At 44.9% G+C, this 144,179-nt stretch overlaps 1 protein-coding gene across 1 annotated transcript; it reads right to left on the bottom strand.

Moving 5' to 3' along the window:
• Positions 1–33,489: 33,489 nt before the first annotated feature.
• LOC140393860 (ADP-ribosylation factor-like protein 8A) lies at positions 33,490–107,417 on the bottom strand. Its single transcript, XM_072480394.1, has 8 exons — positions 107,401–107,417; positions 106,929–107,304; positions 85,463–85,543; positions 83,904–83,977; positions 83,165–83,258; positions 45,958–46,025; positions 40,128–40,198; positions 33,490–35,386 (listed from the first exon to the last, which is right to left on the bottom strand). The coding sequence occupies exons 2-8, from the start codon at positions 107,049–107,051 to the stop codon at positions 35,337–35,339; spliced, it is 561 nt and encodes a 186-aa protein (XP_072336495.1). The 5' UTR covers positions 107,052–107,304; positions 107,401–107,417; the 3' UTR covers positions 33,490–35,336.
• Positions 107,418–144,179: the final 36,762 nt, after the last annotated feature.

Here is a 144,179-nt window from a genome sequence, read left to right on the forward strand (position 1 = left end):
AAAACTAAAATATTCATCGATCACATTAAATCGAGATTAATTACCTCAGTACAACAGACAATTTGTTCTTTATTTAAGATGGATAGTAGTTAGTCTTCAACGCGAAGACCTGTCATAAGATTCAACAAAAAACAAATCACTTTGGTGCAACCAATTTAAAAATAAAGTGCATTATGAACCCAACTGTCCGAGAAGGACACTTACTGAAATTCCTTTTCAGTAAATGACTGTTCTGAACACAACATGCAAATGTGACAAGACTGTATGAGCAGAGCATCATCAGTCTTGGCCATGGATCCAACTCAAGGAAATAGAACGTGGCCCTCTGCCCTTATACTTTTTCCAGTGTTGGACAATGTTTGTCTTGTTCAAAGTTCAGCAGAGTGGGGCTAAGAAAGTCAAGCTATCAATTCTGAGCACCACAAATTGTCCAGCAGCCAAGATTATAGCCAAGGAGCCTGGTTTAATTTGCTGAAGTATGCAAACATCTCTGAAAAGGAATTGTGCAGTTTGCAGTAAACAGAATAAACACAGGAACCATGCTTTTTCATCACATTCTGCTCTATTTAGATCTCGAGGAAGTTGAAATATGAAAGACAGATTCACCAAAAAGAAATCTTTAGCCTCTGTGGATAAAGAAGCCACACATGATGAAACAATAAATACTTATAATTTTAAAATGCTATTTAAACTGCAGGAAGAGGATTCATCATGTTGCTGGCTGTTACCAGGAGCAACAAAACCAATGACCTTTTTTGCAGAAGGCTCATGCATTTCAGATCTTAATGTATTCCCATGTCTCCGAGTGAGATGTGATCTGTGCGAAAATCTCATTTATCTCACTAGAGCTACATCATACAAATTTTCAGTCTCTGTGCAAGTAGTTAAAAAAAAATCAATCATGTCTAATCCAGAATAAAACCTTGCTTAAATAATTTGCATAACATTTTAAAACATCTCTTAATTTCATCCAGATTCATCAAAGTACCAGCTCAGTGAATTACAAAATACTGACTTGGTGGATTTTAGTTCCCAAGATGTCAGCCGTTGAACTATGTCTTACCGAAAGAAAAATTTCAGATAGAGTCTAGACAGTGAGCATTAGCAAACAATATAACAGTGCAGCAACAGCAAGCCCAACCGTAGTCTCTCTCAATGCTACTTTCCAGAAAAAGTCATAAAATAGCAGTCAGAGGTGAGACACGAGAACCGAAGCAGTGGCCAACTATAAGGCCCCCAACGTTTGTCCAGGTTGAGGTCAACTAACTTGGTACAAAATGAAGAACCTCTGAACTGTGTAGGTTAGCACTACACTAAGTGATGCCTTTGCCCGCTGGCCTATCGGAATAGCTAATAAACCTCACCCCACCCCACACCAATTTCCAACCAAAAATGTTATGGTCCAATAAATTTGATGAAAACTAGCTGAAGCAGGCAGACATCAGAATAACTATTCAGGTCAGGTTGATTCTATTGTAACTAGTTCACTTCCTGTTGGAAATGCAATGTGCACAATCGTGTGGGTATCACTGCAAAAACAATTGTGGTCAAATGTGATATTGATCTTTGTTTCAATTAACTGGTCCTTTGCACATTGTATTATGTTGAGGTAATCCATTTAAAACATATCATCATGGAATTCCCCTTCCCTTAAGATTTTGTTTTCAGATCAGAAGACCATAACATATACTTCCAAGGGATACCCCATGAATGGGCAGCACTCCAATCCCTATCTAAATATATAATAAAAGACAGGAACATGAAGGTGTTGAAAACTGGAAATGCCTAAAAGGGATGGTGTGGCCGTCACCTCTCTGATTGCACGGCAGCGCATTTTGCTGGAGTGGCGGTCAGCATCGCCACCAGGAGTTGCGGTATGGTGCGTGACCTGTACGACTTCCTGCGGTTAGAGAAGATAAAGTATGAGTTAAGAGGTTCAGCAGGCGAGTTTGAGAAAAGGTGGGGGATGTTTGTTACCATGTTTGAGGAGCTGTTCGCCGCAGGGGGGTGGGGGGGGGGAGGGGGTGAGGGTGAAAAACGGGAAAAATCTGTACAGACTGTATAGTTGATTGTTGGGAAGTATGTTTCCCGGGGTGTTTATTTGCTGTAACCTGCGTTGATACATGTTTATAATAAAATACAATAAAAAGGAAATGCCTATAGGCCAGCTGAATCGAAAGCGCCCATTTTATACTATCACCCAAAGTCAAAACTCCCCCCAGTGGCAAAGGAAGGAAAAACGTAAAAAGAACCAACCCCAAAGAAAATAGAAGTGAAACAGAGTTCAAAGAAAGGGGAACTGTCAGTAACATATAGTTTATACAGAGTCCTGAACCAAATTTTCTTGAATACACATTACTGAGAACTAAACAAGAAAATGATACCCTGTCAGTACTTGTCCTTGATTCATTCCCTCTTGTGTCTACACAATGTGGTATTATCATGACTGTAAGAACTGCAAGGGTTAATGAAGTATTGAGAGTAGCCACTAGAGGGAGCTACAGCTACAAGTATATAAGGCAGTGATGCTAAGCCTTGTGGGGAGTGTGTACAGTAGTTAGCTAAAGAGAGTCAGAAGTACTAATAATGTGAGTGAGAGCAGATCATAGTTTATATCAGTATTAAGATTAGCTGTAAATGTGTGTAGTTTAAATGTTAATAATCAACTGTGTATTCTTTAGGAGTACGTATCGAATCCAAGTTAGTGTTAATAAATTTATAGCTTTGTTTAAGTTAAAGCTATTTTGTGGTTTTTGTGAACACTACGCCAACTATTCTGAAATGAGCAACACAAAGAACACCACACACAGAAAATCATAAGAAACATGAATAACAATGATGAGGAAAAAGCTGTGGCATGAAAGACTTAATTTGTTTACACGCACACACTACAATCAAAAGAGATAGTCCCTTAACCTTTCTGATAACACCAATTCTATAAAAGTGATGTTGTCTGGTGAATAATCAGACACTTTGACCAGTTTATTATTAAAACGTTTACTCAGCGCCCTTACTTATGAGACAAACAGGTTTGTGGGTTAACCCAATTTTATTCCCAACAACACTTTCTAGAAACAACTCTTTATTACCTTATATTAAACAACGCTTAATTCTCTCATACAAAGTAACTCTTAATTCTCAATAGCTATCTGTCTCAGACTACAAGTACTACCCGTGTCGATGAAGTTGGTCAAGTCACCAAGTCCAATTCACTAAGCTCTGCCTGCTCTTGAGTTCAGGGCTTCCTTCGGAAGGTGGGTCTCGCATGCCCTCTTCCAGCGTCACGGGGTTGCAGGCGTTGGGTTGAATCTTTGCTGGGGGTGGTTTTTAGGTGTCCTTTATTATCCCCCCCCTCTTCACACCATTCGAGAAGATTCTCTGACCTTCAGCCAATGAGGTCACTGGGCATGGGTCACAACATCCAATGGAGTTGCCGGTTCCAAATATGGAGCATGCCAACAATCCTCCCCCCCCCCCCCCCTCCCAGGGATCCATCCTCAGGTGCACTGGCTGCACGTAACCCATTCACATATATGGTAATGGCGGGAATCCGAGGTGCCAGAGAATCCGGCCAAAACTGGGGAACACACAACTACTATCCTTATTTGGTTAAGGCCGATTATCTCCGATCCCAGATTTCAGGACATGTCCTGACTTGCCTTAGCTTGCCTCTGGTTAGTGCCTATGTTTATTCAAATGTGGCCTGTTCAAATTTCCATCAGGCCTGTCTATGGAGGCTGTTGGTTGTGATTTAATTTAGAGTGTCTAATTCTGTGTTGGGCCTAATTTCTCAGGCTGTTGGCCATCTGGCCACAGCGACTAATTTCCAGGTCAGGAATTGTCTGCGATTGGTAACTATGGTTTCAGAGTACAGATACCTTTTCAATGCCAGTATGAGATCCCAAACAGGTTGGAAAGATGCCCCAAAGCTCCAGGTCCATTCCAAAAATGGAGACTGGAGTATTTTGTCATAATTTGATGGAGGAGGGAAATATAAATTGAAAGCAACTGGACCTGAACAATAACTTGAAAAAGCAGGATTTCCAATGCTTCAATAAAAACATTGGTTAACAGATCAAACAATTGAGTCCTCTACTTCTCAATAACTGTTGTGACCTTGTATCTAAATTAGGTGATACTGTCTATTACTGCTATTTATTACGTGTTCGGAGCCCAATTGCATGAGGCCCTCCTATTTGTTTGTTTATGTTCTTTAACTAATGGAAAATGAAGCATGCTCTAGAAATGAAATTCGCACACGAGTTCTGAAATATAACATTTTTAGATGCCATATATATATTTTGAAAGCTGAAAAGGACAAATGGATTGAAATACAGATCAGCTATGATTGAATGGCGGCGAAATAGATTTAAAGGGTGGAATGGTCCACTCCTGTATCTATGTTCCTGTAAAGGGCATTCAGGGCTATTGTCATAACCCCCACGAGGCTCAAGGGGAAACCATTATCGATCTCCCCGTGGGGGTTGTGGAGTACGAGCTTCCCAGCTAGGGGGTGGAGCCCACCCAGCTGGGGCTCGTTAAACCGAGCATAAAAGCCGGCCCGAGCAGGGACCAGGAGGTTGGTTGCCTCAACGGGCACTATGACTGTAGATAGTTACTACTGTGGGCAGCTTATTATTAAAAGTAAAATAAATATTTTCCTTCCTACTGCTGGATTCCTTGGCCATTAAATTGGTGACAAGGAAAAAGGAGGCTCCAGATGTGGTTTACAAGATGCCCATCCACCCTGGACAACACCGTGCAGAAGCATAAGGATATAAGGGAGCATTAGTGGCTGAAGACTATGATCCAAAATCTTTCCTAATAATGCAATGTTATAGGTTCAGCATGTCTGTGCGGTCTCTGGGTGAGTCGGTAACTGGCTTTTTGTCCCGCCTTAGGCAGCTGGCGGGGCACTGCAGGTTTGGGCCATCCCTCTCGGAGATGTTGAGGGATAGGTTTGTTTGTGGTATAAATAACATGGCCACACAAAGGAAGCTGTTGGCAGAGTCCAGTTAGACTTAAAACGGACCATTGAGTTGTCATTATCTTGAGAAAATGCAGAGAAAGGGGTAGAGGAACTTCAGGGGTCAATGGACTATGAGGTCTATTGTTTGACCCGCTCTCCTTACTGGACTCCCGCAACATCATAGATCACCCCCCAAGAAGAAGCTGAAGGTGCAATTATGCTGCAGAGCTGCGGGATAACTCCCCTGAGGACAAAGGTGAAGGACAACCACATTTCCAGATGATGGGCAGAGAACATGTGGTGGTCAGGGCTGCGGAAAGAATGCTGTCCAGCGCAGCTGATGGGGTCACCATAGGGGCTTTGCACATGGCCCCACCAGGAGGCGGTATGATGCAGCTTAGTTGCATCACTATCCCGAAGGTGGTGCCGGTCCAGGTCACATTGCAAGTTAATGGGCATCCTCTGGTGATGGAAGCCACTGTTGGCCTACAGACCTTTCACCCGACTTCGGACAGGGATCTTACCACGAACACTACCAGACACCAAGGCCAGGTTGGCGACCTATATAGGTGAACTGCTGAGCATTGTGGGGAACCACCGTGACCCCGGTGACACACAGACAGCAATCGGTCAGGCTACCCTTAGTCGTGGTGGAGGGACCGGACCCAATCTGCTGGGGCATGACTGGTTACAAGTCCCCCGTTTTGATTTGCAAAAATATCTTTGGATAGGCATTGTAAGCTTGAATGAAGTCCTGGGAAAGTACCGTGAAGTATTCCAGGAAGGTCTGGACAGAATAAAGGGGCCAAGGCTAATATCTATGTGGACCCAGAGGCTCAACCCAGATGTTTTAGGGGAACGTCTGTCCTTACGCCTAACTCACCAAAGTTGATGCAGAGCTGCAGTGACTAAAGTGTCAGTGAATCATACGCCCAGTACGGTTTGCGGAGTGGATCGCACTCATAGTACCGATATTGAAACTGGGCAAGCCTGTCCGACCCTGCAGACATTACAAACTCACGGTAAACAAGGCTTGTCACCTGGACCATTATTCGATGCCCAGAGTGGAAGACTTATATGCAAAGCTGGCTGGAGGGTGTTCTTCTACAAAGCTTGATATGAGCCATGCCTATTTATAGATGGAGCTAGACTGCACAGCCAGGAAATACACAACCATAAATACCCACAGAGGGTTATTTGAGTACACAAGCCTCCCGTTCTAGATCTTGTCAGCTTGGGCAATCTTCCCTCTCTCTTGCAGGACAAGGTTGTACACAGTGGGAGGGAGCAGAGCCAGAACTGGATAAGGATACCTGCCCTTCCTGATGTCGACAGAGCAAATGTCTCTCAGCATTTGTCTCACTGTCTCACTGGAGCTGTCAGTGACAGAGCCCAGGCCAAACATCATTGTCCAGAACATTGAGGATGATACTATATCCTTAGCCTAATGCCCCCTTTCAACTCGCAGCTCATCCTCATCCAACTATCTGTCATTGTCATGATATTCAAACACACACATCATGATGGACACACTAACAGGCAAATCAGAGTACACAACACCACAACCAATCATAGACAAGAACACCAACCACATAAAAAGCACGAGCACGACACCTGGTGGTCAGTAGGTCTGGGGAGAAGGGAACAAGAAAGAGCTGTTAAAACATCACAAGCAGGGAACCCCCACGTGCAGAGTGCAAAGACCAAACTGTAAATAGTAAGTTTAAATAAAATAGCATTGTACCATATACAACCGTGTTGGCTCATCTGTGTGTCAGAACACCCAACACCACATGGTACAGGAGTGGATCGATACCTGCCTACTAACCTGCCATTCTGGACATGGACCACACCGACAAACCGCAGCCGATGCAAGTCGCGGGGAACCTAGGTACCAACTGGAAGCTCTACAGGCAGCGATTTGACCTGTACATCCATGCCACCGAAAAACAGAATGCCTCGGATGACACGAAGATTGCAATGCTCCTCTTCTACGCAGGTCAGCACGCCACCAACGTCTTCAACTCACTGGTGTTCGAAGAAGGCGAAAACCAATCCAAATATGACACGGTCATCCTCAAACTGGACCAGCACTTTCAAGTTGAAGTAAATGAAAGTTTTGAAAGATACCTCTTTCAGCAACGCCTGCAAGGTAAGGAGGAGCTTTTTCAACCCTTCTTGACGCACCTCCGGATTCTAGCGCAGTCCTGCGGTTACGGCACCACCACAGAGTCCATGATCAGGGACCAGATTGTTTTTGGCGTTGCCTCTAGTGGCCTACGCCAGCAGCTTCTTAAAATGAAAAGCCTCACCTTAGCGTCTGCTGTGGAAGCCTGTGTCCTCCACGAAAATGCTACCTGCCGTTTTGCCCGATTTCAGGCGTCCGAGTTGGCACGGAGGGGGTCCCCAGCCGTCGAATCGGCAAGCCAGGCCGCCCACGACGTCGAACGCATCCAGGCCATCGATTACTTCCCGACCCACGGCCCGGACGACAGCGGCCGCTTCCCGCGCTTTTCGCGGTCTCCCGCGCAGGTGCGCGCCAAAAATAACGGCCACAACGAGGGACGCACTGCGCAGGCGCGCCCACCGCAAGATCGCACTGCGCATGCGCAGTGGCGCAACGAACGCCGTGACGTCATGACGTGCGGCAATTGTGGAGCTCTACATTTAAAAGGGCAATGTCCTGCAAAAAACCGACAGTGCCTCAGATGTGGCAAGATGGGCCACTACGCAGCCCACTGTCGTTCGGCTCAACCCATGGATCCGGCGCATCCTCGACAATCTCGCAGACAAATCAGGACCGTCCAGCCCACGCATCAAGACTTCCAGTTAAGTGATGCAGATGACCAGGATGCCTTCCGTGTTTCCGTCATTGATGTCAACAAGGTCAATGCCATCAATCCAGCCGATGAGTGGTGTGCCACCCTGATGGCCAACCCGAACTCGTCGCACGCCCATTAGACTGGACTTACAATTCCGTTCATATGTTTAACAAGTTGCACAATTTTACATGATAACCTGTTGTTGTTTATCGTTCCAGATGTCGTCTGACTGGACAACTGTTCAAGTTTTTTTTTTTTTTCTTCTTCTCTCGTTCGCATTTATGTTATGTTATAACTTGGTTCATGTGACGCACCCGACATCGCCCCATGTACATAGTTCCGTCATATGCACATGCTGCACACGACACACACACTCTTAGATGCACTCACGACACGATCATATTTATTACCACGTAGGCACATATCTTTGTAAAAAGGGGGGATGTCATGATATTCAAACACACACATCATGATGGACACACTAACAGGCAAATCAGAGTACACAACACCACAACCAATCATAGACAAGAACACCAACCACATAAAAAGCACGAGCACGACACCTGGTGGTCAGTAGGTCTGGGGAGAAGGGAACAAGAAAGAGCTGTTGAAACATCACAAGCAGGGAACCCCCACGTGCAGAGTGCAAAGACCAAACTGTAAATAGTAAGTTTAAATAAAATAGCGTTGTACCATATACAACCGTGTTGGCTCATCTGTGTGTCAGAACACCCAACACCACAGTCATGATGTGCAAGCTGCAAGTGGTGTGACCATGAGCCTTTTAATTCCCACCTGTTTCCCCCCCGCCCCCCCTTCCTTCAGCACAACCCCCATCCCCACATTCGATTTCCTACTTTCAGCCATCCAACAATTACCACTGCCCAGCCACATCAACCCAGTGAGGAACAAAGGAAGCAACAGCACATTAATGAAGAGGCCCTTGTACTTGATTTCACACTCACAGCCACTGCTACAAATGCTGGCAGTGCACATACCTTAGAGGCAAGTATAAGAGTTGGGATAGTACATAGTGAGTCATCTAGGCATGAGTGAGGTGCTACCAAGCCTGGGGGCAGGTGGGATGCGTTGGAAGAATAATTAGTTCACCAGCTCACCAGAGGCCAAGTCCGCAGATGAGTATGGCTGCAGAGGACTCAAATGAGAATCTTGATGGGATGGCATAGAAAGGAGAGAGCTGCCTCCCGAGATGCTAAGTGGATTGGCTGGCCTGCCAGTAGGTCTCCTGTCATTGTCCAGGAGTATAGGAGGAGTCTGACTCCAAATTGGCAGGAGAAAAACCTGTCTGCTCCATCTCTCTGTCATGCTGCAAATCCAAAGGCATTGCCCACTACCTGTTGCAACCTTTGTGTGGACATTCCACCCACTCCTCTACCATTCCTTTCTGGAAGCAACAGCACTGTATTTCAAATTCACTGCGTATGATGAATGATTGATCGCTGGAATGACGAGCTTCTCATATGAGGAGGGGTTGAGGACTCTGGGTCTGTACTCTTTGGAGTTTAGAAGGATGAGGGGGGAATCTTATTTAAACTTACAGGATACTCAGAGGCCCAGGTAGCGTGGACATGGAGAGGCTGTTTCCATGAGTAGGTAAAACTAGAATCTGAGGGTTGAAGGGACGATCCACTAAAACTGAGATGAGGAGGATTTTCTTCAGCCAGAGGGTGATGAATCTGTGGAACTCTTTGCCACAGAAAGCTGTGGAAGCCAAATCACTGAGTGTCTTTAAGACAGAGATAGATAGGTTCTTGATTAATAAGGAGATCAAGGGTTATGGGGAGAAGGCAGGAGAATAGGGATGAGAAACATATCAGCCATAATTGAATGGCAGAGCAAGGATGGGCCTGATACAGCTTATTAGTGGTGCACAGGGTGCATATGACTTGGGTGAGAATGAATGGGTTCTTTCAGGGGGTAACAGATGAGTGTGAGATGTGTGGGCGGGGGCCAGCAAATCACACGCACATATTTTGGGGTTGCGTAAAATTGGGAAGAAGGCAGGAGTGTTCGCGGTCTTAGCCAGGATAGTGGAGGAGGAGGTGGACCCTGACCCTTTGGTGGTGATATTTGGAGTTTCAGAGAAGCCAGAGCTCATGAAGGGGAGGAAAGCTGATGCCGTTGCCTTCGTCTCTCTGATTGCACAGCGGCGAATTTTGCTGGAGTAGCGGTCGGTATCGCCACTGGGAATAGCGGCTTGGTTGGGTGACCTGTACGACTTCCTGCGATTAGAGAAGATAAAGTATGAGTTAAGGGATTCTGCAAGGGCGTTTGAAAAAAGGTGGAGGAGGTTTGTGACAGTGTTCAAGGAACTGTTCATCGCAGGGCGGGGGGGAGGGGGGGGGAGGGGGCAGGGGGGGAGGAGTTTAAAAAAGGGGAAAAATCTGTTCGGACTGTATCATTGATTGTTGGGAAGTAGTTTTCCCAGGGTGTTTATTTGCTGTAACCTGTTTTGATACATGTTTGTAATAAAATACATTTTTTTTTAATGATTGAATGACGGAGTAGACTCAATGGGCCAAATTGCCTAATCCTGCACCTATGTCTTATGGCCTTATGGGTATGTATCCTTGCCCTGATAGAACAGAAAGCAACCATCCAGCAAAGTCGTACTATGGCAATTAATTTTATTACCTCCAGTTCTTAAAAGGTAGATCTCTCTCCAAAACACAGTCAATATCTGTTTTATATTTCATGGATTTATCTGGCATTACTGAACAGTATCATAGAAGAGAGGTTAGGAGCCCTTGGTCAGCTGAATTATGTTTCTTTAAGTACGGAGAAAAATAAATAACTAAATCCGCAGAGCCAGCGAGGGCAACTCAGTGTTTGAACAATTTATGTAATAGTAAGAATATGCCCTTTATCAGACAAGCAGTTCATAGATAACATGGGAAGCTGATGGTAACAGGCAGACAGAATTAATGCAGCATTTCGTTTTAATGCTCTGACAGGTTCCAAAACAAATGCACTCAGTCTTGAAGATGGCCAGCAATGGTTGGAGTGCTAATTTAATTGTGAAAGAAAAAACATAAAGAACATAAAAGGCTGTTTGTGACCTTCTCAATATTCAATCCCGAATTAATTTATGTCATCCCCTTAGCAATTGCTGACCAAAGTTTTGCCAGAGATCTGAACATTTCTTTAAAGTAAATGCAAAAGTATTTAGAGGTACCTTTCGCTAAATTGCAGAATGTGAAAGAAACAAGAAATAGTTTCCTCATAGAGTCTGAAGAAGAGTCATGCAGGCTCGAAAGGTTAACTTTGTTTCTCTCTCCACTGTTGCTGCCAGACCTGCTGAGTTTTTCCAGCATTTTCTGTTTTTTAATTGATTTCTCAACATGGATGCTGTTCCAGTAAAAAGTTTGGGATTTGCTTATATTTTGCCAATTTTGTCCCTTACGCCTCCCCTCATTTCTGGCATGGTTCAAATAGCACAAATCACCCACTGTCATCATAATTTAAATGATCACTATTGCAGTGACATCGGGCGCAATGCTCTGGCCTCATTACGCTCTCGCTCGAGCAAAACGAGGCCGGTTAATAGCGGGGAGGCCGAAAACAAGAACCGCACCAGACGCCAAACAGTAGGCAAGTAGGCAAAATCGGGATCTCGCCGTAACGCGGCAAGAAACCAATTATCACCACTTAAGCCCTATTTCCTTACAATTAATGGGAACAACCCCCATACCCAGCAGCCTCCCGTGATTCATTGGCCTGCCCAGAAAGTGGTCACGCTGGCACCGATTAGTGCTCCTTTTGAAAACGTGAACCTGGCGGAAAGGTTTTTGTGGGAGCTGGCCATCTGGAGGTGCCCTACATTAACAGAAACAGATTGCACTCCTGAACATACAGTTTGTGTGCGACCACCAGATGAAGGTCATGCAAGTGTGTAGACGCTTTCCGGAGAGTGTGCACGACAGCGACATTCTGGGGCAGTCTATCAGCCCCGGCCTCTTCATAGATCGCCCCAGGATGGGCGGCTGGCTCTTGGGGGATAAATGGTACCTGCTGAGGACCTGTCGAATGATGACAGTACGGAGGCCGGAGGCCAAAGCAAAGACCCGGTACAATGAGGCCCATGTGTCCACTCGGGCAGTGATTGAGTGGTCCATCGGACTCCTCAAGATGTGGTTCTGATGGCGCAACCGCTCCGGTGGCGCACCCCAGTACACCCGCTCGAGGATCGGCCACTTTGTGGTAGCCTGCTGTGCCCTCCATTTCCTTGCAAAGCAGCAGAACGACGAGCTGGAGGTTGGTGATGAGGAACATGTGGCCACCTTCGAGGATGAAGATGATGAGGAGAAGGAGAATGTTGAGGCGATGCCAGACCAGCAGGGAAGAACCGGAGGCTGTAGCACAGGCAGCAGCGGCAAGGGTCCGGCAAGCCCGGAGGGCCAGGGAGGCCCTCATACTAGCCTGGCATCTCCCTTCGAATTTCTTGACCGCTCCCTAACATCGCCATCAGCTCTGGGATTACCTCTTCCACAGTCTCAGCATCAGGCTGGGACTCAGCTAGGTCCTGGGACCCAGCAGATCTCTGACCGCTGTTTTGCCTGGGGGTTCCTGCCTCCATTTGATGTGCATCATCAGCAGTGCGGTGCTCACCAGATTGTGCCCCAGAAACCTGACCACTAACATTTCCCACCAAGGTGCGGGTATCTTGCTAGTGAAGGGTGGCGATGACAGCTGTGATGCCTCGATTGTGTCTTCCTCGGAGCTCCTCTCTGAGGTTTTCTCCTGGGAGGGTGGAGAAGGGCACCCGGGATGGGCCGACGACGTCGGCTGGAGGACCTGTGGGAGAATGGGCATGTAGTCAGTGGGAGGGATGGGTCAGTCAGTAAGCAAATAGCAACTCATGTTTGACAGGTCCTCCAGTAGAGCCTGGTGGTTCCTCACCTCTACGGCGTCCGCCAGCTTCCGCATTGGTGACCGCCCTGTCGTCGGGACACTCCAGTCAACTCCAGGGCCCTCTCCTCGAAGGAGGTGAGGGTTCTTATGTCCGGCACCCCATTGCATGTGTGTGCCCTCTTCCGAAGCTTGTGGGAGAGCTTTTCCTGAGGAGGCACAGAGAGGGCATCGTTAGCCTTATGCATGGTTCTTAATGGTGGGAGAGGGGGATGTGAAGGAAGGGTTGGGGGTATTGAAAGAAGAGGGGAATTGAAGGGAGCGAGGGTGTGAACAAAGAACAAAGAAACAAAGAAATGTACAGCACAGGAACAGGCCCTTCGGCCCTCCAAGCCCGTGCCGACCATACTGCCCGACTAAACTACAATCTTCTACACTTCCTGGGTCCGTATCCTTCTATTCCCATCCTATTCATATATTTGTCAAGATGCCCCTTAAATGTCCCTATCGTCCCTGCCTCCACTACCTCCTCCGGTAGTGAGTTCCAGGCACCCACTACCCTCTGCGTAAAAAACTTGCCTCGTACATCTACTCTAAACTTTGCCCCTCTCACCTTAAACCTATGCCCCCTAGTAATTGACCCCTCTACCCTGGGGAAAAGCCTCTGACTATCCACTCTGTCTATGCCCCTCATAATTTTGTATACCTCTATCAGGTCGCCCCTCAACCTCCTTCGTTCCAGTGAGAACAAACCGAGTTTATTCAATCGCTCCTCATAGCTTATGCCCTCCATACCAGGCAACATTCTGGTAAATCTCCTCTGCACCCTCTCTAAAGCCTCCACATCCTTCTGGTAGTGTGGCGACCAGAATTGAACACTATACTCCAAGTGTGGCCTAACTAAGGTTCTATACAGCTGCAACATGACTTGCCAATTCTTATACTCAATGCCCCGGCCAATGAAGGCAAGCATGCCGTATGCCTTCTTGACTACCTTCTCCACCTGTGTAGCCCCTTTCAGTGATCTGTGGACCTGTACTCCTAGATCTCTTTGACTTTCAATACTCTTGAGGGTTCTACCATTCACTGTATATTCCCTACCTGCATTAGCCCTTCCAAAATGCATTACCTCACATTTGTCCAGGTTAAACTCCATCTGCCATCTCTCCGCCCAAGTCTCCAGACAATCTAAATCCTGCTGTATCCTCAGACAGTCCTCATCGCTATCCGCAATTCCACCAACCTTTGTGTCGTCTGCAAACTTACTAATCAGACCAGTTACATTTTCCTCCAAATCATTTATATATACTACAAAGAGCAAAGGTCCCAGCACTGATCCCTGTGGAACACCACTGGTCACAGCCCTCCAATTAGAAAAGCATCCCTCCATTGCTACCCTCTGCCTTCTATGGCCTAGCCAGTTCTGTATCCACCTTGCCAGTTCACCCCTGATCCCGTGTGACTTCACCTTTTGTACCAGTCTACCATGAGGGACCTTGTCAAAGGCCTTACTGAAGTCCATATAGACAACATCTACTGCCCTACCTGCATCAATCATCTTAGTGACCTCCTCGAAAAACTCTATCAAGTTAGTGAGACACGACCTCCCCTTCACAAAACCGTGCTGCCTCTCACTAATACGTCCATTTGCTTCCAAATGGGAGTAGATCCTGTCTCGAAGAATTCTCTCCAGTAATTTCCCTACCACTGAAGTAAGGCTCACCGGCCTGTAGTTCCCGGGATTATCCCTGCCACCCTTCTTAAACAGAGGAACAACATTGGCTATTCTCCAGTCCTCCGGGACATCCCCTGAAGACAGCGAGGATCCAAAGATTTCTGTCAAGGCCTCAGCAATTTCCTCTCCAGCCTCCTTCAGTATTCTGGGGTAGATCCCATCCGGCCCTGGGGACTTATCTACCTTAATATTTTTTAAGACACCCAACACCTCGTCTTTTTGGATCACAATGTGACCCAGGCTATCTACACCCCCTTCTCCAGACTCAACATCTACCAATTCCTTCTCTTTGGTGAATACTGATGCAAAGTATTCATTTAGTACCTCGCCCATTTCCTCTGGCTCCACACATAGATTCCCTTGCCTATCCTTCAGTGGGCCAACCCTTTCCCTGGCTACCCTCTTACTTTTTATGTAAGTGTAAAAAGCCTTGGGATTTTCCTTAACCCTATTTGCCAATGCCTTTTCATGACCCCTTCTAGCCCTCCTGACTCCTTGCTTAAGTTCCTTCCTACTTTCCTTATATGCCACACAGGCTTCGTCTGTTCCCAGCCTTTTAGCCCTGACAAATGCCTCCTTTTTCTTTTTGACGAGGCCTACAATATCACTCGTCATCCAAGGTTCCCGAAAATTGCCGTATTTATCTTTCTTCCTCACAGGAACATGCCTGTCCTGTATTCCTTTCAACTGACACTTGAAAGCCTCCCACATGTCAGATGTTGATTTGCCCTCAAACATCCGCCCCCAATCTATGTTCTTCAGTTCCCGCCTAATATTGTTATAATTAGCCTTCCCCCAATTTAGCACATTCATCCTCGGACCACTCTTATCCTTGTCCACCAGTACTTTAAAACTTACTGAATTGTGGTCACTGTTACCGAAATGCTCCCCTACTGAAACATCTACCACCTGGCCGGGCTCATTCCCCAATACCAGGTCCAGTACCGCCCCTTCCCTAGTTGGACTGTTTACATATTGTTTTAAGAAGCCCTCCTGGATGCTCCTTACAAACTCTGCCCCGTCTAAGCCCCTGGCACTAAGTGAGTCCCAGTCAATATTGGGGAAGTTGAAGTCTCCCATCACCACAACCCTGTTGTTTTTACTCTTTTCCAAAATCTGTCTACCTATCTGCTCCTCTATCTCCCACTGGCTGTTGGGAGGCCTGTAGTATACCCCCAACATTGTGACTGCACCCTTCTTATTCCTGATCTCTACCCATATAGCCTCACTGCCCTCTGAGGTGTCCTCTCGCTGTATAGCTGTGATACTCTCCTGAACAAGTAGCGCAACTCCGCCTCCCCTTTTACATCCCCCTCTATCCCGCCTGAAACATCTAAATCCTGGAACGTTTAGCTGCCAATCCTGCCCTTCCCTCAACCAGGTCTCTGTAATGGCAACAACATCATAGTTCCAAGTAGTAATCCAAGCTCTAAGTTCATCTGCCTTACCCGTAATGCTCCTTGCATTAAAACATATGCACTTCAGGCCACCAGACCCGCTGTGTTCAGCAACTTCTCCCAGTCTGCGCTGCCTCAGAGCCACACTGTCCCTATTCCCTAGTTCTCCCTCAATGCTCTCACCTTCTGACCTATTGCTCCCGTGCCCACCCCCCTGCCATACTAGTTTAAACCCTCCCGTGTGACACTAGCAAACCTCGCGGCCAGGATATTTATGCCTCTCCGGTTTAGATGCAACCCGTCCATCTTATACAGGTCACACCTGCCCCGGAAGAGCTCCCAGTGGTCCAGATAACAGAAACCCTCCCTCCTACACCAGCTGTTTAGCCACGTGAAGGGAGGGTAGGGGATCATATAGAGAATTGGGGGGGGGGGTGTTGGATGTTCGCATGGGGGCAGAAAGGTCTTTGCGGGTGTGGGTTGGTGTTGGCTCACTTATGCTGCCCGGTGTAGGTCATTGACCTTTTTCCGGCACTGGAGACCAGTCCTCCTGGTCACACTCCCGGCACTCACAGCCATCACCACTTCGTCCCAGGCAGCACTGGCTGCCTTATGGCTGATCCTCCGTGACCCTTGAGGGGACAGGGCATCCTTCCTGGCTTCCACTGGGACTAGGAGCCTGGCCAGATCTGCATCCCCGAATCTTGGGGCCGGTCTCCTGGGCGCCATTGTTGCGAGCTGGCTGGGGTTGACTGAGCAAGTGCCGTTAAAATGCTGCTCGACCTGGTTAGTGGGGGGGGGGAGAGGGGGGGGGGGAGGTGCGGTGAGTCAGCTGGCCAGGCTTCATTTGCAACGAGAAGCCCGTGGGGCGTCACTAAATGGACCAATTAATGTTGAATACCATTGCCGGCTCACTGGGACGAACGTTGGGAAGCTAGCGCCAGTTCCCGCTCGCTACCAAACTTAGAAATCTTTCCAAAGAATCCCGCCCATAATCTGGAAGCAGATAGTGCAGTAGGTAACATATTAGAATAAAACAAATGCTGGAAATCTGAAATAATAACAGAACATTGCAGGGTTAACTCAGCAGGTCTGGCATCTGTGGAGAGAGAAACTGAGTTGACATTTCCAGTCAACTGTAGACTGGAAGAAGGGGAAGGGTAGAATAGGATTAATCACATTTCTATCCCTTTTCAATTCTGTAGAAGGGTCAATAGACTGGAAACATTAACTGTGTTTCTCTCTCCACAGATGCTGCCAGACCTGCTGAGTATAAGCAGCATTTTATTTTTTATCCCAGGTAACGTATTGACATAGATAAAGGATTGGTTGGCTAACAGGAAACAGGGAGTAGGGATATGGGTGGCATGGTAGCAGAGTTGCTAGTAGTGTTGCTTCACAGCACCAGGGACCCGGGTTCGATTCCCGGCTTGGCTCACTGTCTGTGTGGAGTCTGCACGTTCTCCCAGTGTCTGCGTGGGTTTCCTCCGGGTGCTGCGGTTCCTCCCACAAGTCCCAAAGACGTGCTTGTTAGGTGAATTGGACATTCTGAATTCTCCCTCCGTGTACCTGAACAGGTGCCATAATGTGGTGGCTCGGGGATTTTCACAGTAATTTCATTGCAGTGTAATGTAAGCCTACTTGTGACACTAATAAAGATCATTATTATTCGTTAGTGGGTCTTCTTCAGATTGGCAAGCTGTGACGAGTGGAGTGCCACAGGGATCAGTGCTGGACCTCACATATTTGCAATCTATGTCCATGATTTGGATGAAGGGACCAAATATATGTTAGCTAAATCAGCTGATGACGCCCAGATATGTGGGAAAGTAAGTTGTCAAGAGGAAGTTGAGAATCTGCAAAGGAATATTGACAAGTAAGTGAGCGGTCAGAAATTTGGGATATGTAGTATAACATGAGTAAATGTGAACGTGTTAACTTTGGCAGGAAGAATAGAAGAGCAGTGTACTATTTAAATGAAGAGTGATAGCAGAACTCAGTGGTATAGAGGGATCAATGTGTACATGAAACACAAAGTTAGTATGCAGATACAGCAAGTGATTCAAAAGGCAAATACAAGTTGTTTATTGCAAGAAGAATGCAATATTAAAGGACAGAAATTTTATTCCAACTATACAGAGTCGTGGTGAGACCACATCTGGAGTACCGTGTGCAGTTTGATCTCCTTATTTATAAAATGATACAGGGCAGGATTCTTTGTTCCAGGTCGCCCGAAATGCGCTCTCCAATGGGATGGAGAATCGGGCATCGGAGTAAATTGGGATAGGTACCCCTGAACGCGATGTTCTGACGGCCCACTGACAGTGTGAACAAGGTTCACGATGCGCGCCAGTGGGGGAATGTAAATACATACAAATGGGTCTTAATTGCCCATTTGCATCTATTTAACAGGTCTGGCATCCTATGCTCCGACCTTCCGTTATTCTCCAGTCCCTGTGGCTGAAAATCACATGGGCACGGATAACTTGTAGTCTCTACTAGCATGGCCCTGGTGTGGTGGACCTCGTGGTGGGTCACGGGTGGACCACATCAAAGAGAGATAAGTGCATTCCAATCATTCAAGCATGTGATTTCACGGCACTTCCTCTCTTTGATGTGGTCAATGTTTACAAATATTGGGATTTCACCACTTAGGCGACTAAACCGTGAAGGGAGATGAATGAATCAAAGCTGCAGGTGGTTTGTAGAAGCTGTCAATCACAGACCATTACTAGAGAGCTATGAATGGCTTGCAGCTAATGGATCTGTGGAACTTCACAGCACCAGGGTTCGATTTCCAGCTTGGGTCACTGTCTGTGTGGAGTTTGCACGTTCTCCCCATGTCTGCACGGGTATCCTCTGGGTGCTGCAGTTCCTCCCACAAGTCCCAATGGAATCAGATGCTGGTCACAGCTGTTCTCATTTGAGGAATGGCCACATGGAGCTGCAAGGTAAGTGTTACAACTGTAATTCTTCTCACCTCCCCCCTCTGGACTGCTCTCCAGCTTCCAGCCAAAGGTCTCTTCTGGGGGGGGGGGGGGGGGTGCGTGGGAAGGTCCCTTTTAGGCAGGGGACTCTGCGGTGGGGTCCCCTTTTTAGAGGGATTTCTCTGAGGTGTGTCCCTATTACAGGGGTCCCTGTGGGGTGGGGGGGGGGGGGTGGGGGTCACTACTACTGGGATCCCTATGGTGAGTCCCCTTATTACAGGGATCTATGTGAGGGTTCACTTATCACGTGTGCCTGTGGGGTGTCCCCCTATTACAAGGGTCCCGGTGTAGGGTTTGGGGGGAGCAGGTTGGGTCACCCCCGTACTTGGAGGTAGAGGGCCCATCCAGGCAATCGGCGGGTGGGGGTTGAGTGCCAATTTGCGGTTGGGGGGAGTGGCTGGTCACAGGACCACTCTCACTGTGGATTACTAAAGATTTCCCTGATAGCTCACACAAAATGTTGCTATTTTCAATTTGTGTGATGTCTCAACTGTATACTGCACCACTCAATGATCTAATACCAGCACTAAATCTTCCAAATTGACTATAAAGTGTAATTTGACATTGGTACCAGAAATAGAATTGGAGAGTCAAAGGTACAAATTACTCAGTGGGTTACTGCAGTCTAGGACAAGATAAAAACAATTTTAATTGCTAAAAAGACCGTTTCATTGACTCAGAACTGTGAAAGCTTCCAAAATGCTCGGAAAAAGGTCACCTCTCGTGCAACAGACATGGAAGGCAGTACCTAAAACAGCCAACACCAGTCAGTCATACAGTGCTGAATGTTGCTGACTTCTCACCCACAGAGATGTAGGGCTACAAGAAACCCAGCAGATTGGCAGTAACATATTGTACTCCTACCAAAAGATATTTAAAGAAGTTATGGTAGGTTAGGTGTTACATGTATTGAACAAATAACAAGCACAAAGGAGTAACGCCTTGCCAAATCAAGCCGTCAGCTTCAGACAGTGCGCATTAGGGCAAATGGTTGTTGCTCGGTGGTAAAAGTCATTGACCTTGCAGAATAACGCATTGAGTCCTCCCTGAAATATCGGCCATTTGATTAGAAATGTTTTAAGCAGCAAATGTACCAAGGCAGAGAGGTAAGAACATGAATCATCTCTAAACCCCATTTCATAAGGGTGGGTGTAAGAGTCCTTCCTGTTTATTTTTTTTGTTCTCTTTTATTTTATTATTTTTGATCGGTAGACCCATACTTGCAATGTGCCTTTAAGCAGAAGAGTGCTTGCCAGGACAGTGTGTTCTTAGATATTCTATTTTGGAGAGGAGAAATCAGACATTTCGGGACCAAATGAATCTTCTTAAACGGTGTTGGAGAAAGTCAGACCAATTAGCTAACTGGCAATTGGTGGGTTGGCCAGGGACGCGTTCTGCCCGACAACAGTCAGTGATTGGTTCCTACCAGGTAGTTTTTTGGAGAGAACCTGCCAGAAGCCTCTCGAACCTCGAAGGAAGAGGTGCTGTGTTATTCCCCTTTCTCTGTTGCCGGTTGCCTGCTGTCGCTGTGAGTCCGCAGTGAAGATCATTACCAGCTGAAGGAAAATAAATTACCCAACTGAAGACCTAACCTTGACAAAGAAACTAACTGGAAGACATCCATCTGAATCAAACGTCCTTATCGCAGAAACACAGAATAATACAGTGCAGAAGAGGCCATTTTGCCCATCGAGTCTGCACCGACACATGAAAAATACCTGACATGTCTACGTAATCCCATTTGCCAGCACTTGGCCCACAGTCTTGAATGTTATGACATGCCAAGTGCTCATCCAGATACCTTTTAAAGGATGTGAGGCACCCCTCTTCGACCACCCTCACTGGCAGAGCATTCCAGACCATCATCATCCTCTGGGTAAAAACCTCAAGTCCCCCCTGAACCTCCTGCCCCTCACCATGAACTTGTGCCCCTCGTAACTGACCCTTCAACTAAGGGGAACAGCTGCTCCCGATCCACCCTGTCCATGCCCCTCATAATCTTGTACACCTCGATCAGGTCACCCCTCAGTCTTTTTTGCTCCAACGAAAGCAGCCCAACTTATCCAACCTCTCTTCATAACTTAAATATTCCATCCCAGGCAACATCCTGAATTGCTTCTGTACCCCCTCCAGTGAAATCACATCCTTCGTATAATGTGGTGAGCAGAATTGCACCCAGTACTCCAGCTGTGGCCTCACCAAAGTTCTATACAATTCCAACATGATCTCCTTGCTTTTGTAATCTATCCCTCAATTGATAAAGGCAAGTGTCACGTATGCCTTTTTCACCACACTATTAAACTGCCCTTCTGCCTTCAGAGATCTATGGACAAACACGCCAAGGTCCCTGTGTTCCTTGGAACTTCCCAGTGTCATGCCATTCATTGAATACTTCCTTGTCACATTACTCCTTCCAAAGTGTATCACCTCACACTTTCAGGTTTAAATTCCATCTGCCACTTTTCTGCCCATTTGACCATCCGGTCTCTCTCTTTCTGTAACCCAAGACACTCAACCTCACTGTTAACCACCCAGCCAATCTTTGTGTCATCGGCAAGCTTATTGATCCTAACCCTGCTCCCCCTCACAGTCATCTATGTTGTTTATATAAATAACAAACAATAGGGGACCCAGCACAGATCCCCGTGGTACACCACTGGACACTGGTTTCCAGTCATTCAATTAGCCCTCTGTCTCCTACAGCTAAGCCAATTTTGAATCCACCTTATCAGTCTCCCATGTATGACCTTGTCAAAGGCTTTGCTGAAATCCATGTAAACACCATCAACTGCACTACCCTCATCTACACACCTGATCACATGCTCAAAAAATTCAATCAAATTTGTTAGGCCTTGTATTTTATCATTATTAACCTCTCAAGCACCCTTTCCCCATCTGTGTTGCTTACCTGTGTGTGTAGAGAGAGTGGGGGAAGTTAGATAGGAGGGATTGGGAAAGTGGTATTGGATAGTCAGTTACATTTTTGTCAGTTTAATGATGATTAATTTTGTTAATAAAAATGTACTTGTGTTCAAATTTACAAACCTGGTGGCCATGGTCAATTTAACTCAACCAAAGCCATAGGTATTAATATAAAATATAATTTATAATTAATATAAAATATAATTTCACCTGTGTTGCGATTCCAGGTCAAGTGGGGCTGGAATTGACCGGGCACTAGCCCAGGGTACATTGGAACAGGAGTAGGCCAGTCAGCTCCTTGAGCCTGCTACGCCATTCAATGAGATTGTGATTGATCTGTGGCCTAATTCTATATGCCTGCCTTTGGTTCATATGCTGTAATACGTTTGCTTAACAAAAACATTTGGCGGGATTTCCTACAGTCATTGACAATATCCCCACTTTCAGTCTTTAGCGGGCCGATATTGCTCCTGCCACCCGCTTTTTCCTTATGCATCTATAAAAGATCATTCTTATTGATTATGATGTCCCTTGCAAGTTTCCTTTCATAATCCCTTTTAGTAGCTCTTATAAGCTGCTTTGTGGCCCTTGGTTGGTCTTGGTATCTTTTCCATTCGGTAGGATTTGTGTTTTTGCATTTTTGGAAGTCCTTTCTTTTAGTTTTATGCTGACCTTTATCTCTTTAGTTGTCCATGGCTGTTTTTTCTGTGAAGTGGAGCTTTACCCTCTCAGGGGTATAAATTGGGTGCCGTAACAGTGCTGGCAAAAAGTACATTAAAGTATTGATCTAGTTTGCTCCTTTCTGAAAAACCAAATCGATTTGCATTGCTGATATCATTACTACACTAGCTGGGTGGGTAAATGCACCATCTATGGAAAAGTTTTGTAGCAATTTGGAGATGAACTTTCACTGAAAGGTACATGAGAGCAGTTCGATGGAAATTGTCTCACGTACCCCACAATTACTATTCGTGTCAGATGCTGATTGCAATTTCCTTTCTTAGATCTATTCAGGTTTTACCTCTACCATCAAAACATCTTGTCTTTCCATTCAACTTGGTTTAATTGAGAAATTTAAGACGTTTTGAGGTTAGTTGCAAACGTTATATTGGCATATTGAGAGACAAAGGGCGGGATTTTCTATCCCTTCCCTTCGGCAGGCTCTCCTGGTCCCACCAAAGGCGATCCCTCGCGGTGGATTCCTCGGCGGCAGGACAGGCGAGCCACACAAAACTGAAACGGCGTAGACATCGGCGGGACAAGAAGATCCCGCCGGCAACCAATGGCGGCCACTTCCACCGCTGGGCGGGGGGCACACCAGAAATCCCACCCAAAGTAGAATTCCTCGAGAAGTAACAAACAGCTGCAATGCCAATCCCACTTTTCATAAATCAGGGGAAAATCAAGAGATTTGGTGTAAAAAGTATGGGTTGCCAATGCTTTTCAAACAAACCAATTTGGATTGATAATTGGTTTATAAAACCTTGTTTGCAGTTTATTTAACAGATCACATAAATCTGCACCAGTGCCACAGTTTACCTACGGATATAATAGCAGTGTGGTGCTCAAGGATCCTCGATTTTCATGCATCCCTCTCCACATTTAATTTTCTGTTTGCTTTCATTCAAATTAAGGGTGATTAACACTCCCTTAATGAAGGAGACGGAGTGCTGTACTTTTAAATGTAATAACTTTCCAGCCCTGACCCTGTGGATAGGGTCCAGAGGTCAACATTGCTCAAAATGTCTCCCATAACTTGTCAGCAGATATGCGACCTCAGATATTGTGTACCCATGATTCTGGGGTGTAGGAGTAAATTTTACTATGAAAACACAGATGTTACTCTCTGATCAGAATAACTATAAAAGCATCAAATACCAAAGTATATTTAGTTGTAAGTGAAGAGTTGATGACAGCATCACTACTCAGGACAAACCAGATCTCCAGTGTTATTGGGTCTCCACATAATGGACCACCTAACCTATATCGAAATGTTGTCAACCACACTCCATCCTCATCAGTAAATCTATCCTAATAATAGCAAACCACGCAATCCATGGAATGTCTTTGCTGCTGGAATGTGTTTGTCAGCTTAGTTTCAGATACATTATTTCAGCATCAAAATCCACAAACACTCCCATTTTAGAGGACATTCAAAGAGTTGGATCTGTAACATTACCACTTTCCTAGGCCAAAACTTTATGACCCTGTAAGTAACTTCACAAATGTATTAAATTATTACTCCTCAAGCACACTATAACTTGCTGCTCTCCCAGAAAACACTAACTGAATCCCTTCACTTTATATGCAGCCATAACAGACCCCAATCACCAGTCTGCCACAAGCTGCTGCAATCTTAATTTCTCATTTAAATCAACTGCTTGAGGTTGTTTGGAGGAAACAGTAAGATATTCAGAGGAAGTGCCCAGAATCAGAACTACACGTGCTCTTAAAACATGGGTCCTTCTTCATTTCCTTTTAGACTCCTCCATTGGTACATGTCTATATGGTAGCCTTAGGTGGTCAAAATGCACAGTGAAATTTTCAAGACTACATGACTCCCTCAGTTTGTGATTGGCTGGGGAGAGCTATCTGTACTAGGCACAATCTGGACATTATCCTCTCTCAATCTAACAAAATGGCACTTTCTGACATTGCAAGTGCTGGAGTTGGTGGCCATAGAACATAGAACATAGAACAATACAGCGCAGTACAGGCCCTTCGGCCCACGATGTTGCACCGAAACAAAAGCCATCTAACCTACACTATGCCATTATCATCCATATGTTTATCCAATAAACTTTTAAATGCCCTCAATGTTGGCGAGTTCACTACTGTAGCAGGTAGGGCATTCCACGGCCTCACTACTCTTTGCGTAAAGAACCTACCTCTGACCTCTGTCCTATATCTATTACCCCTCAGTTTAAAGTTATGTCCCCTCGTGCCAGCCATATCCATCCGCGGGAGAAGGCTCTCACTGTCCACCCTATCCAACCCCCTGATCATTTTGTATGCCTCTATTAAGTCTCCTCTTAACCTTCTTCTCTCCAACGAAAACAACCTCAAGTCCATCAGCCTTTCCTCATAAGATTTTCCCTCCATACCAGGCAACATCCTGGTAAATCTCCTCTGCACCCGCTCCAAAGCCTCCACGTCCTTCCTATAATGCGGTGACCAGAACTGTACGCAATACATTCATTCGTGCACAAGTTATGCAAAGGTTGGTGTAGGAAAATCTACAAACTGCTGCAATTGACTTTGAGTACTCTGTGCTGTGCCTTCATCGATAATAGGATATTTACCTCTTTAAAAGTGATGGGTATCGATTTGTCGGAAGCAGTCTGTCGTGTTGTTCACCCTGGGGTAACATGGACTGCAACAGGATGCAGATGAACAGTAAAGCATACACCAAAATTAGGCGTTGGTTCAATACGATTTATTGAACTTCTGTAACAATGCACACAGCTGGGTCGGCACTTTACTACTCAAAGTGTACTAACTCTAACTTACTAGACCAGGGTAGCTCTGAACCACGTGTAGGTGCTGACTGATATATACACCCTGACTGTCACTACAGTTGTCACCAGTGGAAAAAGGCAGAGTGCTGATGCCTCGTGTGTTTTATAGTTGGAAGCCCCCTTCTAAAGTTCTGTCTGGTGATTGGTTGTGTTCTGTCCTGTATGTTGATTGGCTAACCTGGGTATCTGTCACTGCCTGTTTTTACCTCATGATGTGCATGGGTGCATATTATGACACAGTCGTTGGGGGGGGGGGGGGGGGGGTGCGGGGCAGGGCGGGATCAGCATCAGCAGTTTAAACCAAAAACAGTGGGAGCTTTGGTGTCTTGCACACCTGTTCTCTGTAATAAAGCCCTGACCGGCAGATTGGGGTAAACAGCCCACTCTTGATGTGGCTCTGCAAGCAGAAATTAAAAGTGACTGGAAAATTCAGAGCAGTAGCTGCTTTCACCTCAACTCCAGTCTGGTGTAAAAATATAGAGATTACGCTGCAGTCAGCTAAATTAGTCAAGAGTCCAACAAATGAGAACCATGTTAACCCGTTCCCAAATCCACACCATCGAAGAACTCTCCCAACTCAAAACAATTTTTCATATCCGTGACAGTAGAAAACATGTTCCTGGATAAAATCCATGTGACTTCAGAGAGGTTTCATTTTACTTGCAAACAATATCACTTGGATACAACCATAGCAATTGACATGTTCTGAAGTAGGTATTTACTCCAGGCGTTCTGCTAATTTTTCAACGCTGCGGCAGGAAATTCAGGGAAAAACCCTGCAAAAGACATTTATTTTCCATTGATCAAAACACCAGATGTGAAACACTTCATAGAATATCATAGAATTTACAGTGCAGAAGGAGGCCATTCGGCCCATCAAGTCTGCACCAGCTCTTGGAAAGACATCCAGAACCTCATTCCTGGGGCACAGAACGGAGTCCATTTACGACTGTTCTCACTGTTTACTGTCCATTTGATCTTATAGTATGACACATTTATCCAACACTCTGCGTTCTCCTCCTCTGATTCACTAAAGGTGCAATTTTGATAAGGTAACGTGACGGTTTATCAAACATCACTAATTGAATTACATGGTTAAAGAATTTGAGTAAACTTCTAGCTTCGATAAAACAATTTGGGTTCTGAAGTATTGCCTTTGTTCTATGCATCTGAATTCTTTACAACTTCAGCCAACAATTTCCCTGAAGATAATTATGCTTAAAGGCCTACAGTTCCCAGGATCATGCTACTAACCTTTATTTCTTTTTTTTAAAAAAAGGAACAATTAGTTTTTTTTCCTGGTTATATATTCTGTGATTGACATGCAACTAAAAAAACTTCAGTTTCAATTCCTCCTAATTCTAACCTCATTTCAAGCATTCTTGGCTGATAATTCATCTGTTCCCATTGCTGAATGAATATTCAAAAACTTCATTACCTTAATGAGTATTTCATTACTAATCTCTATTTTCTGCATGAATTTCCATTTACATCCTTCCTTACAGCTATAAACATATCACTATTTAAATGGTGAAAATTAATTCTAAAGACACTATCACAAAGGTTTCTTCATTTATTTTTCCACTTTGTGGCCCCATGCTTTTCTTAACTTTGTTTAACATTTTGACAATATCGCTTATTCAATCTAATGTGCCTCTATATATTTTTTCTATTTTTTTCTCAACCTGGGATTATCCTCTTTGAACCCTTTAGATACATTCCAATTTCCCGGTTTTGTTTCAGAACCACTATTTTTGTCTCTCACTTAACCTTGAGACATTGATATTGTCCAAAACGGTGTAGTTTTTACATGCACCTTCTCTTGAATATTTCACACTTTAATTCTCCATGTTGCGTTGTGAAATCTAATGGATTTCTAACTATTATTACACAAGTATTCCTCTTCTTCAAATAAACCAAACCTATGGTATTAATTATCTTTATCCTTTGTATAGAAGTCTGCAACGTTCTCTCTATGTTGCGCAGCAGTCCAAAGGTCCCAGTACAGGCTGCACACAAGTTGGCCCCTTTAGATTATGTGTGCATGGCCGCACAAACTAAAATCTGAAAGTAGGCCACAAATTTCATCGGCCTTAGAATTCAAAGGAAAAGGGAACATTGCTGCAAAGCAGTCAATAATTTCAATATGGGATTATCAGAAACTGATAAAGGTTCCCTTTTGTGCAGGAATATTCAAAGTTGCAAAGGAAATAATTAAGGAACCAGTTATATCACAGAAGGTGATTTTAGGCCAGAATTACACTTCCGGCTTCTGTCTCATACTCTACTCAATGATTATTGCCTTCCATCTGTTTTTTTGAAAGCTAATTAGCCTTTAATTGTTAAGAAAGAGGCTCTGGGAGACATCAGAAAAAAAATTAATTCAGCTTTGGAAAATTTTCCATAACTGAAAAAACTGTTCTACATTAAAGTAAAGCCATTGGCATAATAAATAAACTTTTTTTCTTTGGGTTTACAGCAGACAACGTTGGGTGAAATGATTGCACTGCCCACCCGTGGCACCAGCTAAATGTTTGAACCATTTCAGTTGAGCCCCAAGGAAATATATATGGCTAGCCGCCAGTGCTCATTATGTGCTAATGCGCAGTACTGTCAATCTGGACGGCGGTAGTTCCTCTGTACAGTCAAGCCAGTAATAGGCCCTTAAAGGAGGTGGCAATCCAAGGGAACAATGGCCACCAAGTGCCCGGCAGCAAGTGGGAAAGGTTGTTGGATATGAAGAACATTCATGTTCCTTTTGATTCCAAAGAAATCAGAGGTACATCTTTCAAAAAAATAAAAAGACTTTTCAAGCAGCCTGAAGCAGTCATTTGAAGGATTGTTTGTTTGGCCGCAAAGCAGTGGATGACGCTTGGCTCTTATCATTGGAATGCCAAATTACACCAGGATCCTTCAGATGAAGGAGGGGCTCGAATTCAAATATGTAAACTAGTCCCACCTCTTTTATATGGGAGTGTAGCATGCCTGCTTCCTGGCCTGGTCAAAAACCGCAAAGGGCTGGATGTAGAAGGGAGCAGGATGGCAAGTGGTGCCCCAGCCATTTCGGGCATACCACCAGCCCATTCCAACTCGAAAACAGGCACAAATATATATATATATATATATATATATATATATATATAATATATTTGAAACCAGAATCTTGTTTAGAATTCAAGGTGTGTGGTTTTGAATGGACAATCTCAGGAACAGGGCTAATCCTTTCCAATATGCGCAAGTGAACTTCTTTCAACACAAGTGCTTTTGAATTTAGAAAAAAAAAGATTTTCCCAGGGAATTTGGGCTTGTTATACAGCCAGCAATCAATGGTTACCTACACCAAAGCCACATAAGAGTTCTTTGTTCTGGGCACTAAAGGAGAACAATAGGCACAATGTTCAAGAGCATAAAAAAAAGAAAACGAATGAAAGCCGCAATCTGAATTAATGAATCTACCAGCTAAGATACTTGAGAAAAACATTTGCTGGTGGCAAGGTCAAGAACAATTTGTACGCAGTTTAAAATGCAAGGTTTTACTTTGTAGTTTTTGGAAACCTGGCGAGTGCTATATGATTGTGAACATGTAATAAACTCCCAGGCAAAACAAGGTGAACAAAAACTAAACAATAATGACGTTTGCTTATTTTAAATACTGCATTTTATGAACATTGATTATTTTCTTCTAATAACTCAGCTCAGACACAACATTGAGGCCTAAAAGGAATCTACATCTTATTCATAACAATGCTTTTGGCACTGCCTTGGCATGAACACATTTAAATTGCTGCATCTTCCAAAAGTTTTAAAGCCAACTGTGCATTTTAAAATATATTTATTGTTGGCTGGATGAATTTTCTAAACTTTTGGTGTTTTGTTTAGTTGCAATGGCTATTCGTTATATAACTATATATGCTCGAACCACTTGTTAAAGAAAATGCACTATTGACCCTTTTTGTACTTAAAGTTTTGATGGTAATTTTTAAATCGGGGACTTGGATTGTTTTTACATAATTCTGCTTCGCATTTTATTCATACATCTGAAATAACTTTATACCATTGCAATCTGCTTTATGAAAAACTACACTTATCGATCAGCATCTAGGCCAAGAACAAACTGCAATTTAGTATGAAATTGCTTCGATAGAATTGTAGCCACTCTTTCCATTGGAGTACCACAGAAAAAGATCTTGCATGAAATTAAGAAAATTAAAATAAAGAAAAGCTACACTTTTAAAATCTTGCATATGATATTTCCAGCCAAAACATTTACCCGCTGCAATATTTGTCATGTTAACATTTAAATTGAAAAAAAACATTTATATCCTTGATCAGAGTTTGATGAAGCAAATGAATTCCCAAATATGCAAAATTAAAAATTATCTAAATTCGTCAAATGCAAATGTTTCTAAATGTACATGCTTCACAATACATTTACCCAAAGTTATATTTTGTACCTTCTTATTCTTTCATTGAAGTTTTTGCTTCAAGGTGACAGACTCAAAAGCCTATGCTTTGATTCCTCAGTTGGAGGGCGTTTCAATCACACACTTGCAGTTTACAGAATTTTCCAGTATGTAATCTCTGCAACAGAATTTCATGTGCGTGTCCCTTCATCCTGGAAGAACATTCATAGTTCTCGTGGCTCCATAGAAACCAGTGGCATAATCACAGAGTGATCAGTGATCACAGAGCCACCTTCAATGCTCTTCCACTAAGCAGAAATATCATCAGGACTACTGCACTCAGGTCACATTTTTGCCTTTTCCCAAGTTAAGCTTGAAAACAGGGCCAGAGGCATTGTTTAGGCACAAGGAACTTAACTTGGAGCTTGCAAGTAAATCCTTCAAGTTCTTTCTGCAATCTATGTACTTAATTTAGCTTTTATATCTTGGTAATTTCTCAGTCATATTACTGATAGCAATGTAGTAATGTTCTATTCCAGAATGATTTACTTTCTTTAGCTTCACTAGTGGGATTTGAACACGTCTCATTATCAATAATTCAGGCCCGGGGATTTCTAGTCTAGCATGGTTGCACAGTCGTTAGCACTGCTGTCTCAAAGTGGCAGAGACCCGGGATCGATTCTGGTCTTGGGTGACTGTGTGTGGAGTTTGCATGTTCTCCCCCTGTCTGCATGGGTTTTGAGGATAGGGCAGATTACAATGGTATAAAATCTAGGGCGATGTGGGCGGGGAGCTGGATCTGGGGAGTGCTCATTCTGAGGGTCAGTGTAGACTCGATGGGCCGAATGAACAAAGAAGAAAGAAATAACAGCACAGAAACAGGCCCTTCAGACCTCCAAGCCTACATCAACCCTACTGCCCATCGGAACTAAAACCCCCTACCCTTCAGTGGACCATATCCAAGACACCCTTAAAAGTCACTATCGTATCTGCTTCCACTACTGTCCCCAGCAGAGGTTCCAGGCTGCCACCACCCTTTGTATAAAAAAAAAAACTTGCCTCGTACATCCTCTATTCCCTTGCCCCTCGCACCTTAAACTTATGCCCCCTAGACTCTTCCACCCTGGGTAAAAGCTCCTGACTATCCACTCTGTCCATGCCCCTCATAATCTTGTAGACTTCTATCATGTCACCCCTCAACCTCCATCGTCTCAGTGAGAACAAAGCAAGTTTCTCCAACCTTTCCTCGTAGCCAATGCCCTCCATACCAGGCAACATCCTGGTAAATCTTTTCTGTACCCTCTCCAAAGCCTCCACATCCTTCTGGTGGTGTGGCGACCAGAATTGAACACTTTATTCTAAGTGTGATCTAACTAAGGTTCTATAAAGCTACATGGCTTGCCAATTTTTAAACTTAATGCCAAGTCCATTGATGGCAAGCATGCCATATGCCTTCTTGAATACCTTCTCCACCTGCATTGCCACTTTCAATGATCTGTGTACCTGTACACCCAGATCCCTCTGCCTATCAGTACTCTTAAGGGTACTGCCATTTACTGTACGTTTCCCATCTGTATTAGGCCTTCCAAAATGCATTACCTCACATTTGTCCGGATTAAACTCCATTTGCCATCTCTCTGCCCAAGTCTCCAACCGATCTATATCCTGCTGGTTCCTCGGACTGTCCTCATTGCTATCTGCAATTCCACCAATCTTTGGGTCGTCCGCAAACTTACTAATCAAACCAGTTCCATTTTCTTTAAAATCATTTATATATATATATTACAAACAGCAAATGTCCCAGTATGGATCCCTGAGGAACACCACGAGTCACAGCCCTCCATTCAGAAACACATCCTTTCACTGCTACCCTCTGGTTATCTATGATCGAGCCAGTTCTGTATCCATCTTGCCAGCTCAACTCTGATCCCGTGTGACTTCACCTTCTGTTCCAGTCTGCCATGAGGAACCTTATCAAAGGCCTTACTGACATCCATGTTGACAATATAGACTGCCCTACCCTCATCAATCATCTTCGTCACTTCCTCGAAAAACTCAATCAAGTTAGGGAGACGCAACCTCCCCTTCACAAATTAATTTTGCCTCTCGCGAATACGTCCACTTTTTTCCAAGTGGGAGTAAATCCTGTCTCGAAGAATCCTCTCCAATAATTTCCCTACCACTGATGTAAGACTCACCGGCTTGTAATTACCTGGATTATCCTTGCTACCCTTTTTAAACAAAGGAACATTGGCCAGTCTCCAATCCTCTGGGATCTCCCCTGCAGCCAGTGAGGATACAAAAATTTTTCTCAAAGCCACAGCAATTTCCTCCCTTGCCTCTCAGTAGTCTGATATCCCATCAGACCCTGGGGACTTGTTTACCGTAATGTTTTTCAAGACCCCCAATATCATTACCTCTGTTACCTCTTCAAAAAAAACAAACTCCAACAAGTTGGTTAAACACTATTTTCCCTTTAGAAATCCTTGCGGGCTCTTTCTAATTGACCTGTATTTTTCCATATGACTATTAATTATATCCCAAATATAGCCCACCACTGATGTTAAACTGACTGGTCTGTAATTGCTAGAGCTATCCTTACAAGCTTTTTTGAGCAGGGGGGGTGGCCAATTTGCAATTCTCCAGTCCTTTGCACCTCTCCTAAGTCTAGTGAAGACAGGAAGGTTATGGCCAGTGCCCATGCAATTTCCATTCTCAGTTCCTTCAATATTCTTGGATGCATTTCATCTTGTGCCTTGTGAACTTTAGTCCATTGAACACCTCCTCCTTCTAAATTTTGAACCATCCTGGGGATAGAGCTTCCTCATCTGTCTCATTTAATACCTCAGCCATATGCCCTGCATCCATGTGTAAATTCCCTTTATGGTCCCTAATTGGCCCTACTTCTTTTAAATCACCCTTTTACTATTTATATGCCCATAGAAGACTTTAAGATTCCCTTCATGGTGGCTGCCAGCTCATAATCCCGCTTTATTTCTCTAATGTGCGTTTTCACCTCTCCTTTGGACCTTCGTATTCCTCTTGGTTCTCAAAATATTTTTCTACCCTGACATCTAACATGAGCACATTTTTTCTTCCTCATTTTAATTTCTATCTCCTTTTTCATCTAGGGAGCTCTGGATTTTGGTCACCCCTATCTTTTCCTTTCACTGTGCCCAGTTTACTTATTGTTTTGAAGATACCATGTTCTTCAGCTAACAGGTGAAAAGCTTTGATAGGATGTCTTTTTTCAGCAATACTGTACTACCAAATGATTACTTTTTGACATTTTTGCGTCTGTTTCATTGCCTTCAAAGTGCACTGACTATTTCAATAAGCAACCCTCTTTTAGTCATCTTGCATCATATTGGTCATTCCTCAACCATTTGAAGCCTGCAGAAATCTAGAAACTTCCCATTTCCCCATTATAGACATCCTGAATAAACATTTCATTGATAAGCACTAATATAATAATAATCTTTATTAGTGAAGTTACTGCGAAAATCCCCTAGTTGTCACATTCCGCTGTCCGTTCGGGTGCAGAGGGAGAATTCAGAATGTCCAATTCACCCAACAAGCACGTCTTTCGGGACTATGGGAGGAAACCGGAGCACCTGGAGGAAACACGCAGACACAGGGAGAACGCGCAGACTCAGCACAGACAGTGATCCAAGCGGGAATTGAACCTGGGTGTGAAGCAACAGTGTTAATCACTGTGCTACCATGCCACCTTAATGCATCTGAAGTGTTTAAATTTAGACCAACTCTGTTAATAAAATTCTGCTACTTTGACCCAAAATGTTGCGTACAATGCAAAGAAAATAAAACCAATGCTTTTTATGTGTGAAAGTACAAGAAAGGGCACGATTTTTGTGTGGATGTATTTATTACAGCATTAGCTTCATCATATGACAAGAGCAACAGTACATCAATCACCCACAGGACAATTATTTGACAAGTTGACTGTATAAGTCAACAAGCTATTATATATGACACAGTATGCATTAACTTCAATTATTTATTTGTTTCTTAAAACTGCAAGATAAAGGATTCACTTAAAACTAGTTACAGTTCAAGAGAACATACTACAAGCTATTAGTCCATTATTCTCCTTATACAATCGCAAACACTGCTAACCATTAGCTTTTACAGCGAAGTACCAGTAGGTAAGCAAATTACTATCTAGTACAATATTTATCACAAATTTATATGTTTAAAAATTTCAACGATTTGGTTTAAATCTGTACGTACAAAACTGCAATTAAAAACAGATTGTAAACTTATTAAAAAAGGCAAGTCACAACAAAAAAAAAAAGCTCATCACCTGTTATGTTACCTGTCAAAAGTAAAACAACTTTAATGTGCAACTATAGGGATGTGCTATTAATACAGCAGCAGTTTAAACACTTAAGGAACCATGCAGGCAAAAAAGCAAGAAAAAGTAAAAAGTGGATAGTAGTAGCTTGTCTCATTTCCCCATCCTGAGTAGATTTCTATGCTTCAACGGTGCTTTAAAAAAATTACATGCATATCAAAAAAAACCTTCAATCAGATTTCAACTATTAAGCATGAACACAATTTATTTTATGTGGTAAGGATATCAGTGAAAACTAGTTCTAGCCACTTCACTGGACTGGTGATAGTGCTGACCTTTACAAGGTCGCAATGCACATCTTACATGCCAAATAACAGAGAGAGATACCAAACTGCAACTTTATAGATGGAGTTCCTCTGTAGTCCACCATTTGCCATTGTTAGCAGTGACAAATTGAATAACAGGCTTTGAGTAACAGAATATCCACAATTGAAGGTTAAAATTAAACATCCAGACTTGAACTCAAGGCTATATCACTCCCTCTGATGTTTTCCCCAATTAGGGTTGCAGATCTTCTAAATGACATTCACTTAAGATGTTTGTTGAGTGCAAATTCAAAGCCAGATATCTGGTGTTTGCTATTGCGAATCCCAAGATAATTGGAGGTGTTTTGAAAGTTTTTTTGTAATGAATCAATAAAACATTCACCACCTTACTGTATATGGCAATTATATAATGACCACATATCTTCTCGCTCAATCATTTACCAGTAACAGACATTCGTCGACTGGGATCTTATATACTGACATTTAAAATGTCTCACAATTAAAGGTACGAGAGATATGGCTTCTCTGTAGATGACCTGCTTCTTTTTTATATATAAATATGTTAGTCGTTGTGCCAGGTAGTTCTAGATTACCCACAATTATTTAGGTGCAAATAGCAAGACTAGGCTTGTTAGGTGGAGTAATGAAACAAATGTATATTTGCTCAATAATTCGGCCACTGCATGAATCCCCCGAGTATGCTCAGTTGATGCAATGGAATGTAAATGTGCTCCCTCAACAACAACTGTGGATTTTTGATATGAGTTCCATCCTACAACGGGGCTTTAGAAGCATGCATATTAAAGATAAAAACATCCCATTTATTCAATAACAAAACCCCTTTCAAATTGACAGTGGGTAAATTGTTAAGTTTCACAAGATCAGATTTAGTAACTCAGCTTAATTATATAAAAACATAAAAAAAGTGCAAAATAATATTGTACACTCTCGTGATAAAAACTTCAATTTGACCTCAGTGTTGTTGGACAGCTTTCTAAATTTTCTTTCCAGGGAAGGAGGTCAGAGTTAATTATGGCAGGTCCTGGGCGAGTAAGAAATGAACATCCTTGCTCTCAGCTACGTTTGGTCTTTGAGTGTTGAATGAGCCACTGTAGTGTTATATCTGAAATTAATTGTAGAAACATAATTAGAAGTGAAAGCAGCATAAAATTTTACAAAAAGTGATTTTTAATACAAAATGTCACTGAAAGGCAAGTGCAATGTTAAAAGCACAAGGAGCAAATCCCAAACATAAACTATTTTTTTTTAACGTTTGAAGGTTACTTCTGAACTACAAATTTCTTCAGTACCCAGTGTTCAAATTTTTCAGCCTCTTCCAACAGACATGCCAATGTATAGAGGGTTAAAATGTAATATATTAATTGGAATTCAATCCATTGATCAATGCACATAAATAGCCAACTGTACAAAAACATTACAATACAGTCTACTCTGACTTTCTAAAGAAAAATATTTCACTGCTATTTTTTCCATATAAAAAGAAAATTAAATAAGCTGCAGAGGATCAAAGAGTTTAATTCATCCCTCGTGCAATAATAACTGAAATGACCAGAGCGGGAAAGAACACTTGGACTCTTTTACTGTTCATTCAGGCGATTTAAGCGTCACTGGCATTTATTGCCCACCTATAATTGGCTTGTTTGGCCATTTCAAAAGGCTGTTAAAAGTACCACATTCCTGTTTCTGAAGCCAGTCGCAGATTTCTTTCTTTTGTGAACCAGCTAGTTTTCTTTTACAATAATTCATTCGTTTCATGGTCACCATTAGCGAGATTAGCTTCTTTTTTTTTTAAATTCCAGATTTATTTAATTCATTGAACTCAAAAAGTCCCAGCAGCCGTGACAGAATTTTAATTCATGCTCCTGAATCTTTAGTCCACGGCTCGGATTACTAGTACAATGACAACTATGCTACCTTTAATGAATACATCACTGCCATTATAGGATCAAAATGGAGATGGTGATTCAGAATTCGCCATTCATCAATTTTGGTTTTCTCACAGAATCTGAAAGATATGATTCTAATTGTGCTTCTCATCCATCAATGACCTGTGTCTCATTGCTGACTAGGCCATCCTCTAAACAGCAGATAATTCCTCATCTGTAAGACAAGTGGTGCAAAATCACTATTGCCACGCGAGGGAGAGGTTTGGATATTGGATCTAGAAATGACACCCTCAATGTAGCAGGCAATTTAGGAATGAAACAGACTGGGGGGGGTGGGGGAAAGAGACAGACCTGCTTGCACAGAATCAGAGGGATACACCCACACCTGGCATAAGTTACATTGTCCCATTCAGACATAAACACATTAATTGGAATACACAGGATGGCCAAGTTCAGCAAGGGTGAGTAACTCACGATCCATTCTTCTTCAGGACATTCCTATCTGACCAGCCATCAGAGAGTCTAATGACCTATCTGTCCATCAATGGAAGGTTAGTTGCATATAAACAGCAAAGCTCTTGTTTTTTTGAACAAACAGGAGTGGAAATCAGACAGCCAAGATAATGATAATGGATTCAAGTCTGGCCACCTGAGGGAAAAACCTCTATTTAAGGGGCTAGGTGGAGCTTAGAGGGAGAAGGCTGTTCTGAACAGTTACAGGCAGAAGGCTGTGGAAATCAGCCAGAGGGGTCATGAAAGTTGCACCCGAGGCAGCTTTTGCAAAGGTTTCTGAACAAATGTCCCAAACAGAACAAAAAATGCTTAGTAAATGTAAGTATTGCCTTGGCCTGTCTGTGTAAGCTGCATGGTTGCTTAATGGAAACTAGTCTTTTAAGGTTAAGAAACTGCATATAATATGTTAGTGTTAGAGCTGAAGTAAAAATTTTAATATTGTTTCTTTTGTTTTAATAAAGTTTGTTTATAAAATAACCAAGACCTATTTCTTATATTATCACTCCTGGAACTCTCGCTGCACCATCTTAAAACTTCAAAAAGTTATGACATCTGGTCTAGTCTCTTAGTCATTGTTGAGAACTGACCAGGTGTCCGTAACACTATAGAGAAAGATCAGTAGATTAGACAATGGGAAGATAAATCGTTCATTATATTCAGCACTGACCATGACAATAACAGACAGGATAAAATAATAATCGTGACACCAATGGTGTTGGACTGTTCAAATAGCAAACACTCAATTTGCATGATCTCGGGTTTTAAGATCTCTTCTGGCCTACCCTGCAAAGTAACTAGTGAAAATAATTGGAAATACTGCTGGGAGCTGTGGAAATCTGCAAGAAAGCGGGAGCTTGTTTTATCATCTTTGAGATTTCAGTAGTTGACAAATTTTATTCTTGATTGATGGTGGAATGCCTTAACCCTATGTGTTAGGGGCAGATAAATCAGATTTTTTTTAACCAACAGACTAAAGGCAAACCAGGACTAAAAAATGGACTGGATAAACAATAGTAAATTGGCTTGCGCTAAATTAACTTAGTTGATCGCACTCCTGCCTGTGTCAGAAAGGTGCAAGACTAATCCAAGTCCCAGAGTTAAAACACATATTATAGATTGACATCGCAGTACTGCTGTCTTATCAATGGCTTATGCTCGGGATTAAATGTAAACCTATATCGCTATTGACTGTTCTGTTGATTTAAGTGAACATTAAAGATCCCATTTCATTATTTGAAGAAGAGCAGGGACTTATCGTGTTCTAGCTAATAGTCTTCCTGCAATCATTAATTTAAACAGTCAGATATTCAACTCAATGTTGTTTGCAGGATTTATGCCTGCTGCATATCTCTGTTAACTGCAGCAGTATTTCATAATTTATCAAACATAAAGCAGAGATCCTTAGTGAAAAGACCGTATGTTAACACCAGACGCTCTCAATGCCAGGGCCTGCTCTGCATCAAAAAAATGTAGCTGGACATCAGCCCTCTCCAAGGTTATAGAATAGTACAATTGTTTATGCTTAAACTACAACTCCAAATTGATGAAACAAAATAATATTTTCCAACTGTGCCTCCATGATTCAAAGCACAAATGAATTGCAGCAGCTGAGTTTGTCATAAACGTACAAACTCTGCTGGCTTCAAAGCATTAGACTGTCAATGGCAAACTGTCTTGCATCAGTTATGAACAAATTCTCAGTGGAGAACAGTAACTTTTTTAAAAAAAGAAATCTGAAATCCCAATATTTACTTAAAGATAAAGCCACAGTTTAAAACAGAAGAATTTTTACAATGCAAAAATCAAACAAAGTAAACACTACATACCATCTTAGATATTCACCTATACATCTGAAACCCAGAATTAAGAAGTTAAACACAAATAACTGGCAAATTGCGGTACATCCAAGATAGATCTTATGAATCGGCTTGGTAGTCCACAAAGCATAATAGGTCATCAATCTCAGGCAGACTCCTTCAAAATTCTCGTCTTCCTCACAAAGAATTGGAGATCCTTTCCTAGGAGCTAACCTGATCCCCAGCTGACAGTAGCACACAACAAAACCAGGTACCTTGGGCATGGTCTTCATCCAAAATGGCACCCACCCACAGAGCCTCCTCACCTCAGTCTACATGGTGTAAATTCACCAATGTCATCTTCAAGTAACTGAATCAGCTTCAGCAACTCTGTCCTTGCTTATTCTCAGCTTCTGGATCTAGCCTCTGTTTTCTTCAATCTGCAGCAAGGATCTAATGCAGTAAAACTGATCAAAGATACCAGTGACATCCTTTGTTGTACACTATCCCTCTAAGACCCGTGCTTTTCAACAGGATCGACTTCATCTTCCCTATAGTTAACCTCTCCAGGACTTTCTAGAATCTCTTTCCATTTTACATTTCAAACCTTGTCTTCAGTCCTCACACTCTGGTCTTCTGTGCAGTTTTTTCTACCACTCCATTGGTGAAGCAATTTTCAGCCATCTCGGCCCTATACGGTGAGATTTTCTCTACAAATTGCTCCAATTTACACCTAATTGTTATCTCTGTGGGTCATGCAATAATGGCAGACTATTTAAAGGATACAACTTCAGATTATTTTATTTACAGGGACTGTAACAAAACTGTTAGAGATAGAGCAAGACCCCGACCCAATCAAATAGCTTTGGAGGACAGCACGGTAGCATAGTGGTTAGCACAATTGCTTCACAGCTCCAGGGTCCCAGGTTCGATTCCCGGCTTGGGTCACTGTCTGTGCGGTGTCTGCACGTTCTCCCCGTGTGTGCATGGGTTTCCTCCGGGTGCTCCGGTTTCCTCCCAGAGTCCAACGAGTGCAGGTTAGGTGGATTGGCCATGCTAAATTGCCCTTAGTGTCCAAAATTGTCCTTAGTGTTGGGTGGGGTTGCTGGGTTATGGGGATGGGGTGGAGGTGTGGGCTTGGGTAGGGTGCTATTTCCAGGAGCCGGTGCAGACTCGATGGGCCGAATGGCCTCCTTCTGCACTGTAAATTCTATGATTCTATGATACGAGAACAAATTTCTTTTTTATACACATTACAATTACCTTTTGTGGGTCTTTACTTTATAGTTTGTAATGGAAAAACACCTGTCCCTTCTGCACTGCTGCACACAATGTATTTTTGCCCATTTCATCTATCACTCCATTTATCAGGCCCACTATCTTTTCCAAATCTGCACAGGAATGTATATGCCCCAAACGGTCGGTACATGAAAGCAATTGGTGCATGAAAGCAATTGATACATGAAAGCAAAACGTAGCCATGGCCTGACTGAAGTGCAAAACTGGACTGCAGCTACTCGCAATACTGAATGGTAAATAGCCAGGCTGATCAAAGGACTTAACCCAATGTTTGATTTCCAATTGAATTGTCTATTTTCAGTTACCTGATGCACGACTGTTTTTCTTTAATTTGTCCACAAGAGCTTACCTATGTTATCCTTTTCCTTACAGGAGATGGAGTAGCAACATATTTCTCGGTCTTGGATAGCAGACAGGTTCCTAGTACATCACAATAAAGGAAAAATGTAATATTTTTAAAAATGTCCATATGCTAATAATGCAACCCGCAATGTGCACATGAAAAATTCAACTTGAATGGATATATTCTAATGGCATGCAAGTGGAAAATGCACGGAAGCTTCCCAGAATTAAAAAAATTCTTACTGCAGTTTAATAGGTAAACAACTCTGCTTAAACAAACCTTTAGTAAAAATGTGGATGAAAGCAAGATTTATTTAAAAGCTACCTAGAGATATGCAAAAACAAATATTTAAATTTTGTGTGAGATGATTTGAACTTGGCTTTCTTTTCTGCAGCCTCACGAGATAAACAATTAATAGAGCTAAAAATGACAAAAAAGAGCAGCACAATTAATTTTGTTCCATCCGCCATGGGACATATTCTGCTGTTTTATTGTGAAATGTTTCCAATTCTAAAGCTCATTATATATGCACGACTCCACAACATGCATTTAAGGAATTCTCATTAAAGTAATGGGCTCTTAAAAGGGGAATGGATAAGAATCTGTTTTGGCTGCGAGTCATTTCGAAATCAAGAGAAAACCTCAGCCCAGCAGCACTAATTAATGCAATTTGTCTTATACACATTTGTTCAGCTGGGGGGGACAAATAGAAACATTTAAAATGTCACAAATCAGCTATCACAGAAAATAAAAACAATGATAAGTTTCATGCATGCATTACAACAATTAGCACTCACATAAGCACCTTCAACATAATGACATGTTCCAATGTGCTTTGCAGGAGTGTTAACAAAATTTGACACTGAATCACATAAGGAGATATTAGGGAAAATGACCAAAACCTTCGTCAAAAGGTTGGATTTAAGAAATGTCTCAGAGGAAAGAGACAAAAAAGCAGAGAGATTTAGGACAGGGATTCTTACAGCTTACAGGTTTGGCAGCTGAAAGCAAACCACCAATACTGGAGGGATCAAAAGTCAGGAATGCATGGGAAACCAGAATTGGGAAAGTGCAGGTATGAGGGTTGTGCGGCTGGAGGATGGGTGGCACGGTAGCACAGTGGTTAGTACTGTTGCTTCACAGGACCAGGGGCCTGGTTAGATTCCTAGCTTGGGTCACTGTCTGTGTGGAGTCTGCACGTTCTATCCGTCTCTGCTCGAGTTTCCTCCCATAAGTCTCGAAAGACGTGCTTGTTAGGTGAATTGGACATTCAATTCTGCTTCAGTATACCCGAGCAGGTGCTGGAGTGGTGCGACTAGAGGATTTTTCACAATAACTTCATTGCAGTTTAATGTAAGCCTACATTACTACATTGCTAGGACAGGATGGGGGGGGGGGGGGATTTTAAACATGATTGAGAATTTTAAAATTAAGGCTTTGCTCAATTGGGAGCCAATGTAAGTCACTGAGCACAATGGTGGGTGTTATGTAAACAGGAATGGGAGCAAGACAGGGCACAGGTAGCAGAATTTTGGATACATTTAAGTTATTGGATCGTGGAAGATGGGAGGGTAGGCAGAAGTGGCTTGGAATGGTCAGGTCTAGTGATCTACCCAGCATACTAATTTGTTTTTATTTAGAAACTTTAACATAGAAAAATGCCTCATGGTCTAAGAAAATGGATGCAAAGCCAAAGGGGAAATCAGGAGAGGTGTGTCTTTCAAATAAAGATGTTCGATTTTCTTTTGATGAACAAAATGTAAGCAATTGTCAATTGCTGCAAGCCATAAAGAATTGCACTTCCACACAGGATAACATTAGAGAAATACTATTTAAAGAACTGCAAATACCAGAGAAACATCATTTAGCGCATTTAGTGAATAGTCCCAGATTTCTAAATCTATGAACAGCTCATTATTTTCATGGTAATGGAGTGCCTGCTTGGTAACAAGTGGCACCTAGCAAAATAGAAAGTTTTCACGTAGAATGCTTTTATTGCTAAGTTTGCACACTATGTTTTATTTCTAAATGTTTTATTTCTAAATCTTTAAAATATAACTTAAAAATTCAATGCACAGTTTTCCAAAATGTGCCAAATCTGAATATCAGAACACACTCTCAATGATCAGTAAATGGAAATCGATGCTCTTCAATCAAAAATCTCAGGATCACTAAATTCTGCATTGACTCTCAAGTTTGAGACACCACTAGGAGGCGCCGAACCCCGTGCTGGGTTGCCTCAATTACAATGCCAGAATTATTCGAACAGCTTTCTGTCCAAGAAATGAAAGTGTTTCAGAAAGCTTTTATTTTGAATTTGTGCATTCCACAATATTCCCACAGAGCTGCAGAAAACAGCCAAAAAGCAAGTTGCGAAACACTTTTATCTACAAAACTACTGTCTGATTAACAAGTTGTTTTATAATTAACAAAGAAGAAAATGGCTTCAATGAGAAAGTTCACCATTGAGATTCAGTTTGTCAACTGATCAGAATAATCCTTGCACAAGGAACAGAGTACAAATATTTGTATGGTCACTATCAGTGATTACAGTCTATAGGTTGGATTGGATTTGGATTGGATTTGTTTATTGTCACGTGTACCAAGGTACAGTGAAAAGTATTTTTCTGCGAACAGCTCAACAGATCATTAAGTACATGAGAAGAAAAGGGAATAAAAGAAAATACATAATAGGGCAACACAACATATACAATGTAACTACATAAGCACTGCTATCGGATGAAGCATACAGGGTGTTAATGAGGTCAGTCCATAAGAGGTTTAGTTAAAATTACTTGTCTGATTATATTTCCTTGAAGTTCACTGTTGCAATTTGAACACATTTTTTTTTAAAAACTGAAGATTCATTAAAATATTTTAAACTGTGCTTTCATGGCAGCACGGCGCCGAGGTCCCAGGTTCGATCCCGGCTCTGGGTCACTGGAGTTTGTACATTCTCCCCATGTTTGCGTGGTTTCGCCCCCACAACCCAAAGATGTACAGGCTAGGTTGATTGGCCACGATAAATTGCCCCTTAATTGGAAAAAAAATTAATTGGGTACTCTTTTTTTTTTTTTTTTAAAAACAGTGCTTTCATTTCTGACTAAAAGAAAACCTTTTTTTTTTTGCAATTACATTAAGTGTGTCCCCTCTGGTTACCAAGCCATCTGCTACTAAAAACAGTGGCTCGTAACTCCCGATCTCTGGCATGTTTTTCGGTGGCAGGGTGAGGGGGGAGGGGAGGGTCACCTCCCGGAAATCCTCAAGCAACGAATGCATGGGAATTTCCTGGGGAGTCCTTCCGATGGGCAATGGTTCTGCATTGGGAACCACCCTTTACTCTGATTTAAATTGCAGTCTTTGGATGGGGCTCACAGGAAGAGTTCACCAGAAAGAGTTAGAAGAATTAAAACCACTTCTAATACCTGGGTAACTATTGTTCTAACAACTCCCCCTCCCTCATCTTACTGACTTACCTCGTTCCTGGCTTCTCCAACTGGCTGGATCTGTAAACCTACGTGTTTAATGCCAGCCAGCGACGTAAAAAAGGGGAGGTGGAGTGTCTTCCTTTCATCTAGCTCTACTGGACTCGTCAGACGGTCTCGGGAATCTGTTGCATCACACTTTCCTCACCCGGCATGAGCCAGAAGGTCGGGCAAGAAAGATGCGGCTGCATTACAATGCACTGCAACTCCGTGTGGCCTAGTATATCCTTATTTTCTCTGTCAAAATCCTTATAATTTTGAACATATCTATTAATCTCTCCTTCATCTTTTGAGCTACCTCAGAGAGCGATCTCTGCTTCTCTAGTCTCTCCACATACCATTCTCTTTTTGCACCCTCAACAAGACCGTGAATGCGGTACCCAGAATTGGGTCGAATCAGTATTTATTGCCTTTGTGTGTTTTATGTTTATGCAAATATAAGTAATTAATAAACATCAAGAAGAGTGGCCTGAGGGTCACCACTGTATACTTCCACCAATCTGAAATACAACTGTTCATTAATCCCTGCTTCACTCAGCCAATTTTGCATTTGTTGCCCCTTCAATCCCAGGAGATTCTCAAACCCACAGTAATTCCTTCACCTAGATCTGTTCACTTTGAATACTTCAATGCTTACCCAAAGTCTCCTTCTCTTTCTCTCTAACATCTCAAGACCAGAGAACTTATAATACAAGCATTGATAAGATTACCTTGGGTTGCTTCCTTATCCCGTTGACCAACAAGAAAATGCACTATTGCTGCTCACCATGGCACAAAAAAGTCTTCTCAAAGACTCCCCACAGCTACCTCAGCCATCGTCTCCTCGTCTGTAATTCTTCCCATCGATCTCTGACCTACCACCAAATCATTCTGCAGTTTCAACACTCAACAGCCCTCTTGATATCTATACTGCAAACTTAAATGACCCCATTCAAATTTGTAGCACCTAAATTCCTTGCAGTAGAACATGAAGTCAGAACATACAGTGCAGAGGGAGGCCATGTCCATCGAGTCTGCACCGACTCACCTCCACCCTATCCCCGTAACCCAATAACCCCTCCGAACATTTTTGGTCAGTAAGGGCAATTTATCATGGCCAATCCACCTAACCTGCATGTCTTTGGCCAATCCACCTAACCTGCACGTCTTTGGACTGTGGGAGGAAACCAGAGCACCCGGAGGAAACCCACGCAGACAGGGGGAGAACGTGTAGACTCCACACAGACAGTGACCCAGCAGGGAATCGAAGCGGAGACCCTGGCGCTGTGAAGCCGCAGTGCTAGTCACTTGTGCTACTGTGCTGCCCTCAAACAGGACATAGTCCTGTTTGAAGCAGTTAACCACTCCCTTGCCACTCCCAAACAAACTACCACCAACCCTCCCAAATTGTCTATCTTTGATCCCATTATCCCCCTACCCACTTAACCAGTGTCCCCCCTTTGAATCGTATGGGGCACAATTCAGCGATTGTGTTGTACAGGCACGGATCCAGGCACAAAGCATGAATCGTGTGAGAGCCCTAAATCGGGTTCCGCGCAGGGCTTATCGCAAGTCATCTGACTCACTCCTCCCGGCGTGATCTGGATCGCACCTCGGCAGGGAAAATCTCAGAGGCCTAAAAACCGGCAAAGTGCTGCTGAATAGCTGGGTGAATCCCGGCCTTGTAGCCGCCAAGAAACACCCTACCAAAAGTGCCCAAAGGCGGATGTTATCTTTTTTTGACTGAATCGCGTCCATTATCTCTTCAAGGTCCATAAAATGCATAGTATTACCTAGTTTCCTACTCATCTCAAAAACCATTGTCTGTAGGAAGCTTTTGAAACTAATTTCCACTGAACCCATTGCACTGGCATGATCCTGATCAAAGTCACCAAGTTTTGTGATTCTGATTGTAGCACATTAACTCACTTTAATCTTTCTGTGGCATTTAAATCGTAGCACACTTGTGTCCTCCTCCAACGTTCACTTTCACGGGACTGTTCTTACATGGTTCCAACATCATATCTTCAGCATTGGACAATTCAACATGATCACCATCTCTTTCTCCTGATTTACATGCCTGACAATCTTTAGTTATAGCAGTTTCATTGATATATCTCTGTGCCAAACTTGACTGTACAACTTCAGTTATCAAATTATTTAATCAACATCAAGATATAGAGATGCCAGAACTACTATTTTACTCCGAACCTGTACCCATCAGTCTTTTAAGGCCTCCAATTCATCCCCCCCGCCCCATCACCAATGGCGGTCTTCAGGCATGGGATTCCTCCAACGTTAAAGAGCAAGTAATTGCAGTTGTATTTAAGGTTAAAACAGAAAATGTGACTGAAAGCATAAAAGCTACTCACATTTTTTCAATAAGTTCTTTTTCATCCAACGCCTCAGGTAGGTCTCGCTTGTTCCCAAGAACTAGCACCTATCAGAAAACAAGAGATTCGTCAGATTATTCAAAATGGAGTACCTTGTACAATATTTAACAGAAATGTAATAACAGCAGATTTTATATTGAATGCGGCAACTCCACTAATAGCCCAGCAAGGCAACTAAACTTTAAACACTGACAATAATAAAACAAATATCTCCAAACAAACACCCTACCAAATAAATGATCCTCAGCATTACTATGATGGATCATTTAAAGTAATGTGCTGCGAAAGTGGAGACATCATTCAAAATAAAGATTCTCATCTTTCCAACTACCTATAAGTAATTACAAAATAAATGTTGTGCCAGTCTTTGAAGGTAAATAGCCTGTTTTTTATGTCAGTGGGTTGTTTTTACTTGTGTTTTGCTTAACAGATCAGAATGTCAATTCTTCAAGTTATATTAAAAATACTAATTTCATGCATTGCAGTCAACAGATCAAACTGGGTTAACTTCCAATTAGAATTCAGCCACATTCTATGCCATTTAGAAGCAAAATTTATCTGCTCATCGATATTCAAACATGTGCTTAACCAACATTAAAATAGGGTTTGCAAAAACAGGTAATTCAAAATTTAAGCTGATTTATGCAACTCAAGATATACTGAGCTGGGCATAGGGTTAATCCATCATATCCATTGCATCACCAAGATTACCTCTCCCAATCTGGTGTTAAGTATGTAGCACATCCACAGCACTTGCTCGTATGACAGTAAAGAAATTCATGATTTTCATATTCAGTGCAATCAAAATACACAAGACTCCCATTAGACCATTGACTTAGAATGTTTGTTTAAATGACAGGTTCATTGATTCAAAAAAAATGTCAGACATTAACAGAATAAGTTGCATCTTTTTAGTGCAATGGTAAAGAATTTAACTAACACCTACGTTATAAAATACATAGTTATATTTCACAATGATGCAGTAATAAAAAAAGTATAGTCTTATAAAAGGAAATTACTGCTACTTTAGAGATGTCAGTTTTTAACTATAACTAGTAGATCTAAAAGCTTAGGTTTGTCAGAGGTGGTCTTCTGGCACAGCGATAGAGTCCCTACCTCTTGAGCCAGAAGCTCTAGTTTTAAGTCCCTCTTCAGGACTTAATGGCCGTGGAAAGTGTATTTATAAAATGATCAGATTGATTTTCAGCCTGTCAATCTTTACAATGCACCTGATGGCAGTTGGTAAGAGCAGGAGAATTTCCTGGTCAGCCATACAACAGAAGGCATCAGCAAACCACTGTAGTACTTTGCCACGCATAGTTATGGACCAATCCAATGGAAGTCCATGGTCACCAACACCCTCTTAAGAACATGGTATCTGGAGGAGGAGGTGGTTTTGTCACAGATGTTCAGTCTCTTTAGTTTTGCATCCATTTCTACTACACCAGAATTCTGCATCCCAATTCCCCCTCCAGCAATTTCCTACTGCCACCCCCGAATCCATGTTTTGCTTCCTCCTCTTCCTTACTTATATCTTCAGCATTACTGAAGCCAGTACCCTTGCACTGCTCTACTCCCAACTCCACATCTTTGTTAATGGACATCCTCATTAATGTCATGGTTGGAAATTGAGCCAGACTGTTTCCAACCCAAGCACTCTGATTTTGAGCAGAGTTGTGGATCCCATGGTAATTCCAGCTAAAATAGTTGCTACATAGTTTTGTACTGTATTTATTTCTACCCTGCTGTGCAGGAAGGGAAAGTTGCAGACAGATCTAAATCCAAGTCTATTACAACAATTGACCACACATGGGGGGGAGGCTACTTCTAGAGAAAATGCTATTCCTTCTTCAAGCCCATATTAGGAAAAGACTGATTCCTCCTGTAATTAAGATTAGTATGTTTTATTGGAAGGCAGAATTGTATAGGAAGAGAAGGAAGCATTGTCTTGACGGTCTTGGAGAAAGAACACCCTGAATATCTCAATTTCAAATACAGTAACATTCATCACAAATCATAATGAGAGCTTGAGACCTGCATGTTTAACATTAACCATTTATTGTTAATCTTAAACTATGTACAGATCCCAGTTACGCATCGTGTTGCTACATGCAATTTGGTTCCTTCGAGAGGTACAAAGAAACAGACATAGAAAATAGAAGCAGGTCATTCAACCTTTCAAGCCTGCTCCACCATTCATTATGATCATGGCTGATCATAAAGTTCAATACCCTGAACCTGCCTTTCCCCCCATATCCCTCGATTCATTTAGCCACAAGAGTTCTATCCAATTCCTTTTTGAAATTACACATTTTGGCCTCAACTACTATCTGTAGCAGTGAATTCCACAGGTTCACCACTGGGTGAAGAAATTTCTCCTCACTTCAGTCCTAAAAGGTTTATCCCTTATCCTCAAACTATGACCCCTAGTTCAGGACTCCCCCACCATCGGGAACATTCTTTCTGAATCTACTATGTCTAATCCTATTAGAATTGTGTAAGTTTCAAGGAGATCCTTTTCACTCTTCTAAACTCCAATTAATATAATCCTAGCCGATTTAGTCTCGGCATCCCAGGAATTAGCTTGGTAAAAGTATCGCTGCACTCCTTCCACAGCAAGAACATCCTGATTCAGATAAGGACACCAAAACTTCACAAAATAGTCCAGATATGGCTTCACCAATGGCCAGTACAATTGCAGTAAAACGTTCCTATTCTCAAATCCTCTCGCTATGAAGGCCAACATACCATTTGCCTTCTTTACTGCCTACTGTGTCTGTGTGCTTACTTTCAGTGACTGATGCACGAGGAAACCAAGGTTTTGCTGAGTATCCACCTCTCTCAGTTTACATCCATTCAAATAATAATCTGTCTTTCTATTTTTGCAACCAATGTGGATAACCTCACATTTATCTACATGTAACTGCTACTCACTCAGCCTGTCCCAAATTCCACTGAAGCATCTCTGCTTCCTCCTCACAGCTCATCCTCCCCTCCAACATTGGTATCATCTGCAAATTTGGAAATACATGACGTTCCTGCGTTCAAATCATTAATATATAATGTGAACAGTTGGGGTCCTAGCACCGATCCCTCTGGTACCCCACTAGTCACTGCCTGCTAATCAGAAAAAGATCCATTTATTCCAACCTTTTGCTTTCTATCTGCTAACCAGCTTTCTATCTACTTCAAGACATTACCCGCAATCCCATGCTTTGCATAGCAATCTGCTGCGTGAGACCTTGTCCAAAGCCTTCTGAAAGTCTAAATAAACCACATCCACCGGCTCTCCCTGGTCAACTCTACTAGTTACATCTTAAAAGAATACTGGTAGATTTGTCAAGTATGATTTCCCTTGTGTAAATCCATGTTGACTTTGTCTGATTATACCACTGCTTTCTATGCTCTATGAAATCCTTGATAGTGGGCTCTAGCAACTTCCCAGTTTTCTCTCTATCTTGCTTTTTGAATAGCAGGGTTATATTAGCTACCCTCCAATCTGTAGGAACCATTTCAGAGTACAATGAATTTTGGAAAATGACCACCAATGAATCCACTATTTTGAGGAACACTTCCTTAATTACTCTGGATGAAGATTATCAGACCCTGGAGATTTATCCACTTTTAATCCCATTAATTTACCCAAAATCATTTCTTCACTAATACTAATTTCCTTCAGTGCCTCACAAACTTGTGTTTCTCAGGACTTCCGGCAGATTATTCATGTCTTCCCTTTTGAAGACAGAAGCAAAGTACAAATTTAGTTCTTCAGCCATTACTTTGCTCCCCCATTACTGACTGCAAGGGGCCTACATTCATTTGTATTAATCATTTTCTCTTTACATACCTATAGAAACTTCTACAGTAAACTTTTATGTTCCCCACTAGCTTGTATTTCCCCTTCTTAATCAATCCCTTGATCCGCCATGCTGAATATTAAACTGTTCCCAATCCTCAGGTCTATTGCTTTTTCGCGCTAATTTGTATGCCTCTTCTTTGAATCTAATACTAACTTTAATTTTCCCCAGTTATGGTTTGGCCACAGTTCCCTTTCTACTCTTGAGCCAAATAGGAATAAACAACTTTTAGAGTTTACCTATTTGTTCCGTGAATGCCTGCCATTGCCTGTCCACTGTCTTTCATAGCCAGCTGATGCAACATACCATTGTAGTTACCTTTACTGTTCTATCAGTCTATTACCATGTGAATCTATAAATCATGCTGTGGGCAGTGATTCTTTAGTTCAACATTAACCCTTTCTCTGCCGAATACATTACAGTCGTATGCAGGCACATACACAATTATTGGAGATAATTCTCCTTTAAGACATTGATCTAGACTTACCCAGTATCATTTGGATTATTCTTTCTAACTCTTTTGCATATGAACAATGAATTAGGAGGTCATTCAGCCCCTTGCGCCTGCTTCTGCTTCGCCATTCAATAAAATCATGGCTACTCTGACTGTAGCCTCAATTCCCAACCCTGATAATCAAAAATCCATGTACCTCTGCATTAAAATCTTTTGCCTCCTTCACTCTCTGGGAATGACCCAGGGATGCACCAACCTCAGAAATAATTCTCATCTCTTATCTTAAATGGAAGATCACTTATTTTTAAACTGTATCTCCTAGTTTTAGTCTCTCCCATAAGGGGGAGCATTCTTTCAATATCCACCATGTCCAGTCACCTCAGGAACTTGTGTTTCAATAAGGTCACCTCTGAACTCCAATGGATTCAGGCACAGCCTGTCCAACCTTTCCGCATATGATAACCTCCCCCCATCCCAATCATCAGTTGACTGAACCTTCTCCAAATTGCTTCAAACGTATTTGCATTCCTTTTCGTGGAGACAGAGTTTTGCAGCATCAAAAGAGGCCCTTCCGCCCATCGTGTCTGCGCTGGCCATCAAGTACCTATCTATTCTCATCCCATTTTCCAGCACTTGGTCCGTAGTCTTGGATGCCATGGTGCTCATCTAAATTCTTCATAAATGTTCACTCCTCTACCACCCTTTCAGGCAGTAAGTTCAAGATTCCCACCACCCTCTGGGTGAAAACGTTTTTCCTTCTAAATCTCCTGTCAACTACCCAAAATCTATGCCCCCTGGTTATTAATTACTCTACTATGGGGAAAGGTGTCTTCCTATCTACTCCATCTGTGGCCCTTCAGTTTGTACATAATTTTTGATCATATCCATCCTTCGCGTTCTTGGTTTTAAGGAAAACAACAATAGCCTAACCAGCCCCTCCTCATAGCTGAAACGCTCCAGACCAGGTAACATCCCAGTAAATCACCTTTGCACCCTTTCTCGTGCAATCACATCCTTCCAATAGTGTGGCAACTAGAATGCACACAACACTCCAGCTGTGGCCAAACACGCATTTTATACAGCTCCATCATAACCTCCCTGCTCCTGTATTCTATGCCTCGGCTAATAAAGGCAAGTATCCCATATGCCTTCTGAACCACCTTATCTACCTGCCTTTAGGGATTTATGACATGCACTCCAAGGCCTCTGTATTTCCTAGCACCCTGCCATTCGTTATGCATTCCTTTGCCTTGTTAGTCCACCCAAAATGCATCATCTCACTTTTAGATCGTAGAATTTACAGTGTAGGAAGCCACTTGGCCCATTGAGTCTGCACCGGCCCTTGCAAAGAGCACCCTACTTAAGCCCACACCTCCACCCTATCTCCGTAACCCAGTAACCAGCCCCCCCCCCATACCTTTTGGACACTAAGGGGCAATTTAGCATGGCCAATCCACATAACCTGCACATATTTGGCCTGAGGGAGGAAACCCGAGCACCTGGAGGAACACCATGCAGACACGAGGACGACACAAAGAGAACATGCAAACTCCAGAGTCACCCGAGGCCGGAATCGAACTTAGGTCCCTGGAGCTAATCACTGTGCCACCGTGCCGCCCAAAGGGTTAAATTCCATTTGCCATTGTTCTGTCCATCTGACCAGCCCATCGATATCGTCCTGTAATCCAAGGCTTTCCTTCTCGCTATTTACCACACCACCAATTTTTGGGTCATCGGCAAACTTACAGATCATAGCTCCTATTTTCATGTCTAAGGCATTAATGTACATTACAAACAGCAAGGGACCTATGCCACTGGACACAGACTTTCAGTCACAAAAACGACCTTCGATCATCACCCCAAGCCTCCTGCCACTGAGTCAATTTTGAATTCAATTTGCCGTCTCCCATGCGGGACCTTGTCCAAAACTTTACTGAAGTCCATTCAGGCTACATGTAGACTTTCTTAAATAAACCAAAACTCTACACCGTACTTCAGATGTGGTCTCACCAGCAGCCTGTACAATGCAGTAAAACATCCTACTTCTATACTCCATTCATCTTGCAATAACATTCCATTTGCCTTCCTAATCACTTGCTGTAGCATACAAACATTATGATTAATTTACCAGGACACCCATATCCATCTGTACCACAGAGTTCTGCAATTTCTCTCCACTGAAATAATATGCTGCTTTCCTGTTCTTCCAACAAAAGTGGACAATTTCACATTTTCCCACATTCTACTCCATCTGCCAATTTTTTGTCTACTTAACCCACCGATATCCCTTTGCAGGCACCTTATGCCCTTTTCACAACTTCCTTTTCTATCTGTCTTTCTGTCATCAGCAAATTTAGCAGCATTCATTTGGTCCCTTGATCCAAGTTATTGGTGTAGATTGTAAATAACTGAGGTCCCAGCACTGATCCCTTTGGCACGCCATCTTCTCAATCTAAGATTACCCCTTGATGCCTACTTTGTTTCTGGTTAACTAACCAATCTGGGGACTTCCGGGTGCGGCGATGACCAGCTAAGTCGCACGTTTCGGCAGCTCCCGGTGGAACGGACTTTTGGGCTCTTAATAAGAGCCCCAACGGCAATTTTAACGGCTAAAAGCACTGTGCGGTAAACCAGAAGGGAATCCCCCCTGGATACGGATGGAAAAAGGAGAGGAAAGTGGCCGTATTGTGGTGGATCCTTTAGAGCAGCGGCAAGGAAGGCAAGCAAAAACCAAGATGGCGTCGGAAGGTGGCAGTTTAATATGGGGCCCTGAACAACGAGTTTTTGAAACGCTGCATGGAAGAGCTTAAAAAGGAGATGAAGAAGGAGCTGTTGGCCCCGATATTACAGGCGATTGAAGGGCTAAAAGATGAGCAAAAGATCCAGAAGCGGGAGCTTCGGGTCGTGAAGGCAAAGGCTGCCGAGAACGAGGACGATAAACAGGGCCTGGTGGTGAAGACGGAGATGCACGAGGTACACCATAAACAATGTGTGGAAAGGCTGGAGGTGCTGGAGAATAATGCGAGGAGGAAGAATTTAAGGATTCTTGGTCTTCCTGAAGGTGCAGAAGGGGCGGACGTCGGTGCATATGTGAGCACGATGCTACACTCGTTAATGGGAGCGGAGGCCCCGACAGGTCCGTTGGGAGGTGGAGGGAGCATACCGAGTGATGGCGCGAGGACCGAGAGCAGGAGAAATTCCCAGAGCCATAGTGGTGAGATTCCTCCGTTTTAAGGACAGCGAGATGGTCCTCAGATGGGCAAAGAAAACTCGGAGCAGTAGGTGGGAGAACACGGTGATCCGCGTATATCAAGACTGGAGTGCGGAGGTGGCGAGAAGGAGGGCGAGCTTTAATCGGGCCAAGGCGGTGCTTCATAAAAAGATTAAATTTGGAATGCTGCAGCCGGCAAGACTATGGGTCACATATCAAGGGAAGCACCACTACTTTAAAACGGCGGATGAGGCGTGGACATTTATTGTTGAAGAGAAATTGGAATAAGCGGGTTATTAAAAAAGAACGTTTGAGACAAAGTGGAGGGGCGAATATGGGGGGCGAAGAGGGGGGGGAAGAGATGATTTTTATGTTGTTAATCCTGCGACCCGGTAACTTTTCTCTCTTCCACAGGTTGTGGGGGAGGGAGGAAGGGAGGTGGAGGAGCTGGGGGCGTTGGCCATTGGGGGCGGGGCCAAAAGGGAAGCGCGGGCTTTGTCCCCGCGCTATGATAATTATGGCCGGAATAGGGAAGCAGGAAGGAGGGGGCGTCGCACGGTGCGAGCCGAGGTCACGGGGGGAAGCCGAGGTCGGCCAGAGTTTGCTGACTTCTGGGAGCAACATGGGGGGTGTAACTAAGCTAGTGGGGGATCTAGCGGGGGGGGGGGGGGGGATTTACTGGGTCGCTGCTGCTGGGGAGAGGGGGAGCTGGTATGGGGTGGGGTGGGCAGGGCGGAAGGGCACCGCCTGGGGGGACACAGCTGCGTGGGAACCGGGTGAGGAGCTGGATAAAAGGGGATGGCTAATTGACAAGGGGGGGGGGGGGGTAAAGAGCCCCCCAACCCGGCTGATCACGTGGAATGTGAGAGGGCTGAACGGGCCGATAAAGAGGGCACGGGTACTCGCACACCTTAAGAAACTTAAGGCAGATGTGGTTATGTTACAGGAGGCGCATTTGAAACTGACAGACCAGGTTAGACTACGCAAAGGATGGGTGGGGCAAGTGTTTCATTCGGGGCTAGATGCGAAAAACAGGGGGGTGGCTATACTAGTGGGGAAGCGGGTAATGTTTGAGGCAAAGACCATAGTGGCGGATAGTGGGGGCAGATACGTGATGGTGAGTGGCAAATTACAGGGGGAGGCGGTGGTCTTAGTGAACGTATATGCCCCGAACTGGGATGATGCCAACTTTATGAGGCGCATGTTAGGACGTATCCCGGACCTAGAGGTGGGGAAGTTGGTAATGGGTGGAGATTTTAACACGGTCTGGAACCAGGGCTGGACAGATCGAGGTCCAGGACTGGAAGGAGGCCGGCAGCAGCCAAGGTGCTTAAAGACTTTATGGAGCAGATGGGAAGAGTAGACCCATGGAGATTTAGCAGACCTAGGAGTAAGGAGTTTTCGTTTTTCTCCTATGTCCACAAAGTTTATTCGCGAATAGACTTTTTTGTTTTGGGGAGGGCGTTGATGCCGAAGGTGAGGGGGACTGAGTATACGGCTATAGCTATTTCGGATCACGCTCCACACTGGGTGCACTTGGAGATAGGGGAGGAAAAAGAACGGCGTCCACCCTGGAGAATGGACATGGGACTAATGGCGGATGAGGGGGTGTGTCTAAGGGTGAGGGGGTGTATTGAAAAGTACTTGGAACTCAATGATAATGGGGAGGTCCTGGTGTGAGTGGTCTGGGAGGCGCTGAAGGCAGTGGTTAGAGGGGAGCTGATATCAATCAGGGCACATAAAGGAAAGCAGGAGATTAGGGAACGGGAGCGGTTGCTGCAAGAACTTCTAAGGGTGGACAGGCAATATGCGGAAGCACCGGAGGAGGGACTGTACAGGGAAAGGCAAAGGCTACACGTAGAATTTGATTTGCTGACAACGGGTACTGCAGAGGCACAATGGAGGAAGGCACAGGGTGTACAGTACGAATATGGGGAGAAGGTGAGCAGGTTGCTGGCCCACCAATTGAGGAAAAGGGGAGCAGCGAGGGAAATAGGGGGAGTGAGGGATGAGGAGGGAGAGATGGAGCGGGGAGCGGAGAGAGTGAATGGAGTGTTCAAGGCATTCTATGAAAGATTATATGAAGCTCAGCCCCCGGATGGGAAGGAGAGAATGATGTGTTTTCTGGACCAGCTGGAATTTCCTAAGGTGGAGGAGCAGGAGAGGGTGGGACTGGGAGCACAGATCGAAATGGAGGAAGTAGTGAAAGGAATTAGGAGCATGCAGGCGGGGAAGGCCCCGGGACCGGATGGATTCCCAGTTGAATTTTACAGGAAATATGTGGACTTGCTCGCCCCGCTACTGATGAGAACCTTTAATGAGGCGAGGGAAAGGGGACAGCTGCCCCCGACTATGTCAGAGGCAACGATATCGCTTCTCCTAAAGAAGGAAAAAGACCCACTGCAATGCGGGTCCTATAGGCCTATTTCCCTCCTGAACGTAGACACTAAGATTCTGGCCAAGGTAATGGCAATGAGGATAGAGGATTGTGTCCAGGGGGTGGTCCATGAGGACCAAACTGGGTTTGTGAAGGGGAGACAGCTGAATACGAATATACGGAGGCTGCTAGGGGTAATGATGATGCCCCCACCAGAGGGGGAAGCGGAGATAGTGGTGGCGATGGATGCCGAGAAAGCATTTGATAGAGTGGAGTGGGAGTATTTGTGGGAGGTGTTGAGGAGATTTGGCTTTGGAGATGAGTATATTAGATGGGTACAGCTGCTGTATAGGGCCCCGATGGCGAGCGTGGTCACGAATGGACGGGGGTCTGCGTATTTTCGGCTCCATAGAGGGACGAGGCAGGGATGTCCTCTGTCCCCATTATTGTTTGCACTGGCGATTGAGCCCCTGGCAATAGCATTGAGGGGTTCCAGGAAGTGGAGGGGAGTACTCAGGGGAGGAGAAGAACACCGGGTATCTCTGTATGCGGACGATTTGTTGTTGTATGTGGCGGACCCGGCGGAGGGGATGCCAGAGATAATGCGGATACTTGGGGAGTTTGGAGAATTTTCAGGATATAAACTGAACATGGGGAAAAGTGAGTTGTTTGTGGTGCATCCAGGGGAGCAGAGCAGAGAAATAGAGGACTTACCGCTGAGGAAGGTAACAAGGGACTTTCGCTACTTGGGGATCCAGATAGCCAAGAATTGGGGTACATTGCATAGGTTAAATTTAACGCGGTTGGTGGAACAGATGGAGGAAGACTTCAAGAGATGGGGCATGGTGTCCCTGTCATTGGCAGGTAGGGTGCAGGCGGTTAAAATGGTGGTCCTCCTGAGATTCCTTTTTGTGTTCCAGTGCCTCCCGGTGGTGATCACGAAGGCTTTTTTCAAAAGGATTGAGAAGAGTATCATGAGTTGTGTGTGGGCCGGGAAGACCCCGAGAGTGAGGAAGGGATTTTTGCAGCGTAGTAGGGATAGGGGGGGGGCTGGCACTACCGAGCCTAAGTGAGTACTACTGGGCCGCCAATATCTCAATGGTATGTAAGTGGATGGGAGAAGAGGAGGGAGCGGCGTGGAAGAGATTGGAGAGGGCGTCCTGCAGGGGGACTAGCCTACAAGCTATGGTGACGGTGCCGTTGCCGTTCTCACCGAAGAAATACACCACAAGCCTGGTGGTGGTGGCTACTCTGAAAATTTGGGGGCAGTGGAGACGGCATAGGGGAAAGACGGGAGCCTCAGTGTGGTCCCCGATAAGGAATAACCATAGGTTTGTTCCGGGGAGAATGGATGTGGGGTTTGGAGCATGGCAAAGAGCTGGAGTAGTACAATTGAGAGATCTGTTTGTAGATGGGACGTTTGCAAGTCTGGGAGCGCTGACCGAAAAATATGGGTTGCCCCAAGGGAATGCATTCCGGTATATGCAACTGAGGGCTTTTGCGAGGCAACAGGTGAGGGAATTCCCGCAGCTCCCGACGCAGGAGGTGCAGGACAGAGTGACCTCAAAGACATGGGTGGGGGACGGTAAGGTATCAGACATATATAGGGAAATGAGGGACGAGGGGGAGATTATGGTAGATGAGCTGAAAGGGAAATGGGAAGAGCTGGAGGAGGGGATTGAGGAGGGGCTGTGGGCTGATGCCCTAAGTAGGGTAAACTCATAGTCCTCGTGTGCCAGGCTAAGCCTGATACAATTTAAGGTGTTACACAGGGCGCATATGACTGGAGCACGGCTCAGTAAATTTTTTGGAGTAGAGGATAGGTGTGCGAGATGCTCGAGAAGCCCAGCGAATCACACCCACATGTTCTGGTCATGTCCGGCACTACAGGGGTTTTGGATGGGGGTGGCAAAGGTGCTTTCGAAGGTGGTGGGGGTCCAGGTCAAAACAAGCTGGGGGTTGGCTATATTCGGGGTTGCAGAAGAGCCGGGAGTGCAGGAGGCGAAAGAGGCTGATGTTTTGGCCTTTGCGTCCCTAGTAGCCCGGCGCAGGATACTGTTGATGTGGAAGGAAGCCAGGCCCCCGGGTGTAGAGACCTGGATAAATGACATGGCAGGGTTTATAAAGCTGGAACGGATTAAGTTCGTCCTAAGGGGATCAGCTCAAGGGTTCACCAGGCGGTGGCAACCGTTCGTCGAATACCTCACAGAAAGATAGAGGGAATGGAAAAGAAGAAGACAGCAGCGGCAACCCGGGGGGGGGGGGGGGAGGAACCAGAAGGACTCTCAGGGATGTTAGTGTATAAGTATAGGTTGTTGTTATAGGTAATTGTATACTGGACTGCTGAATTGTATTTTTGGAGTATTTATTTGGGACAAGGCAGTTGCCATTTAGTTTTGTTTTTTTAATTTTGATGTTGTTTATATATTATTTATTTCTTGTTTAAAAAACTGGCCATTGTTATTTATATTGTTATATTTTTGTGTAAAAGATACACAATGTACTGTTATGGTTGGCCAAAAATTGAATAAAATATATATATTTTTAAAAACTAACCAATCTGCTATCCATACTAATATGTAACCTCCTACACCATGAGCAAGAGATTTTTGCATAATAACTTTTGTTGACACACCCAGTCAAATGCTTTCCTGAAATCTAATACAGCACATCCACAGGTTCTCCTTTATCCACATTGCTTGTTACTTTTTTAAAGAACTCCAATAAATTAGTCAAACATGATTTCCCCTACACAAAACCATGGTGACTCTGCTTGATTTTCAAAGTGCCCTGCTATAACCTTAACAAAACATTCCAGCGTTTTCCCGATGATGGATGTTAAGCTAACTTGCCTGTAGTTTCCTGCTGTCTCTCTCTCCTTTCTTGAATAGTGGAGTCACAGTCGCTATTTTCCAATTGAATGGGACCTTTCCAGAATCTAGGGAATTCTGGAAAATTAAAATTAGTGCATCTACTATTTCAGTGTCTCTTTCTCAGTCCCTCGAGCGCTCTTTTAACCTCAGACTGGATCACTCCCACAAGCTCTTTCAGCCTTACTGTAAAGAAGCATTGTAAGTAATTCTGGGTTGAACAGTTCCAGCACTAAAACCACTAGGTGCAAGGTAAGAAACAGTCCAAGTCCCCAAATTAGCTCTCATTTATTCAAGAGAAACAAATTATGTATGCTTCCTCAGTTGATTACAAATTTAATCATGGGAATAAACAATATTTTACAGATCAAAATAGTGCTTGCTTCACCAGTTTACAAGACCAGCATGCATGTATTCTGCATAAAAAATTCATTCTACATATAATTTTAAAATCTAACGAATATATTTTAAAACTATTTTATTTCCCTCTGATTTTAATTAATATGGATGAGTATTCCTATTGCAACCAAATTAGCATTCATAGTGCACCTTCAATGTAGAAAAGAATTTCAAGACTCTTGAATAATGGTGAAAAAATGGAGTTGAGGTGTCCCTAAAAGTGTGCGGTTAAAGGAGGGATACGTGATAAGGTTTTGGAAGCAAATTGCAAGCAGAGAGCCTAGATTGCTGAAGGTACCACTGGCAATGGTTACGGCGGAACGAGAGAGAGTTTGTAATGACCAGTGTGGGTCACACAGACAGGAGGGATGAGTGGTCTGACTTAATACAGCAGAGTCTTCGAGCGAGCAGAGCTTTGGAGCTGAAGTTTACAGGGCACAGGCAAGAAAAGACCAGCCAGGAGAATAAAGCAGCCAGGAGGTGGATAAGAACGGCAGTACGTTATGATGCAACTTCTTTGAATTATGTAATTAAGGTGTAGCTTGTAGATACAGAGGCAGGGGACAAGGATAGATCCCTCAGCATTGCCAGAGGTAGCGGTGCAAAGGACAACCATTTATAAAGTGACTTGCAGAAACTCTAGACGTTCTAAAACTTTTCTTAGCCAGTAATGTAAAGTCATCACTGTTGTAATATTGTGAATCACAGCAGCAAAGTGCCACAACCCTCAAACAGAAAATGCTGGACAATCTCAGCAGGTCTGACAGTATTGTTGCAGAGAGAGTTAACGTTTTGAATCTGGATGACTCTTTGTCAAAGCTAGAGAGAACTGGAAAGAGGATGAGATTTATACTGTGGGGGGTGGCGGAAAGAGAGGTTTGCAGTGGGGCTAGATAGAGCTAGTGATAGTGAAGACTGACAAAGATGGTGTGGGCAAAAGGACGAAGAGAATGTAAATGTTGACGATAATGACCAAACAGGATGCTGATAGTGACACATTAAGAGATCAGAATGTGTTAATGGCAGAACAAAGGTAAGCAGTGTGTTAAAGGACAACCTGGAACAAATGGCCCTAGTGGGGTGTGATGGAGGGAGGGGAGACAATGGTGAGGGGAAAACAGATCGATGAAAGAAATGAAAATAAATCAATAGAAATAAAAATGGGGGAAAAGATGGTGGAGACTTCACATTTGTTGAACTCAATGTTAAGTCCGGATGGCTGTAACGTATCTAACCGGGAGAGGAGGTGCTGTTGCTCCAGTTCACGTTGGGCTTCACTGGAACATTGCAGCAAGTCAAAGTCGAGCATGTGTCATGGGAGCATGATGGTGAGTTCAAATTGCAAGCGACAGGAAGGTCCGGGTTCTGCTTGCGGACGGACCAAAAGTTTTCTGCAAAGCGGTCACCCAGTCTGCGATTTGCCTCTCCAATATAGTCTCTCACATTGCTAGCCTAAGTATGCATATTTACCAGGCGGCAGGAGAACACTGCCACTCTCCTAATCGGGTCATAGAACCTTATACAGCTAGAAGTATTGTTTCATTCAGAAGTCAGTACCTCCGATAGAGGAGCATACCCGCAGTACTGCACTAAACACGAGTGCTACCACTGAGCTAGGTTGACAAGTTAAACTTTCTTTCAGTTATATGGTACAATAATTGCAATAGTGTACTTCATTATATTTGAAGACAGAGGGATTATGTTCTTATTGGATTAAAACATGCAGTCCATTTCCGCAATTATAAAGAAACAATTTTGAAAATCATGCCAGGTCTTTAAGAAAATAGCTATATTCTAAAATATATAGAAATATACTATCCCATCATGGGATGGCATTCCAAAGTAGACCAGTGAATACACAGGACAGCATGTAGCCTGGAGATTGTTCAAACACAAAATACTGAAACCTAGTCAAAGAACATGAAGCATCGACCCAGCGTTTTCCAACACAAAATTAATGTTGAAATTCATCTAACCCGATTTATTAGTAAAAGGATAGTGTGATGAATGTAGGAATTTCCGAGATATTATATTAAATGTATTTGGTGCAGTAAAGGTTAAAAGTCTGCGTTAACATGTGTGTATGGCTGCTTAGCAAGTACTTTTAAAAATCCTGATAGGCTTTTTAGGAGCCAGAGGTGCAATTAAGACATCGTAAAAGGCTTGGGCTAAAGGATTTTTATTTGGATGAAGAGAGTTGCCTGTGGAGTAGTTAATTAGAAACATTTGACTTTGATTCTCCGTTTCTTCATGCCGGCAGAGTTCTCCGGTCCGGCTGCAGTGAATGAAGATTTGGCTGTGTGGCAAATTCTTGGTCATCACTGGTCATCATACGTTTTTTGTACAGTGTGTGCAGGAGGGTTTCCTGAAACAATATGTTGACAGGCCAACAAGAGGCGAGGCCACGTTGGATTTGGTTTTGGGTAATGAACCAGGCCAGGTGTTGGATTTGGAGGTAGGAGAGCACTTTGGGGACAGTGACCACAATTCGGTGACGTTTACGTTAATGATGGAAAGGGATAAGTATACACCGCAGGGCAAGAGTTATAGCTGGGGGAAGGGCAATTATGATGCCATTAGACGTGACTTGGGGGGGATAAGGTGGAGAAGTAGGCTGCAAGTGTTGGGCACACTGGATAAGTGGGGCTTGTTCAAGGATCAGCTACTGCGTGTTCTTGGTAAGTATGTACCGGTCAGACAGGGAGGAAGGCGTCGAGTGAGGGAACCGTGGTTTACCAGGGAAGTGGAATCTCTTGTTAAGAGGAAGAAGGAGGCCTATGTGAAGATGAAGTGTGAAGTTTCGGTTGGGGCGATGGATAGTTACAAGGTAGCGAGGAAGGATCTAAAGAGAGAGCTAAGACGAGCAAGGAGGGGACATGAGAAGTATTTGGCAGGAAGGATCAAGGAAAACCCAAAAGCTTTCTATAGGTATGTCAGGAATAAGCGAATGACTAGGGAAAGAGTAGGACCAGTCAAGGACAGGGATGGGAAATTGTGTGTGGAGTCTGAAGAGATAGGCGAGATACTAAATGAATATTTTTCGTCAGTATTCACTCAGGAAAAAGATAATGTTGTGGAGGAGAATGCTGAGCCCCAGGCTAATAGAATAGATGGCATTGAGGTACGTAGGGAAGAGGTGTTGGCAATTCTGGACAGGCTGAAAATAGATAAGTCCCCGGGACCTGATGGGATTTATCCTAGGATTCTATGGGAGGCCAGGGAAGAGATTGCTGGACCTTTGGCTTTGATTTTTATGTCATCATTGGCTACAGGAATAGTGCCAGAGGACTGGAGGACAGCAAATGTGGTCCCTTTGTTCAAAAAGGGGAGCAGAGACAACCCCGGCAACTATAGACCGGTGAGCCTCACGTCTGTAGTGGGTAAAGTCTTGGAGGGGATTATAAGGGACAAGATTTATAATCATCTAGATAGGAATGATATGATCAGGGATAGTCAGCATGGCTTTGTGAAGGGTAGGTCATGCCTCACAAACCTTATTGAGTTCTTTGAGAAGGTGACTGAACAGGTAGACGAGGGTAGAGCAGTTGATGTGGTGTATATGGATTTCAGCAAAGCGTTTGATAAGGTTCCCCACGGTAGGCTATTGCAAAAAATACGGAGGCTGGGGATTAAGGGTGATTTAGAGATGTGGATCAGAAATTGGCTAGCTGAAAGAAGACAGAGGGTGGTGGTTGATGGGAAATGTTCAGAATGGAGTACAGTCACAAGTGGAGTACCACAAGGATCTGTTCTGGGGCCGTTGCTGTTTGTCATTTTTATCAATGACCTAGAGGAAGGCACAGAAGGGTGGGTGAGTAAATTTGCAGATGATACTAAAGTCGGTGGTGTTGTCGATAGTGTGGAAGGATGTAGCAGGTTACAGAGGGATATAGATAAGCTGCAGAGCTGGGCTGAGAGGTGGCAAATGGAGTTTAATGTAGAGAAGTGTGAGGTGATTCACTTTGGAAGGAATAACAGGAATGCGGAATATTTGGCTAATGGTAAAGTTCTTGAAAGTGTGGCTGAGCAGAGGGATCTAGGTGTCCATGTACATAGATCCCTGAAAGTTGCCACCCAGGTTGATAGGGTTGTGAAGAAGGCCTATGGAGTGTTGGCCTTTATTGGTAGAGGGATTGAGTTCCGGAGTCGGGAGGTCATGTTGCAGCTGTACAGAACTCTGGTCCGGCCGCATTTGGAGTATTGCGTACAGTTCTGGTCACCGCATTATAGGAAGGACGTGGAGGCTTTGGAGCGGGTGCAGAGGAGATTTACCAGGATGTTGCCTGGTATGGAGGGAAAATCTTATGAGGAAAGGCTGACGGACTTGAGGTTGTTTTCGTTGGAGAGAAGAAGGTTAAGAGGAGACTTAATAGAGGCATACAAAATGATCAGGGGGTTGGATAGGGTGGACAGTGAGAGCCTTCTCCCGCGGATGGATATGGCTGGCACGAGGGGACATAACTTTAAACTGAGGGGTAATAGATATAGGACAGAGGTCAGAGGTAGGTTCTTTACGCAAAGAGTAGTGAGGCCGTGGAATGCCCTACCTGCTACAGTAGTGAACTCGCCAACATTGAGGGCATTTAAAAGTTTATTGGATAAACATATGGATGATAATGGCATAGTGTAGGTTAGATGGCTTTTGTTTCGGTGCAACATCGTGGGCCGAAGGGCCTGTACTGCGCTGTATTGTTCTATGTTCTATGTTCTATGGTAACAGTAGCGAGGCGGACTCGCAACGCAGAATCCCGCCCATTGTGTTTCAGCTTGGTAAGATGATGTAACTAATTGGAAGAGCTAGAGTACATAGATACATAGAAGATAGGAGCTGGCGGAGCCCTTTTGGCCTTACGAGCCTGCTCCGTCATTTATCACGATCATGGCTGATCATCCAACTCAATAGCCTAATCCTGCTTTCGCCCCATAACCTTTGATCCCATTTGTCCCAAGTGCTATATCTAGCCGCCTCTTGAATATATTCAATATTTTAGCATCAACTACTTCCTGTGGTAATGAATTCCACAGGCTCACCACTCTTTGGGTGAAGAAATGTCTCATCTCTATCCAAAATGGTTTACCCTGAATCTCAGACTGTGACCCCTGGTTCACGACACACCCATCGAGAACATCTTCCCTGCATCTACCATGTCGAGTCCTGTTAGAATTTTACTTTATAAGTCTCAACGAGATCCCCCCCTCATTCTTCTGAACTCCAGCGAGAACAATCCTAACCTCGTCAATCTCTCCTCATATGATAGCACCTGCTGGCTTTACTTCAGCAACTGGTGCACAAAGACACCCAGGTCTGGCTGCACACTCCCCTCTCCCAATTTGCAACCGTTCAGCTAGTATTCTGCCTTCCTGTTTTTGCTTCCAAAGTGAGTAACCTCACACTTATCAAAATTTTACTGCATCTGCCACTTATTTGCCCATTCGCCCAACCTGTCCGGATCATGCTGCAGGTTCTCTGCATCCTCGCCACAGTTCACCCTCCCACCCAAATTCCTGTCTGGACCCATTAATTCCTACTCTTGGTTTCCTCTCTGCCAACAAGTTTTCTATCCACCTCAATACACTTCCCCCAACCCAATGCGCTTTAATCTTACACAATAATCTCTGCTTTCTAAATGGTCTGCTATAGAGTCGTTGATAATGGATTCAAGAATGTTCCCCATTACCGATGTTAGGCTTTCTGGTCTATAATTCCGTTTTCTCTCTACCTCCCTTTTTGAATATTGGATTGACATTAGCTACCTTCCAATCTGCGGGGACTGTTCCAGAGTCTATAGAATCCTACCAACGCATCCAGTATTTCCAGAGCCACCTCCTTAAGCACTCTGGATGCAGATCAGACCCTGGGGATTTATCCAGCTTCAATCCCATCAATTTTCCCAGCACCATTTCTCTACTAATATTTATCGCCCTCAGTTCTTCCCTCTCACTAAATACTAGACATTTTAGCAGAGAAGCAAGTTTGTTCAGTTGATTCCTGGAAGTCAACCCACAAAGACAGTTTCTGAAGACTTCAGCTAGAGATCCTGCATTATCCTGACAGGATTCAGGTCCATCTCTTAAAACTGTCTCAAAGAACATCTTTTAAGCAAGTATACCTGGGTCTGCTAACTGTATTTTAAAGTGGATGTTGACCAGAGATGGTTCTGTTGTTGGAGTAGGAGTAAAGATAGCAGTTAATGGTTATTTTGTCAATATATTGATTAGCATTAAGGGGTAATTGTAAGCTATTTTCTTGTGTGATGTTAAAAGATATTTTTAATACTGTGTTAGAAATAAGTTTGTTTTAATATACCATGTCCCTATTTTGCATGAAATCACTCCTCTGGAGCGAGGTATCCTTTCCTCGTAGTCTTCCAAAATTAAAATAAAATATTGGGGTTCCTGTCCAGTATTGTAGCCACTGTTGGGGTCTGGTCCGGGATTGTAATAATAGGATTCACGGGGATAGTTTTGCTCTCATTATTACTAAACCTTTGGTTTTCAGTCGAGAGCAATGATATTTAACTGGTCATTCATCTTTGCAGTTTGTGGGATAATAAAAAGCTGCTAAATTCATCTCCATAGCAGTGCTTCAAAGAACACGTGTGCCAATCCAGTAAACTTAGAAGTTAAGCAACAGCTTCAGAAAACAAAAAAGCTCAAAAAACAAGTCAAAGAAATCTTCAACATGAGCCTGAAATGGAGACCACTGCTTTCAAATAACGAAGTAAAAATGTTTATCCTTCATTACAGATTTTTGGATTTTACCAATGTTTTGAAGTTTACATTCCACAATTCAGTTTGTTTTTCCATGAAAACAGAAATCGAAAAGCAACTCCAGTGACAAGTTGCACAAGTGTGCAAGGGGGCAGAATTTAGGCTGCGGGTTTTCTCAGAATTCAAAGTGAGCTTTGAGGACAATCTGCTCATGTCAAATGCATGTTTGACACTAAGAGCAAGTTACCATGAGGTCACTGTTACAATGCTATACAACACAATTCACAAAAACACCAAATAGGAAGAAATAGTGGGCAATCTTTTTTGAGATAGAAAGACATATTCAGCAAATTCGCAAATAACCCCTATGGATTTTGGAACTGGATTGAATGTACTGGATAATGTCCATTCTTTGGTCTTACACAGTTAACAGTTTCTAAGCAAAGGCTACACTTGGTACTCTATGCAGCACTCTACCATCGGCAGCACGGTAGCAGAGTGGATAGCACTGTTGCTTTACAGCTCTAGAGTCCCAGGTTCAATTCCTGGCTTGGGTCACAGCCTGCGTGGAGTCTGCACGTTCTCCCTGCGTCTGCGTGGGTTTCCTCCGGGTGCTCTGGTTTCCTCCCATAAGTCCTGAAAGACGTGCTGTTAGGTAATTTGGACATTCTGAATTCTCCCTCTGTGTACCCGAACAGGTGCTGGAATGTGGCGACTAGTTGCTTTTCACAGTAACTTAATTGCAGTGTAAATGTACGCCTACTTGTGATAATGAAGATTATTACAAGGAAAGAATGATAAAAATCAATGAGAGCAATGTAAATAGATTTCTATCTAGCTTGCAACATTATCAACTCAAAAATGACAACCTGCTCATATTCACACGAGAACAAAATCCAGTTTGTGCCTTTCTGATTATTCTGCAAGCCACCGCAAAAACCTCCGGTAACTGGATTAAAAACCACAATTGCACTCTAGATGAGCAATATTCATATTGGACACCAAAAATCCTCAGGAAAAAGTACCTTAAAATTGACTCACCGATTCCCAAAACAGTTCTCAAAGAAACATACCATTCCCACCTCCCTCAAAAGTGGGCGGCACTGCTGCCTCACATCGCCACAGACCTGGCTTCTATTCTGGCTCTGCGCAAGTGTGGAGATGCTCAATCACCCTGTGGCTACATGGGTTTCCTCCAAGTGGTCCGGTTTCCTCCCCCTGTCTAAAGATGCACAGGTTGGATGGATTGACAATGCTAAATTGCCCCTTAGTGTCCAAAGATGTGCAGCCGAGTTGGGGTTATGGGGTTGCAGGGATATGGACCTAGGTAGGGCACTCATTCAGAGAATTGGTGTAGTCTTGATATGCCGAATGGCCTCCTCCTGCACTGTAGGAATCCAATTCAAATTAGAGAATGCTGGTCTCCATTCTCGTTTCAGATTCCAGCACCTGCAATATTTTGCTTTTTCCCCCTTAATTAGAATAGTGAGCCACTGATGGTTGTCAAGTGTCAATTTCCCAATTGTTAATTTTACATGTCTCCCAATTTTTTCCCCCCCTCATGGTCTTATTCTATTTCAAACCTTACTCAAATCTCCCCATGATAATCAGATTGGCTTTCAAGTACAACTTATGCAATGGATCTTTGAAATACTCCTCCCATGATAGCTTGAAGTAACTGGATACTGCCTGGTGCTATTTTATCACAAGCCAATGTAGAAATCAGTTGAGTGGGTGCTGTACATATGTTCCATTTGCATGATCTTGTTCTGTTCATGCCCTAATGATCTTGTGGTTTTGTGGGATTATTTCAGGGGAGCAGCAAAACAAAAATGACCCACACTGATTTTGCCATAAGCTGCTGATTATACATAATGCAAATAAAGAAATGTTAACAGCATGAAATCATGCTGGTTGGCATGTACAGAATTTCAGGATTTTGGCAGCAATGTCATTCTTCCCACGTTGCATTGCTTTTTTGAAGAATTGTGTAAATTATATTCATGTGGTCAAATAAAAAGTGTGCAGTTGTTATACATTAGAATTTTCTCTGTCAGTTAATATTATAGAAACATAGAAAATAGGAGTAGGCCCTTCGGGTCTGCTTCGCGATTCAATATAAATTATGCCAGAGAGCACAACCTATCTGGCTGCATTACAGCTTGGTATGGCAACTGCTCAGCCCAAGATCACAAGAAACTGCAGAGTGTGGTGAATTCAGCCCAACGCATCACACAAGCATGCCATCCTCCCACTGATTCTGTATACACCTCCTGCTGCCTCAGAAAGGCAGACTGCATTGTCAGAGACCCCTCACACCCAGGTTTTGTCCTCTTCCAGACCCTTCCATCAGGCAGAAGGTACAGAAGTCTGAAGACCTGCACATCCAGACATAGGAACAGCTTCTTCCCCACAGCTACCAGATTCCTCAACAACTCTCCCTTGGACTGATCTGTTCCCTGTAAGAACACTATTCACAACGCCCCATGCTGCTCGTTTGGCCCTTGTTTTGCACTGTAACCAATTACTATTTGTTGATGTACCATTGTTAATGTACTCTGTCAATTATTCTTTTGTCTACTGTATACTGTTCCCTTGGCCGCAGAAAAGTACTTTTCACTGTACTTTGGTTCATGTGACAATAAATATCAATGATAATTGCTGATACTCTATTTCAACACCATACTCCATGCTGTCCAGAATGTTACTTATTTCCTTCTTAAATGAATTAAGTAATTGGGCCTCCAGTCTTCGGAATGAAGAGGTTTCTCCTCATCTCAATCCTCAATGGCCCAACCTATATCCAGAGACTGTAACCCCTTGTTCTCGACCCCACCAGCCAGAGGAAACAACATCCCTGCATCCAGTCCACCGAGCCATCAGAACTTTATACGTTTCAATTAGATCCCCTCACATCCTTCTAAATTGCAGTGAATACAGGACCAGTCGATCCAATCACCATCATTTTTTTTCATTTTCCAATTAAGGGATAATTTGGCATGGCCAATCCACCTACCCTACACATCTTTGTGTTGTGAGGGTGAGACCCATGCAGGCACAGGGAGAATGTGCCAATCTATCCTCTCAATCAATCGTGCCATCCCAGGAATCTGAACCTTTGCTGCACTCTCTCTATGGCAAGTATATCCTTTCGTAGGCAAGGAGACCAACACTGCAGACAATACTTTAGCTGTCGTCTTACCAAGCCTGGACAGCTGCAGTAAGACATCCTTACTCCTGTACTCAAATCCTCTTGCGATGAAACATATAAAATAGGAGCAGGCAGCCATTCAGCCCTTCGAGCCTGCTCGCCATTCATTTTCATGGCTGATAATTCAACTCAATTTCCTTTGATCTCCTTCGCCCCTGGTGCTATATCGAACTGCTTCTTGAAAACATACAATGTTTTGGCCTTGACTACTTCCTGTGGTAACAAATTCCACAGGCTCACAACTCTCTGGGTGAGGAAATTTCTCCTCAGCTCTGTCCTAAATACTTAACCCCCTAACCTCAGGTTATGACTCCTGGTTGTGGACATGCCCACTATCAGGAACATCCTTCTGGCATCTATCTTTCCTAGCTCTGTTAGAATTTTATAGGTTTCAATGAGAAACCCCCCTCATTCTTCTGAACTGCAGCAAATACAATCCTAACCAACTCACTTTCTCCTCATGCATCAGTCCCGCCATCCCAGAAACCAGTCTGGTAAACCTTTGTTGCACTCCCTCTATAGCAAGAACATCCTTCCTCAGATAAGGCGACCAAAACTGCATGCAATATTCCCAGTGTGGCTTTACCGAGGCACTGTATAATTGCAGCTAAACATCCCCACTCCTGCACTCAAAACCTCTTGCAATGAAGGCCAGCATATCATTTCCCTTCGTTACCACACGCTTACCTTCAGTGACTGGCTTACCTTCAGTGACTGGTGTAAGAGGACACCCTCCTCTCTCCTAATTTATGATCATTCAGATAATAGTCTGCCTTCGCAATTTTGCTACCAAAGTGGATAACCTCATTTATCCAAATTATACTACATCGGCCATTCATTTGTCTACTCACTGAACTTGTCCGAATCACAGTGAAGGTGAACCCTCCTCACAGCTCACCCTCCCACCCAACTTGGTGTCATCTGAAAATTTGGAGATAGTGCATTTTGTTCCTTCATCTAAATCATTAATATATATGGTGATCAGCTGGGGTCCCAGCCAGATCCCTGCAATACCCCGCTTAGTCACTGCCTACCAATTTGAGACGGCCAAAATACCTATGCCTTTCGAACTGCTTGCTGTACTTGCTTTCAGTGATTGGTGTACCAGGATCCCTAAATCCCTTGTACATCAACATTTCCCAATTGCAAGATGACTTGTCAGATGAATTAGACATTCTGAATTCTCCCTCGGTGTACCCGAACAGGCGCGATAGTGTGGCGACTACGGGATTTTCACAGAAACTTCATTGCAGTCTTAATGTAAGCCTACTTGTGACACTAATAAATGTTAATAACCACCATTTAAGTAATACCCGGCCAAACTATTTCTACATTAATCCATGTTATACTGTATCTGCCAAGTATTTCCCCACTCACTCAACTGGTCTAAATCACCGAAAGCATCTTACATGCCCATCAAGTTTCATGTCGTCAGCAAACCTGGAAATATTACTTTTGGTTCACCCATCCAAATCATTGATGTATATTGTGAATAACTGGGGTTAGGCACTGTTCCCTGCATGACCCCACTAGTCACTTTGAAGAAGACCCACTTATTCCTCCTCTGTTTCCTGTCTATTAACCAATTCTCAATCCATGCCAATATATTATCCCCAATCCCATATGTGTTAATTTTGCACACTAGCCTCTTATGTGGGACTTCATCAAAACTTCCTGAAAATCCAAATGCACCACATCCACTGGTGCATCCCTATCTATTCTATTCGACAAGTCCTTAAAAAATTCCAGTTGGTTTGTCAAAAATTATTGCCTTTTCATAAATCCATGTTCACTTTTCCCAATCCTATTGATATTTTCTAAGTATTCGTTATTTCATCTTTTATAATAGACACTAGCATTTTCCGTGCTACTGATATTAGGCTAACTGGATCCCTCTCTCCTTTCTTAGATAGTGAAGTTACATTTGTCACTCTCCAATCTGTCAGGACTGTTCCCAAATCCTGTAGATTCTGGAAGATAACAGCCAACATATCCGCTATTTCCGTGGCCACCTTCTTTAGTACCCTGGGATTTATTGGCTTTCAGTCCCATTAATTTCTCCAGCACAATTTTATTAGTAATACTGATTTCTTTCAATTCTTCCTTCTCACTAGACCCTTAGTTCCTTAGCATTTCTGGGAAGTTGTGCCCTCCTCAGTGAAGACAGAACTAAAGTAGTTGTTCAATTGCTCTGCCATTTCCCTGTTCTCTATTATAAATTCTCCCGTTTCCGATTGTAATGGACCTTTATTTGTCTTTACTAATCTTTATCTTTTTATATGCTTATCAAAGGCTTTTACAGTCCACTTTTATGTTCCTTGTAAGTTTACACTTACTCAATTTTCCCTTTGTTAAATCGATCACTTGGTCTTTCATTGCTGAATTTTGAATTGTTCCTAATCCTCAGGCTCAATACTATTTCTCGCAATTTTATCTGACTCCTCTTTGGATTGAATACTACCCTTAATTTATTTTGTGAGCCACAGTTGGGTGGCATTTCTTGTCGAGATTATGCACCAGAATAGCATGTACAGGTGTTGCAATGCATACATTCACCCTCTGAATATTAACCATTGCCTATCCATCATCGTCATGCCTTTTAATGAAGTTCCCCAATCTATCTTGGCCAACTTACACCTAATACTTAGTAGTTTCCTTTAGATTTAGGACCTTAGTTTTAGACTGGACTTTTTCACTTTCCATCCTAATGAAAAATTCTATGTTATGGTCACTGTTCCCTAAAAAAATTACAAGGTAATTAATTAACTGCTTCTCATTGCATATCATCAAAACTAGTTTGTTCCTCGACATACTGGTCTAATAAAAAACAACTTTTCACACAGTTGTTGTCCCTCCAGGAATTCGACTTCACGCTATTGTTGTTAATTTGGTTTGCCCAAACTATATATAGGGCAAAGTCATCCAGGATTACTGTAACATCATTGTTACATGCACCTCTAATTCCTGTTTAATGCCATCCCCTACTTTACCACGACTGTTTGGAGGACTACAGACTGCTCCCCTTAACGGTTTCCACACCGTGTTGCTTCTTAGCTCCATCCAGACTGATTTTACATTCATTTTCTGAGTCAATATCTTCTTTCACTAGTGTAACAATTTCATACTTAACTAAAACCGCTCTTAAGTCTCTAGTGTAGTAGGCGGACATTCGGGTCTGCACCGACTCTTCAAAAGACCACCCTACCTAGACCTTGCCCCATCTCTGTAACCGCAGCTAACCTTTGGACACTGAAGGGCAATCTAGCATGGCCAATCCACCTAACCTGCATATTTTTGACTCTGGGAGGAAACCGGAACATCCAAAGGAAACCGGAGGAAACCGCTACAGACATGGGAAGAACGCGCAAACTCCACAATCACCCAAGGCTGGAATTCAAAATGGATCCCTGGCGCTGTGAGGCATCAGTACTAACCACAGTGCCACCCCCTTCCATGTTTTTACCTGCCCTTCCTAATTATCAAGTACCCTTGGATATTTAGTTTCCAGCCTTCGTCACTCAGCAGCCATGTGCCTGTAATTGCAATCATATCGCACCCGTGTACATCAATTTGCCTTAATTAATCTTGCTTATTGCAAATGCTCTGTGCTTTCAGATAGTGCCTTTAGACTGGTCTTTTTGAAATTTTTCCCAATTATTTTGACTATAGTCCTGTTTTCTGCTCGCCCTGCTTTCCTCTGTCCTGCACTTGCTCATCTATCTTTCATTTCTTTGTTTCTCCCTCATCTCCCCACTCAGGCTCCCATCCCTCACCTCTCTGGTTTAAACCCTCCATAACATCAGTAACAAATACTCTTGCGAGGATATTGGTCCCGGTCCTGTTGGGGTACAACCCGTCAAGCTTGTACAGGTGCCATGTTCCCCAGAATTGGTCCTAATTCCTCAGAAATCCAAATCCCCCCATCCCACACCATCTCTCCAACCATGCATTCATCTGATCCACTCTCCTATTCCTGTTCTGGCTAGCACATGGCACTGAGAATAATCCTGAGGTCCTATGTTTTAATTTATTTCCTAGCTCATTACAGTCAGCTTTCAGGTACTCCTCCCTCTTCTCATCGATGTTGTTGGTACCAATATGGACCATAACCTTTGGCTGTTCACCATGTCCCTTCAGAATGTCCTGCAGCAATTCGGAGAGATCCCGGATCCGAGGGAGACAACATACCACTGGATGTGTCCCTGACTTCTCACATCGTACAAGAGGAACATTCCACATGGTTGAGCTGCCCTGCCATGACTTACACTTAAATTATTCACCTTATTTCCTCTAGTTTATGGTATATTAAGGGCAGTAGAAATAATCACCAGGCCTTACTTACCTAGGCTGTGGTTCTGAGGAAAAATACTCACCTGGCTTCATAGAATTTACAGTGCAGAAGGAGGCCATTCGGCCCATCGAGTCTGCACCGGCCCTTGGGAAGAGCACCCTACCCAAGGTCAACACCTCCACCCTATCCCCATAACCCAGTAAGCCCACCCAACACTAAGGGCAATTTTGGACACTAAGGGCAATTTATCATGGCCAATCCACCTAACCTGCACGTCTTTGCACTGTGGGAGGAAACCAGAGCACCCGGAGGAAACCCACGCACACACGGGGAGGATATGCAGACTCCGCACAGACAGTGACCCAAGCCGGAATCGAACCTGGGACCCTGGAGCTGTGAAGCAATTGTGCTATCCACAATGCTACCGTGCTGCCCTCCCGTGCTTCCTCAGTCACCATTCTACTGCAGTCCAAAGGCACACTTGTGCAGATAAAGACAACACTTTAAAACAGGTCATTTTCATACTCAACGGAATCTAGCCTCTGCAAACATGTTTAAGCCAGCTATCTAATTAACAAGCTGAAGCTGCAAGCTGAGCCTGTATCAGCACTGTCTTAAAGATGGCATTAAACTCACCTTCTTTCAATCCAAAAAGAACCTTTAGTTAATTGCTAAATTAACGACTTCATATAGAAATGAACCCTTAAATTCCCTCAGTTACCAAACTCCAAAGGCACACTCCAGTGCAGACCGGATGTAAACACGGAACTCGTGTATACGAAAGATTTCAATGTGTGGCTCTCTCAATACAAAGAACATTTTTGGCATTTAATGCAAATCTTCACAAGCAATTAAAAAAATGTTGTTTCTTCAGCAGAAGCATAATACGATTAAAAACAATGGTGGCCTAAGGAAATTGCACAAAAGTTCACATTCATGAAAGCAGTGTGCTGTACTCAAGGTGCTTTGGAACAAACGTAGGCACTGTAATATGCTATATAAATGAGAATACTTCATTTTCTTCAAAGTGCATTTGTCAGTTATGCTCTATTTACAAACAAGATGTGCTCACATTTATGGTTGTAGGGGATATTTGACAGACCGTTGGCACATTTTGCATGGATGGTGAGATGCTGAAGTTAAATTGTTAATCCCTGCAAGACATGCACAATGATGATAAAGGCATACGCAACTATCTAGTACTGCACCGTAGTATATGGCCTGTCTGAGGTGATGGCAAAAGCAAACTGATCAGTCATGGTTCTTGAATAGTGTAACCTTAAGAAAACTTGACCCTCCTGCTGGTTGCAAGTATTATTTACTACTAGTGCCTTAGATGCTAGGGGAGAAAGCAAAGAATAGAAATAATTGGAAATGTACTTTTGCAAAACAAAATAAAATCTGGAGAGATTGATTAGTTATGTCACGGAGTAAGATTCTCATATGAAAGTGCAAGGTGTCTAAGGTCACTCATTATACACCTCAGAAGGTTTCAAGAATGGTTGGAAAGTTTTCAAAGGGTGAAACCCGAGGTAATCTTTCAAGTTATGACAATTGAATGCAAGGTTGGGAGAATGAAGAGTGGACAGTTGGTTAAGGTCAAAATGGGCAGCATGGTGGCACAGTAGTTAGCACTGCTGCCTCAGAGCCAGGGACCTGGATCCAATTCCAAACTTGGGTGACTATCTGTGTTTTTTCAGTTCTCCACGTGTTTCTGTGGATTTCCTCCGGGTGTGCCAGTTTCCTCCCACTGCCCAAGGATGAGCAGGTTAGGTGGGGTTGCGGTATAGGGTGGGGGAGTGGGCCTAGGTGGCTGCTCTTTCGGAGGGTCGGTGCAGACTCAGTGGGCTAAATGGCACTGTAGGGGTCATTGGAAAAACTAGAAGTACAATACAACAGTCAATCAAGTAGATTAGGTAGGGCAAAGGGCAGAACAACCAAGAAAACATACTGTACACAAACTTATCAAAGGCTAGAATGAGGTGACTAGAGAAAACCCATGCGCGAAAAACCCAATGTGGGTCCCCCTAGAGGTAGAGGTATGTTTCACCCAGTCTCCTGCTAGATATGATTTTATGCTCACGTCAAGAGACAATTTCAACAAGGAAGCCCATTAAGTTACATTACCATATTTGATCTTGCCAAACCCATACTGTAATCTGAACACCAAGTGAAATAACTTGTGCTCAGGTGGTGAGGTACAATTAATCTCTGCTTTCTCAGGTCCAACCCTAACTTTGTCATCAAACCCACTGACAAGGGTGAGGCTGTTGTTGTCTGGTGTACTGACCTCTACCTCGCAGAGGCCGAACGCCAACCCGGACCCTTCTTCCTACCTCACCTTGGACCATGACCCCACTGCCAGTATCAAGCCATTGTTTCTAGGACGGTCAGCGACCTCATCTCCTCTGGAGATCGTTCCTCCACAACTTCCAACCAAAAGTCTCCCAACACCGGACAGCCCACTTCTACCTTCTCCCCAAGAGCCACAAGCGGGACAGTCCCGGGAGGCCCATTGTGGCAGCCTGTTCTTACCCCACAGAACGCATTCCTTCTTATCTTGACTCCATACTCTCTCATCTTTCCCTCTCCCTTCCCACCTGCATCTGTGATTCTAATACTCTACATCACATCAACAACTTCCAGTTCCCTGGCCCTAATCATCTCTTTACCATGGATGTCCAATCCCTCTATACCTCCATTCTCCAACAGGGTGGTCTGAAGGTTCTCTGCTTCTTCCTCAAACAGAGGCCTGAACATTCCCCATCCACCACCACTCTCCTCCATCTGGCTGAACTTTTCCTCTCAATGAACAATTTCTCCTTTAACTTGTCTCACTTCCTCCAAACCAAAGACATGGCTATGGGTACCCATATGGGTCACAGTTTTGCCTGTCTCTTTCCTGGATATGTGGAACATTTCCTGTTCCAGTCCTAGTCTTGCCCCCTGCAACAACTCTTTTATCGGTACATCGACAACTGTTTCGGTGCCACATCATGTTCCTGTCTGGAGGTGGGAAAATATATCAATTTAGCTCCCAATTTGCACCCCTCTATCATCTTCACATGGTTCAACTCCAAAACTTCCCTTTCCTTCCTGGACCTCTGTATCTCAGTTTCAGGGGATAGACTATCCACTAGTTTCCATTACAAAGCCCATCGATTCCCACAGCTACCTCGACTACAGCTCTTCACACCCCACATCCTGTAAGGGCTCCATCCCATTCTCCTACTTCCTTCCTTTCCGTCACATCTGTTCCGATGATGCCACTTTCCAAAACAGTGCTGCTGGCATGTCTTCCTTCTTCCTTAATCATGGTATTGAGATTCCAGACTATACTGTAACGTTTGTTCAGATACCGGACAGAAATTCCAATATTTTTTTATTTGTAAAGTTGTGAGGAAAAGATACTCCGCTCAACACACAAATAGGTATATGGTATATGAAAACAAACTAATAACATGGTATTAAAATAATCATAAAAGAAATAGCGGTGTAGCTCGGTGGTGGTGCAGTCGTTAGCACTGCTGCCTCACGGTGCTGAGGACCCAGGTTCGATCCCGGCCCCGGGTCACTGTCCATGTGGAGTTTGCACATTCTCCCCGTCTGTGTAGGTCTCACCCCCACAACCCAAAGATATGCAGCTAGGTAGATTGGCCACACTAGATTGTCCCTTAATTGGAAAGAAAGAATTGGATACTCTAAATTATTATTTTTTTTAAATAAAAGAAATAGCTTACAATTACCAGTTAAATTATGCTCAACGATAAAATGAAACACTAACTGCTATCTTCTAGATCTCAAATACAGGCTGGTTTAGCACAGGGCAAAAGAGTTGGCTTTTAACGCAGACCAAGGCAGGCCAGCAGCATGGTTCAATTCCCGTACCAGCCTCCCCGAACAGGTGCCGGAATGTGGTGACTTTTCACAGTAACTTCATTTGAAGCCTACTTGTGACAACAAGCGATTTTCATTTCAAGCAAACCCATCTCAGGGCCAAACCTACTTTTAAATACAGTTAGCAAACACAGATTGCACAAACTGCAGATTGTTGGTGTCAAACTACCATTTAAGTTGGCAACTCTTTCCAGAAGCTGCTGTTCTGTTCAAGTCAAATCTAAACTGACTGACTCAAAAGCGGACTGCTTCAGCACCTGACCCCTCCCATTAATTACACTATCCTGATCTCACTCCAATCCCATGACCAGATTAGATTCATAGAATTTACAGTGCAGAAGGAGGCCATTCGGCCCATCGAGTCTGCACCGGCTCTTGGAAAGAGCACCCTACCCAAGGTCCACACCTCCACCCTATCCCCATAACCCAGTAACCCCACCCAACACTAAGGGCAATTTTGGACACTATGGGCAATTTAGCATGGCCAATCCACCTAACCCGCACATCTTTGGACTGTGGGAGGAAACCGGAGCACCCGGAGGAAACCCACGCACATACGGGGAGGGTGTGCAGACTCTGCACAGACAGTGACCCAAGCCGGAATCGAACCTGGGACCCTGGAGCTGTGAAGCATTTGTGCTACCCACAATGCTACCGTGCTGAAATTTAAACACAATGTCTCTAATTATCTACTCGCAGAAATCATAACAAAAATCCATTAGGTTTGTCCTTTTACACAAAAGCATGGTTTGAAATAAGGATGATCTCATTTATACAATGCATTATTTACCCCTTCTGTAGCCAGCGTCTGCCTGTCTTTTAAACCAGGATTTTTAAATCCTTACTGTCAGATGTATGCAGATGCAAACCCAGGCTTTTAACCATTACTGAACCCGATATATATCGGATTCCTACATTCATCACATGGTTTCCTACACGCCGTGGTTGACAGGACTGTCAACCGTGTCCAACCCAACTCCCGCACTTCTGCTCTCACCCCTTCCCCTCCCTCCAAGAAACAGGATAGCGGCCCCTTATTTCTCACTTTACACCCTACCAGCCTCCACACTCGAAGCTCATCCTCTGCCAACTCCTGCATGCTGCTACCACCAAACACATCTTTCCTCGCTGCATCTGTCAGCATTTCGCAGGGACCATTCCCTCTGGGATACCCTGGTCCACTCAGTTGCTTCGAAACATCTCACCCTCTTCCCAAGGTGGTTTTCCATGCAATTACAGAATGTGCAACACATCCCCCTTTACCTGCCGTAATGTTCCTGTGAAGCCCAACGCGAACTGGAGGAACAGCACTTAATGTTCGATTAGGTATGTTACACCCTTCCGGATTTAACAATGAGTTCAACAACTTCAGACTGTGAACTCTCCTCCACTTTCAATCCATTTTTATTTCTAACAATTTACTTTCATTTCTTCGATCAGTCAGTTTTTCCCTCACCATTGTCTCCCCTCCCATCTTCGCCCACCCAGGGTCATCTGCTCCCTGTTCCAAGTTGTCCTTTGACACACTGCTTGCCTCTCTTTGGCCATTCACTCATTCTGATCTCCTAATGTGCCACTATCAGCACCCTGCTCAGTCATTATCACCACCATCTACATTCTCTTCATCTTTTTGTTCACGGCATATTTGTCAATCTGCTCCTAACGCTGGCCCTCTATCCAGCCCCACTGCTCCCCCCACAAAGTTATAAACTCATCCTATTTCCAGTTCTCTCCAGCTTTGGCAAAAAGACTAATTGTTAGCTCCGTCCTCGCTCCACAGATATTGTCAGACCTGCTGAGAGTTTTCGGTTTTTGCTTCAAATTCCAGCACCTGCAGTAATCAGCTATTATACAATTAATCTACCTTAGATTTTCTTAATTTGATTGGAGTTAATTACCAAACACATCTTAATCTTTCAATGGTAGTTATTTTATTAGTGCAAATGTTAATTAAAAACAGAAAATGCTGAAGTACTCATCAAGTCTGGTACCAGGTAGTGTCGCTGAATAAAATTACGTCAGTTCAAACATTTCTCTCTACCTAACTTGGTATTCAATGCTTCCGTCTTTCTCTCTACCTAACTTGGTATTCAATGCTTCCGGCATTCAAGTGCTGTATTATTGTTCTCCCATGGTTAGCAATCTTTCAGGATTCTGTACATCAGTTCTATGTGAATGAACTTATGAAACTGTAAACTCCAAACATATTTTCCAAAGTGTGTCAATTATTGAAACTGGGGAATAATTAGTTTACTATGCAACTAAGAGAGGTGACATAATGGAATTTTCCAATATAGTATTTATACATTTTGGGTAGTTTGTGGAATTTGGTGCTCTCCTCTCCTGAAACAGTATCCATAACTTTCTACTGTGATCAGATGGCAGACTTGCAAGTCAATTGCAAAGTCCAATTGTTGGCATGATATGGTATACCGAATAAAAACATTATTTTCAAGAAAAACAGAAAGACAAAATAGAAACAAATTAGAATTTGATTAATATTTTATTGCAGGAGAAAAACTACTTGTGTTATATTAGTAAAATTACTATTTACTTTTCAGAACCTTTATGCACACACTATGAGCACTGAAATATTTTACAGCCTTAGTTGATTTTCACCTTGCTGGCACTTCTATTGCTGTCCTTGCTGAGATCCACCAACCGAATCTGGGGAATTAAACCTTAGATTTCCAGCTCTGCATGATTCAGCTTCTCACTGGATTCAACTTGCTGAGTTATTGGGAACTCCGAACTGATTTTTAGCGCAGGACTAAATGAACATAATCTAAAGACGCTGATAAAATTAGATCATCAAGCAAGCAGAATTTTTTTTTAAAATTTTTTTTAAGTACACAGTGATGCAAATGTCATTGTAAATAATGTTCTCAGCCTGAATTAGTGTTAGCATTCTTGTTTAAATCTAAAAGTTGTGATTCAGAACATTTTTGTTTTCCAGCTCCAGGACGAAGCATGTAATCCAAACAAGTGTTGTCCAATACACTCACCACTTATGGCCAATTGATGCTCTTCATCAATAAAGATACTGGAGATTCGGGCCTTGCAGCTGCCCATTCAAAGGAAGACATGGGTCTGGACTAAAATACAATCCATGGTCACATCAAAAACAAGCAGAGAATCCTGCAGGTAAAACGATTCTTAACTTAAAAGCTGTAACCTAGCTCCATTAAGGTATGTAGCAAAGAGACTCCAATTGAAGGAAGAAAACATACTTTGAAAGATTTTAATTGTAAGGGCAGCACAGTGGTTAGCACTGCTGCCTCACAGCGCCAATGTCCCAGGTTCGATCCCTGCTGTGGGTCACTGTCCGTGTGGAGTTCGCACATTCTCCCCGTGTCTGCGTGGGTTTTGCCCCCACGACCCAAAGATGTGCAGTTTAGGTGGATTGGCCACGCTAAATTGCCCCTTAATTGGAAAAAATGAATTGGGTACTCTAAATTTTTTTTAAAAAATTTTTAAGATTTCAATTGTTACCCACAACTGGATGCTGTGTCATGATTAGCTGCTGCCACTAAAAATATTATTTGTCAGAGCTGCTGTCACAGTGCAATGTACTATTGCTAAACTTTAGTCCTGTGTCTCAATGCCAGTTCATCTCTGAAACATTGTTACAAAATTCAACACATCCTTTGTATATATTTTGTCTCATGTGATGAATATGGTGACCTACTACCCAAAGTTTAGCAAACATTGAAATCCTATTGAACAACACTGACCCAGACTGACACCGAGGTAGTGTTGCACTGTTGGCGGTGCCATCTTTCTCCAAGATGTTAGACAGTGGTCCTCTTCCTGTATAGGTACATGTAAAAGAACCTTTTACATCAGAGAAACAAGAAGCTCTTCCAGTGCCTCTGTGAACATTCATCCCTCAAAATTAGCATTTTTAAAAAAAACATTTCCATGGAATACATGTCTTGCTTGTTATACTTCATACTCAGTTACTATATTCAAGCTGTAGCCCAAGATGGAATCTAGATTCTATGATTTTATCAGTCAGTTAGATTTTGGCCATGCTTTGGTAGGGATGATTAGATGAAGTTATAAACCTACCTCACAGCATTGCATATAACTCAAGACCTGCCTATTGCCATCTATTAAATACTGTGCAGCTATTGCTAACTTTTTTTTTTTTTAAAAAAGGGTGTTCACACATCAGTTTGCATGCTTGAAGGAATTAAGACCCAAGATCCACGGCTAACTTGAGAAACACAAGAACCGAATAATTATTTTGCCTTATAGTCATCATTTAAATAGTGTGTAGCAGCAAAATCCCACAATATGTGACCATCTTTGCATGTGGAAAAAAATGAATGCAAGATATAACTATTAATAGGATATACTATTGTCCTTGACAGAGATCAAGGTTGCGTTAATATAGAGTTAAAAATATTAGAACGATTTCCTAAACCATAGCCACATATAGAACCATCCATATCAGATTAAAGTTCTAGACGTCTGTCACCACAATAACAGCATAGAAGTAGAAATGCTTGCATGTTATCATAAACACGGTCCACTGTACGTACTTGTACTACAATTAAACATTTAGTATAAGTAGCACAATAGTAGAAGTATATGGAGACCATGTCACTGCTCTTTAATGACTATGTAAAAAGATAGTATAGATTACGTCTTATGACTTGCGTCCACCTTCTGTAATATGCCCTCCCATTGTTAAAACAGGTGCACAAAGTGTTAACTATAGTTTTTACATTTACAAAACAGCAATCACAAACTTATTTTTATTGAACCAATTGATTTTAATGGATATAAAAAGGCAAAGTATTGGAAATGCTTGAAATCTGAAAAAATAGAAAATAGTCAGGTGAGGTAGCATGGGGTGGGTGGGTGTCAAATTCTTTCATTGATGCTGTCTCACTTGAGTAATTCAAATATTTTCTGTTTAATTTTCATTACATCATGCATGCGCTTTAGCAACTTTTAAATGGCTGAACATTTTAAATATTTTGTACTATCCTCATTGGATGTCAATCTGCTCAAAATCGAATTGGAAAAAAAAATCATGTAAATCTCTTTCTGAAAAAAATCTTAGAATATAGTTCATTTATAATAGTGTGAAGATAACAGCAACATATTAGTCATTGTAATTATTGAATTGGCACACAGAAGGCTGTGGAGGCCAAACCAGTGTCTTTAAGACAGGATAAATGGGTTCTTGATTAATAAGAGTCATTGGGAAAATAGGGGACTGGGGATGAGAAACATATCAGCCATGATTGAATGGTGGAGCAGACTTGATGGGCAGAATTCTGCTCCTATGTCTTATAATACTGTAGTCAAGAATAGCACATTTTTGGTGGATTATAAGCCTAGCTCTGGATACTGCAAAACTTCCTTGATTTCATGCTTTTAACCATTTATTTGAACCTTGCTGTCAAACACATGCTCTATTCAATGACTAATAGCTTCATTACTTAAAAGACAAGTCAGAAACTATACCAGTTCCATTGTCTCTCAATGTGGGCAAGTCGTTTTCAAGAGGAAATTATACCATACCAGCGTCAGCTAAGGTCCAACTGGGTGCATACACATTAGTCTTTTGTCAATATACTGAAATGTTTCTGCTAAAATTTTGGTTAACCATTACATCATCCCTTCCCCCGAGTTTGAAAATATTTATAATGAATATATTAGAATTTTCACTGTTGCTTTTACGGAATTCAAAATGTTTAAATGCAATTGTTGAATAATGCAAGTTTTGTATCATCAGAATGTTAGAACTCCAAATCACTGAATCAGAATGCAACAAATGAACTTCAAAAGCATTCGCTCACAATTCTAAGTCTTTTGAAGATTACTTTTTTCTTGTTAAATATTCAGAATAGCTTGGTTTGGCTCATTACAAGCTGAAAAGGAATAGACATACCGGGATTCCTTGCAACTGTGGCTTCTCTAATAAATTATGCAATTCATTCTTTGAAGCTTCTGTCTTCTCATGGTCTGCAGCATCCACCATGTACCTGAACAATGCACAAATAGGAGACTTATTAAAAATTCTGCTGGAATGGCATTCCACAGGTAGCTCCAATGAGTAGCTGACCAGAAAATGTCACGTTGGCTACCTGGTTTTGTGCTCAGGTATCCCATTTCAATCAGTATAATAGTCGGGGTACTATAATTGTTTTTTGGCCTCTTAGGTTAGAAATGGAAAAGAAATTGGATGGTGGTGCTGTTCCCAATTACTGTTCAGCGACCACTGGAACAGCAACCGCCACTAGGCAAGCATGTGGTGCCAGATAAACACAGGGCTGGGCCTGGCTTTAATTCCCATGTCAATACTCACCAAGGACCTGATCATTCAATACATCAATAGGCAAGATCTAACACCCACAAAAACATAAGCAGAATGACATTTTTGGAAGAGAAGGGGATGAAAGGAAAGAAAAGAGAAGAGGATTGTGTCAAAAGGACAAAATGTGGAAAGGAATGCTCAAAAAACATGACATGACAAACATCTGACCAAGAATAGATAAAGAAGAAAGATGACCTAATTAGATAATTGTGTTGCAATAGCAACAAATAATCTAAGCTACAGAACAGGCCAGCAAATGAAATGGGTACTGTAAATCATTTTCCCTATTAATAAACCAATTTAAAGTACTTACACAATTGCACTGACTCCTCTGCAGTATCGTTCCCACATGCTTCTAAATCGAGGTTGCCCACCAATGTCCCAAAGCTAAAATTAAGGTAGGCAATTAATATAAGAGTCTTTAAAATTATGACATTTATATAAAAATAAATGTAGTCAAATTTAATTCTGATTAGCCTTTATTTGCTATCCATGTTATTTCATATAATTTTCCAACTTTCTCTAACACCATTCACCCACAGACAATAGTCTGCCCTTACTGAGCACCATGCAATAAAATGGCTACTGATTCTTCTTCTCTAATGCACAGTTTACGATAAAATGTTCTAACTTGCAGAACAAATGTCAAAAATCAAAACACTTTCCCAGAGACTATCCAATACTGAAAGAACAGTCTAAGCACTTTACATTAAGATCTTTGTGAGCCTTTTGCAAAAGAATCAAGGTGCAACACACTACTGCCCAAGCTACAAAGTTTTTATGCTTTCACGATCTTACAGCTCCAAATCTAAAATGGTCCAAAGTATGATACCCAAATCGTCTGGCAATGGAGCAGTTACCACGTCCATCTGATTATTTGCAACTAAAACACCAGATAACCCAATATGTATTATAGTTTACCAATACATAGCAGAGCTGGTTGGAGATTATATCTACTGAGCCAAGCTAAACTACACAAGAATAGCACGGCCAGTGTTTACTTTGTGCTCCAAATTCAGATGAAATTTTAAGTTATATTGCAAACAACCCAGAACACACATGCTATTTCTAAAAAATTAAGCCTATTGCAAGTACATAGAACTCTGAAGCAATTTTAATTTGTGTCATCATGACTGGTTAGAAAGAAGTGTGTTATTTTGAAAGGTAGCACATCTAGCAGTAATAAGTATCAGAATTGATCTGCCATATTAAGCAGCAAAAATGCTTTTCCATCAAAAGACATGCTTACACGTCTCAGCAATGTTATGTATTTGATCCATTCACAAATTAATCAGTAGCCATCATTACAACTTTGACTGGAGAACAGCTTCCGTAGGAATGCTGCATCTACACCAGACTATTAGTAGCTTGAACTGGCAATCACAACACAAACTGAAAAATATTTGGGGGTATCGTCTACAGGCATTTAGCAACAAGATCATGGAGATGATGTAGTAGGAAATGGGAAGATATTCTATTCACTCTATTCACACGAAAGAAAAGGATAATGAGTTACAGGGTTACAATTTGTAACCAGCTCACCACCCTCAGCTCCCCAATAGAATAAATTATTCATCAAGTGTACCAGGCTGATTTACATTATTTTAGTCAAAGATCTGCCATACAAAAATGTTAACATTTACCAGAGTATTTTTTTAAAGAAGCAAGTTTTAGAAAGCTGTAATGAGAAGTCTATTTAAGAAACCATCAATTATTAAATATTTCAATTGAGAATGCACAAAATAGTTTGGACCATTACATGGTGATAAATTCAGGATATATCAGGTAATTTATGTATTGCATATTTGACTTATCTAAAAATCACGCCACTACAAACACAGTATACTAGAAAAATCAGAAGCGGCCAAGTACCTTGATGGTAACGTTTCCTTTGGTGATTTTTCTCATGTTGAATCCAACTGTTGGTATCATGTCTTCACTGAACTGCCCAGACTGTTGCACAAAAGAAAACATTTTAAAAAAAATGAAAACAGAACAGACTATACCACAAACATTACAACAAAACAAATGAAGTGTACTACAATATGTTACAGCTCTGTTCAAACAGCAACATTGTTTTATATTTACTTCCTTCCCTCATCACTCATTAACATACTTGGGGGCATTTATCAAAACACCAAATGGAAAGTCACAGCAATGCTCAGAGTAAAATGGGTGGCAACCTTTTTTTAAATGATTACATCATATTGGCTCACCAAAGCACAATTATATGGGTATTTGCATATTTCAGACTTGCAGGTTAAGAACACAACTGATGTTAAATGCTAGGGCATTCAAAATCCTAGAGGGGGAACTTGGAATGTTGGTTTTTTAAACTGTATTTTTGCAAGTGCGATAATGTGAGGAAATATGTGAAAAACAAAAAAATAAATGTTCCTGTCTTGGAACAATTTTAAACAAAATAAACATTTTTAAAATAGCAAAACACACAAGAAAGGCAACAAAAACATACACTTAACTACATTAATGGCTATACACAATACCATAAAATTTACCCAATTCCAAATCCTTCTATTTTCCTAACTGTAGAACTAAACTACCCAAACAATAGTTTTAAACAATCCAGTAATAGTTACCACACTTGGCACCCATATCTCTTGTGGGGCTGCTTCTGGCTTAGAATACTGGTAAAATGCCTGCTCAAACATGATTTCTCCAGGCACTTGCTTGTTTGGAGCGAACACAGCTTTCTGCTATGCAGCTGAGATCTTAGAACAACTCTCGGAATAGGATGAACTCTGCCACTGGTGTACTGCTTTTTTGAAAAAGCATTTTTTTTTATCTGAACTACCTTGCTTACAAGTCCCTCTTAATGACATTTCTTACATGAGCTCACCCTTTGTGAATGCACGTGTGAAATTCACCCTCATCTCTTTTGAACTTTTACCATCTTTGCTTTAACTCCTGAAATTCTACACCACATTATTATTCACTTGTCATTGGTAAACATCTGTTTACAGTGCTGCTAGGCTAATCTGCTAATCAAAGGCCTCAGTTCCTTCACCTCAGCCAACCAGGCTTCCTCGCCAATTTCCATTTTAAAATAATTTGCTCTCTTTTAATCATATGCCCAATTATAAGAATCCTTAATTTTCATTTTAATCACAACTTCTGACATGGGTACAGTCCAAAGAAAAAAATTAGAAATAAAGGGGCATATGGAATTTAACTTCTGAAAAGGTTTCAGAGGGGGAAAAAAAAGACCAAAGTCACATAAAGGCCCTTCTCAGGAGGAGTTTCCTCGTGTGCATTCAGGACATTTCTTTTTGCAACAATTGTCACTGTGCAGAACCTGTGGAGTGTTGACATTCACTGTATTTGGGGAGTTATAAAAGTCTGGGGAAACCATCAGAGGAGAACTAATTCTGTGTTAAACATGTAATCAGATTAATTTTCTAGAAAATACCATAGAATAGAATTCCTACAGTGCAGCAGGACGCCATTCGGTCCATCAAGTCTGCGCGGACTCTTCGAAACTTCACCCTACCTAAGCCCATTCCTCCATCCGATCCCCATAATCCCACCTAACCTGTAAATATTTGAACACCTGGGGGCAATTGTAGCAAGGCCAATCCACCTAACCAGCACATATTTGGGCTGTGGGAGGAAACCGGAACACCCAATGGAAACCGACGGACTAGTAAAGGATATGGGGAGGAAGTGGGAGATTGAGGTGACATGGTGATATGTGGGGAAAAACATTTGCAGACTTGGAGGCTGAATAGCCTGCCTCTGTACCATAACACTTCATGAACCCAAACAAATTGGTGGCATTTCCTTCCATGCTTGACATTCGATTCTGTCATAGATCTCTCAAAACCAATGAAGCCTTGTATAATTTCTAGAAGTCATGTGCCGCCAACATTTTATTTCATTAACCAGATTCTGAAAAATCACAGCAGCATTACAAACTAAAATTCATATTGAGTTTTACAAGGCAATATATTACAGGAGCACTGCCATGGTAAATAGAACTTTAACATTCTCAAAGAGATCATCTGGGAAATTAAAAAGCCATCAGAATGCTGAAGTCATCACTGCTAGCATTACTACAGTACTGGGAACAACAAAATCATGTTGAGTCAGTTTAGTGACTACCTTTATTGGCAACATACTTACTGAGACAATGGAGGTAAAAGTTCACATCTGCTATCAAGATTTTCACATTCCCCTGAATTGGGCAGCAAATACTAAAAGGACTATACAATGTCCAAAAGTAAAAGGGCTATACAATGTCCAAGAGTACGGTTTAAATAAGTATCATACACAAGTCTAGATAACTGCTTGCAAAATTGTCTTCTGAAGTGAATATAAAATATATGGCTGAAGAAATTGCAAACAAAACCTTTAACAATTCTAGTTTTCCTTCAACAGTAACTGTTGAAGGAAAACTAGAATTGTTAAAGGTTTTGTTTGCTATTTCTTCAGCCATATATTTTATATTGAAGGGGAGTGTACCAGCCCTCGATCCCAAAGCAGTATTTGACCGAGTACGGCATCAAGGTGCCCAGCAAAACTGGAGCCAATGGGAATCAGGGCTGGAGTCATACCTGGCACAAAGGAAGATGGTTATGGTAGTTGGAGATTATAATCTCCATGACCTTCCTTCCATCACAATGTCAGAAGTGGGGATTTTTGCTGATGATTGTGAATGTTCAGCACCATTTGAGACTCCTCAGATACTGAAGCAGTCAGTGTCCAAATACAGCAGGGTGTGGACAATACCCAGGGCTTGAGTTGACAAGCGACAAGTAACATTCACATCACACAACTGCCAAGCCATGAACATCTCCAACAAGAGAGACTCTAACCATTGTCCCTGGACATTCAATGGCATGTCTTCCAGGGGAGGAATGTAGAAGGAGGCCTCACACAAGGTAGGTCCCGCCAGAGTCCTCGAATTTTAGTCCTTTTAGCCTGGTTCCTGGGGGTAATAGATGTCAAAGACCGCAAAAAAGAACAGTGGAAAGAAGGGTATAGCAGTAGCCCGTCATTGGAGCTGGGGAAGGTGCGAAGTCCATTGGTAACAAAGATGGCAGAGAAAAGCTCATTGGGTGGGGCTGCACCTATTACTGCAGATAAGCTGACAGGGGTAATGGCAGCCGACTTTGCGACACAATTTGACAAGCATTTTGAGAGGCAAGGGAAAGAGATGATGGAGGCCCTCAAAGTAGTGAAGGATGTGTTGGACTCAATAAAGGAGGCTTGGGAAAGACCTCAAGAGACAGCGCGAGAGCATGGCGTGGTGCTGAATGGGGTGGAGGAGATTTGTTGTGACAGTGACCAGATAGCCTCACTGGAAGCTAAGCTGTTGCTGGAGGACAGAAACGAGGACAGGAACAAGGGCCCAAGGGCAACGGTCGAGGACCTGAGGAGGCAGAAACTCAGGATCGTGGGGTTGCCTGACAGCTCGTGAAGGGAGTAAAGAGGGCTGCGGCCTGCTGGATTAGTTAAGGCAGTTTTCGCTAAGCCTAGTTGTGAATGGTGGGAGGGGGAAGGGGATGGTGAGAAGAGATTATAGTTTGAGGGAAGTATTTGGGGAATTTCTGGGATACAGAAGAGGGGTAGATTGCTGACAGTGATCAGGGTATATTTCTTAGTCTCACCCTATGGGTGGGGCTGGCGGCCACCTGGAGTGGGCCCAGGTATTAGGAGTATGTAAGATGGCAGGGATAATCACTCTCAGTGGAAATGGTCGACTTTGGGGGGGGGGGGGGGGGGCAAGTGAGAGGCCATCGATTAGATTGATCACGTGAAATGTTTGAAGTTCATCCTTGGGATCACCGTTGGCCAGAAACTGAACTGGGCTAGCCATAGAAACACTGTGGCTGCAAAGGCAGGTCAGAGGTTAGGAAACCCTGTCAGAGGTTAGGAAATCTGCAGCAGGTAACTCACCTCCTGACTCTCCAAAGCCTGCCCACTATCTACAAGGCTCACATCTGAAATGTGATAGAATACTCTCCACTTGCCTGGATAAGTGCAGCTCCAAGAGCACAAGAAGCTCGACACCATCGAGAATGAAGTAACCCATTTGATTGGTACCCTTTCCACAAACATGCACTCCCTATACCACTGACGAACAATACCAATGTGTACCATCTACAAGATACACCGGAGAGACTCATCAAGGCTCCATAGGCAGCACCTTCCAAACCCACGACTACTACCATCTAGAAGGGACAAAGGCAGCAGACACATGGGAACAGCATCACCTGGAAGTTCCCCTCCAAGTCACTCACCATCCTAACTTGGAAATATATTGCCATTCCTTCATGGTCACCGGATCAAAATCCAGGAACTCCCTAAGAGCATTGTGGCTGCACCTATATCACCTATGCAGCAGTTTAAGAAGGTAACTTACCACCATCTTCTCAAGGGCAATAAGGATGGACAATAAATGGTGGCCTATCAAGCGACACCTACATCAGAAAAATTAATTTAAAAACAGCACAAGCAATGAACAACAAATACATGATAAAACCGAAGCACATTCGTGACCTAAAATACCAGTGGGGCGGCACAGTAGGACAGTGGTTAGCACTGTTGCTTCACACTCCAGGGTCCCAGGTTCGATTCCCAGATTGGGTCAGTGTCTGTGCGGAGTCTGCATGTTCTCCGTGTCTGCGTGGGTTTCCTCCGGGTGCTCCGGTTTCCTCCCTCAGTCCAAAGGTGGATTGGCCATGCTAAATTGCCCTTAGTTTCCAAAAACGTTAGGTGGGGTTACTGGGTTATAGGGTAGGGTGGAGGTGTGGGCTTAAGTAGGGTGCTCTTTGCAAGGGCTGGTGCAGACTCGATGGGCCGAATGGCCGCCTCCTGCACTGTAAATTCTATGATTCTATATGTGCCAGTTTTAAGAATTACTGATATTTCACGGCCCCATGCTACAATTTACATGATTTGAGCTCTCAAAAGGTACCAGCACACACACTCACTATCTCCTACTTCAAAAAGCAGAAATTTATTTTCATCTTCTACCAACAATCTTGACCTTTTCCAACAGTGAATGAAAGCATCCTATGCTAAACGTTATCTTTTGCTCACTCCGAGAAGAGGCAACCAGATTTTGTTCTGCACCTATTTTTGACTGTGCCAAACTGGACAGGAAGGCACTGTTCCATTTTAATGTTGCTGTGGTATCTCAAAGGAGGGTTGCAATTACACTTATCTAAAAAAGTGAATAGGGAACCTTTCTCACTTGCAAATGCATATGATAGACAAAATTGTTGGGGCAAATTGCCATGCTTTAAATGTGTTCCAAAAGCCACAGAGGCAATTAAAACATATCAATTTAATATATAACTTAATCAAATAAAGAAATACATTTTGGATTATGAATGGATAGCTTAGAATTTATTTATAAAGAGATACAAGTTTGAATTATTGCCCAATACCGATTAGAATCAAGCAATGTAAATAAATCAGAATTTATAGCTCAAATAGTATGAATCGCAGAATTTAAATTAAGTGATTTTATTGAACAACACTGTATGAAAAGAGTTAAAGGGGTTTTCTTGAGAACCCAGTCAAACTGAGTTTATCTGTGCGATTGAACTCCCCAAATTTGACTGCTAATAGAAAAATGACACCATGGTAGAAAGGTGTACATTACTTATGAACATTATATTAGCAGCTTATTTTTGTTAAGTGCCACTTCCCAGAAGCCCCTTCAGACATCTTTCACTGACAGAGAGGCTAGAGATGTATACAGAACACTGAGCCATATAAGGAGATATTAAGGTAAATTTCCAAAAAATGGACAAAGGGGAAACTTTTATAGAGCACATTGAAGGAAGAGAACTGGAGAGGGGCAAAAGATTTAGTTAAGGGATTCCAGAGCTCAAAGCTCAAGGCCTCGGCAATTTACGGTAATCCATCTTGGAGCAATTAAAATCACAGGTGCTCAAGATGCCAGAATTGGAGACGCACAGAGATCTGAATGTTGTAGGGCTAGTGGTGATTACAGAGGTTGGGGAAGAGGGCAGGCCATGAGCAGATTTGTAAACAAGAATTCAAATTTTAAAATAGAGGTGCTGTTTAACCAGAATTTGGTGATTTAGGATACAGACAGCAGAATTTTGGATCATCTCAAGGTTATAGAGGGTAAAGTATGGAAGGCAAGCAATGAGTTGCGTTAGAATAGTCAGGAAGTAACAAAAGCGTGGATAAGATTTCAGCAGCTGAAGAGTTGAGGCAGGTGTTGAGATGGGCAATGTTATGAAATAAAATCAATATACTCGTCTTTAACTATGGTTAACATAGATTCACCAGAATGCTGATAGGACCAAAAAGATTAAATTATGACAAATTGCATTAATTGGTTTGTATTCCCTCACGTTTCAAATGAAATAACTGAAGCATACAGATGATGAACTGATTTGACCAGGCAGATGCAGGGAACCTCCTTCCAATGGTGGAGGATCCAAAACAAAAGCTATCATCTTAAAATTTAAAATTAAAGATAGCTAGTCGGGAGTGAAATCAGGAAACACTTCTGCACAAAAGTTAGTCTCTGAAAGGTTCAGATTACAAATCAAATTAAATTTTCAGGACTGTGATCAATGATTTTTATTAGGTAAAGGTATCAGGGTTATGGATCATAAGTGCATGAATAGAATTGGGGACAGATTAACACTGATCCATTGAAATGGCCAAACAAGCACGAGGGTCTGAATTGCCTACTTGTTTAAATTTTAGAAATAAACACGGCAATTCATTGGTTTAAGTCAAACAAATGAAAATTTAGCTCACCTCAGATGGAAATGTACATTTTGAAGAAAACAAATACACCACAGCCTGAAATTTCTACTTTAAAAAAAAAAAAAATTGGGTTCTACTGACATGACTAAAGTAAAATACAAATTTAACAATGACCTAATATGAAATGAGACTTTTCAAAATATCGGAGCATAAATGTCAAATCTGTTGTGCTTGGTAGTACCATAAAGATGCTTAGTGCTTCAAGGTTTATGTTAAAATATTGACCAACATCCAAGCCCACTTCACTCGCTCCAAAACTTGTGCTTTTCTCATCTGGAGACTTAATTTCCTCATTATTTAACTTGTTCATCTCCCATTTTCCACTTCCTTAAAACTCATATTGCCTAAACCACAGGAACAAATATTCTGTACTACAATAAGTTCTGCTCATCTATCAGACTTGTATTCGCTGGCACAGAATTTAGAATGCTCATGCACATTGCAAAACTCTCCATGGGCTCATCCAAACCTGTATCAGAATCACATCCAACTTTGTGCTAACTCCACGGGCGGAATTCTCCCCACCCCCACGCTGGGTGGGATAATTGCCGGGGTGCCACGCGTGTCCCGCCACGACACCCCGATGCCCGCACGCGATTCTCTCTTTCTCCCCCCCCCCCCCCCCCCCCCCCCCCCACCCCCAAACCGGCACGGCGAGAATCATCACTCGCCGTTTGCAACGGGTGAGCGGCGATTCTCTGGCCCGGATGGGCCGAGCGGCCTGCCCAATATGACGGGTTCCCGCCGGCGCCGTCCACACCTGGTCGCTGCCGGCGGGAACAGCGCGGGAACTCGGGGGGGGGGGGGGGGGGGGGTCCTGCACCGGGGGGGGGGGGGGGGGGCTCAAATGGGGTCTGGCCCGCGATCGGTGCCCACTCTGAACTCGCAGCCTCGCCAGATCCATCCGACATCTTCTTGCGGGGCGGTCGCGGGGAGGACGACAACCGCGCATGCGCGGGTTGGCGCAGTGCGCGGCTTGGCGCAGTGCGCGGCTAACATCATTTACGCGCCGCCAAGGCACTGCGCGCGTAAATGACACAACGCCGCTCCTTGCCCCCCCCCCCCCCCGGGGGCGAGAGAATAGGGGGCTGGGAGCTGGCTCCGACGCCAGAGTGAAACACTCCGGTTTTCACTCCGGCATCGGCACTTAGACGCTCGATGGGAGAATTGCGCCCACATCTTTTGGTCTTCCAACTCCGGTATCATAAAGTTCCCCCCAAACCACTATTTTTAGTGGTAGCATTTACAGTTCCAGGCCTACCATCTGGAACTCCATCTTTAATCTCCTTTGCTTTCCTATTTCTGTCTCCACCTATATAAGCTTTCTTAGAACTTCAATTTTACATCATATCCTAACTCTTACATCACAATTTGGTCTGTTCCTACACTGGATATGGGTGCTATTATACATTATTTTCATTTACTTTAAATTTCCACAATTATCTTAATCTGTTGGAAGAATGCGACAAAGACTTTAATTATAAAGTAGATCTTGATTATAAAAAAGATTAGATCCAAACACAGAATTAAGTTTCTTGCATTGCTTTAACATAGTCCAGTTTGCTCCATTTACATGAGTTACAAGTTTTAAGCATATTATATATGCTTGATCCTTGGCAATGAAGGAGAAGAGAGTCCAGTCAGTCCAAGAGAGAAAAAGCATACATATTGCTTGAATGGGCATATATTCAACTGACTGGAAATGGGTGGGGGAGGGAGTTAATCAATCCATCTATCTAATCTCTGGAGGCTGTCTCATCACACTGACAATCTTCTCGATCTTCCTTGCTTCAATGCTCCATCTCACCCACAGCATGCTCCCCGCTGGAGTGGGTACAGAACAAATGGGAATCTGGTCAACCTCTGTTGCCTGCAGGCCGGACCTAATGTCATCTCATCTTAAGTCATTGAACTACAGTATGCAGACAATACTTGCATTTGCACGCACTTGCATTTGCACGCACTAAGAGGGAGAATTCCAAGCCACTGTCAACACCTTCACCAAGACATACAAGGGTATGGGCCTTACCCTAAACATTCGTAAGACAAAGGTCCTCTACCAACCTGCCCCGGCCACACACACAGTATTATCAAAATCCATGATGAGGCCTGGGACAACTTTCCGTACATTGGGAGCCTACTGTCAACAAGGGCACACATTGATGACAAGGTTTAACATCACCAGCGCAGCCTTCGTTCACCTGAGGGTGTGTGTGTTTGACGACCAGGACATCAGACCCAGCACCAAGCTCTGTATGATTCAGGGATGTGGACTAAGTACAGCAGTCGCCTCAAAACCTTGGGGAACTACCAGTAGCGCTGTTTCGGTGAGGTCCTGCAAATTCATTGGTCGCACAGCCGCACCAACATCAGTGTTCCCGCTCAGGTCAACATCCCAAGCATCGAATAAATGACCACACTCATTTAGCTCCACTGGGCAGGCCAAATCGTCTGCATCCCTGACATGAGACTCCCAAAACAAGCACCCTACTTGGAGCTTTGACATGGCAATCGAGTCCCAAGCAGGCAGAGGGATCACATCAAACACCCTCAGCCTCCTTGAAAAAGGGCAACATCCCTACCGACACGAAGGAATCCTTAGTCTAAGATCACCCAAATTGGGGAAAAGCACCTGGGAAGAAGCTGAACACCAGGTTTCACCACTGAGATCAAGCTGAAATCAGGCATAGACAGCGAAAGAGCAAGCAACACAGGCACTCTACCCACCTGCTCTTCCACCCACCATCTGCCCCACCTATGACAGAGACTGTAGGTCATGCATTGGGCTCCTGAGTCACCCGAGAGCTAATTTTTAGTGTGGAAGAAAGTCATGCTCGTCTCCAAGGGACTTGCCTAAGAGCAGGAGGTCTGGGAAAGGGGTTTCTGCAGACAGCTGTAAAGTACTGCAACCATTTCAACCAATCTGGATGGAAGGATAATCAACTCCGGTTACAAATGTCCAAACAAATTTATGTGAGGTAGAAGCATTGAGAGTGTGGCCCCGAAATTTATTTTAAAAATTAGCTCAACAATTAGCTCCAGGAGAAACTTTATCACAGCATGCAGTGTCAACTAACTCAGACACTGAAATCTCTTCTCAGTTTATTACATTCAAATTCATAATATGAGCTATGCCTTATGAAGTTTCAATAATTGCCTGGTTTCATAAACCATCTGAACTGTTTATTTAGCACCATAAATAAAACTAGATACATCATACTCTCCCATTTCTAGTGGACAGAGAAATGGAAATGTTGCATTTAACAAGATGGTATTAATATTTAATGCTGATGTGAAGAAATTACATATTCAAGGAGTCATCACTCAGTTTCACTGTTTCCAATACTGTCGTTGCTAAAATGCAAATCAGGTTACTGAAATACTACACAATTTAGAAAGCAAAACAGGGAACCAGATGTTATAGAGGGAAAGATACTTTGATCTCCAACTGGATTCCAATCCAGCTGAGACCTGAAAAGGTCTCCCGTCTACAACCTGTAAGCATGTACTGTAGTCTCAATCCAGTTCCTCATGGGCATGGGCCTTCAGCATTAAACCATCCCTCTCCGCCTGATCTGGTACGGACAGCCTTATCTCCAGATTATTAGTGTAGTAGTCTGGGACATACTTGCGCACAGAGTAGAGGAAGTTTTACTCTGCAGCAAGTTAAACTATATGTGACCTGCAAGTACTTGAGTTCCTGATCATTAAAACCAAAACCCCACAAAACAAGCAGAATATTTGCTCATTTCTACCAAAGGGCAGATTTAAACACAAGTCAAAAATGTGGCACTTTTTATAGTCAATATACAAATCCCTTTCTGTCTTGTAATTAGGAATTTAGTAAATTGCAATGATGAACACGTGAATGTTTTATAGCAAATCCATTAGAAAAAGCTACTCAGCAGTGCTGTTATAGATTTGATCCTTCAGCATTGATGTCTGCAGGAAGTTTGGAGTTGTCTCATACAAGGGGAGGTACAGGTTGTTATGGATCGGTCAGTGGTGGAAGCAATTTAAAATGATGAATTAAAAATAACTTGCAAAACTTATTGCACAACATTGAAGCATACTGGCTCATGAAATTTTGCTGTAGTATTAAAATAGGTGGTCAATAATTCAAGAGCGAACACGGCAATAATACCATTTATTAAAGTGTTAACAGAACTCTCAGATACACCTGCTATAATTTTTCAATTTATCTGACTATTTAAAAATGAGCTTTTCTGCTCAAAGCGTAATGCAGAAACATTATAATCTTTATTGGTTAAGAAAATACGGACCATAGAGATCTTGGACCCATACCTCAATATCAACTTCCAGCAGCTTTATATAGGGATATTTCATTAAAACAGATGATGCACAGTAATTTAAGACACGCATGTCATTTGGGATCATCTCTTTTGCAATTAAGCAAGAGGGATGCAGGAAAAGAGTAGAAGGTCAAGTAAAAAAACATGAGGCAGGAGATCTTCAGCCAACAAAGCAGAAACAAAAACAGGATTGGGATTTATGAAGTTTGGAAAATTAGAGGTCACAGAATGTGGTGTTTTCTTGCTTCCAACACAGCACATAACATAGCACAGCAGATAAGACTGCATATTGACTATACCCAATAATGTAATTGTATATGTAATATCTAAATACTTCTCACGGTGGGAGTGGCCTAATCCTGCTCCTCATTTGTATGTTTGCATGCAGGTGCCTATGAACACTCACGCTTTGAATTCTATACATGCATGTTGATTTTGATATCTGAGTGAGACTCAGAAGTTTCAATTATTCTGTTTCTGGGCTCCAAGTCTAAGCATCATTATAATAACAAAATCTAGTCATCAAAATCTTGCCATTAAATACCAGTACTTCTTCCTGCATACAAAAAGGTAGGCGGGTTGTTCAATGACAAAACATTTGTAATCAGAAGTAATGCCGACTCTGCATTCTGCAAATGTAACAATTTCTTGAAACTCATTGGGCGGATGGCAACAACCATGTAATAGCGCAAATAATTCAACAATTTGTGCCTATTCATATCTCATGCTATCCCACTACTTAGTCACAAAGTACTGGATGACTTCCTTAATAATTGACTGCACATTTGACTCACCGTTTTTATTTCCAGAAAATTCAGGATTTATGGCATGATGATGACTAAACTATTCTAGATTGTCCTAATTAAAGTATTACTTGGGAGAAAATCTGTCAGACCATGTACATTATTGCAAATGAAGATGCAAAATCCAATCAACGGTATCGATTCATGCAAGTCACATACCTGCTGTTCTTCACTAACAAAGGATTTCTCCTTCCGACCTTTGCAACCTGACAAGATACTGGACATTTTTCACAATATAAAAAAAAGTGGCAAAATAGTAGATTTGCTTTTTTTTTTTAAAAAAAAGCTTCCAAACATTTCAGAAAAAAAAGCTTGTACCCAAAAATACATGGCCATTCTACTAGGCCTCTCAATGATTGGGGAATAAGCCTGGAATACACACAGAGCCCTACACTCCTTACTGAATGGTCCATCAGCAGGATCTTCACGGCCATTCAATTCAGATAAAATTATTATTCAGGCAAAAACCTGCAGTGCACTATTGCACAAAATAGCTTAATTGATAGAAGAACAGTGGCATAGTGAAAGATCAAACAGCCTCTAAACCATGTAGCAGGAGGATTCTACTGGTCTATGATTTCTAACATGGCGAAAGACTGTTTTTCGCCAAGCTGTGTTCAGTGATGGCACTTTAATGATTACGTTTTTCACCACTCGGAGTGCAAAAGGAAATGAGTCGTCCAGTTGCGTAATACTTGATCATTTATTTGTTCCTCTTACAAGCTAATTTCTACAATCAACAAATGGGTCTCAAACACTGGAAGAGCAGCATAGCAACGTCATAATTTGAGAAGAAACTAACTAACGTGGTGGATAAGGGAGTGATTATGCATGTCATCTATATGACTTCAAAATGACATTTGTAGGAAATCTACTGCCTTGGATCGGAAATTACTTAGACAGTAGAAAGCAAAGATGGATAATGAGTACTTAAATTGGTAGGATGTGATGTCAAGCAGTAATCTGTACTGAGGCTGTAATCTTTTACCAGTTTCAGCTTGTGGCAGAAGCCGAGGACAATAAATCCATGATCTTATAATCAAGATAAGTTGTCCAGGGACGATGGCAGGAAGCAGTTCACACAAAGCGGTGAAAATTTGGAACTCTCCCAATAAGGCTGTTCAGGTGAATAGGAAACTGACTTTTATTAAGCAAGGGTATTAAGGGTCATAGAACCTAGGTGCATAGATGGAATTAAGATATGAACCAACCATGACTTAATTTAACAGGCTGATCAAAATACCTGTAATTAGATTTTGCAAATGTAAAATCGAATGGCCCGACATATTTTCTCCCAAGTAATACTTTTACCAGGGCAATCTTGAGTGTTTCTATCTGCCTCACTCATCGGAGTCACCTGGAACCAGTGTCAGTTGTCCTAATAGGTGCGAGGGAAGTTTTCCACAATTCTCTTTTTCCCTGAAATGACCTACTTTTCTTTCAACATCTGCTTCTTATTGCCTCAGGCAATTATATGGTGGTTGGTGAATGGGGCACATCAGAGATCACATATTGTGACTGTGTTTTTCATATGAGGCAGGTTCAATAGTCCAGCTGGTATTTATATCACTTTAGTGTGTTTGCATTGCAATCATATTTGCAATTGCAAATCATATGAAGGGCAGCACAGTGGTTAGCACTGTGGCTTCACAGCGCCAGGGTCTCAGTCTGGGTCACTGTCTATGCAGAGTTTGCACGTTCTCCCAGTGTCTGAGTGGGTTCCCTCCGGGTGCTCCGGTTTCCTCCCACAGTCCAAAGATGTGTGGGGTAGGTGGATTGGTCATGCTAATTTGCCCTCAAATGTCCACAAAGGATAGGAGGGGTTATTGGGTTACGGGATAGGGTGGAGTTTGTCAGTGCACACTCGATGGGCCGAATGGCCTCCTTCTGCACTGTATGTTCTGTGTTCTGTATCTGATGATGCGACTCCTTTCACCAGCCAATTAATTTCTTCCTTAAATTTGTAAACCCAGGGGCTATATTATCTCTATTTTAAAAAAAATCAACACAGCTTTCCATTTCTGTAGAAAGTTAGCCAAATTTCAAACACCACAATGTAGAACAGAAAAAGCAATGGGCCAAGTCAGAACAAGATATACGAGGGGAAGATTATTCTTTCTTGCACACAAACATGCCCAAAGTGACTTTCCAGCCCAATAGATGGAGTTGAATGCCCATTCTCAGAAACCCCAAATATTTAGTAATTTGTACAAATGTAATACAAATTATAAAACCATTGTCAAATACAATCATCTATCAAATATAATGTGAACGAATACAACCTCTAACATTTAAAAAAATAATTGAACATTAATAAATTTAGCAAGTTATTTTCTGGCGAAAGAGATTCTACTTCTGCTTTATGTCAGCTCACATGACATGTTTGGTCATGACATTTGAGTCATGTGAAGTAAACCATTTAGAAAATCATCGTGGCAAATACTGCAAAAAGTCATGGACTCACATTTCAGCTAAGCCAAGCTCCATTTCAGCCAAGTTCCAATATAAAATAACTCCTAAACTAGAAACAATAAGTTGCAAAATATCTGAACAGTCAAATGACTATTGCAAACTGTTCAAGCCGTGGGATGTGAAAATATCATCCATTCAACCAGTTAAGCTAGATCAAGCTCAAAGCCACCAAATTACATCTATTCAATGTATCTCTTTTTCTCTCTTTCTTTGTTAACCTTGCATTATCAGCTTCAACTTTTCAGCTGGGATTTTCAGTCCCAAAGTAAGTTATCACAACAATATACACTAATTAACCAGTTCAAGTTTCAAGATACTGCATATTCTAAGTGCAACTGAATGGATGCTTTGTTTGTGGCAAGTAAATTTGATACTAATCTGATACCCCATTAAGGGTTATGTAAATGAATTAAGGTACAATTTATTTTTATTCATATGGGCATTTATTGCCGATCACTAATTGCCCCTGAAAGAGTATTTAAGAATAAACCACATTGCTGTGGATCTGGAGTCACATGTGGGCTCGATAAGGTAAGGATGGCAGATTTCCTTCTCTAAAGGACATTAGTCACCAAATGGGTTACAATCGACAATGGTTTCAATTCCAGATCTTTTTTAAATTCAAATTTCCCCATTTGCTGTGGTGTGATTTGAACCCAGGTCTCTGGGTTACTTCACCAGTGACAATACCACTGTGTCACCTGCTCCCTTGGAGCAGGTTTTTTAAAAAGTGAGCAATCCGATCGAAGAGTTCAAATGACATCACATTGTTTTCCACAGATATTACGTAGGCTGCCTGTTATCTACAATTGATGACTGAAGGATCAACTTGGCTCTAAACCGCAAAATAACAGGCTCCTACCTCATTCAGAGACTTCAGCATTTCACCAAGGCAAACACTTCAGTACAGAACTGGGAATGCTGCATTGGGGAATATCAGCATGGTTGAGAAGCTCTGCTTACCTGTTTGGAGCAGTGCAAAATATCCCACAGCACCAATTAAAGAGAAGCAGGGAATTTGCCCTGCATTTGCCAGACATTTATTCATCATCCAAATCGTAAAGAGTCTTACTCGTTCTTCAGCTCAATTAGTATTAGAACGTTGCTATGCACAATTTGGCTATTGCTTTAAGCCACGAAACAAGTGGCATCACTTGCAAAATAATTTGTTTTCCATGATGCTCTTTGGAACATACCAAGAATATAAAAAGCACTATATATAGTTGCTTCAACTACTAATCCAGTATTTGATATATTACACGCAATATTTTAACCATTTTCTCATTTGTAAATAGGACACAATTGTCCTGAGAGTGGTTCACAACATTATGAATAGCTATGATGGGGTATCCATTGGTCAGGGTGGAATAATGGGAGGGTACAAATTAAAAATCACAAAAGTAATGAAAGTGTAGGTTAGAAAAAATATATATTACAGATCCATGACAAACTATTGTTGAAACAGGGGCCCCAATTACTTTTAAAAGACAATCATCAATATTTGTCTAAAAATGAGGAATATAAAAGGATATGGAGAGTGAGCAACAATAGACAGTTTTGACTATGTGGCTCATGGGGGCACAAAACATTGGTGTTAACTTGGTACTCTAAGTGGCAGCACAGCGGTGCAGTGGTTAGCACTGCTGTCTCACAGCGCCGAGATCCGAGTTTCGATCCTGGCTCTGGGTCACTGTTCGTGTGGAGTCTGCATATTCTCCCCGTGTTTGCGTGGGTTTCGCCCCCACAACCCAAAGCTGTGCAGGGACTGGCCACGCTAAATTGAAAAAAATGAATTGGATACTCTAAATTTTTTTTTTAACTAAGTGCTCCAAAATAGTTTGCTATCACACTGCATTTTCTACAGCGATTGGTTACACTTGCAAAATCGTACAGGCCTCATTAGAAAATGAGCTTAGTGGTATCAAATTTATAAAACATTGCAAGATGGTGAATTACAAAGGGATTCTTACTCTTTTATTTAGTGGAACAGGACAAGAGTGCATCAGTATATAACAGAGCACAATGTAGTCTGGTAGTTTGAAACATCCCACAAACAATAAAATGGTTGTGCTTCTTCTAACCTCCATTCCTCACTTCCTGAAAGCAGTGGCTCATATTTAGAGTATGGTTTCATAGGAGCAGACAACGATCTGGTGCGTCATCATCCAAGTGGCCATACTATTGTGTGAAGCTAGATCCTAATTCTTAAAACCCAATTGGCTGTAGGAAGGCAAAGCCAAAGCTGTGCGTGTTACATCTATCTCATTCCAGTCAGTTTCACGAGAGACCTTGGATTGTTTTCATGATCCTTACCCAGCAATATCAAGGCCAACTGCAGCACCAACCACTGTAATAGAGATCATGAATCAAAAGTAGAATCTTCCAGGTCTACATATTCCACATCATAGCAAGAGCATATTTACTGAAAAGGGCCATCCAAATGAAGGACAACTTCAAAAACTATAAAATTAAACGGTTCAAGGGCAGCACGGTGGTACAGTGGGTTAGCCCTGCAGCCTCACGGCACCGATGTCCCAGGTTCGATCCCGGTCCTGGGTCACTGTCCGTGTGGAGTTTGCACATTCTCCCTGTGTTTGCGTGGGTTTCGCCCTCACAACCAAAAAGATGTGCAGGCTAGGTGGATTGGCCGCACTAAATTGCCCCCCAATTGGAAAAAAGGAATTGGGTACTCTAAATTTTTTTTAAAAATTAAACGGTTCTGATTTCAGAACCACACCTCTGAAGTGCTGACAGTAACAGTATTTAAATTTCTAAAGTGTGGGTTTATACTCCACAAAAAGCTCAGAATCAATTATTTTCTTTTCAAAAAGTATGATCATCAAATGCAAGTTCTAGAAGGCCAAAAACATTGTACAATTTGCAATTTGTACAATAGAAAAGGTATATCAAATATTGAATCTTCATAATTAATATACTGCAGCATATTCTACTGGGTAATTTACATAACAACAGATACTGCAAAAAAGTTTCATTTTACTGATTAATAAACAGCTGTTCCAAGTGAAAGGTGGCCTTATGGGTGGGTAATAAATATTTTCAATATAGATTCAACACTCACTTTCAACAGCATCCTTCCATCTACACAATATAATTATTCATATAATTTATGTGAACACTTTGTAATTAAAAGCTACGCTGAAAGGTTCAAAAGAGCACCTTTCAATCAGGGAAAATGAAAATAATATAACATGAATCAACAATTTTAATATAATCATTCCTTTTACAAACCAGGCCATATACTCTTCAAAGCAATCCTGCGCCTATACTCTGTTCATATCAAAATCTCTCCTGACGCTTCAAAGGCACAGCTACATCAGTGTGGAATTGAGGCAGGGAGATGCTAGGTTCCACCCCCAATCTGTGCTCAACTAGTCAATCCCAGCTAGGTTAAAGTATGGTGGAAAATACCAGACATCAAGCAAATACCAGACATCAGGCAAAATGTGAATTAGGCTAGACTGTAAGCACCCTAGCCAAGCTATTCACAGATTGAGTTTACATGAAACTTGAACGATATACTGATGGCCAATCAGTGCTCAAGGAGAAGGGCATTTTTTTTAAAGCAACAATTATTGATTCATTTGAAAAGAAAACAGGGATTTAATACAAAGGGGATACAAAGATAAGTTATGGTTTGAAAACTATTAACTCAGTAATTGAATGGGTTTTCTCCCTTTTAAATTAGTTGGAGAGTTTTAAAAGTAATTATCCATGAGCAAAAAATATTCTGAAACATTGCAAAACCATTTCAACACTATAGACTGCTTCTTTCCTCTTGTGTTCTCAATGTGCAAAGGTGTTTGTGGGGGGGGGGGAAAGAGTAAGAGAAAAAAAACAGGGACCAACTTGCAGTGGGAACAGTAGAAGTCTACTTAAAGAGGAAGCAAGTCAGACAGAAAAAGATAGTCCTGTGCAAGGAGTACATCTGTGGTTCTTCTGGGAAACTGGGAGAGATAGTTGGCATTAGAAGTGAAAAGAACCCAGGTTACAAAATAATGTCTTCTCCAACTTGTGGCTGTCACGGGAAACCGAGTGACTTATAACAGGGGCTGGTTTAGCACACTGGGCTAAATCGCTGGCTTTTAAAGCAGACCAAGGCAGGCCAGCAGCACGGTTCAATTTCCGTACCAGCCTCCCTGAACAGGCGCCGGAATGTGGCGACTAGGGGCTTTTCACAGTAACTTCATTGAAGCTTCCTCATGACAATAAGCGATTTTCATTTTCATTTCTATGTTGTATTACTGAAATGACAAAAATCTAAAGCAGATTAAAGATCACTTTGCTAGTGGGAGGGGCTCCGCAGGTACAACATTTCTAGTTTGGTGGGGAGAGTGAAAGCTGATCTGGCAAGGTGGGATGGTCTCCCTCGGTCACTGGCGGGTTGGGTACAGGCGGTTAAAATGAACGTGTTGCCGCGATTTTGGTTTATTTTTCAATGCTTGCCGATTTTCCTGCCAATGGCTTTTTTCAGAGAGATTGAGGGAAGGATTTCTTCGTTCAGATCGGGAGGGAAGGTAGCCAGAGTTAGAAAGGTGCTGCTACAGAGGGGAAGGCAGGGGGTTTGGGTCTTCCGAACCCGATGTATTACTACTGGGCGGCGAATGTGGAGAAGGTGCGGAGCTGGGTCAGAGGGGTTGATTCCCAGTGGGTCAGAATGGAGGAGAGTTTGAGCAGGGGGTCGGGATTGAAAGCACTAGCAACAGCGCCGCTCCCGATCGCTCCGGGGAAATACTCAGGGAGTCCAGTAATAATAGCCTCATTGAGAAATTGGAGGTAGTTTCGCCAACACTCCGGGCTGGGGGCAGGGTCAAGGGAAATGCCGATTCGGGGGAACCACAGATTTGAGCCAGGGAGGTTGGATGGAAATTTTCGGAAATGGGAGGAGAAGGGGATTAAGACACTAAAAGATTTGTTTCTAATGGGTCGGTTTGCAGGATTGAAGGAGCTGGAAGCAAAGTATGGGCTGGAGCAGGGGGAAATGTTTAGATACATGCAGGCTCGAGATTTTGCCAGAAAGGAGATACAGAGCTTCCCAGTGAAGCCGGCCTCCACATTGCTGGAGGAGGTGCTGACGACAGGGGGACTGGAGAAGGGGGTAGTGTCAGCGGTTTACGGAGCTATTTTGGAAGAGGAGAAGGCACCGCTGGAAGGGATCAAAGAAAAGTGGCAGGAAGAGTTGAGAGAGGATATGGAGGAGGGGTTCTGTTGTGAGGTGCTCCGGAGAGTGAATGCCTCCACCTCATGTGCGAGGTTGGGGCTGATACAGCTGAAGGTGGTACACAGAGCACACCTCACGAGGGCGAGGATGAGCCGATTCTTTGAAGGAGAAGATGTGTGTGAACGTTGCGGGGGGAGGGGGTTCCCCGCTAATTACGTTCATATGTTTTGGTCTTGTCCAAAGCTAGAGGATTACTGGAAGGAGATTTTTCAGGTATTTTGAGAGCGGTGCACGTGAAACTGGCCCGGACCCCCGGGGATCCATATTCGGGGTGTCGGACCAGCCAGGGTTGGAAACGGGTGCGGGGGCAGATGCTGTAGCCTTCGCCTCATTGATCGCCCGAAGGCGGATCCTGATAAGTTGGAGAGCAACCTCTCCAGCCTTGCCCTGGCGGGGGGACCTGTTGGAATTCTTGACTCTGGAGGTTAAGTTTGAACTGAGGGGAAGAACGGAGGGGTTCTACAATTCATGGGCATTATTCATTATGCACTTTCAAGAACTGGATAACATCAAACATTAGTTGGGGCGTGTGGGTGGGAGGGTTGGGGGGGAGGGGGCCTGTGTGTGTTAATGGCGACTATGGGTAATCCCTAATTCCGTTTTGTCATTTGTTTGTGTGAACATGCAGGCTACTGTTTGGGGTTTGGTGGAAGGATGGGATCATTGTTAATGATATGGGGATTGACATACTTGTGACTGATTATTGTTGTTGGTGGGTGTAAATTTGGGAGAAAATGTGAAAGAGGAGAATAAAAATATTTAAAAAAATTTTTTTTTTTAAGGAAGATCACTTTGCTCAATTTCTCTCTATTCCAGTAGAATATACACTGGATTGTGTTTCGTAACCACAAGAAATTGTACAAACACAGCACCTAGATAAAGTAGGCTCAGGGTCTATTTACTTGTCATAGGATGCAACTAAACTGCAATCAATCTGTTACAAACATTTGTACTAAAATACACTCAACAATCAGAGTATGTAAAATAGAGCAGCGCATTATTATTTTAGTAAAACAAACTGTGTTTGGGTATAGCACAAACTCTGTTTGGGTATAGCACAATCAATTATCAGATGATTCATGAATACTTATAACCAGGACGTAGCAGGATATAACACTGAAAGCAGTTACCACCCCAATACACACTTTCTTTGGTTATCATAGTTTATGCTTTCAAAGTGTCAAATGTTCCACATTTTTGGTGCTAGCATTTTTGACAGATTACAAGTGTTAAATGTTCACCACGGTCCAGCAAACATCTTGACACACCCTGGAAATGGAAAGGAAATTTTTAAAAAGCTCAGATACATACACAACATGGCAATGTTAGCTGGATATACTGACAGGCCACAGAAGGTTAAGAAACCATTCAGGAAGTTAAAGGTGGAGGTAAAGCGGACCATGCGCAGAATTGTGTGGGTTTTAATTATAAAAGCACCATCTTTTCCAACAAAAAAACTACATGGAAATGCCCATTTTCAATCACTGAGGTTAAAAACAAAAACATGGCAATGTAATTCTGCCAACGTTGCATAATTCTTCAGAACTGCTGGGAATGATTTTTATTGCTAACATTCAAAAATTAGAAACAAATGGCAAAAATAAGTGGCTGCTCCGACATAACACAACTGAACGGGGCTGATTTCTATGGGGAGGGGGTTCTGCCAGCACCTCCCTGCCCCCCTGTGAACATTGAGGATGTATTTTTTTGTTTGTTTGCGCTGAATCTCTTACCGCTATCACGTTGACAAACGTCGTCTTGCCCGAGTACTGCAGCCCCACCAGGGTCAGCTCCATCTCCTCCTTCCAGAAGAGGGACTTGAACCAGTCCAGCAGCTTGTTGAAAAGGGCCAACATCTTCCCGGCTTGCTATACGTGTATGTTTTTTTAAAAGCTATAATTCCACCCCCCCTGTTGCTCAGGGGGGAGTGAGGGAGGGAATGAGGGAAGGGGAGAGAGGGTGTGGGTGGTTGGGGAGAGATATGGAGAAGCTGTCCGACGGCCTCTTTTATTTCGGCTCCGCCAAAGGGCCTCGGAAAGGCCGCTTCCGCCTTCTCCACTCGATGATGATGATGATGCTATCGCCTCCTCCTCGGTCCCGGGAGCTTCACTGGGGAAAGGGAGAAGACGAAGAGAAATGAAAGACGGTACCCCCGCCCTCCCCCCCAAAAAAACAGCAAGAGGCGACCTGGCTCCCGGAACCTACCTCCTGTAAACACACCGCCCCTGTCCTCCCGCGCTCACTGGCGCCCTCTGCCCTGGAGGAGCGGTAACCGCGCCCCTCCCCCCCCATCAGCATTTTTCTGTATTCAATCCCCAACTAGGGTCGGTTACTATTTTTTCCTGCCAGCGGTGATAAATCGAGTAAGTGGGGTTTATGGGGAGGCAGTGGTATTGTTGCTGGATTAGTAATCACAAGACCCAGAGTCATGCTCTGAGGACCCCGGTTTGGAATACCGCCATGGCAGGTGGTGAAATTTGAATTCAATAAAAATCTAGAATAAAAGTGTAAAGGTGACCATGATTGTCAATTTTCATAAAACCCCATCTTGTTCACTAATGTCCTTTAGGGAAGGAAATCTGCCGTCTTCACCTAGTCTGGCCTGCATGTGACTCCAGATCCACAGCAATGTGGCTGACTCTTAAATGCCCTCAGGGATGGGCAATGAATGTTGGCCCAGCAAGAGACGGCCACATCCCGTGAATGAATAAAGAAATTCCGGACAATGCAGCAAGAGGTTGCGATTCCGCTCTTGGAACCTCATCAATTATGCATGGGCGAGTATCTCACTGAATTACCTGGCGGTTCGAGAGCTGATGCGTGTGCCTGCTATCGGCGGGCGGGTTTGAAGGTCTGGACGGAATATTTAAATGCCAGTGCAACACCCTCCTATCGCTCTCTCCAGCCGCTCTGCCATTAGAACACTGCGAAAGATATAATCTAGCCAGAAACAGAGGCTACCACCAAGAAAGTACAACAGCGCCTATACTTCCTCAGGAAACTTAAGGAAATTCGGCACACTGACTCTTACCAACCTTTACAGGTGCACCATAGAAAGCATCCTATCTGGCTGCATCACAGCCTGGCATGGCAACTGCTTGGCCCAAGACCCCAAGAAACTTTAGAGAGTCGTGAACACAGCCCAGTCCATCATACGAACTTGCCTCTCATCCATTGACTCTTATCTACACCTCCCGCTGCCTGGGGAAAGTGGGCAGCATAATCAAAGACCCCTCCCACCCGGCTTACTCACTCTTCCAACTGTCATAATATACACCAGTACATTATGGTGCAGACACACGCACACACACTGATGGACATGCAGTGGGACCAATCAGCATACACAACACCGCAGCCAATCACCAGTGAGAGCACACGCACTACAAAGACAGGGGACAGGAGAGTTCCCGTTCATTCTAGTAGCAGCCAGCTCGGAGCACAGAGCTCACAGCCTGCAACACAGACATTCACCATGTGCTGAGTGCATCACCTGGTTAGGACTAGGCAAGGGTCAACAGTTAAAGCTGGTATTGCATTTACCCACAGTTCAAGTATGTTAATATACTTAACCTTATAATAAAATAGAGTTGCACCACTTCAAGTGTTGGTGACCTGTTTGTGATCCAGAACTCCCAACACATCATCAACTTCTTCCATCGGGCAGGAGATACAAAAGTCTGAGAACACGCACAAACAGATTCAAAAGCAGCTTCTTCCCCGCTGTTACCAGACTCCTAAACGACCCTCTTATGGACTGACTTGATTAATGCTACACTCCTGTATGTTTCACCCGATGCCGGTGTCTATGTATTTACATTGTGTACCTTGTGTTGCTCTATTATGTATTTTCTTTTTATTTTATTTTATTTTCATGTACTAAATGAACTGTTTGAGCTGCTCGTAGAAAAATACTTTTCACTGTACCTCGTCACATGTGACAATAAACAAATCCAATCCAATCCAGTCCCAAGACAATGCCAGCATCCTGTTTAAGCCACCAGGCCCTCGACACCTTGATCCATGGAGTCCAGCACAGAGGAATGCCATACAGAACATTCATAGGAGGTTCATAGAATCCCAACAGTGAAGAAGGAGGCCATTCTGCCCATCGGGTTTGCAGTGGCCTTCTCAAAGAGCAGCCTACCTAGGCCGTTACCACTGCCTTATCCCTGTAACCCCACCTAACCTGCACCTCTTTGGACACTCGAACAATTTAGCGTGCCCAATCCTCCTAACCTGACCTCTTTGGAAACTAGCGCAATTTAGCATAGCCAACCCACCTAACCTGCTAATCTTTGGACTGTGGGAGGAAACTGGAGCACCCAGAGGAAACCCATGCAGACACGGGGAAAATGTGCACAGTCAACCAAAGCCGGAATCGAACCAGGGTCCCTGGTGCTGTGAGGTAGCTGTGCTAACCACTGTGCCGCCGTCTTAGAAGAATGGCTCTACAAAACATCCAAATGTTACATTCCCGGCCTGGAAGGCTGTCGCTCAGGAGGACAGTGCGACTGACAACTGTGGCCGAAGCACCATCCATTGCAGGAACTGGATGAATGATCTCATCTGTTCCACCAGCGTAAGTCCTCTCTCAATTCCCTTTAGTATCAAACCATCATCATGGCACCATGGACTCAAACAGCTACTCTCTTCTCATATCTCATGCATCCATCAGTAGGGGCACATATCAACACTCATTTTCTCACGGAGACTTTCACTGCACCACCATCCCATCTATCATGCTGCTCACACTTCCTCTTCATGCCCTTCTGGGGAGTGATCACACACACGGACATTTCACCCAAACCCTGCTCCATCCCCCATGATCACATGCTTTTCTTTTGTAATCGCACAGGCCAAGCTGGTGCACAACAAGCATGAAAGAGCTGAGACCGGGCGAGGAATGGCAGAAATCCTCGCTCTCACTGAATTTGAGGAGGCTGAAGCTGACCTTACTAGGGAGGGCAGGGATTCCACCTGTGGGGAAGGGGAGATTGGTCTCTTCCAACTAGGTAGTACGGATCACAGCTCCACTTTCATCAAATGCTGACAATCACAGTGAGTCAAATATACTCTGAAACAGCTTCAGCTTGTCCACTAATACTCTTTTTTTTTCCAGGCGCCAGCAGATCGAGACCTTCCAGGCAGCTCAGCAACAGTCAGAACCCTCAAAAGCACTTTCAAGGCTGAGAGAGCTCATGAAGAACAGTCACAGCACTCACCTGAACCCTCCATCAGAACAGAGACATTACAGTGGGGATAGTTCTAGATGGACTCAGGCTCACATTCTGGGGAATACTTCACAGACACGCCCTTGCAGCAGTCAGTGACAGCCCCCTATGCCTGTGCCACACCCATACGTGCAGCACTGGCAAGTGAGAACAGTCCTGCCCCTGAGCAGGAGACCCTTGTCAGGTTGGGGCCCTCTAGGCCCCAGGCCACCAAAGACGTCCACCAGGGTAATCAGAATGTAACATTCAGCAAGCTGCTTCCATCTCTGCTGTAGTTGTCAGGGCTGTACCAAGACATAATGTAAGGGTCCTTCCTATTAGAACATAAGAACTAGGAGCAGGAGTAGGCTATCTGGCCCCTCGAGCCTGCTCCACCATTCAATGAGATCATGGCTGATCTTTTGTGGACTCAGCTCCACTTTCCGGCCCGAACACCAGAACCCTTAATCCCTTTACTCTTCAAAAAACTATCTATCTTTATCTGAAAAACATTTAATGAAGGAGCCTAAATATTGATTCCATTTTCCTATTTAAAAAATTTTGTTGTTATCATTTTTCGATCTTTAATGGGTATATACGAGTGGGGGAAGTGAAGAACTCAAAAGTTGCAAAATAGTACACTGTGCTTTGAAGATTTAGATTTTGAACAGAACAACTCAGACTTTATGGTGCCCGAGAGATTGGAGGGTTTGATGGTTGGTTGGTGGCCAAGCAACAGACAGTGTTTGGATGCTACCAGGTGGGGTGTTTTCAGAGAACCCAAGAGAAAGTTCCTGAATGCTGAGAGGCGAGGCTTTGTGTTTCTCTCTCTTTCTCCCAAATGTTTCCTGTCTGGTTCTGAGTTCGGTAAGAAGTCTGACAACACCAGGTGTAGCGCACAATGACTTACGAGAGAGACGAGTAGAGATGAAGTCGATGAGGCTTTATTGAGCGAGACTTGTCCCCAGCAGTTCAGCAACAGAATGGAGCAGAGGGGAGAAGCTCGGGTTCTTATACTCTGCCTTCAGGGCGGAGCCAGGAGTCAACAGCCAACCAGGACCCGGGATCTGTCAGTCAATAGCTTCACGGCTTCACAGTCCCACATGACCCCTAATACATACTACCACATTCACCCCTTGTTAAAAATGAACCCGGCGGGGTGATGGTTCGCATGGTGGTAGGGGTTTACAAGGCTGGTCCTGGGAGGAAAATCTCGGGCCTGTCATTACAGTTTTCGCCCTACACTGGGCTATGTACAAGGTTTGTGAAACTATTTACAATATTAGTAAGAGAAAAAATTTTTTGTTACAGTCCAACATCATTCTTGGTGTCACGCCGATGTCACGAGTCGAGCGGGCGGTCTGGTCTTCCTCGTTGATCGCCTCAGCCCCGGTGGTGGTGCAGGTGCTTGTTCCGGCGTTGTCGTCTCCGGGAGCGTTTCGGTGTTTGTTCCTGTTTCACTCCTGGGCGGACACGGGAGGAGGACCGATCCTCCCAGGAAGGGGGTGGTCGCAGGGTGCGCCGGTGGCAGGGAGGGGATGATCGGTGTCAGGGGGGTGTGTGTGTTGCCGGCGGGCGCCAGGTCTCACAGGGAGACCGTGTCCTGTCGGCCGTCGGGGGTACGCCACGTAGGCGTACTGCGGGTTCGCGTGGAGGAGGTGAACCCTCTCGACCAACGGGTCCGACTTGTGCGCCCGCACATGTTTCCGGAGCAAGATGGGTCCTGGGACCGCCAGCCAGGTCGGCAGCGACGTTCCGGAGGAGGACTTCCTGGGGAAGACAAGGAGGCGCTCATGAGGCGTTTGGTTAGTGGTGGTACACAGCAGCGACCGGATAGAGTGGAGAGCGTCCGGGAGGACCTCCTGCCACCGGGAAACTGGGAGATCCCTGGACCGTAGGGCCAGTAGGACGGTCTTCCAGACCGTGCCGTTCTCCCTCTCTACTTGCCCGTTCCCCCGGGGGTTGTAGCTTGTCGTCCTGCTCGAGGCTATGCCCTTGCTGAGCAGGAACTGGCGCAGCTCGTCACTCATGAAGGAGGACCCCCTGTCGCTATGGATATATGCGGGGCAACCGAAGAGTGTGAATATGGTGCCAAGGGCTTTAATGACTGTGGCCGCTGTCATGTTGGGGCAGGGGATGGCGAAGGGGAAGCGGGAGTACTCGTCCACCACGTTCAGGAAGTATGTGTTGCGGTCGGTGGAGGGGAGGGGCCCTTTGAAATCCAGACTGAGGCGTTCAAAGGGGCGGGAAGCCTTGATCAGGTGCACTCTATCCGGCCTGAAAAAGTGCGGTTTGCACTCCGCGCAGATGTGGCAGTTCCTGGTGACTGTACGGACCTCCTCCACAGAGTAGGGGAGGTTGCGGGACTTTATAAAATGGTAGAACCGAGTGACCCCCGGGTGGCAGAGGTCCTCGTGGAGGGTTTGGAGACGGTCTATTTGTGCGTTGGCACATGTGCCGCGGGATAGGGCATCGGACGGCTCGTTCAGCTTTCCGGGACGGTACAAGATCTCGTAGTTGAAGGTGGAGAGCTCGATCCTCCACCTTAAGATCTTGCCATTTTTAATTTTGCCCCGCTGTGCATTGTCGAACATGAAGGCTACCGACCGTTGGTCGGTGAGGAGAGTGAATCTCCTGCCGGCCAGGTAATGCCTCCAATGTCGCACAGCTTCCACTATGGCTTGGGCTTCCTTTTCCACTGAGGAGTGGCGGATTTCTGAGGCTTGGAGGGTTCGGGAGAAAAAGGCCACGGGTCTGCCCACTTGGTTAAGGGTGGCCGCCAGAGCTACGTCGGATGCGTCGCTCTCGACCTGGAAGGGGAGGGACTCGTCGATGGCGCGCATTGTGGCCTTTGCGATATCCGCTTTGATGCGGCTGAAGGCCTGGCGAGCCTCTGTCGACAGGGGGAAGGTAGTGGTCTGTATTAGCGGGCGGGCCTTGTCTGCATACTGGGGGACCCACTGGGCGTAACATGAAAAGAACCCCAGGCAACGTTTCAGGGCTTTGGAGCAGTGGGGGAGGGGAAATTCCATGAGGGGGTGCATGCGTTCGGGGTCGGGGCCTATTATCCCATTGTGCACTACGTATCCCAGGATGGCCAACCGGTTTGTGCTAAAGACGCACTTTTCCTCGTTGTATGTGAGGTTCAAGACGTTAGCGGTCTGGAGGAATTTTTGGAGGTTGGCGTCGTGGTCCTGCTGATCGTGGCCACAGATGGTTACGTTATCGAGATACGGGAACGTGGCCTGCAACCCGTGCTGGTCAACCATTCGGTCCATCTCCCGTTGGAAGACCGAGACCCCGTTCGTGACACCAAATGGGACCCTTAGGAAGTGGTATAGACGCCCGTCTGCCTCGAAGGCTGTGTACTTGCGGTCACCTGGGCGGATGGGGAGCTGGTGGTAGGCGGACTTGAGGTCCACGGTGGAGAAAACCTTATACTGGGCAATCCGATTTACCATGTCGGATATGCGGGGGAGAGGGTACGCATCTAGCTGTGTGTACCTGTTGATGGTCTGGCTATAGTCTATGACCATCCTTTGCTTCTCCCCGGTCTTTACTACTACCACCTGGGCTCTCCAGGGACTATTGCTGGCCTGGATTATGCCTTCCTTCAGCAACCGCTGGACTTCAGACTGAATAAATATCCGGTCCTGGGCGCTGTACCGTCTGCTCCTAGTGGCGACGGGTTTGCAATCCGGGATGAGGTTTGCAAACAAGGATGGCGGTTCAACCTTGAGGGTTGCGAGGCCGCAGATAGTGAGTGGGGGTATTGGGCCGCCGAATTGAAATGTTAGGCTCTGCAGGTTACACTGGAAATCTAATCCCAGTAATGTGGGCGCGCAGAGTTGGGGAAGGACGTAGAGCCTGTAGTTTTTAAACTCCCTTCCTTGCACCGTTAGGTTCGCGATGCAGAACCCTTTGATCTCTACGGAGTGGGATCCTGCAGCTAGGGAAATCTTTTGCGTACTTAGATGGATGGTCAGAAAACAGCGTCTTACCGTGTCGGGGTGAATGAAACTTTTGGTGCTCCCGGAGTCGATCAAGCATGATGTCTCGTGTCCATTGATCAGCACCGTTGTTGTCGTCGTCTGGAGTGTCCGGGGCCGTGATTGATCCAGCGTCACCGAAGCCAGTCGTGGTCGTAGTGTCTCGGCGTCTTCTTCGGACCCCGTGGAGCCGTCGATGCTGGGGTCCTTTGTTGTCATCCAAGATGGCGGCGTCCATGAATCGCACGCGGCCGGGGGTGGACAAGATGGCCGCCCCCATGGATCGCACGTGGTCGGGGGTGGACAAAATGGCCGCCCCCATGAATCGCACGTGGCTGGGGAGTCACAAGATTGCGGCGCCCATCCCCCCCTCGTGGTGGCCGGGACCCAAAATGGCGGCGCCCGCGGGTCGCACATGGGGCGCCGGGGGGGTTGGGGAGTGTTTGGGATGCGCTGGGCTCGTTCTTCTCCGGGGATTGCGGCGACCCCCCGGGACCGGCACACAGCCGCGTAATGACCCTTCTTGCCGCAGCTTTTGCAAATAGCTGCGCGGGCCAGGCAGCGCTGCCGGGGGTGTTTCGCTTGCCCGCAGAAATAGCAGCGGGCCCCCCCGGGATGATCTGGCGCTTTAACCGCGCAGGCCTGTGAGGGAGGGGGGCGGGGTTTGTCGCGACGGGGGTCCACGGAGCCCAAGGGGCTGCCGCACGGTCGGGGCCGTAGGCGCGGTCATTTTGCGAGGCCACATCTAGGGAAGCTGCGATGGCTCGTGCCTCTGAGAGTCCTAGCGACTCTTTTTCTAAACGTCTTTGGCGGATTTGGGGAGAGTTCATACCTGCCACAAACGCATCGCGAATTAGCATGTCCTTTTTTTCAATCGCGTTCACCGGCGGGCAGCTGCAGCCCCGTCCCAAAATTAGCAGCGCGGCGTAGAATTCCTCTAACGATTCTCCGGGACTTTGCCGTCTCGTTGCGAGTTGGTAGCGTGCGTAGACCTGGTTCACGGGGCGAACGTAAATGCTCTTCCGTGCTGCGAGCGCCGTCGGGAAATCCTCTGCGTCTTCTATGAGAGGGTAAATTTCCGGGCTTACCCTCGAATGCAGGACCTGCATTTTCTGGTCTTCTGTGATCCGGCCGGGGGCCGTTCAGAGGTAGCCTTCGAAACAAGCTTGCCAGTGTTTAAAAACTGCTGCCGAGTTCGCTGCGTGGGGGCTGATCCGCAGGCATTCCGGGGCGACCAGGAGCTCCATAGTCCTTTAAGCTCGCTCAATAAATTGTAGCGCACAATGACTTACGAGAGAGACGAGTAGAGATGAAGTCGATGAGGCTTTATTGAGCGAGACTTGTCCCCAGCAGTTCAGCAACAGAATGGAGCGGCGGGGAGAAGCTCGGGTTCTTATACTCCGCCTTCAGGGCGGAGCAAGGAGTCAACAGCCAACCAGGACCCGGGATCTGTCAGCCAATAGCATCACGGCTTCACAGTCCCACATGACCCCTAATACATACTACCACACCAGGTTAAAGTCCAACAGGTTTGTTTCAAATCACCAGCTTTCGGAGCACTGCTCCTTATTCAGGTGAATGAAAAGGCATGTTCCAGAAACATATATATAGACAAAGTCAAAGATGCAAGACAATGCTTTGAATGTGAGCATTTGCAGGTAATTAAGTCTTTACAGATCCAGAGATAGGGGTAACCCCAGGTTAAAGAGGTGTGAATTGTCTCAAGCCAGGACAGTTGGTAGGATTTCGCAAACCCAGGCCAGATGGTGGGGGATGAATGTAATGCGACATGAATCCAAGGTCCATCCGGGTAGTGAAGCGCAAGTGGGAGGAAGAGTTGGGTAGTGAGTTGGAGGCTGGGGTGTGGGAGTAGGCTCTGAGGAGGGTGAATGCATCCTTGTCGTGCACTAAGTTTAGTTTTATTCAGTTTAAGGTGGTCCACAAGGCACACATGACGGTGGCCAGGATGAGCAAGCTTTTTGAAGGGGTGGAAGATAGGTGTGGCCGTTGTGCGGGGGGAGGCATGGATCATGTCCACATGTTTTGGGTGTGTCCGAAGCTTGGGGGATTTTGGAAGGGGTTTGCCGACATTATGTCGGAGGTGTAGTGATCTCTGTATATGTTAATACATGATTAGTTAATGTGCAATCAGTACAGCCAGATGATCACTATCAAATAATTTATGGACTCAATGATGAAAGCCTAAGAGAAGCATTACTAAGACAGAATGATTTAACTCTCAAAATAGCAATAGAAAAATGCATTTCACATGAGCAGAGTAGAAATCAATACTTGGAATTTTATCACCGAGAAAAGGGTGCGAAAGTCCACCACGAGGTTGAGAATGTTAAAATGGTGTCGCAGAATCTCGCTAATACCTAAGAAAGACAAAGACCCGACTGAATGTGATTCATACAGAACCATCTCGCTACTGAACGTAGACGCCAAAATATTGGCCAAGATCCTAGCCAAAAGGCTAGAAGACTGCATACCAGAGGTGGTCGCAGAGGATCAAACGGGCTTTGTCAAAGGTAAACAGCTAGCATCGAACATCAGGAGCCTGCTGAATGCTATCATGATGCCATCCGGGGACAGAGTACCTGAGGTGATCGTCTCGCTGGTCGCAGAAAAGGCCTTCGACAGAGTCGAGTGGAAGTATAGAGGTGCTGGAGCGGTTCAGGCTCGGAAAAGGATTCACCTCATGGGTGAAATTCATGTACAATGCTCCCATGGCAAGCGTATGGACAAACAACACCAGCTACTTCCAGCTTCACAGGGGCACCAGGCAGGGATGCCCGCTGTCACCACTGCTGTTCGCCCGAGCGATCAAACCATTAGCGATCGCTCTCAGAAGAGCAAAGAATTGGAGGGGGATCCAAAGAGGAGGCAGAGAGCATAGAGTCGAGCTCTGTGTGGATGACCTGCTCCTCTACACCTCAGACCCACAAAGCAGCATGGAAGGAATCATCACACTCCTGAAAGACTTTGGTGCCTTCTCGGGCTGCAAATTCAACATGAACAAAAGTGAGATCTTCCCGGTGAACCCACAAGGGGGAGGGACAGCAGTTATGGGACTGCCCTTTAAACAAGCCCGACACAAATTCCGCTATCTGGGGATTCAAATTGCTCATGACTGAACGGGGATCTACAAATGGCACCTGACCAGTCTGACAGAAGAAGTCAAAAAGGACCTGCAAAGATGAAACACACTCCCACTCTCCCTGGTAGGGAGAGTACAGACGATCAAAATGAACCTACTGCCCAGATACCTCTTCCTACTAAGATCCATCCCGATCTATATCCCCAAGTCCTTTTTCAACGCACTGGGCAAATCAATCATGGCATTTGTTTTGGGGGGGGGGGGAAAGAATGATAAGATCACAAAGAAAGTCCTACAGAAAACAAAATCCAGAGAAGGGCTAGCCCTCCCATACCTACAATTCTACCACGACAGCAGAAAGGGTGATGGGATGGATAAAGGAGCCAGAGGCTGAGCGGGTGCATGCGGAGGAGGCCACCTGCAAGGGAACCTCCCTCCGGGTCCTCGCCATGGCGGCACTCCTATCCCCGCCCAAGAAGTACTCCAGCAGCCCAGTGGTGATAGCCACCCTCCAGACGTGGAAACAACTACGTCGCAGTTCGGACTGACTGAAATGTCCAACAAAGCCCACATCTGCAATAACCACAGATTCACACCAGCACTCACCAACACCACCTTCAGGTGAAGCCAGGATGGGCGGGGGGGGGGGGGACGGGACGGACATTGGCAGTCAGGGACCTATACACTGACGGTAGGGTCACAACACTGGAAGAACTGATGCAGAGATTCCAACTAGCTAAAGGCAAAAAACTCAGATATCTGCAGCTTGAAAACTGCCTACGGAAGGAGACAAGGACATTCCCCCGACCACCACGACAGAGACTATCAGAAGAACTACTGGACGCAGACATCCTAGGCAGAGGGAACTGTAGTGACATGTACGAACGACTGGTAGAGAGGGCCGACACTGAACTGGATACGACAAGGAGGAAATGGGAGGAAGACTTGGAGTTCAAAATAGGGTGGGGACTCTGGAGCTAAGCACTGCACAGGGTCAACTCTACCTCCACATGCACAAGTCTCAACCTAACGCAGCTAAAAGTGGTGCATAGACCCCACTTGACCAGTGTGGTAAACCACATTATTGTCTTATATTCACTGTGCTGTATTGTACATTCCTGGGCTGATCCAGGCTGGCTCCACCTGTGGCTCCTGCCCTCAGGCTTCTGTATAAAAGTGGCAAGTCACCGTCTCCGGACCCAGTTCGGGTCCAGAGGCAGGAGGCTTTCTGTTTAGTGTATTAAAGCCTCAGTTACGTTCATCACTCGTCGTCTATTATTGATGGTGTATCAATTTAATACACTAAACTTCTAAAGATGGACACTTCACTCAAGGTGAACACCTCACTCAAGCCTGATCGCTTGCAACTGGACCCACAAACAGCCGACGCTACAGAGACCTTTGAACACTGACTAAGCTGCTTCGAGGCGTACCTCGCATCTTTCAACGAAAACTTCACAGACCTCCAGAAGAAGCAGGTCCTCCACGCACGGGTGAGCCCAAGAGTCTTTAACCTCATCAGGGACGCCCCCTCGTACGCGGAGACAATAACGCTGCTAAAGAGACATTACGTGAAATCCGTTAACCAGGTATATGCTGGGCACCTCCTCGCCATGAGACGCCAACGCCCTGGGGAATCACTCGCAGAATTCCAGTGTGCCTTGCGCATCCTCTGCCGGAACTGTGTCTGCCGGGCGATGTCGGCTACCCAGCACGCGGAGCTGCTGATCAGGGCCGCCTATGTTGCGGGCATACACTCGAACTATATCCGCCAACGATTATTTGAAGGGGGGACACTTGGCCTCCCAGAGACAGTACAACTCTCCAACTCACTGGAGGTGGCCTCCCAGAACATGGGGGCCTACACCTCTGACTGCACGGCACCCTCGTGGACGCAGCCATCAACCGACCCGGGTGCGACGCAAGCCTGCGCCGCGCAGCGGCCCGCCAACGCCGGAGGCCCAAAAAGCTACTTCTGCGGCCAGAGTAATCACCCCCGACAACGCTGCCCGGCACAGAACGCGACCTGTAACCGCTGTGGGAAGAAGGGACACTTCGCAAAAGCCTGCCAGGTCCGACCCCCCCCGCTAAATCTTCTAGGCCCAGCAGCGCTGCCTGCTGCCTGTTGGGGCCACCCGCAGCTGCCGCGCCACCACTAGGTGTGACCCGTGGGCACCGCCATCTTTAATTCCGGCCGTCACGTGCGACTCACGGGGGCCGCCATCTTGGATGCCATCTTGCACCTCACCCGCCACGTGCGACCCATTGGGGCCGCCATCTTGGATACCATCTTACACCATACCCGCCACTTGCGACCCATGGGGGCTGCCATCTTGGACGCCATCGTGCACCTCACCCGCCACGGGCGACTCATGGGGGCCGCCATCTTGGGACCGCTCTGCGGCCTCCCAGGAGCCCTGCTCACCCGACCGTACGCTGGCTGCCGCCACCTCCGACCGGCATACCGACCGCCTTTCGACACTCGCCTCCGTCACACTCGACCAGTCCCGGCCGCACCACCTCACGAAGCCCACGATGACCGTCCAGATCAACGGGCACGAGACAGCCTGCCTTTTCGACTCCGGGAGCACAGACAGCTTCATACGCCCAGATACAGTAAGGTGCTGCTCCCTCCCCATCCTACCCGCGTCCCAGAAAATCTCCCTGCCTTCCGGATCCCACGCAGTGGAAATCCGGGGGTACTGTGTCGCGACACTCACTGCGCAAGGCGTAGAGTACACTAATTTTAGGCTCTACGTCCTCCCACATCTCTGCGCTGCCCTATTACTGGGGCTCGACTTCCAGTGCCACCTCCAGAGCCTTACCTAAAGTTCAACGAACCCCTGCCCCCCCTCACCGTCTGTAGCCTTGCGACCCTTAAGGATGCCCCACCCTCCCTCACCCCGGACTGTAAGCACATCGCTACCAGAAGGAGACGCTACAGTGCCCAGGACAGACCTTCATCAGGTCAGAGGTCCAGCGACTCCTGCGAGAGGGGATCATTGAGGCTAGTAACAACCCCTGGAGAGCCCAAGTGGTGGTCGTCAAGACTGGGGAGAAGCACCGGATGGTCATCGACTACAGTCAGACGATCAACCCGTACACGCAGCTCGATGCGTACCCCCTCCCCCGCATATCTGACATGGTCAATCAGATTGCGCAGTATCGAGTCTTCTCTACAGTCGACTTGAAGTCTGCGTACCACCAGCTCCCTATCCACCTGGAGGACCGCCAATACACTGCCTTCGAGGCAGACGCCCGCCTCTACCACTTCCTTAGGGTCCCCTTCGGCGTCACCAATGGGGTCTCGGTCTTCCAAAGGGAAATGGACCGAATGGTTGACAAGTACGGCTGCGGGCCACGTACCCGTACCTAGACAACGTCACCATCTGCGGCCGTGACCAGCAGGACCATGACGAGAACCTCCGGCGCTTCCTCCACACCGCAAAACTCCTGAACCTAACTTCTAATAAAGAGAAATGCGTCTTTCGCACAACCCGCCTTGCCATCCTCGGCTACGTCGGTGGAACACGGAGTCCTGGGGCCCGACCCCGACCGCATGCGCCCCCTCCTGGAACCCCCCCTCCCCCGCTGCCCCAAGGCCCTGAAGAGATGCCTGGGATTCTTCTCTTACTATTCCCAGTGGGTCCCCAACTACGCGGAGAAGGCCCGCCCACTGATCAAGTCAACCACGTTTCCCCTGACGACTGAGGCCCAACTGGCCTTCGATCGCACCAAAACTGACATTGCCGAAGCCGCGAGGCACGCTGTGGACGAGTCCATCCCTTTCCAAGTGGAGAGCGATGCGTTGCATTTTGCTCTGGCCGCTACACTCAACCAGGTGGGCAGGCCCGTGGCTTTCTTCTCCCATACCCTCCATGCCTCCGAAATTCAACACTCCCCCATCGAAAAGGAAGCCCAAGCCATAGTAGAAGCTGTGAGACATTGGAGGCATTACCTGGCCGGCAGGCGATTCACTCTCCTCACTGACAAATGGTCGGTTGCCTTCATGTTCAATAACACACAGCAGGGCAAGATTAAAAATGACAAGATTCTGAGGTGGAGGATCGAGCTCTCCACCTACAGCTATGACATCTTGTATCGACCCTGGAAACTCAATGAGCCCCCAGATGCCCTATCCCACGGTACATGTGCCAGCGCGCAAGTGGACCGACTCCATACTCTCCATAATGACCTCTGTCACCCGGGGGTCACCCGCTTATTCCACTTTATCAAGGCTCGCAACCTGCCCTACTCCATCGAGGAGGTCAGGTCCGTGACCAGGGACTGCCAGGTCTGCGCGGAGTGCAAACCGCACTTCTATCGGCCAGACAGAGCACATCTGGTAAAGGCCTCGCGCCCTTTTGAATGCCTCAGCATGCACTTCAAAGGGCCCCTCCCCTCCACTGACCTTAACGTGTACTTCCTCAACATCGTTGATGAGTACTCCAGATTCCCCTTCGCCATCCCCTGCTCTGACATGACCTCTGCCTCCGTTATCAAGGCCCTGCACAGCCTTTTCACCCTGTTCCGGTTCCCTACATCCACAGTGATCGGGGCTCCTCCTTTATGAGAGACGAGTTGCGTCAGTTCCTGCTCAGCAAAGGCATCGCCTCCAGCAGGACGACCAGCTATAACCCCCGGGGAAACGGACAGGTGGAGAGGGAGAACACGTCAGTCTGGAAGGCCGTCCTCCTGGCCCTACGGTTGAAAGGTCTCCCAGTCTCCCGCTGACAGGAGGTCCTCCCCGATGCGCTCCACTCCATCCAGTCGCTTCTATGTACGGCCACTAACGAGACTCCTCATGAGCGGATGTTTGCCTTCCCCAGGAAGTCCACCTCCGGGGTCTCGCTTCCGTCCTGGCTGACAGTCCCAGGGCCCGTCCTTCTCCGCAAGCATGCGAAGAGCCATAAAACCGACCCCCTCGTCGAGAAGGTCCTGCTGCTCCATGCAAACCCCCAATATGCCTACGTGACACACCAAGACGGGAGGCAGGACATGGTCTCCCTTCGGGATTTGGCTACTGCAGGCTCCACACTACAGCCGGGACTGAGGCGGTCACAGCAGAAGGTCAAGGCCCCGACTGACTGGACCTTTAAGACCACTTCACCCCCGCTGGACCTTTTTTAAACAGGGGGTGAATGTGGTAAACCATGTTATTGTCTTATAGTCACTGTGCTGAATTGTACATTCCTGGGCTGGTCCAGGCTGGCTCCGCCTGTGGCTCCGCCCTTCAGGCTTCTGTATAAAGGGAGCAAGTCTCCGCCTCCAACCCAGTTCGGGTCCAGAGGCAGGAGGCTTGCTGTTTAGTGTATTAAAACCTCAGTTACGTTTAACACTCGTTGTCTATTAGTGATGGTGTATCAACCAGAACCCGAATGAGCAGGTTCTTCCCGGAGTTGGAGGATAGATGCGGACGGAGCAAGGTGAGGTAGCAAAACCCAGCAATAAAAAATGGGGAACAGCAGTCAAAAAGGGGGGGAAGGAAGGTGAGGGTCAAGGAGAGAGGTGCTGGAGGGGAGGGAATAGGGAGGATTGTAGGCTGAGCCAGCCAGATGGCAACAGACTGAAAATGGCAATAAAAAGATTTTTTTTTAAAATGGTGTCACAGACAGCAAAGAAGCACATTCGGGATGCGAGCTACCTTGCGTGCGCACATTCCAACTCAGGACATGCGCCGTTTGTTCAGAAATGCGAGACTCAACAGAAGAAGTCTGCGCATGCGCGAACGTCACTCATGAGCCAGAGAGACGACACCATGACGTGCGACAGATGTGATAACGCCCACTTAAAGATGAATTGTCCTGCCCCGGGGAAACGGTGTTTAAAGTGCTCAAAACGTAACCATTTCGCTTCTCAGTGTAAATCAACAGCAATTTATCCCAGTACAACACAAAAAAAGCATTGAGATTACAATCTCAAGGCATAATTTCCAAAGTCACACAACCAACTGACTGGGTCAGCTTATTGGTTTGTGTCAAAAAACCTTCAGGAGATCTTAGAATTTGTATGAATCCCAAAGATCTAAATAAAAACATACGTAGGGAACATTACCCTATTCCCAAATGAGAAGAAATGACTTCCGAAATGTCAAACGCACGCATTTTTACAACGTTAGACACATCACAAGGTTTTTGGCAGATGCAGCTCGATGACTCTAGCAAGCTACTCTGTACATTCAACACGCCTTTTGGAAGGTACTGTTTTAATAGAATGCCCTTCGGGATCATCTCCGCCTCAGATATTTTTCACCGAATTATGGAGCAGATGACGGAAAGCATAGATGGTGTTCGAGTCTATGTGGACAACATTATTATATGGTCAACTACTGAGGAAGAGCATATTGCAAGGCTAAGGAACGTATTTCACCGAATACATCAATATGATTTAAAATTGAACCAATCTAAATGCACGTTTGCTACCTCGCCGTTGAAATTTTTAGGTGATACCATTTCAGCTAAAGGTGTCAGACCGGATGAAGAAAATATATCAGACAGACAGAAAATGCAGCAACCAAAAGACAAGAAAGCTGTACTTAGATTTCTTGGATTCGTAAATTTCCTCTGCAAATTCATCTCCACATTATCTTCAAGAACTGTTGTTTTACGAAATTTGATTAGAAAGAATACTGAGTTCGAGTGGACTCCACACCACCATGCAGAATGGCTGGAGCTCAAATAGCAATTAATAAAAGCTCCAAGTTTAAATGTCTTTGATCCAAACAAATCCACAAAAATCCCAACAGATGCAAGTCAAGATGGAATTGGTGCAGTGTAGTCTTACTTCAGCAAGCCAACCAGACAAATTGGATTCCTGGAACATACGCTTCTAGAGCGATGACCCCACAGAGTGCAGGTATGTGCAAATAGAAAAAGAATGTCTAGGACTAATAACAGGCATCACTAAGCTTTATGACTATGTGTATGGTCTACCTCAGTTCATAGTTGAGACTAATCATCGACCTCTAGTAAATTTCATAGAGAAAAGCCTGAATGATATGACACAAGATTACAGAGAATGATGATGAAGTTGAGGAGGTATGATATTACATTAATCTATACTCCTGGCAAAGATCTCATAATTGCAGAGACATTTTCAAGATCTATAAATACTGAGAATCTACCATTTGAATCCATCAATGACAGGGAAGCTCAACTGCAGTTATATAGAGGAACACTTCCTGCATGAGATAAATAGTTGAAGCAGATACCTGAGGAAACACAAAAAGATGTAACCTTGCTTAGAGTTATGAATCATCTACTGCATGGGTGGCCAAAAGGACACTGTCCTCAGTATCAAAGTATTCAAGCAGAACTTACTGTGGTAGATGGCATACTATTAAGAAATTACAGAATTGTCATTCCATCAAATTTCAAGTCAGAAATGCTCAGCAAAATTCATGAAAGACATTTCGACATCAAGAAGTGTAAAAGAAGAGCTGGACAAGCTGTGTCCAGGGAATAACAAAGACATCGCAGAGATGATAATGTTGTGTTCGACATGTCAATGGCATCAACCGGCACAAAGTAAAGAAACACTATAACACATGACATTGCTACATCGCCATGGGTGAAAGTAGGCATTGACTTGTTCCATACAAGTGGAAAAGACTATGGGTGGGATTCTCAAAAAATGGGGCTATGTCCCCACGCCGGCGTGAAAACCGGCGCCAACGACTCCATCATCAACGGCCCCTGAAAGTGAGGAATTCTCCCCCCTCTAGGGGGCTAGGTTGGCACCGGAGTGGTCCCAGCAGCTCCAGCCGGCGCGGAACAGCCGGCGCGAGTTCACGTATGCGTGGAACGGCCGGCGTGATTCCGCGCATGCGCGGAACGGCTAGCGTATTTCCACGCATAAGCGGGGGTTCCCTTCTCCGCTCCGGCGCCTGGGCAATATGACAGAGCCTTACAGGGGCCCGGCCTGGAGTAAAGTAGGCCCCCACGGAACCAGCCCCCCCGCTGATCGGTAGGACCCGATTGCAGACCAGGCCACCGTGGGGGCCACCCCCCCAGGGTTGGATTCCCCCGCCCCTCCTCCAGGACAGCCCCCGCACACTAACCTTCCAGGTCCCGCCGTGTGGGAGGTGAGTAATCCACGCCAGCGGGACTCGGCCAAACTCATCGGCCACTCGGCCCATTGGGGCCTGGAGGATCGCCGGGAGGGCCGCTGTCAACGCCCCCCGACTGGCGTGGCGACGATTCCGCGGGCACCCAAAAAAAGGGGCTGGAGAATGGGGAAGCCGGCGCCGGATCGGAGAATCCCGGCCTATGTTCTTATCATTGATTATTATTCCTACTCTCCGGAAGTGATGAGACTACCTGATCTCACCTCTACAGCAGTGATCAAAGCGTGTAAGGAAATTTTTGTGAGACATGGCATTCCACAAACTGCTATGTCAGATAATGGTCCGTGCTTTGCAAGCTACGAATGGATGGAAGAACATATAACTTCAACCACATTACCTCAAGTCCCCATTTTCCTAAATCAAATGGAGAAGTGGAGAAAGGTGTCCAGATTGTGAAGCAATTGTTAAGCAAAGCAAGAGATTCACAATCGGATTTTTACTTGGCTTAACTATCATACAGCGCTGCTCCGTTAAATTCAGGTTTATCTCCACCTCAAATGTTGTACAATCGGGAAATAAGAACAACTCTAATGGAAATTCATATTGGTGATCCAGATCAACTGGGTGTGCTGAAAATAATTCAACAGCAACGTGAAAAACAACAAAGTTATTATGACATGCACGCAAAATCACTGAATCCCTCTAACAGCAGATGACATGGTTAGAATCAAACATCCTGATGGAGGATGGTCTGATATTGCTATAGTTATTAGGTAAATATCACCACGCCCCTACATAATCAAAACTGCAGAAGGTGGACTGATTAGAAGGAATAGGCGTGACCTTTTGAAAGTGCACATTCGTCAATCTGCCTTTCCAACTTTGAATTCAAATCAATCTTTAAGTCAACATGTGAATATGAAACCTGTTGAAAGTGAACAGAAGAACATTAAAGTGTCGACTTCTCCAAATTAATTAAGAAGATCAACTAGACGAAGAAGAAAACCGAGTCATTTGAATTTATGCACATTTGACTGATTGATTCATAAATGATGTACTATGTATGACAGAATATTTAATTTTTTACATACAATTTTCTTTATCGTGTTTATAGAAAAACGTAACACAAAAAAAGGGGATGTAGTAATCTCTGGATATGTTAATACATGATTAGTTTAAAAAATATATATATTTTATTCAAGATTTTTGGCCAAACATAACAGTACGTAGTGTTTCTTTTACACAACAATAAAGCAATATAAATAACAGTGGCCAGTTTTAAACAAATAAATAAATAATATATAAACAAAAACAAAAACAAAGCTGAATGGCAACTGCCTTGTCCAAAATAAATACTCTCCAAAAATACAATCCAACAATCCAATATACAATTACCTATAACAAATACCTATACATATTATACATATACAGTAACATCTCTGAGAGTCCGTCCGATTCCTCCCCCCCTTCCCCCCCCCCCCCCTCTCCCCCCTGGGTTGCTGCTGTTGTCTACTTCTTTTCCATTCCCTCTATCTTTCTGTGAGGTAATCAACGAACGGTTGCCACCGCCTGGTGAACCCCTGAGCCGAACCCCTTAACACGAACTTAACCCGTTCTAACTTTATAAACCCTGCCATGTCGTTCATCCAGGTCTCCACACCCAGGGGTTTGGCTTCCTTCCACATGAACAATATCCTGCTCCGGGCTACTAGGGACGCAAAGGCCAACACGTCAGCCTCTCTCGTCTCCTACACTCCCGGCTCTTCTGCAACCCCAAATATAGCCAACCCCCAGCTTGGTTCGACCCGGACCCCCACCACCTTCGAAAGGACCTTTGCCACCGCCACCCAGAACCCCTGTAGTGCCGGGCATGACCAGAACATGTGGGTGTGATTCGCTGGGCCTCTCGAGCATCTCGCACACCTATCCTCTACCCCCAAAAATTTACTAAGCCGTGCTCCAGTCATATGCGCCCTGTGTAACACCTTAAATTGTATCAGGCTTAGCCTGGCACACAAGGACAATGAGTTTACCCTACGTAGGGCATCAGCCCACAGCCCCTCCTCAATCTCCTCCCCCAGTTCTTCTTCCCATTTCACTTTCAGCTCTTCTACCATGATCTCCTCCTCGTCCCTCATTTCCCTGTATATGTCCGACACCTTACCATCCCCCACCCATGTCTCTGAGATCACTATATCGTGCACCTCCTGCGTCGGGAGCTGCGGGAATTCCCTCACCTGTTGCCTCGCAAAAGCCCTCAATTGCATGTACTGAAATGCATTCCCTTGGGGCAACCCATATTTTTCCGTCAGAGCTCCCAGACTCGCAAACGTCCCATCTACAAACAGATCTCTCAGTTGTACTACCCCAGCTCTTTGCCATGCTCCAAATCCCCCACCCATTCTCCCCGGAACGAACCTATGATTGTTTCTTATCGGGGACCACACCGAAGCTCCCGTCCTTCCTCTATGCCGTCTCCACTGCCCCCAAACTTTCAATGTAGCCACCACCACCGGGCTTGTTGTGTATTCCTTTGGTGAGAACGGCAACGGCGCCATCACCATTGCTTGCAGGCTAGTCCCCCTGCAGGACGCCCTCTCCAATCTCTTACACGCCGCTCCCTCCCCTTCTCCCATCCACTTACACACCATTGAAACATTGGCGGCCCAGTAGTACTCACTTAGGCTCGGTAGTGCCAGCCCCCCCCCCTGTCCCTACTACGCTGCAAGAATCTCCTCCTCACTCTCGGGGTCTTCCCAGCCCACACAAAACTCATGATACTCTTCTCGATTCTTTTGAGAAAAGCCTTCGTGATCACCACCGGGAGGCACTGAAACACAAAAAGGAATCTCGGGAGGACCACGATTTTAACCGCCTGCACCCTACCTGTCAATGACAGGGACACCATGTCCCATCTCTTAAAGTCCTCCTCCATCTGTTCCACCAACCACGTTAAATTAAGCCTGTGTAATGTACCCCAATTCTTGGCTATCTGGATCCCCAAGTACCAGAAGTCCCTTGTTACCTCCCTCAACGGTAAATCCTCTATCTCTCTGCTCTGCTTCCCTGGATGCACCACAAACAACTCACTTTTCCCCATGTTCAGTTTATACCCTGAAAAATCCCCAAACTCCCCAAGTATCCGCATGATCTCTGGCATCCCCTCCGCCGGGTCCGCCACATATAGCAACAAATCATCAGCATACAGAGATACCCGGTGTTCTTCTCCCCCCCTGAGTACTCCCCTCCACTTCCTGGAACCCCTCAATGCTATGGCCAGGGGTTCAATCGCCAGTGCAAACAATAACGGGGACAGAGGACATCCCTGCCTCGTCCCTCTATGGAGCCGAAAATAGTCAGACCCCCGTCCATTCGTGACCACGCTCGCCATCGGGGCCCTATACAGCAACTGTACCCACCTGATATACCCATCCCCAAAACCAAATCTCCTCAGCACCACCCACAAATAATCCCACTCCACTCTATCAAATGCTTTCTCGGCATCCATCGCCACCACTATCTCCACTTCCCCCTCTGGTGGGGGCATCATCATTACCCCTAGCAGCCTCCGTATATTTGTATTCAGCTGTCTCCCCTTCACAAACCCAGTTTGGTCCTCATGAACCACCCCCGGGACACAATCCTCTATCCTCATTGCCATTACCTTGGCCAGAACCTTAGCATCCACATTCAGGAGGGAAATGGGCCTGTAAGACCCGCATTGCAGCAGGTCTTTTTCCTTCTTTAGGAGGAGCGATATCGTTGCCTCTGACATAGTCGGGGGCAGCTGCCCCCTTTCCCTCGCCTCATTAAAGGTTCTCATCAGTAGCGGGGCCAGCAAGTCCATATATTTCCTATAGAATTCAACTGGGAATCCGTCTGGTCCCGGGGCCTTCCCCGCCTGCATGCTCCCAATCCCTTTCACTACTTCCTCCGTCTCAATCTGTGCTCCCAGTCCCACCCTTTCCTCCTCCACCTTGGGAAATTCCAGCTGATCCAGAAAGCACATCATTCTCTCCTTCGCACCCGGGGGCTGAGCTTCATATAATCTTTCGTAAAATGCCTTGAACACTCTCTCCGCTCCCCGCTCCATCTCTCCCTCCTCATCTCTCACCCCCCCCATCTCCCTCGCTGCTCCCCTTTTCCTCAGTTGGTGAGCCAGCAACCTGCTCGCCTTCTCCCCGTATTCGTACTGTACACCCTGTGCCTTCCTCCATTGTGCCTCTGCATTACCCGTAGTCAACAAGTCAAATTCTACATGTAGCCTTTGCCTTTCCCTGTACAGTCCCTCCGCCGGTGCCTCCGCATATTGTCTGTCCACCCTCAGAAGTTCTTTCAACAACCGCTCCCTTTCCCTACCCTCCTGCTTTCCTTTATGTGCCCTAATAGATATCAGCTCCCCTCTAACCACTGCCTTCAGCGCCTCCCAGACCACTCCCACCTGTACCTCCCCATTATCATTGAGTTCCAAGTACCTTTCAATACAACCCCTCACCCTTAAACACCCCCCCTCATCTGCCAATAATCCCATGTCCATTCTCCAGGGTGGACGCTGTTGTTTTTCTTCCCCTATCTCCAGGTCCACCCAATGTGGAGCATGATCCGAAATGGCTATAGCCGTGTACTCCACCCCGTCACCTTTGGGATCAGTGCCCTTCCCAAAACAAAAAAATCTATTCGTGAATAAACTTTGTGGACATAGGAGAAAAAAAAAAACTCCTTCCTCCTAGGTCTACTAAATCTCCAGGGGTCTACTCCTCCCATCTGCTCCATAAAGTCCTAGCTGCAGCCGGCCTCCTTCCGGCCCTGGACCTCGATCTGTCCAGCCCTGGGTCCAGCACCGTATTAAAATCTCCACCCATTACCAACTTCCCCACTTCTAAGTCCGGGATTCGTCCTAGCATACGCCTCATAAAGTTGGCATCATCTCAGTTCGGGGCATACACGTTCACTAATACCACCGCCTCCCCTTGCAATTTGCCACTCACCATCACGTATCTGCCCCCACTATCCGCCACTATAGTCTTTGCCTCAAACATTACCCGCTTCCCCACTAGTATGGCCACCCCCCTGTTTTTTGCGTCTAGCCCCGAATGAAACACCTGCCCCACCCATCCTTTGCGTAGTCTAACCTGGTCTATCAGCCTCAGATGTGTCTCCTGAAACATAACCACATCTGCCTTAAGTTTCTTTAGGTGTGCGAGTATCCGTGCCATCTTAATCGGCCCGTTCAGCCCTCTCACATTCCACGTGATCAACCGGGTTGGGGGGCTCTTTACCGCCCCCCCCCCCTTGACGACTAGCCATCTCCTTTTTCAATCCAGCTCCTCACCCGGTTCCCACGTAGCCATATCTCCCCCAAGCGGCGCCTCCCCGCCCCGACCACCCCCCCCCCCCCCCACACCAGCTCCCCCTTCTCCCCAGCAGCAGCAACCCAGTTAACCGCCCCCCCCCCCGCTAGATCCCAAACTAGCGTAATTGCACCCCCCATGTTGCTCCCAGAAGTCAGCAAACTCTGGCCGACCTCGGCTTCCCCCCGTGACCTCGGCTCACACTGTGCGAGGCCCCCTCCTTCCTGCTTCCCTGTTCCCGCCGTGATTACCATAGCGCGGGAACAAAGCCCGCGCTTCCCTTTTGGCCCCGCCCCCAATGGCCGGCGCCCTCAGCTCCTCATCCTCCCTCCACCCCTCCCCCACGACATGGGGAAGAGAGAAAAGTTACAGGGTCGCAGGATTAACAACTTGGGAAGTCATCTCTTCCCTCTTTCCCCCCCTTCATCCCACATATTCACCCCCCCACTTTGTCCCAAACGTTCTTTTTCTGGCCCGCTCACTCCAGTTTCTCCTCGACAATAAATGTCCACGCCTCATCTGCCGTTTCGAAGTAGTGGTGTTTCCCTTGATGTGTGACCCACAGTCTTGCCGGTTGCAGCATTCAAAATTTAATCTTCCGTTTGTGCAGCACCGCCTTGGCCCGATTAAAGCTTGCCCTCCTTCTCGCCACCTCCGCACTCCAATCTTGATATACGCGGATCACCGCGTTCTCCCACCTACTGCTCCGAGTTTTCTTTGCCCATGTGAGGACCATCTCTCTGTCCTTATATCGGAGAAATCTCACCACTATGGCTCGAGGAATTTCTCCAGCCCTCGGTCTTCGCGTCATAACTCGATAGGCTCCCTCCACATCCAGCGGACCTGTCGGGGCCTCCGATCCCATTAATGAGTGCAGCATCGTGCTCACATATGCCCCGACGTCCGCCCCTTCTACACCTTCAGGAAGACCAAGAATCCTTAAATTCTTCCTCCTCGCATTATTCTCCAGCACCTCCAGCCTTTCCACACACCATTTGTGTTGTGCCTCTTGCATCTCCGTTTTCACCACCAGGCCCTGTATGTCGTCCTCATTTTCAGCAGCCTTTGCCTTCACGACCCGGAGCTCCTGTTCCTGGGTCTTTTGCTCCTCCTTTAGCCCCTCAATCGCTTGTAATATCGGGGCCAACAGCTCCTTCTTCATCTCCTTTTTGAGTTCTTCCACGCAATGCCGCAGGAACTCTTGTTGGTCAGGGCCCCATATTAAACTGCCTCCTTCCGACGCCATCTCGCTTTGTGCCTGCCTTCCTGGCCGCTGCTCTAGAGGATCCACCGCAATCCGGCCACTTTCCTCTCTTTTTTCCATCCGTGTCCAGGGAGGATTCCCTTCTGGATTACCGCACAGTGTTATTTGCCGTTAAAATTGCTGTTGGGGCTCCTATCAAGAGCCCAAAAGTCCGTTCCACCGGGAGCTGCCGAAACGTGCGACCTAGCTGGTCATCGCCGCACCCGGAAGTCCAATACATGATTAGTTAATGTGCAGTCAGTACAGTGAGATGATCACTAGATGGCAACACTAATAGAAACTATATAAGGAGTTTCCCGCTCTTTCTTAGTGTTAGTGTGTGTGTATTACAGCGAGTGGATAGAAGTGACAAGCTCAGAGTGTAGTGTATTGTATTAATTGTTAATTTAATCTAATCTTAGTTAATTCTATTACTAGTCAAAGTATTAAAGTAAAAGAACTCACAAGTATATTGTTTTGTTGCTCAATAAATAATTTGTCACCAACTAGAAGACTTCAACTGTTTATCATCAAGTTAAATACAACTCGGCAAGACAAATGAGTAATATATAGATTACATCATTTTGTTTTTTTGATTAGATTTATCATTGTTACATGTATTTGTCACATGTTGTTTCTTGCATGCTGTACAAACAATGCATACCATACAAAGGGAAGGAAGGAGAGACTGCAGAATATAATGTTACAGTTATAGCAAGGTGTAGAGAAAAGATCAACTTAATACGAGGTAGGTCCATTCAAAAGTCTGATGGCAGTAGGGAAGAAGCTGTTCTTGAGTCGGCTGGTACGTGACCTCAAACTTTTGTATCTTTTTCCTGACGGAAGAAGGTGGAAGAGAGTATGTTCGGGGTGCGTGGGGTCCTTAATTATGCTGGATGCCTTTCCGAAGCAGCGGGAATTATAGACAGAGTTGATGGATGGGAGGCTGGTTTGAGTGATGGATTGGACTACATTCACGACCTTTTGTAATTTCCTGCGGTCTTGGGCAGAGCAGGATCCATACCAGGCTGTGATACAACCAGAAAGAATGCTTTCTATGGTGCATCTGTAGAAGTTGGTGAGAGTCGTAGCTGACATGCCAAATTTCCTTAGCCTTCTGAGAAAGTAGAGTCGTTGGTGGGCTTTCTTGACTATAGTGTCGGCATGGGGGCACCAGGACAGGTTATTGGTGATCTGGACACCTAAAAACTTGAAGCACTCGACCCTTTCTACTTTGTTTCCATTGATGTAGACAGGGGCATTTCTCCACTCCGCTTCCTGAAGTCGATGACAATCTCCTTTGTTTTGCTGATATTGAGGGAGAGATTCTTGTCACCGCACCAGTTCACCAGATTCTCTTTCTCATTCCTGTACTCTGTCTCGTCATTGTTTGAAATCCGACCCACTACTATGGTGTCATCAGCAAATTTGAAAATCGAGTTGGAGGGGAATTTGGCCACACAGTCATAGGTGTACAAGTAGTAGGGGGCTGAGGTCATAGCCTTGTGGGGCACTGGTGTTGAGGATGATCGTGGAGGAGGTGTTGTTGCCTATCCTTACTGATTGTGGCCTGTGAGTTAGAAAGTTTGGGATCCAGTCGCAGAGGGAGGAGCTGAGGCCAAGGCTACGGAGTTTGGAGATGAGTTTCGTAGGAATGATGGTGTTGAAAGCTGAGCTGTAGTCGATAAATAGGAGTCTGACATAGGTGTCTTTGTTATCTAGGTGTTCCAGGGTAATATATCTCTGTAATGTAACAGGAGATCCTGAAGGTGATGGTGGTCCCGAGTGCAGAAGTGGCTATCTTTGGAGTGTCAGAAGACCCGGGAGTCCAGGGGACGAGGAAGGCTGATGTTTTGGCCTTTGCCTCCCTCGTAGCCCGGAGATGGATATTGTTAGAATGATGGGACTCGGGGACCCCCGAAACCGGGGTGTGGGAGAGCGACCTGGCAGATTTCCTGAGGTTGGAAAAGATGAAGTTCGCCTTGAGAGGGTCTGTGGAATGGTTTGCCCGGAAATGGCAACCGTTCATCAACTGAGAACAGTTAAGATGTCAGCAGTGGGGGGAGGGGGGGGGATAAAATGGGGAGGTAGGGGAGCTGGGGAGTGGGGGTGGGATCGTGGGGTGTTAGGTATTTAGTAGATTTGGTTATTTGCAACCTTGTTGGCTTGTTTTCTTTTGTGATTGTGTTTGATGTGTAAATATATAAATGCCTCAATAAAATATTTTAAAAAAGGAAACTGAATTGGACTCGCTCTATTAATCTGTGGCTACCAGAGCAGGTCAAAGGCTAGGAGTCCTACGGCGAGTAACTCACCTCCTGACCACCCAAAGCCTGTCCACCATCTCCATGGCACAAGTCATGAGCGTAATGGAATATTCTCCACTTGCCTGGATGTGTGCAGCTCCAATGACACTCAAGAAGCTCGACACCATCCAGGAAAAAGCAGCCCGCTTGATTCCTTCCACAAACATTCAATCCCTCCACCACCGGCGATCAGTGTACTATCTCCAAGATGCAACATAGGAATCGCCAAGGTTCCTTAGGCAGCACCTTTCAAACCCACAACGACTACCATCTAGAAGGGCAAGAACAGCAGATTCCTGGGAATCCCACCATCGGAGGTTCCCATCCAAGTCATTTCCCTCCCCAACATGGAAATATATCACCGTTCCTTCAATGTCGCTGGGTCAAAATCCTGGAACTCCCTCCCTAACAGCACAGTGAGTGTACCTACACCCGAAGGACTGCAGTGGTTCAAGAAGGCAGCTCACCACCACCTTCTGATTGGAAACTAGGAATGGACAATAAATGCTGGACTAATCAGCGATGCCCACATCCCATAAATGAATTTAAAAAAAACAACTGCAGTGAGCTACCTGACCGATCCAAGCATCTGAAGCGCATCTTCACAAGTCCGCTGGTCTGCTCTTTGAGGGAGCATGTGGAGCTGTGAGCAGCGTGGTACCTCTCCCCGGCACGGGTTTGAGGACAAGGGTCATCAGCCAATGTTGAAGCTCTTCTCCCCCAACAATCATCTCTGCAGACATTCTGGCCTCTTGAAGATGCCAGGCACCTGGGAGTGACTGAGGAGTCCAGGATACCCTGCAGACAGGTGCAATATGTGCTGTGATGATCACACACCAGTTGCACATTGATGCAATGGTAGCTCTGGTGGTTAATAAACATTAGAGGCTGCTACCATGGAGTCCACATAGCCACATAGGTGCAGTGCATTTCCCTGCACTCTTGGGCATTACCCTGGGTCTATCGGATTATGGGTCCAGTTACGCCACCACCTCCCTTTTCCTAACTTTTACTGACAGCAGCTTTCTTTTTCCTTTGTCTTTAAATATAAATTAATATATTGTTCTTTTTATAAATTATAATACCAAGGTGGAATGGTCATCATATAACACCAAGGTGGAATGGCGCAAAAGGCAATATGGCAAAGGAGTGGGTTTATTGATATTGTTAAATTGGGAAAGGATTAAAAGTATACGTAACCCAGGGATCAGTACTGCATGTATAACTTTACTCAATATGCATAAATGATTTGGACTTGGGCAAAAGGAGCATGGTGCTAAAATTTGCAGATGACACATAGAGAGCCTGCCAAACAGTGAGGAGGACTGCAATATTTAGCTGCAAGTGTCAGCTGGTTCAATGATAGCACATGCCTCTGAGTCAGAAGATTTTAGGAGGAGATGGACATATTTATCAGAACAGACAGACAGGTGACAGGTATAGCGAAACGTGACATAATCCATTTTTGGGTAAGAATAAAGTCAGCATATCCTTATTGGAAAGAGGAAAAGGAGGGCTAATAAATAATTCCTTGAAAATAGATCAATAAAACCATAATAATGGACAAGGTCATGTGGCTAAGATATCACTTCTTAAAACGTCTTCTGAAAGGTCATTGCAGTGTATTTTAATTCAGATGTGGCACCATCAGTAAAGCCAGAACCACCAGAGGAGACGCTGATTCTAATGTAGCTGTGAAACCAGGGCAAAGTTAACTACTGCCAGTAGCTGCTGTGTGTTTGGTTGCATTGCTTAGCAACACCAGTATCAACAAGTTTACATCAGTAGAATGAGGCGACCCAATTGGCATACTGCCCATCAGAGAGGAAAACAAGCATGTCCAATCACACTACTCCGCTGTGATAATGTAAAATAAATTGGGCAGTTATGATTTATTTACCAACATTAATATATCAGCTAGAAAGCAGCCTGGCCTTGAGTTTGCAAATAGATTAGACATTTTCAGACACTATCATTTCATACTTTGAAGCAATGAATCAGAAAACATCAGCCAATGTTACAGCTCATATCAGGTAAACAACTGTTTGAAGGTACAGACAGGATTAAACAAACACTCAATACTTTTTTTTTCATCCGTTTCTTTCACTTTGGTGCACTCGCCATTTGCTACTTGTCCTGGATTGTTTTATCTCAACTACCCGTCTGCCAATAACAGTCTTGCTTTTTCATGTCCTTATTGGGACATGGACGACATTGTCAAGTTGGTATTTAATACCCAACTTAGGTTTGGTGTAAACCATATAATGTGGTACTGAGATATATGTTAGGGGTCAAGTTAGACCAATTAGGGGTGAGAATGTTAACAAGCAATCTGGTCATCTTCATGATAAATATTTGGTGGTTGCTTATTCATTCCTAGATTACTGAATTCAGTTTCCCATTGCTTTGTGGACATAGAGGGCACGATCTAACGGCCGCATCCCGTCCGTGGCTCCATGCAAGCCGGTAAGATCGCGGAGAGGCCGAAATCAGGATCCACGCGATCGGCGGTTTCCGATCTAATTGGCCTGCTCCAGTTGGCGGGTTCCAGATCCCACCTGTTGTGTTGGGCGCTCTGGATCCGTGGAACACATACAGGCCACCAACACTTAAAATAGTGCAACACTATTTTATTAAGTCAGAAATTGTTTAACATACTTTCACTGTGGGTTAACACGATATTAGATTGAACTAAAGACCTATGCCTTGTCCTAACCAGTCTGTGCACTCAGCACATGGTGAAGATCTGTGCTGCAGGCTGTGAGCTCTGTCCTACTAGGAAGCTGCAGCTCAAATGAGCGGGAACTCTGATGCCCCCTGTCTTTATAGTGTGTGTGCTCTAACTGGTGATTGGCTGCGGTGTTGTGTGTGTTGATTGGTCCCACTGCGTGTCCATCAGTGTGTGTGTGGCTGCACCATGATATATTGGTGTATATTATGACACCACCTAGATGTGGCGAGAAAAGCACGCGAAATGGCCGCCCTCATCCAGGCTGAGGCCCTGGAGTTGCTCGATTGCTTGGATCCATTCCGCCTCGTGGGGACCTTGCCGCGCCGTTTCAGCCGCTTGGATTGTGGGAATACCGACTCGTGGCGTTTTCGTGTAGGACGCAGGTCTCGATGGCGGTCGCTAGGGTGAGCTGCTTTACCTTGAGGAGCTGCTGTCGTAGGGGGTCCGACTGAACACCGAAAACGATTTGGTCGCATATCATGGAGTCGGAGGTGGGCCCATAGCTGCAGGACTGCACAAGGATATGGAGGTGAGAGAAAGGACTGGAAAGGTTCATCCTTACCCTGAAAATGCTGTTGGAACACGTAGCGCTCAAAACTTTCATTCACCTCTACGCTGCAGTGAGTGTCAAACTTGAGGAGGACCGTCTTGAACTTTGTTTTATCTTCATCATCCGCAAAGGTGAGAGAATTGAAAATGTGGATGGCATGGTCCCCGGCCGTGGATAGGAAGAGAGCAATCTTCCTGGTATCCGAGGCGCCCTCCCGGTCTGTGGCCTCAAGGAAGGGCTGGAAGCGTTGTTTGAATATCTTCCAGTTGGCCCCTAGGTTACCGGTGATGCGGAGCGGCGGCGGCGGGCAGATGTTGTCCATGCAGGATGATGGTATGCTGGAGGAAGGCAGATCACTTGCAGGTAGATCTAAGAAGTGCTAATATCCCTCAACTCCTCGTACCATGTTGTGCTGGGTGCTCTGGATCCGTGGAACACATACAGGCCACCAACACTTAAAATGGTGCAACACTATTTTATTAAGTCAGAAATTATTTAACATACTTTCACTGTGGGTTAACACGATATTAGATTGAACTAAAGACCTATGCCTTGTCCTAACCAGTCTATGCACTCAGCTCATGGTGAAGATCTGTGCTGCAGGCTGTGAGCTCTGTCCTACTAGGAAGCTGCAGCTCGAATGAGCAGGAACTCTGATGCCCCCTGTATTTATAGTGCATGTGCTCTAACTGGTGATTGGCTGCGGTGTTGTGTGCGTTGATTGGTCCCACTGCGTGTCCATCACTGTGTGTGTGGCTGCACCATGATATACTGATGCATATTATGACACCACCTAGATGTGGCGAGGTTCCAATTAACATGAATTGAGGCCAATCTCCATATCATTAACGGGATGGACCCCCTATCTAATGGCCTCCTGCGATCTAACTGGCTCCCCAGCGAACGATCAGAAGGGCACCCTTTAGCATGCCTACTTAAAATGGTGAAACTAACGCAATGGCTGCTGAGGGGATTGGAGGTGATGAGTCGCATCTTTGGAATTGTGCATGCAGTCCAGGGGCACTGGAGCTGCTGCCCCAGTGCTTGTGGGCGGAGCCCCCAGGATGGGACGGGCCCGGTCGGGGGGGGCGGGGGTGGGCGCCATTGGTGCGGGGGTCACTTCTGGGCTGGGGTTGAGGGGGTTAGGGGCTCAGCGCCTGTGGGTCCAACAGGCCACACCCCAGGATTGTGTATACCCATAACTGGGGCAAATTCAGCTACTGCCTGCCCATCCCACGGGGCACCCCCAGGACTGAGCCCTCTCCGTGGTAATGTGGTGAAGGTCACTTTAACTCCCTCAGACAGTGGCAGTCTCTGGCTGCACAGCTGAAAGCTATTGCTAATAGGAGATTGGCATTTTTAGTTACACGAGCAATGCACAGCTCTCAAGTGATTGTGCAGCACATGTCTGTTGACTGCTCCTGCTTTGGCTGCACAGTGCCTGCAGACCTAATGTTTGTTTGCTGCCATCTCTTCTGCTTCTGTGGACTGGAGGCAGGCAAGGGGAGGCTGTACGTAGGCCTACTACCAGTTTAAAGGAGGAGAAGAGATGCTCTCTCACTCTGCTGTGCTCTGTGTTACTGTGGCTTTCAGGTAATGATAGTTTCTGCCTTGAGAGTCTGTTGCCGGGAGCTGCAAAAGGACAAGTCCCGCGAAGCATCAGAATCAGAATCTTGCCCAAGTGGGCATGACTAAATGGTACTCGTCTAAGTAAAGTTTAAACCTACTTAGGCAGCGAGTTCACTCAAACGTGGGCCAGGTGGAATGGCACCAGGGGGGTCTCCCCTGCCATTGGAGACCCTGGGTAGTCAGGGACAGGGCAGGGAGGTTCCCTGGCCATCCCACTGGAAGCGGATACCTTGGCACTGCCAAGCTAGCAGGAGCACTTCCAGCCACAATTAAACTCAGAAAGGTTTCTGTTAAATTCTGCTCAGTGTGCCTGCTTGCTGCCGACACTTTTGCTTCTGTTGCCTGGAGTGAGGAAGGGGAGTGAATAAAATGCAACCACTGCCAATGTAGATGAAGGGGAAAGGTGGTGGATGATTCAATTGATCAACTTGCTGGAGGTATGAAGAACTTCTCTTGCAGCTTGCTGGTGCTTTTATTGTACTTCTGACTGTGTAATGTTTCATATCTGGAGGCCATGTGTTTGCTTGAAACTGCCCCTTTCACTTCTGTGGCCTAGAACAAGGACTGGGTGGAGTTGGTGACTTTGAGAAAGAGACCCTAGCTGTTCAAGTGAAGACAAGCATCCAGCAGAGGGCAGTAGAGCGGAGATGCTGATTGGCTGTTGCGGGGAGATTTGCATACGCCGTTCTGCTCACCCTAACTTGAAGGTGGTTTGTGGAGGAGCTGTTGTCAAGTGACACTTGTTGCTCAGAAGGGAAGGGGGGAGAGGAGTAGAGCATTAGTCATTGGAGACTCCATAGTTAGGGGGATAGATAGGAGATTCTGTGGGAACGAGAGAGACTTGCGGTTGGTATGTTGCCTCCCAGGTGCCAGGGTGCGTGATGTCTCAGATCGTGGTTTTCGGGATCCTTAAGGGGGAGGGATGGCAGCCCCAAGTCGTGGTCCACATAGGTACCAACGACATAGGTAGGAAAAGGGATAGGGATGAAAGACAGGAATTCAGGGAGCGAGGGTGGAAACTTAGATCTAGGACAAACAGAGTTATTCTCTCTGGATTGTTACCCGTGCCACGTGACAGCGAGACGAGGAATAGGGAGAGAGAGGAGTTGAACACGTGGCTACAGGGATGGTGTAGGAGGGAGGGTTTCAGATTTTGGGATAATTTGGGCTCATTCTGGGGTTGGTGGGACCTTTACAAATGGGATGGTCTACACCTGGACCAGAGGGGTACCAATATCCTGGGGGGGGAAATTTGCTAATGCTCTTCGGGAGGGTTTAAACTAGTTCAGCAGGGGCTTGGGAACCTGAATTGTAGCTCCAGTATACAGGAGGTTAAGAGTAGTGAGGTCATGAGTAAGGTTTCAAAGTTGCAGGAGTGTACCGGCAGGCAGGAAGGTGGTTTAAAGTGTGTCTTCTTCAATGCCAGGAGCATCCGGAATAAGGTGGGTGAACTTGCGGCATCGGCTGGTACCTGGGACTTCGATCTTGTGGCCATTTCGGAGACATGGATAGTGCAGGGACAGGAATGGTTGTTGCAGGTGCCGGGGTTTATGTATTTCAGTAAACGCGCAGAGAAGATGGTATAAGAGGGGGAGGGGTGGCATTGTTAGTCAAGGACAGTATTACGGTGGCAGAAAGGACGTTTGATGAGGACTCATCTACTGAGGCAGTATGGGCTGAGGTTAGAAACAGGAAAGGAGAGGTCACCCTGTTAGGGGTTTTCTATAGGCCTCCGAAAAGTTCCAGAGACGTAGAGGAAAGAATTGCAAAGATGATTCTGGATAGGAGCGAAAGCACCAGGGTAGTTGTTATGGGGGACTTTAACTTTCCAAATATTGACTGGAAACGCTATAGTTCGAGTACTTTAGATCGGTCCGTTTTTGAACAATGTGTGCAGGAGGGTTTCCTGACACAGTATGCAGATAGGCCAACGAGAGGCGAGGCCATATAGGATTTGGTACTGGGTAATGAACCAGGACAGGTGTTAGATTTGGAGGTAGGTGAGCACTTTGGTGATAGTGACCACAATTCGATTACGTTTACTTCAGTGATGGAAAGGGATAGGTATATACCGCAGGGCAAGAGTTATATCTGGGTGAAAGGCAATTATGGTGCGATGAGGCAAGACTTAGGATGCATCGGATGGGGAGGAAAACTGCAGGGGATGGGCACAATGGAAATGTGGAGCTTGTTCAAGGAACAACTACTGCATGTCCTTGATAAGTATGTACCTGTCAGGCAGGGAGGAAGTGGTCAAGCAAGGGAATTGTGGTTTACTAAAGCAGTCGAAACACTTGTCAAGAGGAAGAAGGACGCTTATGTAAAGATGAGACATGAAGGTTCAGTTAGGGCGCTCGACAGTTACAAGTTAGCTAGGAAGGACCTAAAGAGAGAGCTAAGAAGAGCCAGGAGGGGACATGAGAAGTCTTTGGCAGGTAGGATCAAGGATAACCCTAAAGCTTTCTCTAGATATGTCAGGAATAAATGAATGACTAGGGTAAGAGTAGGGCTACTCAAGGACAGTAGTGGGAAGTTGTGCTTGGAGTCCCAGGAGATAGGAGAGGTGCGAAATGAATATTTTTCGTCAGTATTCACACAGGAAAAAGACAATGCTGTCGAGGAGAATACTGAGATTCAGGCTACTAGGCTAGAAGGGCTTGAGGTTCATAAGGGGGAGGTGTTAGCAATTCTGGAAAGTGTGATAAAACAGATAAGTCCCCTGGGTCGGATGGGATTTATCTTCGGATTCTCTGGGAAGCTAGGGAAGAGATTGCTGAGTCTTTGGCTTTGATCTTTAAGTCATCTTTGTCTACAGGAATAGTGCCAGAAGACTGGAGGATAGCAAATGTTGTCCCCTTGTTCAAGAAGGGGAGTAGAGACAACCCTGGTAATTATAGACCAGTGAGCCTTACTTCTGTTGTGGGCAAAATCTTGGAAACGTTTATAAGAGATAGGATGTATAATCATCTGGAAAGGAATAATTTGATTAGAGATAGTCAACACGGTTTTGTGAAGGGTAGGTCGTGCCTCACAAACCTTACTGAGTTGTTTGAGAAGGTGACCAAACACAAACCCCATTATGCTCCTGTTAACCCGCCTAAAAAAAGCCTTCGGGATAAACACGGGGAGGCACTGGAACAGGAACAAAAACCTTGGGAGCACCGTCATTTTGACTGACTGCAGCCTACCCGCCAAGGACAGCGGCAACGCCTCACACCTTTTGAACTCTTCCTCCATTTGCTCCACCAGCCTTGTAAAGTTAAGCCTAAGCAGGGCCCCCCTGCTCCTGGCCACCTGGACCCCCAATACCTGAAGCTCCTCTCCGCCCTTTTTAGTGGGAGCTCGCCAATCCCCCTCTCCTGGTCCCCTGGGTGAACCACGAACAGCTCGCTCTTCCCCATGTTGAGCTTGTACCCCGAAAAGTCCCCGAATTCCCTAAGAATCCTCATTACCTCCGGCATTCCCCCCACCGGGTCCGCCACATACAGCAGCAGGTCGTCCGCATAGAGCGACACCCTATGCTCCTCCCCACCCCTCACCAACCCCCTCCAGTTCCTTGACTACCTCAGTGCCACAGCCAGGGGTTCAATCGCCAGTGCGAAGAGCAGGGGGGAGAGGGGACACCCCTGCCTCGTCCCTCGGTGCAACCGAAAGTACTCGGACCTCCCCCTGTTTGTGGCCACACTCGCCATCGGGACCTCATACAACAGCCTAACCCACCTGACAAACCCCTCCCCAAACTCGAACCTCTTCAGCACCTCCCACAGGTACCCCCACTCTACCCTATCGATGGCTTTCTCAGCATCCATCGCCACCACTATCTCCGCCTCCTCCTCCCTCGCCGGCATCATGATAACGTTCAAAAACCTCCACACATTCGGCTCAACTGCCTCCCCTTCACAAACCCCGCCTGGTCTTCATGGATGATCTGCGGCACACCATCCTCAATCCTCGTGGCTAAGACCTTCGCCAGCACCTTGGCATCTACATTTAGCAAGGAAATCGGTCTGAAAGACCCACACTGCAGGGGATCCTTGTCCCACTTCAGGATCAAGGAGATCAGTGCCTGGGACATCGTCGGGGGCAAAGCCCCCCCCTCCCTTGCCTCATTAAAGGTCCTAACTAACAGCGGGCCCAACAGGTCCATATATTTTTTATTGAATTCGACCGGGAAACCGTCCGGCCACGGTGCCTTCCCCGCCTACATGCTTCCTATCCCTTTGGTCAGCTCCTCCAGCCCAATCGGGGCCCCCAATCCCTCCACCAGTCCCTCTTCCACCTTTGGAAACCTCAATTGGTCCAGGAAGCGGCCCATCCCTCCCTCCTCCCGTGGGGGGCTCGGATCGGTACAATTCCTCATAAAAGTCCCTGAAGACCCCATTGATGCCAACCCCACTCCGCACCACACTCCCTCCCCTGTCCTTAACTCCCCCGATCTTCCTAGCTGCGTCCCGCTTCCGAAGCTGGTGCGCCAGCATCCGGCTTGCCTTTTCCCCATACTCATAAATCGCCCCCTGGGCCTTCCTCCACTGCACCTCCGCCTTCCTGGTGGTCACCAGGTCGAATTCGGCCTGGAGGCTGCGCCTCTTCCTCAACAATCCTTCCTCGGGCACCTCCGAATACCTCCTCTACCCTCACCATCTCCCCCACCAGCCTCTCCCTCTCCCCCCGCTCCCTGTGGGCCCTAATGGAGATCAGCTGTCCCCTCACCACTGCCTTCAGCGCCTCCCATACCATCCCCACTCGGACCTCCCCGCTGTTGTTGGTCTCCAAGTACCTCTCTATACTTCCTCGGACCCGCATGCTCACC

This window comes from Scyliorhinus torazame, chromosome 17 (genome assembly GCF_047496885.1).
Source record: "Scyliorhinus torazame isolate Kashiwa2021f chromosome 17, sScyTor2.1, whole genome shotgun sequence".
In the NCBI taxonomy this organism is placed as follows: Eukaryota; Metazoa; Chordata; class Chondrichthyes; order Carcharhiniformes; family Scyliorhinidae; genus Scyliorhinus; species Scyliorhinus torazame.

Excerpts from the sequence above, each read along its gene's own strand:
- LOC140393860 (XM_072480394.1), bottom strand. The coding sequence starts at position 107,051 with ATGTTGGCCCTTTTCAACAAGCTGCTGGACTGGTTCAAGTCCCTCTTC. Across the intron at positions 83,978-85,462 it reads AAGGAAACGTTACCATCAAG|CTTTGGGACATTGGTGGGCA; the intron begins GTACTTGGCCGC and ends CCTTAATTTTAG. Across the intron at positions 40,199-45,957 it reads AAAGAACTTATTGAAAAAAT|GAACCTGTCTGCTATCCAAG; the intron begins GTGAGTAGCTTT and ends GTGATGTACTAG.